Raw genomic sequence first — 114,619 nt, 5'->3', positions numbered from 1 at the left:
AACTATTTAGTTAACACGCACTGAACAAAAATATGAAGCAAAGCATAAGCTATAGTTGGCTCAGTCGCTTGATGAAAACTAGCAATCTTTAAAATGGTTGTGTTTAACACAGAAGATGCCGACCGTTTAACTAATGACTAATAACAATATGCGTTAACAATTTAGAAACACGCATAGACTGATCCTAAAAAGTTACGTGCAAAAACAGATCTGTAAAATCCCACAAAAGTGTCCAGCACGTCTTAAGTAACATGACCAACAACCGCTCTTTTTACATTCGATTGCCGTTTTTCTTGCTTGCCTTCCAAGATTTTGTATACATTCGAATTACGTTAGAATAGTGATATTATATCCGACAGCCCATGTTATTTACTTAAAACAATGTTTTAAAGATCTCCACAGAGCTTTTTTTTTTAACTCACCTCTGTTGTCATCTGGCTGTTTTCCCGAGGCATCAATGTGTTCTCTTCAAGAATTTCGTTGTACATTTCGAAGAGCGTGCAAGCCACTTCGTCATTTCTCTTGGCCCTTTTCTGTTGTGGACCATCTATCTGTGATTCAGTCGTCTGCATTTTGTTCGATGCAAGTTCCACCTGAGCTTGCAACATTTTGAATGCCAGTGATTTTACATCTGCATCGAAATAGCGGTCTTTGTATCTCGGGTCTACAATAGTGGCAACACAGTACATGGATTCTTTGTAAATCTCAATGAAACGATTGTTTATAGCCTCCAAGAGAACGCTTTTACTGGTTTTGACTCCGAAGTCAATATGAGCACTTTTAGTCAACAGTCGTTTTAAGGCATTAACTGAGAGAATAACGTTAGAAGCCAAGGCTTCAGACTGGCAAATTTCTTTTGTCAGTTGTTCAAATGGAGCAAGGAGTGTGATTATGTTCTCGATCAAACCCCACTGATTAGGCGTTAGAGTTGCAGGTAACTCAAAATCGGAGGCATAAGCCCCAAGGGCTCTTTTCAGCTCCAGCAAGCTTTGCAGCATATAGAATGTGCTGCTCCATCTAGTCGAAACATCTTGCTGAAGCATTTTCGGCTGCATACCAAGTTCAGTTTGTATAGTTTGGAAACGCGAGTTGGCTAATTGTGAATGCTTAAAGTGACCGACTATTTTTCTGCTGATCACTATTGTATCAGAGACACTGCGCTGGGATAGTACGCCATCGTTCACGGCAAGCCGTAAAGTATGAGCCATACATGGCAAACTTGGGATCCCGCATTCCTCCATAGCCTTTGCAATGTTGCGTGCATTGTCTCGTAATACTACATGAACATTCTCTTTGGGTATTTTCCATGTTTCAAACATTCTTTTAAACGCTACAGAGAGTGCAGCACCCGTGTGTGATCCAGAGCATTCTTGGGCGTGCAAGATTGCTTTCTGCAATTCAAACTTGCGGTCGATCCACTGAGCAGTTAAACTAAGCATACTAATAGCACTTATATCAGATGTCCATATATCAGTGGTAAAGCTTATGGCTGTGACATCTTCAGCAAGGAGTGTGTGCACATGACTTTCCACAATCTTATGCAACTCTGGATGCGCTATGTCCGAAAAATAACGGCAACTGGGTATCTGGTAACGGGGCTCGAGATACTCAAGCAGCCTTCGAAATCCTGTATCTTCTACAGCAGAAAATGGCTGATCGTCCAGAGCAATAAATTCCATCACCTTTGCAGTAATTGTTTGAGCTTTAGGGTTATCTTTATCAAATTTCTTTGATTTTTCAAGTAACTGATCAACATGTTGAGCAACTGCAGTTTTTGATTTTGTGCGCGGTGGCGCAGGATTCTCCTCTTTTGCTCTGAGGAATTCTGTATATTTGTCGGGATGGCGTGTCTTCAAGTGTGTAATTAAGTTGGTGGTATTGAAATTTCGCACTTTGGTCCCTCCGCGCAAAACATTAGTCGAACAAGTGTTGCAAATGGCATATTTTATGTCACTCTCACTCACTTTGAAAAACTTCCACACCGCAGACATTTTCGCACAGTAGCCCAGCATCGCCTAAACGTCCGGAACACAGTGAATGCGTCATCAATATTGGTTCGAATTATCGGTCCAATTTAGTCATCGGTCTGATGCCGATAAAATTATTTGAACCCATTATCTGCCGATACAAATATAAATCCAATATTATCGTGCATCCCTAATATATACATATTATATACATATTATATATACATATTATATATATATATATATATATATATATATATATATATATATATATACATATACATACACACACACACATATATATACATACACATATACATCTATACTAATAAAAGGCAAAACCCTCACTGACTCACTCATTACTAACTCTCCAACTTCCCGTGTAGGTAGAAGGCTGAAATTTGGCAGGCTCATTCCTTACAGCTTACTTACAAAAGTTAAGCAGATTTCATTTCGAAATTCTACGTGTAACGGTCATAACGGTCGACAACGTCCGCCATGTTAAACTTTCTTATTTATGGCCCCATCTTCACGAAATTTGGTAGGCAGCTTCCCTGCGCTAACCGAAACCGATGTACGTACTTATTTCGGTGGTATGACACCACTGTCAGCTGCCATATTGAACTTTCCAACGGTCTTTGTTACTTAACGGGCCCATCTTCAAGAAATTTGGTACGCGGGTTCCCAACGTTAACTGAATCCTACTTACGTACATATATACGTCCATAGCCTGCAGCTCGGTCCACACTCTGAATCCTCCAGGCACTCCTGAGCATAATCTAATTTTGAAGGTTGGGGCACCAATAATGTTACTGAGAAACTTACAGCCACCGAAACTTTGTAATGGCACGAGACTTCAGGTCACATGCTTGCAAAAGAACCTAATTGACGCAACTATTTTTACTGGCGGTGGCTCAGGGGAGAGAGTTTTTATTCCTCCCATCCCCGTTATACCCTCTGATCTCCCATTTCAATTCAAACACCTCCAATTTCCAGTAAGGCTCTGCTTCGCAATGACAATTAATAAGTCTCAGGGACAGACCCTACAAAAGGTTGGCATTGATTTAAGGCAAGATTGCTTTTCAAATGGCCAACTATACGTTGCATGCTCAAGAGTAAGCTCTGGGCACAGCTTGGTCATATTACAACCGGAGGGGCGAACTGACAACGTGGTATACAAAGAGATCCTTAACAAATAATTATTGGTACATTTTCCCTCAGTTTATTATTTAAAATTTTAAAGCAGTACTTCACCGCTGTGAAGCGCGGGTATTTTGCTAGTGCATATATAATATACAACAGAGGGAACAAAGAATGCCTAAACAGCATGCAGAAGCGATTGCCTGCACCTGAGGGGAAAAAAAAACTGCAAGAAAAGTTCTAATTTGAAATTTTCACAACAATGCAACAATAAAAGAACTCTACATATTGATATACTACTTATCTGCACTCTGTTAGCTCATCATTCATGATAGATTCCTGTCTTGAGCACAGTGCTGCCAGGGCCCCCTACAACCCTGAACTGGATTAATGGGTTTTAGTATATTATGTCTTATATTTTCTGCAAACATGACTGCAGCAGCAACTGAAAACATTTATGGTAATTTGTAATTAATTAACATGTTATTGCTTACATGGCATTCCGCCCATCATTTGTGATGAAATTAAATGATAATTCAGGTGTAAATCTCACATAGGTAAAGGCACCTGAGATGATGGTATCAGCAGTCCCTTGGACCATAGACATGCTCTTTAATAAAATGCAAGCATTTAAAAACTTAAATGCCGTAGATCTATTTTGGCAATATTTGAAAACATGTAGAGTGTCTAATTCGTTAAATTATCAAGTTTTGTATTAAATATGAAAGCGCGGCTTTGCAGAAAGTCCTTTAGTGTAAAGCTAACCTGATTAGAATATAATCACATTAGTTATTTACATAAATGAATACACATTGTGATGCAATGTATTAAAATATTTCTTTAAACAAAACACAAATGTCATAATATGTTCTTAGTTGTTGGTGAGGCATTTAAAGCCTAATTATAGTTGTGTTTCCCCAAAAAAATAAAGGAAAACATTTATGTATAACTGTTCTCTTCAGCTATCAACTAATTAACACTAAGATGCATGTGTCATTTACATTTCTAGCATGTATAGTGTTTTATCTTGCCAGGTCAAGCAAAACTTTTTTCATACCTATCAAAGAAAACAGTACGCATGTACCACATAGTTAGCATATTTACTTTAATTTTGTGTTTAAAATTCAAGAGAGTTACCTTGTGCGTACAGGGTGAGCACAGCCTGAATAGCAATATAGACACCATCAAACTGGTACGTCTCAAACATAACCTATATTTAAAAAAACATACATTGTTAATTTTACACTAAATAATATTTTTAACGAACTAACCATGTTACAAGCAAAACCATTTTTATTAACTGTTTGGAAACATTAAAAAACAGTACAAATATCCACTACAGAATCCACAAAGGTGTCAGTTTTCTTCCTCAGTACAAGAAACACAGGGTAATTGATTTTATCGTCTCTTCTTTTTAAGCAAGTTTTGTATGGTATGAAAATATTTTCTTACACCTATATAAACAAGATTTGATTTCTGATGGAGGAGCGTGGACCTTACAAAGATGTGGATTCAGAGCAAATTGTTGGATTAGATGTTTAGACTTGACTATGATCTTCTGTTATCAAATCTTTCCGCCCAATACACCTGTTATTTCTAACTTATCAGAATTGAAGTTGTGAAAGAGTGTACTGACTCATTGTGAGGTAGGAGCAAGTCAGTACCCTGCTTTAAATTTTGATAGTCTTCTTTCCATATGGTGAAGAGGAAATAAACTTTCAGATAAACATGCAGATAGATAAATACTACTTTATTTTGTCCCAAAGGGACATTTAGCTTTTACAGAAGCTAAAAATAGAAATACTAAAACAAACAATGCCACTCCTCAAACACACAGAAGAGTTATAAAACAGAGGAAAAAAAAATCTGACTTTGCTAATGATAAGATAGAAGTCATATGAGTCATTATTAAGGCATATTGCCATAGGTATGAGGGAACCCCTGTAGCATTTCTTGACACACTTCTGTTTGACCAATTAGTTGGCTACAAGCACTCAATGTTAGTGTGTCAGAGCGAAGATGTGCAGCATTCTTCATAGTGGCTATCAATTTGGTGTTCTTTCTCTCCTGCTCCACTACTTCCAATGGGTTGGGAGTGAGCTCTCTAACCAACCCTGACTTTTTAAGCTGCTTGTTAATTGGGGGGGGGCTCTCCTGAAGTAATGTTACCAGCCTGGAACACTACATTGTAGAAAATGGCACTGGCTATCACAGAGTTATTGAATACGTATAGCATGTTACTACTTACATTAAAAATGTTGTCTCCAAAGAAGAAAAGAGTTTGCCTTTCTCTTTGTTATGTAATGCCTTTGTGTTGATAGACTAGTCTAGCCTGTCACTGATGTGGACCCCTTAGTACTTGTAGTAGTGCACCACCTCCACATCTAGTCGCTGAGTAGTGACCAGAAGTAGAGGCTCTTTGGAAAGGCAAAAATCAATAACCAGCTCCATGGTTTTACTGGTTTTGTGTTGCAGAAAGTTCTCTATGGAATAAGAAACCAAGTTTGATACCTGACTCCTATACTTTGTCTCATCCCCTTGTCAATACACAACAATAATGCATAATCATCGGAGAATGTCTACAAGCAACATATAATTATAATGAACAAGCAGCCTCATGTTCAATTTGCTGTGATTTGTGAGATGTTAAAACTTACTTTTCTTCAAAACATTTTTTTAGCAAAGTCATTATTTTTTTCCATGACATTTTGTTGTTACCACAAAGCCCTTTTGTTTTTTATTGGGCACCACAATTGTGGTGTCATCGTCTACACAAATTATTTTGTTTCAAAAGGTGAGACCTTAGAATTTGTGCAGCAGCTCATCACAAAGCAACAGTGTAAAAATCTGTATCACTTTCACTGAATCACAAAAGAATTGTGGATATTTACCAAAACAAATCTAGCATGCAAATTTCTCCTTATTGAAGCCTCAGTACACCACCTTAAAACTTCATCTTTCCAATCTTACTAGAGATGAGGTTTTATGTACAAGTCAATGTGGACAAGAGAAACATCCATTTAAATAGCTACAATAGCAGCATGCATATATTTGTACATTGGAAAGCACAACTAGCTAGTAAAGTTAGTGGTTTTATAAATCATAGAACTAACTGAAGAAGAAGAACATCATACCTCAATAATTTTTTCACGATTTTTTGTTGGGTTCATTGGAGGCTCTGTCAACAAAATCTTACAGCTTTGTGGATCAATGTTCAGCTTGTCAGTCCCAAATGTGTAGTCCCAAAGATGTTTCATGTCATCCCAGCTACGAACAATACCATTTTCCATTGGGTAATTAACTTCTAGCATTGAACGCAGCTCACTTGCCTCATCGCCCACCATCAAGTCCTTTACAGCATAGAAACAGAAGCATCAGGTGAAGTAGAATTAAATCTCTGGACATTCTTTTACTCCAATGAAAAAAAAAACTCCTTGGAGAAAAAATTAATTTTACTTTTCTTTAAAATTAATATAATTCTAAAACACCAAAGGGTGTCCTCCAAAAAGCAGTTTCTGACATCATAACACAGAATTTAGAAAATTCAGCAATAATAAACACATAAATCAGCATGTCAAGCTTTAGGACTTAGTTTTGGAATGTAAGCACCTGAAAGCTCATTTTTCTGTCTTATATTTGGATTCCAGAAGAAATGGATTTGTGTAGAGAGATATTAGGCTTCTGAAAATAATCCCAGACACAAAAAAACTTGATGACAAAGCACCAGAATTTGCCATTTTAATCGGATCCCAAACTAAGAATGACCTAAAGCATCAGGATGTGAACACAGAGCTGATCATGTACACATACCCAGCATTGCTCACCAGTTAGAGTGTCCACTACATCCTGGACTTAGTCATGAAAGTCATGCAAAACCTAATGTGAAACAATTATGCAGGCAAGGGAAACCAAAAAAGAAACACTGTGCTGTTCCATCATGCTGGTTGGGTATATCACAAGCAGTTACTGTAAGTCCAAATGTGATCTCCATAGCATTTAAGCTTATAAGTATACATATGGACTGGGGTGGACAGGGTCAACATTTAACTCACCAGATGCCTTCAAACAGAGCAAGTCACTTAGATTACCACAATTTAGTCTCAGACAACTTCTGTTAACCAAGCATCTGGCTTAGTTGAAAACGCTTCAGAACCAAGAATCAGACAGATGGCAAGATGATAAAGAAAGAAATGGGTGGTGGATGAAAATGTGTGTGATAAATGAATGTACTCTTGGTACAGAGAGGGGCAGGGAGACAGATATAAAGGAGAACAAAGACTCTCATAGGGGCAGAGCTTATGAAACTTACCAATATTTTGTTATTCAAGTTGAACTTGTATTAAGAAAAGACAGAAAAACAAAGGTAGAAGAAAATAGAAAAAAAAGAGTGCATCCAATCAGCCTTAACAAAAAGAGAGATATAAAGCTGGGAATAAAACACTACTATTCTAAAAATAGAAAGTTTGTAATTGTTGAAAACAGTCAGTGATCTAAATGTATAGGGTATGTAGAATAGCAAATGAATGTAGGTATATACACACACACTCTTACACAAAGGTGAGCAGTCAATATTAAACCACACTCTACTTTTCAGTACATATGACACATCTAATACTGTGTGATTGCTTTTGGGACATTATTTGGGATAGTTTGTTGATACATCATTCAATTGGTGAAAACTCCAGATTTCTGGAACAGTAAAAACACAAAAGCACAATTTGTCAGATCCGCACTGCATATTATTGCTGTTTTTTGCTTTTCATTTTCCTTTTCACAGTATTAATATCTCAGATGCGATTCAAGTACACTGTGTAAAGAAAAATTAAACAAGCTGAACAGAGCATTTGTTCATCACCACTCTCACGCTTATTTTCCTTTAGATAAAACCAATTCTGACATTGGTGTCAACAATCATTTTTTTTGCAATTCCAATAAATTTCTGAGATATTTAAACTGGAAATTATCAATGTCATATTTGTGAGTAGGGCTACTGTACTCATCAATGTGCAAAATGAAAATGCAGATAATGCACTGCATGTAGATACTTTTGGGCAAACTTCAGTAAAGGTATCACCAACAATCTTAATGTGCTACAACAAACATACAATGATTTTGACAGAAAATTTACATAATTGTGGGCTGCAAAGAAGGCTCTTCACTGCATTGAATACTTCTTTGTAAAGAATGCTATGCATTTACTTATATTTGTAAAATGTTTTCTATATACTTCCTAAAGCCTGTTAAATGCTGGCAAAATGTTTTATTGAGTTTAACAGAAAACTACAGCCCTATCACTTCTTTGGGATGTGTCACCTGAAAACATTTGCTACACACACTGAGAAACTTTGTGTTCAACTCCTGAGCTGCAATTAATGCATCCTCTCTAAAACGCCTTAGTAAACATTGCTCAACCTCTTCTTAATAATATTATGCAATTTATTCATGAGAGATAAGCCTAAATCCTGTGTGGCAAACATTTTAAGATATGCATATCAGAATTCTACAACCATTAATTATTATGTTTCTTTGCTCTGTAGTGTCCAAACTGTGGCTTATTTTGACCGTAACTTTACAGATTACACACACACACACAAACACACACATATACATACACACAAACTGTATGCAATTCTAAATTAACCCTGTGTGAGTGGACTCTGCAACTGGACTCAGGGCCATTTTAACAACATTATAGGCCCCCGGGCAAAGCAGTGCACTGGGGCCCCTACCTACACAATCACTCAGAGGAATAAAAATGTAAATGGTCAATAAAATTAAACATATATTTATTGTATTGGTACTTTCAACAAAATCAGCGTTTAAACATTAAAAAACATGCTGTACAGCAAAGATTAATCAACACAAGTGTTCAAACACTATAACATGAGCCTTGAAAAACACAAAAATTTCAACATATAAATGATACTCAATTGGTAAACCATACAGATGGAGTTGGCACAATATGAAATTACTATGAATTACTTATTATTAGTTAAGTGTTCAACACAAACATTTGCAAAATTTCTTTGCAGAGAATTGAGTTGAAGTGACATTAACATATACGCTTTTACATTATGTAGTGCATGAGATCCGTACACATACATACGCATCAGATTACAGAGGTAACCGTGATACTAAATCAGAGGCAAATGCCAATGTCTACTTGTAACACAATAACAATATTTATAGTTTAGTATAGTATAGTATGTATTTATTGACAGCAAGTCACAACATACTGTACATAGATTAGCATGGTGCCCCTATGCTTGTCCTTTCACACTAGCATGGTGTTTATATTGTGAAATTAACAATATAACCATATTATATTGTAGCTACCATGTTTAGCTATTTCTACCCTAAAAGCATGCCAAGATAATGGTAAAACATTCTAAATTGTTAAATCTCTGCTATTTAGAAACAGATCTGCATTTCATCCTGTACTATAAATGATTTCTTCAGGAAGCAGATGGCTTTCTGTATTATGTTAAGCATGTTTCAGATAAGTGCTGGTGATCTGCTTTCCAAATGTACACTGCTTAAAGCCTTAAAATGCAACAATGAAAATAAAAACCCTCTACTTGGAAATGTATTTTTAATCCATTCTTTTTTTTCCCTTTTTAAAACTAACTCATCTGTGGAATTTCTGATTGGCCAACAATCTCTTTTAAAATAAGAAGCTCTGAAAATACTGTGATGAAAAGCATCCGGCAATCTTTGAAAAAGTGGTACATTTATTTTCAGTGCTTCTCTATTTACCTTACCTTGATCTCAATGTTGCCCACTTTAGCAGTAGAACGGATAATTGGTCGACCCACCAGTGCTGGGAAAATATGCTCAGGAAAATTGGAGCCGGCAAAACCGCATTTGACAAACTGTAGAAAAACAAACGGTGAAAAAAGCTACTGTTATACATAATTATTTAAACATTCTTTTAAACTAACTATCCATCAGAATATTACACACTTACTGGAATATAACAGAACACCCAGAAACCTTATATACAAACAGTGAAAGTTCATAATACAATGGTAAACAAATATAGTAATAATTATAAGAACAAAGTTTAAATAATTAAATTGTAAGAACCCATATGTTTTTGTTGCTGTGAATGTCCAATGCAATACATCTATTAAAAAAAACAGTTCCAGATTACATATTCTTACCAATATTAAGATTAATACAATTTTTGTAAAGGGATTAGAAAAAAAGTAAAATGTGATTCTGCTGAAAGAGACCACTGATTAAAGCCCATTCTGATGGGGTTTTCCAAACTCTCGAACATAAAAGAATTGCTGTTTTTACAGTTAGTACTGCTGGGCAGGAGGTGAGATTAGTAATTAAATATGGAGGACAAATTTTTGCAAAATATTGGTAGCGAACTCTTTAGATAGTTTTATGATTTTTTTTTTTTTTTTAAGTGGGAAACGCTAGGGAACAGGACTCACTATATACATAATTAAAAAGAAGTTGGTTATGCAACCTGTTTAAAAGTTTGGTGAAGTTGCAAAGGTAGCCTTTGGCTGTCCATGGCATCATTTTTTCCCTTATTTCATTAAATTCTCGAAACACAGCAAGACACAATCAAGGAGAAACAGGGATCTTCACTGTAGTGTGATGTTCTAACACTATGTGCACTATTTTGCTGAGCCCCAAAGGCTTGTTTTAAGCAGGACCTTTTAAGCAGGACCCTGAATGTTAAATTCAGGACATGTTTCCAAAGGACACTGGAAGCCCAGAGCTTAGTAGAGCAGAAGCTCCTCATGATAGCTGTAAACGCTTTAAGAGTTCAAGTTTTGGATTAGACATTCTCAAAAATTCTTTTTTCTGACACTTTGTGACCAGTTATCAGTCACCAAAGAAAGATTAAAAAAAAAACAAAAAAACAAGAAGACTATTAAATCAAAAGAAGAAATATTGACCTAGCAAACTCTTCTAAACATTAATGAATCAGCTCAAGACAACTTTAGCATAGCATATGTTTATTTGAAATGCTGGGAAAGCTGTTTATACTGTACACAAATCTGTTATGTCTAAAGAAGAATTCTATTCTTCATTCTAACTGCTGTTGCCAACCTTTTCCCTAGGGCTGGGTTTTAAAAAAAAAAGTTTTTTTATTCAAATTGATGTTCATTTGCATAATCCAATATCAAATCATAACATCCTGAAATCGTTTTTTTTAAATATATGCCATTTATAGCGTATGACCTTTTCCCATGGATGTGTGAAGCTTTGACCCCATTAGTCTTGTGCAACCAGCCTCGTGCAATGAGATTTGGCAGTCACAAAATATGGCGGAAGCTGCTGTCAAGGCTAAAGGCTATTGTCTGGGTGTATTTGGATTTCAGAAATATAAAGATAGTGAAGAACTGGATAAAATCCAACTAATATGTAATATGTGTAAAATGGAAGTGAAATACAGCAGAAATACCACAAATCTGCAAAATCACTTAACACCACACCATTCAGATGTGCAATCTGCAAAAACATCCAATCTGAAACAAACCTCACTGGAGAAGCCATTTGTGTTCAAGTTGCCATCCAGTTCTGCACGTGCCCAAAAAATAACAGAGTTTGTGACAACTTTCATATGCAAAACTGTACATCTGTACAGCGTTGTTGAAAACAATGGCTTTCAAAAACTCATTAATATGTTTGAACCATGCTATATTTTACCAACACACAAATATTTCAGTGAAGTAGCAATCCCAAATCTGTACAATCTGTACCTGACAATGTCTTGTCACTACATTGATGACTGGAATCTTGTACATGGCAAGTAATCTGGCTGAAATGTTGTCTAAGGCAATACAAGAATGGGAGCTAACAAACAAAGAGCCAACCATTGTAAAGGACAATGCTGGAATATGGTCCGTGTTGTGGAATTATCGGATTGGCTACACATGTATTGTGTATTATTTTACCACTTAAATAACAAGATTGATACTAATATTAATTTTACTGTGAATGAACAGTTAGCTTAACAAAATAACTGCATGAACATTACATTTAAAAAAAAAAAAAAAAAGTAACGCAAAGATGAGAATGACGCACTAAAAGCTCCAGGGCCATCATGTAATATACAGCAACTGAAGAAGTGAAAATAAACAGTATCATTCACGCCTGTTTCTGCTGAAGGCACTAAAAAGTACTGCCAAGGACTAGATGACCCTTTTTCAGCTGAAACAAGTCACCAAGGTTAAGTTTCTTCCTTCTATCTTATACAACTTCCGACTGGCCCTGAAATACACACATCATTTTTTTGTGAAGAGATAAATATATTTACACTTCTGTGAACTTTCTTCTCAGTTATGTCACTATTAAACAGAAACCAGTCTGTAATGTTTAAAAAAAGTAACTTTTGTAGCCTATTTCTTACTGGCAGCTTTAAATGACATTCCTCATAGACCAAGCCAATTTCCCATTAAACACATGGGCCAGCTACTGTCTATTAACAGTTGCATCATTTAGCTGTGTACCTAATACAGTTTGAATAATTTGTTTGCTGTGCTGTACCCAGGGCCTGTACCAATGCTCAAAAGCATCACTCTCACATGTCTGGACTGAAATCACACACTACAGAAAGATGTTATTTTTCTTTTCTTATTCCTTATGTACAGTACTTGTCACTAAACTGACTGAAATATACATGTCCCTTCTGTCTTTTGTATGTATGCTCAGCATAGTAACTACTACCAAACACACTGTGGTAATGACATGTATAAACACACCAATTTTGTGTCTGAAAACAAACTATTCAGCCCAACATTTCTTCCTGTTCCTTTAATGTGGGTATTGATATACTGAACTTCACATTTTCGATAACTCTGTGATGGCCTGTGCGATTTTCTAAGTTGTGGTGTGGTGGGTTTGTAACACCACAAGAGTGACAAGAACAGAGGGGCCTTTTTATTTCATTCTTTTTCATGCACATTCTGGTTTCTGATGTCAGAGATGAAGTTTAAAGCTGACTGGTTGAAGACGAATTAATTTCTTGGAAAATCAGAAACCAGCAATATCAGTTTTAGCCACGTGGTCATTATGAATTCATGTCTCATGCCTCATGAGTACTAGGGAAGGCAGACAATCCAGCTAATCTCGTACAACATTATGGCACTGTACGGATACAGGAGCACCTGGAGCCACAATGGGGAGTTCTAACTGTATGCAGTCTCACTAAGCCAGATTTACAATATATACCTCTGAATTTGCTTAAAAGTGGTGGAAACAAGTAGACAGCACAATGAGTATAACATTTCTAAACCAATCCAACACTCTTGGAGGCAATGCTTAAAGTAAGGGTAGTCACTTTGATCTGCAAAGAGAATGGTGCTCTCATTAACCAGATCCAACAGAGAGCAAGCTTCTGATTATGATAAACTGTGTTTTAGGGAAGAAGCACTATGGGTGTAGCCTTTGCAGTGGCGGATTTCTCTGCTATTCACTACAAACTTTTTAACAAGTTATCCACAGACATGTATTCTCATTTGAAAAATCACATCTGGCCCCATGAGATTATATGTATAATGCCATGGCTTTATGACATCATCTGGGACTGTGGAAGTGGACAGATGCCAAGGTTCAAAAGCCCCTTCTAGTCTAGAGACTAGGGAGCTTGGATTTGGTATACAGAAGTCAACAAATGACTCAATTGGCGAGACAGAATAAGGCCAAACTAGTGGAGGAGAGTGGTGGTATGGAAGGCAAGTAGGGGTGAGATATTTTGCACATTGTTTGAGTGGACCAGCCACCCCATTAAGTAGTCAAAGTCTACCAATATTTATGACGTAGATGTTGGCATTGTATTCCCTGCTGTAATTACTGCTTTCTTGTTAAATAAACTCCTTTCTGTTATTTTTTTGCACTCCTAGGTTGATACTGGAGTTTAGATATGGTTCATGAGTGCCCCATACAGTCTACACTACATTAATACTATATATCTCAATTATTTAAACCTTCACATTTCAAGTGACTTTCAGATTTAACAATTCAATAATGAATAATAAATTCAGGCAGGTCACAGGTTATGGCAGTCTTAACTAATGGCAATTCCACAGATAGGAAAGAGCACATAAAACTTCAGAAATGCCCTTTTCATCTGAACTTTCATCAGGCAACTTCATTTTTTTATTTATAAGCAAAGCAAACAACGTTTGACAAGGATAAACACATAGCAGGCATCACCAGTGTGGAGTAGCAGTACAGCACAGTATATACTTGCTCCATTTTCAATCACTGTCGGCTTTCATTTACACGCATCACTGAATGAATCTGGCAACCAGGTAGCTTCACAATAAGGCCCATCATCAGTCAAACTAGACAGACAACCGGCTGTGTTTGCCGAGCAGTAGAACCTGCTGCTTGTAACTCCCAACATCCTAAGTATGCATCCCAGCCATGTAATCTCAGGGAGTATAGCTACTGGAAATGGGAATCAAAACTCCAATCTATGTCTCCAATCGTCACTTAGTGGTGGACTTTTGTGCTATAGTTATATCCATAAGGCACTGTATTATCAAACATTTTAGGTGTGGTACATACTCATAGTTCAGTTTAATTTAAATTAATTTTATATTTGTGTCTTATGATTTAAAGTATTGTATTAATGCTGCAGTATCATTTTATAAGCAAGTTTGAAACATTTGTTGGTAAAATAAGTGCAGATTTCCCATTAAAAGACATTTTTCAGTACAAGTCTCAAGTTACATACAAAAATCAGGTTGATAAAAGGAAGGAAGCCAGTACAATGAAATTGTAAAAGTGCAATGAAATTAGGAACAGAACTTCTAACTGACCAGAGACTTGCCTATGATATTAATAATAAAAAAATCACTAAATATGCAACAGAGTTTATATCTCACTGTACTGTAAGGGAATTGTGAAAAAGTAATGCTGCTGATTAATCGCTCTTAACATGTGTGATTAAAGTGTTAGAAAATTCTGTGATTACATTTTTTAATGCAACCCTAAATGCATTAATTTAATCTAGCTAATTGAGTCATGCTTCAAACGTAATGAAGCAGCACCACATGAATCAAAGTCTATTAACAATAATAGTGGGTCACCAGCACTTGATCCTTTCCTGTGTTGATTCTTAATAATGAACTTCATCCACACACACACACCATTAGGGCTGCCACCCATCCATTATAATATGGGATCATCCCGTATTAGAACATAAATATATAAAATGTACTGAATCAATAAGGGATGTGATTTTCCCATATGTTTGTACATATCATTTCATATATTTTATGGCTCTTCAAAGTGCACAGAATAACATGGGGAACAGTTAAAATCAAATCAGATATACAAGCTGGGTGAACTCATTTCATTTTTATGTCATGTTAATGTTGCAGATGGATGAGCACTGTGTACTGTTAAGTAGAACATTCATAACTAAACGCCTACACACAGTGATGTCTGCTAATGCAAGTCCACCCGTGAAACTTAGAGGCAATCAAGGTATAGGTCTAAGTGTGAAACATAATGTTAGTGGGTCAGCCCTGTCCCTAGTGACACATATGCTCTTTGGGCATCCATGGAGGGATATCTGAGCTGAAACAGCATGGTGCAGGTTCTACCCATGTCCGAGTAGCTAAACAACACAGATGCAGACTGGAATCACTCTATTCCTTGTAGGCCTACCTCACTTATACTTCCCCCAAAGCAGACATGGTGTGTTGCTGTTTAACTAATTCTATGTTACCTAGTGTGGCCTACGTTATAACCTATATAGGTCTACTGTAACCAATAAAACTAGGCAATAATCACTGCAAATTCCTCATGCTAATACATCCATTCATTTGGGCTGAAGGTTAAGATTATTTCATTCATAAATTATATTTTATGATAATGCACAACTTAAAGCCTCTAAATAAATAATCCAATCAGGCAAATATTTTGGGTTTTTTTTCAGTCTGTCCCATGCTATTTAAAAATTAATCTATACACATTTTCAATCTAATTAATGACTCGTGTGTGATCACGCAGTTAACCACAACCTGAGCTATGACAGTGTTGACTGTTTCACAAAAGCTGAACCATGATTTGAGGTTTCTGTTTTTAAAATTTAATTGAATGTATAACTCTGTGGTGGAAGTGGGTGTTTGGTGGTTGCAGGACGTTGTTTCTGTTACATAAAACTGTTCAATAACCAACCGGAATAATTCAATATGCATAGGCAAGTGATTATTAAAACTGCTTTGTATAAGAAATCAATCACTGAGTTATTTCTGCTTTATAGAAATATATTAATATGTTTGAAGGACATACAATAAATTGTGATTAATATCCAGTTAATATCTATTCAATTGTTTTCGCACAATTAATTGATTACATTTTTTAATTGAATAGCAGCCCTAGTTAAAACTATTACAAAGCATACCACATGTAAGCAAGCACTTAAGCAAGTGAAGACACTTGCAGATTTCATTCCTTCAAATTACCCATTAAGCTGCTCATAATTATCACAAATGCTTTCACCATTTTTTTCAGTACAAAACCAGCTATAATTAGTTTAAGCAAGGAGAAAAACAAAGTGTCTGGATTTCAAAAGAAATCCACTCCTGCTCAAATGCAGTCAAAAAATAGCTATTAAAATGCAAAAACTCATGTTTTAGAGTCAGTTAGTTGGTGTCCTACTGCATTTCTGGGTAGGGGTGCTAAAAAGCGTATCATAGATTCTGCAATGGAAACTCAGTTCCTTACTTATAAAACTATCACCAAATGTTATAACCTCAATTTACATATCTAAGGCAGTATATAGTGTAAATAAAGCATAATATAGTATAGGCTATAATTGAATTTAAAGCTAATTTAAAAATGTATGTAAGTAGGTGGACAATGTGGATTTCAAATTGAGCCTAATTGACAATTTTTTTAACAACCAGTTAAATATAGTAAATTATAAAGCAGGTTCAATATTGAATTTTTGACTGGTGTGAGCAAGAATATTTTTTTTTGAGTTTGGAGCAAATTCATATATTGGGATCACTTTAAAAGCTGTTGATTCCTCAAGAATTTACATTATTTGTACATACAAAGATGTAAGTTTTTTTCTTAATTGTTTTAAACTTATTATTATTAGTTGTAGTATATTTTAAACTTCCATTCATTACTGTACCAGGTTAATTCAGCTCAGCCTTACCACCACCCTGGGGAAATTCACCCCGGATACCACAGATCCCTGCAGTCTTTCCTACCCTCAGCTGGTTCACCATCTGTGCAATCTCAGTGAGATTAGGTGGTTCAAAGCTAATTGGAGGATCAGCCTCAAGAACTGTGTGTTGTAATTTTTTTATTTATGCTTTTCTATACTCTGTTGGCTGGTAATTGTTCAGTTATCATTTCCCCCTACTGTACATTTATATAAATAACATTTATTCATATGTTAAGCATTACTTTTCAAATTGTAGAGTTACTGATGTTATAGGGTTTGTATTTTAGGTATTTCCCCCTCCATAAGCTCAGATCCTGTCATTTTGCAACAGACAAGGAAAAATAATAATCCAAACCTATTATACCAAAATGGCCAGTCAAGGTTTTTCTTTGATACTTTGTTTTACAGGAGGGTGACAATGAGAATGTTGCACGTGCATGTAAAACTAAAGCACATTTCTAGAAACCTTGGACATTATTCTGGCCATCAATTCAAATTTCTGTATCAGTTTGTCAAAAAGGATGATTGATAAACTTTAAATAATTTGCATAGACCTGCACTGGACTGGCACCCACTCCAAAGTCAGTTCCAGTCTTGTGCCCAATAGGCTACAGCACTCCTGTGACACTGAACTGGATTAAGGTGGTTTGTGAATGTTATGTTATGATTAAATCAGAACTCAGTAGCCCAGCACTTAAAATACAAGACGACACTGAAGGAGGACTTATTGTTCTTTCATTTCTGGTATTTTTTCTATATACTGTACAAAAGTTCTTTATTCATTAATACATTAAACTGGTTACTCTTGCTTTTTTATTTCCAAAAATAGCACATCTGAGATGTTCTAGCAAATTCCACATCTTAATAACTGGTAATCATATCAAAGTCTTACCACAAGTAGCTACAATAGGAAGAAGCCAAGACTAACTTTCCTGAATGGTCAACAATTCCTCTGGCATACTGGCTGCCTTCCGGATAGCTCAGCAGTTTCCTACAAGATTATATCTGACCAAAAGCAGTCAGCAACTAAATATGCACTAGAGTCATCAGCAAAATGTTATAGAATGATACAAATCTTGAGGGAACAGTATAGCATATTAACTCTTAACAGCATATTTATTGTATTATTATCCATCATTTCTTTGAATGTGTCCCGTAAGTGTTATTCAAGCAGGGTGTTTTAAAGATGGCACAAAAGCAGTTTGGAAAACAATATCAAGAAATTAAAAAGTGAAGAAATTAAAAGTGAAGCACATAAGAAATGCATGACTAGAAATTGAAACCCATGAAAGCATTATTCTGCTCCAGAGGTTGTCTAATTATGTTACTCCCAACTTTCAAAAAGCTTCCAGGGTAGCTGATAGAGAAACAGTAACTCAGCACTGAAAAAAATGTGTTTAGATGTTTAAAAAAATTAAGGAAAGCAGAATTCTTTGTATAGTGTAACTTAACGTTTATTAATTTGAGTAGTATATGTATGGTATACACTGTACTATACACAGCATTTAACAGTAATTTTCCACAAATGCACCTGCAAAGTACAATATAGACTATAATGGAAGGCTACAGTTTTTGTGCTACCAGAGAAGAAGCAGCACAACAGAAGTCACCCAGAAACTATGTAGAGAAAATCTAAGAGAGAAAGATGATCCTCATACCTGTTCAGCAGGTATTTAAATGAGTTACAGGGCAGACCAAGCAGTTAGATTCCTCTAAGATGCTAGATGGTAGGGGTTGTGTGTGATAATGAAATGTTGGGAATCAGCTGCCTAGTGCAAAGTCAAGCATTTCATCAGTCACTAAGGATGCCTGACCAGTTAAATAAAAGGTAGGGCTCAGAGATGTAGTATAACAAGTGGCAGCAGAGCGCACTGCGGCCTAGTGACTCAAGCCTTTATATGACAAGGATATGTAAATAATCACATTGTCAGCTAATCCCAAGATGGACGGTAAATGGGCTCTTTCCAACAATGCTCATTAAGTTTTGATTTGGAAGGAGAGCTGGGTAAAAGCTTACTGTCAAAAATGCAGGGTGGCTAGAGTCTTTGGAAGAGTATGTGAGGTGATTATGTTTAGTGGGTAAAGGGATAGTACATGGCGTTTAGTCAAGTCCAAAGAGGCACCATTTGTTTTATACTTTATCATTAGCCCTACTTTCTGTTCCCCTTAAAAACTATTTACATTACAAAACCTTTTTATTTCTACAACTAGAGTGAACTATAGAAGGCACTCTGTTAACAAATACATGCAAGAGATTATTACACTGATTAGGGTGGGATAATACTATCACAGCATACAGCATTACATCCAGCAGTATTTTATTAAGATTAGGATGTAATGGACATCTAAAATGAAAGTTGTAAGCTATTGACCTTAACAATGTTATTTTAATAAACAGATGCTTGACATGCAACAGGAGTGATTGCTTTACAACATCATCTTTTTACCATACATTGCATGTTTAACCAGATACCAAAAAGCAATATCAATCTACATGCTCATACACATTTTCAAACCACCTAGCACTGGGTAAAAGTTGGCAGGCAAACCCAGACATGGCATCAGTCTATCACTGAGACCCCCCAACCGCCTCTCTCATACACAGAGAATCACTAATTAACCAGACACATATATATATATATTTTAATTGTGGGAAGAACACCCACACGGTAACAGAAGAATCTACAAACTCCATACAGCCAACACCGGCATATAGGAATCAAACCCAAGCAAGAGGATCAACAAGGCAGTGTTCTAACCACTGAGCCCTCAAAAAGTCTTCTGTTTTCAGTCACAAACATTCTTAACAAAAGACTTTCTGATCAATAGTCTGATAATGTTTATCTACCTCATTGCAAATTTGGTAGTCATGTTTTACACAAGCAGTTGTACAGGTAAGCATTAGAGTGACCAAACTAAAATGAACAAGCTGCATAATGTCCAGCCCATTCATATTTAGAGTATTTTAGGAATGCAGACCTACAAGCTCAGGAGTGCAGCTGCACAGATAATGGAGCTACTAGCTGACGGCAGTCTAACAGAAAACACATGTGCTAGCTTGTTGGTATTGCACTCATGATGTGCTTAGGGGGCTGAAAAAAAGAGACAGACTATCTACTACTTGATGGAGTAAAATAAAAAGTTATGTTCTAATTCATGACTGGATGGTTTATAAACAATAGTCCACAAATATTCACTATCAAGCAATAAGGAGAATACCTTTCCATTCAGTCACATAATGTATGATTTTGTTCATTCATTGTTAGGTAAATTGTATAATTGTTAATAATAAAAAAGAGCAACACTATACGGCCTGAAGAATATAAATATAAATATAAACCTGACAGGGCTCCTGACTTTTTTTAATTGGCAGCACTTTCGAGAACAGGGTGTTCACCGAGTTACTTTGTTGCTTTAAAAGCATGTGTCACGTGTTTGGTCATCAAATACATTTTTCCAGAATATTTGTGAGCAGCTATGCACTGTGCATGTTTTGCTGAGGTAAGAATGAACATCTAATCTGTTACTTCTCTACAGGGATAGAATGCTTTATTTTTCAGGTACACCACAGTATGAAATGTTATTGGCAATGAGACTTTACATCTTCTATGTGCATGCTGGGTACATTTCTAAACATTAATTTCTTATAGGTTAAAATGTTTGCAGATTTAAAAATTTGTGAGCACCTTACCATTAAAAAAAATCACTATGTTCCTATTCAAATATTTCTTTTAATTAAGAATTTCAATCAAACCATTTTTTCACTAGATATTCATTATGTATTTCAAAATGTAAAACAATAATACAATAATACATAAACAAATTTGTTGAAATTGTATCTTTCTCAAGCCAGAAAGACTTTACCTTCAACAAAAAAATACTTAGCGTGTCACTGCTTGAATAGACCTTACACACACCTTTGTTGACTTTAAAAAAAATGTAAAGTAGTAGAGTTTTAAGAAGAACTTGCACAGCCATGCACATACTGCATACTGAGCAAAGTGCATTGCATTTAGACCACTGTTAAAAGTTAAAAAAAAAAAAGGTTCCCCATCTCTAGTTCCTGTTTTTACATTTACATAAGTCACCATCTCCATCTCCTTTTATGGGAATATTAATGGTGCTCACAGCAATGTGGTCATACAGAGCCAGCAACTTAAAATACAATACAAGTAACTTACAGGGCAGCCCAAATCACTATTATATTCTGCCAAAAATATATAATTAGCCTTATTGCCATTTACATGCAATTAGGAAACAAAAATAAAAAGAAATTGTACTGGGGCTTCCACACAAACACAGATTTAAAATACATCAAAAAAGACACCATACTCTTTGTGAACAGTTAATGCATTTTGCCATCCATCCCCTTTCTGAATCAGCTTATTTCATTAATGTGTGGCAAGAAGCCAGTTTCCATTCTTGCAGGATTAAACACAAACCAGCAATGAGCATTGGATGGGGCATTATGGCATCACAGTGAACACCCATGCATATACCTACATGCTAATATGTTAGTTACTCAGAAATGATAACTGACATACCAAACAGTTCTCAGAATATAAGATGAAAATTAGTACTGTTTGAAGAACACCCATACAAGCACCATAAAGATAGTAACCAGGCAGATAATCAAGCCCAAATTCCAGGAGAAATAAGTGAACAGTGCTAACTACTGTGCCATTTTGCATAAAAAATGCAAGCATTTCATTTGAGAAGATAAGAAAAACACTGAGAATTTTATGAGAATAAGCCATTTAGCTCAACCTAGTTCATCAATTTCTATTCACCTCAATTATTACACCCCAAATAACTGCAAGTCAAAATTTGAAGGTCCCCAAAGTACTTAATAACTGGTTACGCCACCGTTGCTGGGCATAGCTATAACCAGACATTTCCTTCTGTTATGAATGAGTAGCTCATTTCTCCTTGTAAGAACTACTTCCACTCTAAAAAATTTGGAGTTTTCAACCATGACCTGCTTGTATCAAATCCTGTGACAACATTTCAATAGGATTTAGGTCTAGACTTTGACTAGGCCTTTCCAAAAGTGTAAATTTCTCTTTTCCAAAACAGTTCTGGTATAGGCCTACTCACATGTTTCAGATCATTGCCAAATGGCTCTACCCTACTTCACTTCAGTTTTATATTGTAGTGACATCATCACTATTACCAGTAGAATGTGACATGGCGATTATAATATTTTTAAAGCAGTAAACTTTTTTTTAAGTCTGCCACAAACTGCTATCCTTGAGTAATGATTAGAAGATTATGTGTGATTAAAAAAAACTGTTTCAGTGTTAAAATGGCTAATGTTCATTCTTGATCAATTAAATGAGACTGATCTCAGAAAATGGCTGGTGGAAAAACGTTTCTCTACAACACACCTCAGACCACATTAATCACTAAAGCAATCATTGACTTTTATAAAAGTCAAGCAATCTTGCAAATGACATGGATTTGAACATAAATATATTTTTAAAGGGTTATATCGATATTTTCATCATCTACATAAAAAATGTAGTAGGATTACACAATGGTACCGAAAAAACATTTACTTCAAAATGGGACCCTAAATAATGAAAAAGTGCACAAACAGTAAGACATTTGAGTACTCAATCAGCACCTCTTTCAGAAATAAATCAGTATCATTGGCGGTCAGCCAATGGGTATGAAAAAAATGTGTTTAATGGCACATTAAGAGAGAAGTGACAAATGGGTGACCTGGTTTAGCTATTCTCCAACTCCGGCTATGGTGATGCAAAGGTCTGCTTGTTTTCACTATAATAAAATCTACATTCTCTAAAGAACAGGCTACATTAAACAAATTAATTATATTAGCAGCCCTGAATGGTCACACGATAACTGAAATCAAATCTCTGCAATATGCTGCAAAGTACCACAAAAGCTCAAGAAATAAAAAGATCTTCCACTGCTGGTGCTTTCATTTTTGCAAAACCTTTTGGTTTACTAGGCCTAAACGAATACGTTGACTCACTACACTACCCTCTCTATACCAGTGGATATCTGAGAATCTCTTTTGGTGATTAAGACTGCTAATTGCAGCATTTTATGGGGAACAAGCTGTGCTACTCACCTAAGATGGGTTGAAATCTAAGTAAACAACGTGGACCTCTACGTTAGAATTTGCAGTGTACCATGCAATGCATATGTCTCTGTTACATGCCATTTGGTATGGGATTCGTAAAAGCAGTGTAAATGTTTGTGATGCACCATCTTTTGAAATGACAAAGGCATAGCAACAGGATGGACAGACAGACACTTCTCCTTTCATTAAGGTAGATGTCTACAAACATTATGCATTAAACTCTGCCTATCATTCAGTGAATTTACATGATATTAGAGTGAAAATCCATTGCATTCTGGATGCCACGTCATAAACTGTGTAACACTTTAATTCCTAGTCGTATTCTATTATCTGGCTTTACTAAACTGTACTGTACATACACTCTGATAATGATCTGATTAAAATAGGAATTAATATTCCTGCCTGCACAAAAACCAACGAAAAAGAAATCAATACCAAGACCAAAACTCTACTGTAATTATGTTGTTAGACTTAAGCGCAGCGTTCAACACCACTGACCATTCTATTTTGGTACACAGGCTGGAATATGACATTGGGGTTACAGGCTCTGTCCTTGCCTGGTCTGCTTCTTATTTATCAAATCTATTCCAATATGTACAGAAATGTGCTGACAGTACTCCATTATTATACACAAAAATGAGATACGGTTTCCCATTGAGCTCAGTACTGGGACCTTTACTGTTTTCACTTTACATGCTTCCACTGGGATCTATCATTGGAAAACAATGTTAATTTTCACTCATACACAGATGACACCCAGTTACACCTTTCTTTTAGACCAAATGAAGTTTCTCTGATGTTGTCTTTAATTAGTTGTGTTAGTGAATTAAAGGAGTGGATGGATGAGAACTACTTATCTTTAAACACCAATAAAACAGAGATGTTAATTATTGGAGGGAACGATGCTGATCACAGCAATATATCATTATTTAATTCATTATTTAATTCAGATGGAATCACCATTAATTTCACTGAATCAGCCCACAATCTAGGTGTTATCTTTGACTCTACCATGTCATTTAGAGCACACATTACAGAATTGTCCAAAACATTTCTGCAATGTTGGGAAATTAAGGCGTTTTCTAAATATGCAGGATACAGAGGAATTTATTCATGCATTTATTTCCAGTAGTATTGACTATTGCAATGCAGTGTTCACTAGTTATTCTAATTGTTCTTTATACAGCTTCCAGTTAATCCAAAATGCATCTGCAAGAATTATTATAAGAACCAAGAAAATATGATCACATAACTCCAGTTCTTAAATCATTACACTAGGTCCCGGTAAAGTTTAGGGCAGATTTCAAAATCTACATTTAAAGTGTAAAGCCCTAAATGGCCAAGGTCCGACATTTATCTGAACTTATCATTCTGATCTATTCAAGGAATCTGAATCATATTATGCAATATCATCTACTCTTGCATTTTGTTCTGTACTTGTAATACTACTATGGTACTATTGTATTCTATTGATGATTACTCGTGTTCTTTTCTGTCTATACATTTATATCTAACCCTTATTTGAGACCCACTGCACACCCGACCTACCTGGAAAGGGGTCTCTCTTCGAATTGCCTTTCCCAAGATTTCTTCCAATTTTTTCCCTACAGGGTTTTTTTTTTTGTGAGTTCTTCCTGTCTTCTTTGAGAGTCAAGGCTGGGGGGCCATCAAAAGATAGGGCTTGTTAAAGCCCATTGTGGCACTCCTTATGTGATTTTGGGCTATACAAAAATAAATTGTACTGTTCAAAATAGGGATATATGCAGTGGTTATTACCACTGAGTAAACCTGCCATGGTGGTACATGCAGTTAAGTATTGCAGCATGGAGTGATGTTCCCAAACAAGCAATGTCCATCCACTCCCCTAGGGAGGCAATATTATGCATAGGGTATGTACCACACTACTGTGAGTGACCCAGAATGTCCAACATGTGCAACAACCAAAAAAAGGAGTGGTACAGACAGAATGCAAGACCGCCATATGATCCAGCATGAGTCAAACATGTAACAAAAGGAATTCCTGAGTCTAATAAAGTTCATTTTAAAACCGTTTAGTGAAAATTAAAAAAAAAAAAAGAATCACAAAAATTCAAGAAAAAGTTACTACACATGCAAAACATAAGGCAGAAAAAAAAGGTTTTTCTCCGTTTCATTTCAATCTTAGTTTTCTCATATTAAACTTTGAGTTGCACTCTGTGCTAAAAAGTTACATTACTTTTTCTATGGTGAACTTACATAGGCTTCACTTCAGTATATTCAGAACAGTTTGAAATTGTTTGCCCTCCATGCATTACTCCATGCGATCTGTGGAAAGCCAGCCCCCGGACACAGACAGACAGACACACCAAAATGTCCAATACACACACGTTTATTATTATCTAAGCACCACAATGCCTTATCACCAATAACTGTCTCTTGTCTCTCTTTCTCTGTCTCTGACCTCCACTCCCCTCCTCACAAGCTCCGGCTCGTCTACTGGAGGGAGGTGGCCCCTTTTATAATAACTTCGGGTGCCCCTGGAATTTCTTCCGGCAGCACTTCCTGGTGTGGCGGAAGTGCGGCCATCCAGGGTTCCATAACCGTCCGGGCGCCACGTCCTCCCATAGGGATGAGCTTCCCAGCTCTGTTCCAGTGGCCCCCAAGCAGACCAGGGCGCCTGCCCTCTCGTGGCCCAGGGAAGGTATCGTCCCTCTCTGGCACAGATCATAGACTGAACTAGTCTCTAGACAGAACAACAAGAACTAATTAGAATATTCCATTTATGAGTTAATGGAAGGTTCTATTATAACCCTTACAAGTTAACTACTGTATGCACTAATATATAGGCAAACATCCATATTACTAACCGAGAATGGTAAACCGGAAGGCACGGACCCAGGTACACGGCGATGGACGCAGGAGACATAGTGCGCAGGCGCCTACAGCACACGTCTCATAAACCTTAAGCGAAGTCTGATCCACCACGAACGAAGGAGTCACGGTTCAAAAACGAAAGAGCTCAACTAACGTAAATAAGAAATGAAGCAACAACGCGCCCATAGCTAACAACTAATGACACAGCCACACAAAAAAGAGGATTCTGCGCTGCACCCCAGAGTCAAACGGAAGAGGCTACGGAGGCCCCAAAGGTCCACAAAGATAGTACGGAAGGCGCGGGAAAGTACGAAAGGCGCAGGCGCCTACAACGCGCTTCTGAACTAAACGTCCACACTACACAGCATGGTCCACTTGCTTCTAACACACCGCAAGCAAAAACAGAAGCCCCAAAGATCCGGACTCCACAGCATATGTGAATCACATTACAGTAATACAATACTATAAGTACTCACAGAAAACACAAACAAAACAGGCTTCGGCATCCCGCTCCACAGTCAAACCAGAGAAAGTACGGAGTCCCCAAACGTCCACAAAATACAGCATAGTCAAACCCGAGATAGTACGGAGGGTGCATGCGCCTATACACCGCAAGCGAAGGAGCCACGCGTCCCACCCCACAGTCAAACCAGAGAAAGTACGGAGTCCCCAAACGTCCACAAAACACCTAAACCTTCAACCTAAATAGGAAAATACTTATATCAATATTGAGGTCAGCTGGTGTCCTTTTTAAAAACAAGGTGCAAAGCATGCCTGATACAAAAGCTCACTGAACACCTCCTTAACCAAAAACTTCATGACAGGCAAGTTAATTGGATTTAGTGGATTATTACGCAACATGTAATGCACAACAGCATTAGGAGCTTTGTGAATGATACAAAAACATCTAACAGCCAAACTTCACACTTTTCGGTAACTAACTGGGCTTCACAAATCCTTGGTGCCAGTTCACTACAGCAACCAAAATTTTACATGCTGGCAGGATGAATGTCCAGATACAGTACACAACAACATTTAAGTATTTCCCTTATGAATTGCATGAGAATAACTTTTCATTCAGCAGTTAATCCTCAGTTTAGGAGTTTCCCTAACCACCAAGTGACACATCAAATAACAGTTTACTTTTAAAGTTCTACTATGTATGGGGACCAAAGTAAAAGCTTTGAATTTGCTTTGATGCCAGATACAGATACTTAGTATTCCTAAGATAAATGCATCCATTAAATGAAGAAAACAATTGAAGAAGTTTATTAGACTGACAACAGTAACAGTCCTACTGGTTGCTATGTTGTACTTTGATTGCCCTAAAAAAGTCAGTTGCATGAAACTTATTTGGCAAAGTTCATATAAATAATACATCAATCAATGCAAATATACAACATAAGGACAATAGTAACCAGCATTTAAAAACAGTCAACAAATAAGGAACTTCATGTTCACTACACTTCTCCTGTTGAGGCTGATGTTTGTTCATTAAATTGCAATAGATGACCCCCAAGTTCAAGATATTAAATTAATTCATCTCATAGCATGTTTATAAGTACTATTATGAAATCTGTTAGTCCTGGTCTTGATTGCCTGTTCACCAGAAAGAAGGAAAATAAGCAAAGATTAGCCAATGGGTGGAAATGTCTTAATTATTTTATGTTTTAGGCTGGAACATCAGACTGAATACACAGTAGAATGATGACAATCTATGATTTTAGAAGTGATGTAGGTCCCTCTCCACAGACGACTTGTGCTCTCAGTAGAGGTGGCACCCTAGGAACATAGGTTTGACTAGTTAATAAATCTTAAGAAATGAATCCTTTGTTATCGCTTACATCAATGGATTAAATGAGTTTGAAAATGTTGTACTGTACCACATAATGAATGACAACAAAAATATTAATGAATAAATATAGGTCCAAGTAAGTGTATTAATAAAATAATAAAAATAAATAAAGGAGAACACAAAGTATGACCTGCGATGGGCTAGCGCCCTGCCCGGGATTTCTTCCTGCCTTGCGACATCTGCTGGCTGGGATTGGCTCCAGCAGACCCCCATGACCTGTGTTAGGATATAGCGGGTTGGACGATGACTGACTAAGTATGACTAATGCACTAACATGACCCTCTTGCTGGCAAATACATGCTTATTACTTACTCGACAGATCCTCATATTTTAATTTCAACACTGATAATCTAGATTTAAACTTTATTCCAAGTTGAAAAAGTATAAGGTTAGGTGTAATTTTTCAAACTGATGCATTTACATCTCAGTCCCCCTTCTTTTCCCATTTACATAATTCCAAAGTGTGGTAGATATTATGGTAAAGTATGGTAGAGTAAAATAATCAAACAGTTCCTAATTACTGGATAATCTGTGGCCTAGATTTCAAGCGATTTTAACCTAAACATCCAGCAAACCTTGCTATACTAGAATTTCAGGATGTCAGACACCACTGGAAATAAAACAAAGCAGAATTACAAACATTCAAACTCCACTGTACAAACATAAAAGGACATCTTTTTTAATGCTTTTTGACTGAAAAATGGTTGTAGTTTTGAACACAAAGCCAAAGAAAATTCTGACTTCCCAACTCTGTACAAAAGGTGTTTTGGTTTATTTCAGTGATGCCCAATCTCTGGATTTGAATCACAAATGTAATATCCAAGTGCTGCAAAAAGAAGAAAGTTGTTTCTATTTGCACTCTCAAAGAAAGCACAAATGACACCTAGTTTATTCCACTTCTATTGATTTTCCCACCTTGATTTAAATGCAAAAGCTTCAAATACCTGTTAAATGAAGACATCATTTAAAAATGGCATTAACCACCAAATCTGAATCAACCACCTATCTTGAAGAAGTGCACACATACATACAGGAGAAGACCTAGAAAATCCTGGTTGAAATTAGGATAATGGTAGCCTCTGTTTTCTGTGGTGATCTGCGCCACCACCACCTAATCAAAGCACCGTGATGTCCCTACATTGATGGATTAAAGGCCAGAAGTCCACATGACCGTCATCATCAAATTCTTCCATAAGAACCCTGAATACCATGAGGACTGATTGAGGTAATTTATGTTAGGTAGAATGCCTAGAGGGGGCTGGGCGGTCTCGTGGCCTGAAACCCCTGCAGGTTTTATTTTTTCTCCAGCTGTCTGGAGTTTTTTTGTTTTTTCTGTCCTCCCTGGCCATCGGACCTTACTTTTATTCTATGTTAATTAGTGTTCCCTAATTTTCATTCTTATTTATTTTGTCTTTTTTCTCTTTCTTCATCATGTAAAGCACTTTGAGCTACATTGTTTGTATGAAAATGTGCTATATAAATAAATGTTGTTGTTTGGAGACGTAAAAGAGCACCCAACTCTTTAAAATAAATCTACTCCACTGAACACATTATTTAGTTTAAAACATGGATGTTTTATATCATGTGTCCATCCATCCATCCATTTTCCAACCCGCTGAATCCGAACACAGGGTCACGGGGGTCTGCTGGAGCCAATCCCAGCCAACACAGGGCACAAGGCAGGAACCAATCCTGGGCAGGGTGCCAACCCACCACAGGACACACACAAACACACCCACACACCAAGCACACACTAGGGCCAATTTAGAATCACCAATCCACCTAACCTGCATGTCTTTGGACTGTGGGAGGAAACCAGAGCACCCGGAGGAAACCCACGCAGACACGGGGAGAACATGCAAACTCCACGCAGGGAGGACCCGGGAAGTGAACCCGGGTCCCCAGGTCTCCCAACTGCGAGGCAGCAGCGCTACCCACTGCGCCACCGTGCCGCCCCTTATATCATGTGTTTGAATGATAACACTTTGCACTCCGTTATGTTATACTTTGTAGATGGTACATGTTTTAAAAGGAGTTGCATTAAATAGTGATTCCACAGTAGGTATTATGAAAAGATTTAGACTGGGGCTGAGCAGCCAAATGACATTCAGTATGATCAATAAAATGGCACCTAAACTCGCTTCCCACATTTACATAGGTGTAAAGCCTGCAAACACAGCATCTGAACTGCAGCACAGGCTCAAGTGTGAGGTGGGTGATTAGTTGGCTCAATGTCTCTTTGTACAATATTGCTGAAGTGCAAATCTTATTAAAAAAATACTGTAAAGTGGGGCAGTAGTTTCAGTAGCGCTCACTGGGTCACAAGATGTGGCTTCAAAATTTAAACAATTGATAGTTCTTGGTTCTAAGGTGTCAAAACCTGGTGGGCCACAGTGCCTGCTGGTTTTCTTTCCAGGCATTTTCTAAATCAGAAATGAATTAATTACTGTTGCGAAGATGTATTTTGCCTTGATTTGGTTGACTCACTTTTACAAGTCAGAACCCTGATGTTTATTTTTTTCCTTAACCAGCAGCCAAACAATAGTGAGATGTAAAACAAGCCAACAGTTGACCAGCTAACTCATGGGTTTCAAACTCTCTTCCTGAAAGGCCACCATTTTCACTTCAACAAGTTTCTTAATTAGACGTTAAATGAAGAACCTCTTTAATCTGCCACAGCAAATGCTTTGTGAACCAAAAATGATTAATAGTTCTCAGACCATTGTGTTTTTCTTTTTAAACAATTTTAATGAAACAAATATTATATGAAAGGCGCTATATAAATAAAATGTATTATTATTATGATAGACACACGTGTAAAATATGGTTGTAGTTGTAGTCTCTGCCCGGTCTATGTGGTGCACGCATGTTCTATGTGCGTTTTCCTCACATATTACAAAGTTGGTTTAGGTGGAGACTTGTAAATGCACAAACCTATGAACCCAGTTCAATGGAGGCCCCTGATCTGGATTAAGTGGGGTCGAGAATAATTGACGGACTGTAAAGTGGGTCGAAGATGACCTGCCGCTCCTTCCAGAGTTGGTTCATGTTCTACTCTTAAGGTGGCGTGAATCGGCCACGCCCCCACAACAGGATTAAACGAATTCGATAATGGATGGCTAGGTGCTAATTTATAACAGATTTCCATAAGCATTAAACAAACGTGAGAACAATTTACGCATATCAAGGAACCTTATTCTGACTGCCAGGAACGAACACAGGAAGCCTGTCCCAAGCGAAAGGTAAGACACACCTCAGATGGGACTCAAGCCCAAACAAATTTTAAACGCGCTCAGCGACCTTTTTTCCGCGTTTTGTAGGTGCAGACGAGACGGCATTCGAAGTCTGAATGAACGACAGCAAATGGAAATACACAAGTGAACGAATATAGGCAACAAAGCGAAATGTTCAAACGGAGCACCGCTAATCACTTAGCGTGCAGCTAGCTACACGTCTCCGCGCCCGGTCACACCCACTCTGCCCAGCGGCTGACTAGCGGGAGCGGCCGGCGGGGCTCGAGAATAACGACTGTAGTGAGCCACCGGTTACCGACACGCCCGCTGCTCTCTCGTAGCTGTCTATGCCAACGTCCTTATTTTTTTCAATGAACATCCACTTCCTGAATGTAGACTGCTTCCCGAATTAGGCGCCCAATATGCTTATTCGAATTGTAAATTTTTTAAATGTATGAGACCCGGTGTATAACTGTTTCACCCCCTAAAACAAATGCAACACTCACCCCGGTTCCATTGTCGCACACGACTACCCGCCTTCCTTGACTGTCCATTCTGCACTAGCACAACTGTCTCACCCAGCGACTTCCTACTTCGCTTACTTTCTAATTGAGAGTGTCTTGATTTTCTGGTCGCGACTTCTTCCTCTATTTTTTTTTTTTTTTTTTTTTTTTTTTTTTTTTTTAGTCCGGCCTCTCAGCGGAAATGCATTAGCTTGACAGCCTGGGAACGTAACATCCTGCACTGAACCGATAGTGGACGTAGGCGGCGACCGTAAACGACTTCTTGTTCAGCAGCATAAAAAGGAAACAATACGAGCTGCAGCTTCACGGAATCCGGAAGGGTGCAAATGCAAACGGTTAGGTACCTTCTGTAACCACAGCTGATTGGCCTATGACAAAATATATCTAAATATGACCAGTATAATTCTTCAAACGTTCACTTTTATTGCAGCTTTTTAAACCCACTACTATAAATTTCTTGAGGCCATCATCACGGACAATGTGAAATAAGGGCAGCATCTCATAGCATTCGTCAAGAAGGCTCCCTGACCGCTTTACTGTCCGAGATGTCTAAGGAAAGCTAGAATGTCCCGATCTATGCTGACTAACGTCTACAGTTGCAGAGTATAGTCCATCCTCGCTGGTTGCATCGCATACTGGTATAGCACCTGCTTGGTACAGTATTATAAAGCACTGCAGAGGATGATGAAGGTGGCACAGACTATTACTGGCACAAATATCCCCATTGTCCTGCGCATAAATCACTTACAGCATTAGAAAGTAAAACAGTTTTACAAAACCCTCGGCCATCCTGTACAGTCACTCTTCTCTTTCATCCCATCTAGCAAACAGTTCTGGATAATCAGCATTTGAGTCGAGGACAGGTTTACCCTAAAGTTCAAGGTGCATCATGCCAAAAGCTAATGAAGGTTTGTGTGTGTGTGTGTGTGTGTGTGTATGTATATATGTATATATATATATATACATACACACACACACACAGTGGGTATAGAAAAGAATCACCCCCTTTGAAATATTCCCATTTTTATTTTTGCTTTACAGTCTTAAAATGAAAATGCACAAACCAATATTTTTCCAGTTTTACTTACTCAATGCTATCTGTAACATCCAAGTGAAAGATATCACAGCTACAGTTCAGAAGAATTTAAAAAAAAAAACATACTGAGATTAATAAAGGATCACCCTCCTCCTAAACAATATTTGTAAACTCAATCAGGTGTAAGTAACCACTATTTGCTTCCACCTGGGATCAATTGTAATGAGTGTGATTAGTGAAGTATAAAAACAGCTGATAGAGAAGTATCCCAACAGACTCAAGGCTGGCATTAAAGCAAAAGGTGGTTCAACAAAATATTGACGGACCGGGTGGTGATCCTTTATTAAATTCGGAATGTCTTGTTTTTGATTTTTTTTTTATAATTTTTCTGAACTATAGCTGTGATATCTTTCACTTGGATGTTGTGTGTGCTTTCATTTAGGGCTGTAAAGCAAAAATGTGGGAATATTTCAAAGAGGGTGATTCTTTTCTATGCCCACTGTGTGTGTGTGTGTGTGTGTGTGTGTATATATACTGCTCAAAAGAATTAAAGGCTCACTTTTTAATCCAGAGTATAGCATCAAGTCAAGGAAACTTCTGGGCTATTGATCTGGTCAGTTAAGTAGCAGAGGGGGTTGTTAATCAGTTTCATCTGCTTTGGTGTTAATGAAATTGACAACAGGTGCAACAATGAGACGACCCCCAAAACAGGAATGGTTTAACAGGTAGAGGCCACTGACATTTTCCCCCCCTGATCTGTTTTTTCACTAGTTTTGCATTTGGCTATGGTTAGTGTCACTACTGGTAGCACGAGGCAATACCTGGACGCTACAGAGGTTGCACAGGTAGTCCAACTTTTCTAGGATGGCACCTCAATACGTGCCATTGCCAGGAGGTTTGCTGTGTCTCCCAGCACAGACTCCAGGGCATGGAAGAGAATCCAGGAGACAGGCAGTTACTCTAGGAGAGCAGGACAGGGCCATAGCAGGTCCTTAACCCATCAGCAGGACCAGTATCTGCTCCTTTGGACAAGGTGGAACAGGATGAGCACTGCCAGAGTCCTACGAAATGACCTCCAGCAGGCCACTGGTGTGAATGTCTCTGACCAAACAATCAGAAACAGACTTCATGAGGGTGGCCTGTGGGTCTGATGTCCTCTAGTGGGCTTTGTGCTCACTGCCCGGCACTGTGGAGCTCGATTGGCATTTGCCATAGAATACGAGAATTGGCAGGTCCACCACTGGTGCCCTGTGCTTTTCACAGATGAGAGCAGGTTCACCCGGAGCACGTGACAGATGTGAAAGGGTCTGGAGTAGCCATGGAGAACGTTACGCTGCCTGTAACATCGTTCAGCATGACTGGTTTGGTGGTGGGTCAGTGATGGTCTGGGGAGGCATATCCATGGAGGGAAACACAGACCTCTACAGGCTAGACAAGGACACCTTGACTGCCATCAAGTATCAGGATGAAATCCTTGGACCCATTGTCAGACCCTATACTGGTGCAATGGGTGCTGGGTTCCACCTGGTGTACGACAATGCCCAGCCTCATGTGGTGAGAGTATGCAAGCAGTTCCTGGAGGATGAAGGAATTGATACCATTGACTGGTCCCCACACTCGCCTGACCTAAACCCAACAGAACACCTCTGGGACATTGTTTCTGTCCAACAAAACAGCCAGGTTGCACCTCAGACTGTCCAGGTGCTCAGTGATGCTCTGATCCAGATCTGGGAGGAGACCCCCCCAGGACACCATCCATCGTCTCATTAGGAGCATGCCCCGACATTGTCAGGCATGCATACAAGCCATATGGGAGCCATATAAATTACTGAGTACCGATTTGGAGTTGCTGCAATGAAACTTCGGCAAAATGGACTAGCCTGCCGCATCATTTTTTCACTTTGATTTTTGGGGTGTCTTTGAATTCAGCTCTCTATAGGTTGACAATTTTCATTTCCATCAAACGATGTGACATCCTAACACATTACCCAGTCCATAACAGTATAGATAACCAGCATGATTTTTTTTTCCCATTGAGATCTGATGTGTTTTCAAAGTGTTTCTTTAATTTTTTTGTGCTTCCCAAACACCCAACACAAAACCTCGGAGACAAGTATAAAAGCTCAAAGCTTTTTATTGTGGGAAACTCTTCCAATAAGCGGTTCCCTCCACCAACACAAGTACAAAGCACAGTAATATAGCACACAGCAATACGATTCTCTGCAACTCTTTGCCTTTCTTATCTCTCTCTCTGTCACTCACTCTGCCTCCACTCCAACACGCAAGCATCGCTCTCCTGACTATGGTGCCTTGAGCAGTAGCATGCAGCTCCTTTTATGTGAAACCTGGGAGTACTTCTGGTATCCCATGTGGGTTGCAAATAAAGTATTTGTATACTAGCTATACGGGACAATAAATCTGAACTTGATATGGTGACACTGAAAATCATGCCTTTTACTACTCAATGTTAAATGTACATGCAGGAAACTTGTAAATCAACTGCCTGAGCTTCAACAACCTTCAGTTGGGTTTTTCAGGCCCTTGTAAGTGTCAGATGTGTCTGACTGCATTATTCCATTACAGAGTCACAAAGAGCCAATGCGTCAGACATACGATAGGAGTCAACCCTGACTTGGGTACCCATTAAATCAAATGGCATCCTATTCATCAAGCATGCATGATGCAGCTGGGTGCCATCAATGATTCCATGATAATTACAAATTTTTTTCCAGGCCCGACTAACAATTTCTTGTAGAATCACAGCACAATGTGCGCCAGTCCAGACATTTGCATTGTGGATACTGCCTGTGGCCAACCATAAAAGCACAATGTTTTTTTTTTGTTTTTTTTTTAACACCATGACCAATAGGAGAAATCCTAAAGAAACAATAGATTTCATTAGGTTTTCAAGTATGCAGCTTAAATTTCAGTTTAGCTTCCACTGTCAACTGAGCTTCTAGGTTTTTTTTTTTTTAATTTTATTAAACAAACAACTCTGTTACAGTTTTCATTCATGATAATAGCCTAGTACTTTTTAATATGGTACATCATCTTCCTGGTAATTTGAAAAAGGACAGACTGTGGCTAAAATGGAATGCACATAGTCCGTAGTAATACTTAAGAACATGGTGACCTTCAAAGATATTAGAAGTACCAAAACATGCCAAGAAAACAACCCTATCACTAGTGCTGTACTGTCGGCACCTTGTAATATTAGGTAGGGTGGATCCATTAATTCATGCTATCTACACCACATACAGTCAAAATTTCACATTTTACTAAGTAAAAACACAATTACAAATGCATCTTCTGAAGCGAATTTGTTCTAAGATTTTCATTAGTCAAAATAAACAGGTCAGGGGCCTCATGCATAACGACGTGCGTAGAATTCACACTATAACATGACGTAAGCACAAAGCAGAAATGTGCATACACACAAAAAAATCAAAATGCATAAATCTGTGCGAACACTAACTTCCACGTTCTTCCGCTACATAAATCCCGGTCAGCGTGAAAAGTAACGCACATGCACGTGCCCAACTCCTCCCAGAATTTTGCCTCTTTGAATATGCAAATCAATATAAATAGCCCTTTAGCTCAGCCTTCTGTGAAAAGACAATGGCAAAAGCACGAGGGAAAATCTAAAGATTTCAGTGAATACCAAGTGGAGGCAAGGAAAAACTTACTATTTGTTGGTTTTAACAGTGGTATAAACAACAAAAGGAAGTTGATCGAGTGATATAGCGTGTCAGAGAAACTCGAAAGCTCAAGTTCACAAAGTCGCACGGTGCCCGGAATAAAAAAAGAAGTTGTCACGTATCCAAGTCGCCGTGAAAAGGCAAGTCATAGCCCACCATCTGAGTGTCATATGAAAGCTTATTAGGGTACAGGGGAAAAAAAAATAGGCACACAGTGGGGGGGAAAAAAAGCACGAAATGTCAACTTTAATCTCGAAATTTCCACTTTAATCACATAGTTTATTTTGTCATTAAATTAGAACATCATAAACTTCATCTTAAAATTGTTTAATGTTTAGTTTCTCGAATCCCATCGTAACTAAAGTAGCACGTTAAATGCTTTGTTTTGTATTTGATCTTCTATGTGCTCTTATGTGTGTGTGAATCACTACGTGCTTCCGGGCTTTCTCTACCTCCAACAGGACACTAAATCCATTACATTCGTAATATTACAGCTCTCTGAATAATTAAAATACTGAGATGTATACATGATATCATTTTCATGATGATAGGAGTTAAAGCATGTTGTTAAACATAGGAACATGGTGGCGCAGTGATTGTTCATGTCTCACACAAGATGCTTGCTGCGCGACCTTCGATGAAATACTTTATTGTAGCAGAACTGTCTCTTTCAAACGTACTAACCTCCAATTCCTTTTTGGCTGCTCTCATTAGGGGTTTCCTCGTGCATGTCCTCTTCTTACCTCATCCATAAACCTTCTCTTAGAGCTGCCAGGCAAAAGGAAAAGAGGAAGGCCTATCTTTAACATCCTTTTCCCATTGATGCAAAATATTCAGTGCCAAAATTTCGGAGTATCGGTCATCTTTTTTTGTTTTCGTGACAGTCATCAGTCAAGTGGAATAATCTCAAACAGTGAGAGCACATGTCAAACATGAACAAACTGCAAAGAGAAATGCACCAACAGTGACAGACGGGCACATCACTGAATAGATGCCACAAATTGAATCACAGCCTCCAAGACCCTTTATCAACTCAATCTGTGCATTATGTTTTTCACAATGCTAGAATTTATGGCAGGGCTGCAATTCAGAAAACACTTGTATCAATGTCCTGTATACATAGATGCACAACCTGGTGTAAGAACAACAAAACCTACACCACTGAGCAATCAAAAAAGGGATATGGTCTGCTAAATAGTCTTTCACCCTATATTTGGACAGGTTTACACTTGGACAGAGTCAACAGATGCCTTCAACCCACAACTTCTGTTGCCAGCTGTTACACTTGGTGGGGATTTGTAAATGGTATGGGTGCTTTTTTTAAATGAGGTATTCATTTTGAGGATTGCTCTGCGTGGTTGTATAATGGCCAAAGAATATCAGTTCATTTTACAGGTCCACTTTGCTATGATGCACAGAATTTTCCTTCATGGCAAGTTTCACGAACACTAGGATGAACAGAAATGCGGTCAACGGCCCCTCCAATTACAAGCTCTTAACAGCATTAAACTTTCATGGGGGTTTCAAAAACACAATGTTCAAAGCAGATTTCCATTTCTTTTATCCCTCAAAGTCCTGGAGGCTTTTCTCCTTAAAGTTTGGTACCGTATCCCAGTACACACTTTTCACAATTTGTATGACAGCATTGCAAAAAAGGACTGCAGTGGTTTTGAAAAGAAATGTTAGCTGTAGTACTTACTAGGTCTTTCACACCACTACATTCTTAACTGTTTCCATTATTTTGTTCAACATATTATATTTATGAATGAACACATACATGCATGTATACACACACTTGACATATGTCTGAATACAAATTAATCACATGAATTCAAGTGGGGGAAAAAGTGTTTATTCTCTTTTAAACAGTACATATTAGTGTCACAGCCATGTCCTATACATTAGTTGTAAGTGTAAGGTCTATTGGGAGGATTACATAGCTGTCAGAAAAAAATTACTACCAAAATTTAGGAGCTTCAAAATATTTAAAAAGCAAGGCTACATTGCGTGGACACTAATTTCATTGCAAACATGTTTTAAATTTACAAGCTAATGGTACCAGTAGTAGGACAGTCTACAGCCATATTCAAAGTAATCCCAGATATAAGCCATTTTCTAAGGAAAAGAAAAAACTGATTCTCCCATTTTGGTGATCACCTATGAATATTTGAAATGGTAAAAAAGAGTCCTGAAGCGTGCTGTTGGAATAATTTCATTCAGACTGTTGTAAAAGCAAGTGCTAGAGGAAAAAATAAACAGACGACTTTATCACCCTCCTTGATTAAATCCATCCTTGTAGAATCCAACATTATCTCTTTTTAAGTAAAAAGTAATTAGTAAGTAATAAACTATATCAGCTGACTTCCTTTTAAAAAAAATTTAACTCCAACAATGTGCATCCATCTGGCCTAGAGCAAGAATCTCTTCCTCTAGCTCTTCTCCATCATCATGAAATCGGTCAACAAATGAGCGAATGAGGTCAGCTGCACTGCCGGCATATTCCTGAAGTTCTGTGGTGTCTCCTGTGAAGCAGATGTTTAAAGACAGGAAACATCAGTGCAGGTCACTCACAAAGAAACATAAATTCAGTTGGTCGCATCTTGTCTTGAATAACCTGGTAGTCCAATAATAATACCGATTACTTAGTCACAAAAAAAAAATTACTTGAGGCCTACAATGAATAGTTAGAAAATTTCCAAAAATGCCAAACTATTAGAGGTGTTAATTGGATCTTGTTTTTGGTTTCTGGTTTAGCTTGTATTGTGTATTGATTAACAAGCAGTTAAGGATGAAATGGATGGATATATTGAGAAAAAAATTATTCTAGCTCCGAGTTAATTATATGAAAAGAAATTGGGGAATAAGTAAAAATGAAATCTATCTGTATTAGTTTTCCTGAAAGAAACTGTAAAAATTCTAGTATACTAGTGGTAGTTTCTTTTTGATGAACAAAAAATTAAAACCGCAGTTACCATTAAAAAAAAAACACACAAACACACCTGAACAAACATTCATTTCTGAAATGATTTACTTGATTATGCTGCTCTTGTATTGCTGCTTGTGTCTCATTTATGTGTATCATATTTAGTTACAGTATGTTAGTGCAGTTTTAAGCAAACCTTGCTGTAATATTAAAATGAAGTACTCTGGCACACTGCAACACAAGGACTATCTTCTCCAGCACCTGTGTTTCCAGAAGCACCAACTGATATAGTTACAGAAAGCAAAGAAACGAGTATTTTCATATGAATCTGCTTGTCATATTTGCCTACAACACAAATCTGAAAGCGCCGCCGTGAGTGGCAGCCTTTTCAGCAGCTCCGTGTATGACTATATATGTATGTGTACTTTTCTACTTTTATTTTTCTATTTTTATTTATTGATCACTCCTATTACTTTATTTTATGTGGATTCGTTCCCTGGACACACTTACTTTTACAATGTGGGCATGGATTTTTACACACCGAGACTCGCCTATTCAAGTACTCAACTTCGAGCGCTGAGAACAAATGCCAGTGCTGGTGTGGTTCCATATTTACCTGACGAGGTAAGAAGGCGGTATCGTGGCAGCAGAGCCGGCACTAAGCTAAAAATGAAGCGGCTTGCGAGAAAGTGGCGTTTCAAGCCTTCAGTGCCTTCTGTGATTCTGGGGAATGTAAACTCAATCTCAAATAAGATCGACGAACTGGCTGCGCTGGTGAAAAATGTCAGGACCTACAGAGAATGCAGTTTGTTGTGTTTTTGCGAAACCTGGCTAAATAACACCATCCCAGATGCCAACGTGGAGCTACCCGGGTTTAGCACAGTTAGAGCAGACAGAGATGCAAATACCTGTGGGAAGCACAAAGGAGGAGGACTCGCTCTCTATGTTAATACACGGTGGTGTAACTCTGGACATGTTAACGTCAAAATCTCCACTTGCTGCAGGGATATCGAACTGTTGGCCGTAAGTTTACGTCCCTACTACTTGCCCAGAGAGTTTGGACACGTCATTGTTGTCATCGTGTACATACCTCCTCGGGCGGACGAGGAGTCAGCGAGTGACATCATCCATTCTGCTGTTGCTAAGTTACAAACGCAGCACCCTAAAGCGCTTGTGCTAATCGCTGGAGACTTAAACCATGTGACGCTGGACAAAACATTATCTGCATTCTCCCAGTATGTGGACTGTAACACCCGGGGAAATAAGACTATTGATTTACTGTATGCAAACGTTAAAGATGCATACAGCGCCACCCTGCTGCCTGCGCTTGGGAAAGCAGATCATAACCTGGTTCTGCTTCAGCCTCACTATAAACCAAAAGTGAGAGTCCTACCTCTAACCACACGATCATTCAGGAAGTGGACCCCGGAGGCTGAGAATACTCTGAGAGAATGTTTTGGCACTACAGACTGGGATATCCTGCAGGGATCTCATAGTGAGAACACTGAGGTAAAGTTATTGACTGCACTACTGACTACATCAACTTCTGTATGGACATTGTAGTTCCAGTAAGAACAGTACGCTGCTATGCTAACAACAAGCCATGGATTACAAGTGACATCAAGGGCCTTTTGAACCTGAAGAAAAGGGCTTTTAAAGACGGTGATCAGCATGAGCTCAAGCGCGTGCAGAAGGAACTCCGAGTCCAGCTCAGGGCGGCGAAGGAGCAGTACAGGAGAAAGCTGGTGCAGAAGTTGCAGAATAACAGCATGAAGGAAGTGTGGGATGGGATGAAGATCATCACTGGCTGCAGCTCGAAGCGGGGTACCACCATCGAGAGAGACGTGAAGAGAGCAAACCAAATGAACAACTTCTTTAACAGGTTTGACCACCCTAACCCACTCTCACACTCACCTCGGAGTACTGCACCCTCCACACATCCTTCTGCTGATACCAGCATAGGAAAGACATTCCCACCCATAATTACAACAGAGCAAGTGAGCAGAGAGCTGAGGAGACTTTGTGCCAGCAAAGCAGCGGGTCCAGATGGAGTATCGCCACGACTGCTGAAGGTCTGTGCATCAGAGGTGGGGGGTCCTCTACAGCGCATCTTCAACCTGAGCCTGGAACAGAGGAGAGTCCCGAGGCTTTGGAAAACATCTTGTATCACCCCAGTCCCAAAGGTATCACGTCCTAGTGAGCTGAATGACTTTCGGCCTGTTGCTCTGACATCACATGTGATGAAGACCATGGAGAGGCTGCTGCTTCACCACCTTAGGCTACAGGTTCAACACGCCCTTGACCCTCTGCAGTTTGCATATCAAGAGAAGGTGGGAGCAGAGGATGCCATCATCTATATGCTACACCGATCCCTCTCTCACTTGGACAGAGGCAGTGGTGCTGTAAGAATTATGTTTCTAGACTTCTCTAGCGCCTTCAACACAAACCAACCTCTGCTCCTTAGGGACAAGCTGACAGAGATGGGATTAGATTCATACCTAGTGGCATGGATCGTGGACTATCTTAAAGACAGACCTCAGTATGTGCGTCTTGGGAACTGCACGTCTGACATTGTGGTCAGCAACACAGGAGCGCCACAGGGGACTGTACCTTCTCCGGTCCTGTTCAGCCTATATACATCGGACTTCCAATACAACTCGGAGTCCTGCCATGTGCAAAAGTTCGCTGATGACACTGCTATCGTGGGCTGCATCAGGAATGGGCTGGAGGAGGAGTATAGGGACCTAATCAATGACTTTGTTAAATGGTGCGACTCAAACCACCTACACCTGAACACCAGCAAAACCAAAGAGCTGGTGGTGGATTTTAGGAGGCCCAGACCCCTCATAGACCCCGTGATCATCAGAGGTGACTGTGTGCAGATGGTGCAGACCTATAAATATCTAGGAGTGCAGCTGGATGATAAATTAGACTGGACTACCAATACTGATGCGCTGTACAAGAAAGGACAGAGCCGGTTATACTACCTTAGAAGGCTGGCGTCCTTCAACATCTGCAATAAGATGCTGCAGATGTTCTATCAGACAGTTGTGGCGAGCGCCCTCTTTTACGCAGTGGTGTGCTGGGGAGGCAGCATTAAGAGGAAAGACGCCTCACGCCTGGACAAACTGGTGAGGAAGGCAAGCTCTATTGTTGGCATGGAGCTGGACAGTTTAACATCTGTGGCAGAGCGAAGGGCGCTCAGCAGGCTCCTATCAATTATGGAGAATCCACTGCATCCACTAAACAGTATCATCTCCAGACAGAAGAGCAGCTTCAGCGACAGACTGCTGTCACTGTCCTGCTCCACTGACAGATTGAGGAGATCGTTCCTCCCCCAAACTGTGCGACTCTTTAATTCCATCCGGGGGGGTAAATTTAACATTTAACATTATACATAGTTATTGTCTGTTTTTCACCTGCATTATTATCATTCTTTAATATTTATTGTATCAGTATGCTGCTGCTGAAGAATGTGAATTTCCCATTGGGATTAATAAAGTATCTATCTATCTAAAAGAGTAGGCTTATTGAATGTCTTTAAAATAAAAAGCAAAGGGATATGAAGCATCTCTGAATATTTTACCGATGGAATTTATCAGTATTTAACAAATGGGTAACTTTCAACACATGTTCCTTTTGTAAGAAATTTTAATAATGAATGATAATTCATTATATAAATGCTGTGTTAATAGACAGAGTTAAATGCAGAGGTAAATATATTTAAGCAATATTTTCAATATGAAGCATTCTAATCTCCATTATTACCCAGCAGCCCTGAGGAATCATCTTGCATGGGGTCACCCAGAACTAAATTTAGATGTACCCATATGTGTTGTGTACCATAAATGAGTGTTCCAGTCACACTAATATTAAAAGAATTTACCAAGATGAGCGAAGTCAAGGATTTTTCTTATTAGGTTTAAATGACAATACTTAATATTTGAAAACTTGCAAAGCTGGACACAAGGATAATATAATGAACTACTTCTGGGTGGTATACCGGTTCATACCGAAAAACGTTTATTTTTGTTATGATATGGATTTTTCTTGTACCGCAACACCGGTTTAAATTGCCTAAACGACGTTCGGAGCGTGGAGCAGCAGGAAACTGCTCAAGGGGGGACCTTTTTAACTGCTACACCGTTAATCATATACAATGGAGTACATGCGTTACGGTTAGTGGAAGTGTTGCTTGGGGGCTCTTTCACTGCTACACCGCTAAATAGGCATGCAACGGAGTACATGCAGTAGTATAGGTATTGCACAGTGAAAATGGACAAAGAACATTCCGAAACTGAAGCTGTAGCTGACAAAGTTGAACATGATGACACAGAAGAACTTTTGCTGAAAAAAAAAAAAGGAGTCACGTCCGTTGCCTGGAGATACTTTGGTTTTAAAAGGTTGGATGTGGACCATTATGTTCAAATGTGTAAATACTGTTTCTATACTACTGGATAATACTGCAAGCCAAGTTGTACTGGTTTTATTTTTTTCAATACAGTGTAATGTACCTGGGTACTGTGTAGTAATAAAATAATTAATTCTTTTCATTTATATAGCGCCTTTCTCATTACTCAAAGCGCTCAGCAATTGCAGGTTAAGGGCCTTGCTTAAGGGCCCAACAGAGCAGTGTAATAGTGTGACGACATGTTGACTTTATTCTTGTAATTTGTCATTAAACTAGAACATCGTAAACTAAACTTCATCGTAAAATGAATATTTAATTTACTAGATTTTCTCAAACCCCGTCATAAGTTATATAGCACATTAAATGCTTTGTGTGAAGTGTTCCCCGAGCCATGTTAAATCGGTACGTGCTACTTAAACTGACTTCCTCTTGTACTGAGGAGGCACCCGCACAGAATACATTCACTTCATAATATTCCTGCTCTCTGAAAATGTAGAATGCTAAGATAAATATACTTGATATAATTTTCATGATGAAATGCATTAAAGCATGTATTAATCATGTGAGGGCATGGCGGTGTTAAGGTTGCACTGCTGCCTCGCAGCAAGGGTGTCTCGGGTGTACCCTGCCTTTAATTTGCATATTTTTCTGGTGGGGTTACTCGGCGTGCTTCAGTTTCCTTTCAAAGTCATGTAGGATGTGGGGTTTTGTTATGCTATATTGGCCCTGCTAGTGTATGTTTTGCTCGTATTCACCCTGCAATGTGCTGGCGACTCATTCAGGATTTGCTCCTGCCTCGCACACAATGCTTGCTGGGATGGGCGCAACCCTGAATGGATGGCATAATTAAACATGTATAAATGAAGATTTTTTTTTTAAAGTTCTGAACACTCCGTGGGCTAAGTGTGAAATTAAAATTAGTTATAAAAAGACGTTTATCGTGTGGTGATTGGTTATGTGGAGAAAGAAAAAGGAAGGGTGGGAACTGGGGTTTTGGTATGTCAGGCAGACAGCCCGCATGCAATAAAGAAAGCCCACTCAGAAGAACATCCATTGAATTCTGTGTTCGTGTCTTCGACCACCAGAGCATGAACCCAACATTTACACAATATTTAAGTTCAAACTTGTGCGATAACCATTCATACATCCAGTTTTTTGGAGCCTCGTCACACCTGCCATAAAGTTCTCTACACTGAACATACACCTGGGGACCCCTTACTGCGAGGGTGCAGCACTACCGCCTCACTACCATGCATGTTTAATACCTGCTTTAATGCATTTCATCCTGAAAATGATATCAAGTATATATCTTAGCATTCTAAATTTTCAGAGAGCAGGAATATCATGAAGAGAATGGATTCTGTGCTGTGATCGTTGCCGGCGCCTCCTCTTAGTGTGGAGGAAGTCAGTTTAAGAAGCTTAGTGATTAACAACTGGGTCGGGGAACACAACACAAAGCATTTAATGTGCTACATTAACTTATGACGGGGTTTGAGAAAATCTAGTAAATTAAACATTGATTTTTAGGATGAAGTTTAGTTCACGACATTCTACTTTAATTATAGAATAAACTGAGAATAAAGTGGATATGTCGAGAGTAAAGTCAACATGTTGACTTTATTCTCAACATATACTTTTTTTTTTTCTTCCTTATGTCCATTTTTTTTTTTTCTTCACCGTGGCCCTAATACGCTTCCGTAGGGCTATATCACAAATAGCATTATAAATGCAAGTTGTAGTTTTATTATTTATGTACTGTATATAGCTTAGCTTGAAGCAAGGTCCATATTAATGCAGTTTGCCCAAATGATGGTTAAGTTGGTAAAGATATCATCACCAAGTTGCACTTGTTTTTATTTTATTTTTGTTTGGTGAATACTGTGTAATGCACCTGGGCGTGAAGTAACAGTGCAACTATCAATATTTGTTATTATTTATTAGTTTAAATATTATGCAGTTTAATGATGGTAAAGTTGTTTAAAAAGTCATTTTAACATGTCAGTGGACACAGGTTGTTAACTGAAACAGAAAGTGTAGTTGGTTTACAAAAATATTTACTATTTATTCCTTTTCTAAGACATGTTCAGTGCAATACAACTTTTGACAAGCACCTCTGGATATTTTACGAAGTCTAAATGCCTCTTTGGATGATTGAAAATGTGTTGTCAAAATTATAGTTTAAGTTGTTTGCAAAATTTGTTCAATAAAAAGGTTCTATATTTTGACTGTCATGCAATGCAATTACTTCTCTTCATTAGTGCCACCCCCTTGAAAACTATCACTTTATGGGGCCATGCAAACCTGTATTAATACTTTGTGTGCACATTAAAATGTTTTTTTGTACAATGCTCCTGACAGTGGAATAGGTTATTCTTAGCCAGTCTACGGCAGTAATTGCAGTGGAAAATGTGGTTGACATCCACTCGTGCATGGGAAAAAAATACCGTCCAACACCGTGAAACCGGTATAATTTTGAAAAATACTGTGATATAGAATTTTGGTCATACCGCCCAGCACTATAATGAACGTTCAATTGCAACTCCAGCTCCCATAGAATACTTTAAGAAGTCCACATTTGGCCCCCGGTTTTATAATGAAATAAAGCTTGCTAGCTTCTTATATGACTGTGTCTGAATATATATTTTTATTATTACATAAAGGACTACATAAAAATTTTGTACTGTGCTGATATAAGCCTTAATTAGACTAAGGAAGTTTGAATTTGAAAGTCTGTACGGACCCAAATGTTGCTATTTAGAATGTATTCTATGCAGTTTCCATTAATTACCTTGAACTCTCGTATTGGCTTGGACAAACAACTTCCGAGCCTCCTTTCTTAGCAGCACAGTTTCTCGAAGAGTTAGGAACTTTTCTGGTTCATTGTCTGTTACAGAAGAGTAACCTTCATATAGGGCACGTCCACCCTCAACATCTGCTGTAGACTTGTGGATCTAGAAAAATTTGAACAAAAGAAAAATCCGGTCATAATGAAGTTTTCCTAAAACGTTTTTTTTTTGGAGGTCATTCTGGTTTTACATCTAAAACAATGAAAAAAATCTATATTACAGACATGGTTCAAAATAGGCCTTAAGGACTAAAACACAAAAATAAAAAATAAAGACCAGTGATCTAATAACATTTGCTAAATAAAAACAGACTTTATTATGATGCATTTCCACAGAGATTCATGCATTCCATTTCAAATTTATGCTGAATTCTCTTCGATTTTTATTTTTTTTTGTACAGTAGTTTATGTGCAGTTTAACTATACTAATTTTTTTTGATAGTTATATTAAAGGAAAAGCAATGATGATTAAAGTACCATAATTGGACAGAAGGTGAACTATGTTACAGCCAATATGTGAAAGTAAAACAATTACCATATGCTCAAAAGTCACAAGTGATTGAAAGATAAGTTTTGAGATGTTGGAATACCTGCAGTCTACGAAGGAATCGCTCAATAGCAGGTTTGCCGACACTCCTAATCTTTGTTCTGTCCAAGGAGATAATGGCATCTGGCTTACCATCTGATCCAACAGTATGCTCTAGGGATACTAAGCCTTCACTTGCCTCCAGAAGTACACGCAGGATCACAAAGCGAGCCTGCATATGAGCCTAAAAGAATGCATTTAACAAAAAAAATAAATAAAAATTACATATAGCAAGTACATAAAGACATATATAGCCCAAAAAGAAAAATGGCATAAGCATCAATAACAGTTTGTGGCTTTAAACATATTTTATAATTTATATTCCTACTAAAAGTAATCTAGTTGCACATTCTTTCAATAATAAATAAGTTTAAAATGTTTCTAAATAAAACGTTTATTACAAGTACATTCATAAAAATTAAGGCATATAGCACTTACATTTTTAAAATAAATGTGTTAAATCAGAACAGTTAAATACTTCTGTAAAATTTCTTTGGTTTCTTCTTCTTACCTGTCTCCAGGTCTTGCTTGCTGGGGTGTAAAATTCAAGGGCCAACACTCCTGCTCTCACCATGTTCAGCCAATTAATATAAACTACATCCTCTGCATCTGATCCTTCTTGACCAAAGATGCTAGAATGAAAAAGAGAGATTTGGTGGAACATTCAAATAAACATTAACAGAAGAAACACTATATTCTATCTATTAGAGACGTTCACCTGCATTTACCTCGGATTACAGTACAGTCTAACACTGAATTTTGCAGTTTTTGCATATCTGCTTTTAACACATGCACAAACGTGGACAAATTTTGAATTTTAAACGAAATTTACTAGTTGCATCTTATTTTAACCAAATTTACTGATAATATATTTCACAGTTTTAAAATTTACACAGGTTAAATATTGGAATACAAATTCAGAAAAAAAATTATTTCTGAAATGTTTGTCTTTCTATAGCTCAAATTATGCAAGTTCTACTTTAGTGTTCAAATAAGTGCGGTCTGAGAATTCCCTTTATATAGTATCAGAAATGGACTTTTACTTTGGGCATACATTCTTTACATCTGTATAAATAACAGAAGCTTAGTATTCACATTTAATTATTTGCAGTTTTTCAAAAATGTCTGACTCACTCAATGAATGGAATTCATTTTTGTAATCCGACTATATTGGCCAGTAGCCCTTCTGCAACATTAATGTTCACATCACAAAGACTTGCCTCGAGCTAAATTAAGACTTACTGAAATATATTCTTTATGTACTGTATCTGCTTGCCAACTAATCATATGTGCCTACATGGGTTTTCCTTCAATATCCCAAATGATGCACTTGTTAGATGTAAATATGTACATGAGTGGGCTCTGGCGTGGATTGTCAACTCTTGGGCAATTTGCTGCCTTGCACCATATTTTGCTAGGATAGGTTCCAGCCCCCAAAACCCTCAAACAGATGGAGCTGAGCGAAGAATGTTAACTTTTTATCATTGCTCAATTCATCGGGATGTTCTATTGTGAACTGCTGCAGTGGTGACACTGCATTTCAAATTATTACTTATTACTATATTACTTAAGAATAAAGGTTTTTTAATAGTTGGTTTAAATTCTACCAACAGACAAACAGAAATCCACCTTTGATGATTTTTCTATTTTAGACACTTGTGAAAAGTCAGAGTGGGTGCCAATTTTCTGCTGTGGGGGAAAAAAAACAACACAAACACCAGGGGCCTCATGTACAGTGTATCTGGAAAGTATTCACAGCGCATCACTTTTTTCACATTTTGTTATGTTACAGCCTTATTCCAAAATGGATTAAATTCATTTTTTTTCCTCAGAATTCTGCACACAACACCCCATAATGACAATGTGAAAAAAGTTTACTTGAGGTTTTTGCAAATTTATTAAAAATAAAAAAAACTGAGAAACCACATGTACATAACTATTCACAGCCTTTGCTCAATACTTTGTCGATGCACCTTTGGCAGCAATTACAGCCTCAAGTCTTTTTGAATATGATGCCACAAGCTTGGCACACCTATCCTTGGCCAGTTTCGCCCATTCCTCTTTGCAACACCTCTCAAGCTCCATCAGGTTGGATGGGAAGCGTCGGTGCACAGCCATTTTAAGATCTCTCCAGTGATGTTCAATCAGATTCAAGTCTGGGCTCAGGCTGGGCCACTCAAGGACATTCACAGAGTTGTCCTGAAGCCACTCCTTTGATATCTTGGCTGTATGCTTAGGGTCGTTGTCCTGCTGAAAGATGAACCATCGCCCCAGTCTGAGGTCAAGAGCGCTCTGGAGCAGGTTTTCATCCAGGATGTCTCTGTACATTGCTGCAGTCATCTTTCCCTTTATTCTGACTAGTCTCCCAGTTCCTGCCGCTGAAAAACATCCCCACAGCATGATGTTGCCACCACCATGCTTCACTGTAGGGATGGTGCCAGGTTTCCTCCAAACGCGACGCCTGGCATTCACACCAAAGAGCTCAATCTTTGTCTCATCAGACCAGAGAATTTTCTTTCTCATGGTCTGAGAGTCCTTTAGGTGCCTTTTGGCAAACTCCAGGCGGGCTGCCAGGTGCCTTTTACTAAGGAGTGGCTTCCGTCTGGCCACTCTACCATACAGGCCTGATTGATGGATTGCTGCAGAGATGGTTGTCCTTCTGGAAGGTTCTCCTCTCTCCACAGAGGACCTCTGGAGCTCTGACAGAGTGACCATCGGGTTCTCAGTCACCTCCCTGACTAAGGCCCTTCTCCCCCGATCGCTCAGTTTAGATGGCCGGCCAGCTCTAGGAAGAGTCCTGGTGGTTTCGAACTTCTTCCATTTATGGATGATGGAGGCCACTGCGCTCATTGGGACCTTCAAAGCAGCAGAAATTTTTCTCTAACCTTCCCCAGATTTGTGCCTCGAGACAATCCTGTCTCGGAGGTCTACAGACAATTCCTTTGACTTCTTGCTTGGTTTGTGCTCTGACATGAACTGTCAACTGTGGGACCTTATATAGACAGGTGTGTGCCTTTCCAAATTATGTCCAACCAACTGAATTTACCACAGGTGGACTCCAATTAAGCTGCAGAAACATCTCAAGGATGATCAGGGGAAACAGGATGCACCTGAGCTCAATTTCGAGCTTCATGGCAAAGGCTGTGAATACTTATGTACATGTGCTTTCTCAATTTTTTTATTTTTAATAAATTTGCAAAAATCTCAAGTAAACTTTTTTCACGTTGTCAATATGGGGTGTTGTGTGTAGAATTCGGAGGAAAAAAATGAATTTAATCCATTTTGGAATAAGGCTGTAACGTAACAAAATGTGGAAAAAGTGATGCGCTGTGAATACTTTCCGGATGCACTGTATAACACCGTGTGTAGAACTCTCACTATAACATAGCATAAGCACAAAAGCAGAAATGTTCATACGCACAAAAAAATTCAGATGCATAAATCTGTGCAAACGCCAACTTCCACGTTCTTCTGCTACATAAATCCCGGTCAGCGTAAAAAGTAATGCACGTACATGCGCCTGCTGTCCCGCCCCAACTCCTCCCAGAATTATGCCTCTTTGAATATGAAAATCAATATAAATAGCCCTTAAGCTCAGCCTTCTGTGAAAAGACAATGGCAAAACAACAAGGGAAAATAGAAGAATTTCAGCGAATACCAAGTGGAGGCAAGGAAAAACTTACTATTTGTTGGTTTAAACAATGGTATAAACAACAAAAGGAAGTTGATCAAGTAACACAGCGTGTCGGAGAAACTCGAAAGCTCAAGTTCAAAAAGTCACACAGTGCCCGAAATAAAAAAGGAAGTAACATATCAAAGTCGATCAAAGGTGAGTCGTACACTGAACACTAAGTGTCATATGAAAGCTTATTAGGGTACAGAGAAAAAAAAAGGCACATAGTGGGGGGAAAAAAGCACAAAATGTCAACTTTAACCTTGAAATTTCCAATTTAATCACGTAGTTTATTTAGTCATTAAAGTAGAACATCATAAACTTCATCTTTAAAATCATTTAATTTACTAGTTTCTCAAATCCCATCGTAACTAAAGTAGCATGTTAAATGCTTTGTTTTGTATTTGACCTTCTATGTGCTCTGTGTGTGAATCACCACGTGCTTCCGGGCTTTCTCTTCCTACGACAGGACACAGAATCCATTACATTTGTAATATTACAGCTCTCTGAATAATTAAAATACTGAGATGTATACATGATATTTTCATGATGATAGGAGTTAAAGCATGTTATTAAACATGGGAACACAGTGGCGCAATGATCATGTTTCACGCAAGAAGCTTGCTGCTCCATGCGCAACCTTCGATGAAATACTTTATTGTAGCAGTACTGTCTCTTTCAAACATACTAACCCCCAATTCCTGTCCTTACTTTTCTTTCTCCAAATACCCAATCGCCACACAATCAGCTCTGTAATAGACGTTAAGCCATCTGTAAGCTTAGAACGCCGATTCTTCAAAACTTAAGGAACATTGAAATATCTTCGTATTACGTGTTTAATTATTCTATCCATCTATCCTTCCAGTGTCGCGTCAGCACCAGCAAGAATACTGCGCGAGGCAGGAACAATCCGTGAACGCTAGCACTGCGGCACCGTGTCCTCACATGTTTAATTATTAACAATATAGATTTAAATGAAGTTAAATTTTTATCTGTGTAATATAAACATATTTTGCTGCATTTCATCTTACAAATGATATCATCATCATATGTAAATACGCGCTTTATAAAGTGGCTCAGGTTGTGCAATATTATAACTGTAGTGCAACTTTACAGTGAGGTAATTGTACTAATGAGTACTAACAGTTCTACAATGAGCATTTGATGGACTGATTGAGTGCGTTTATAGTTCTTGGGATGAAACGGTTTCTGAACTGCAAGGTCCGTACAGGAAAGGCTTTGAAGCGTTTGCTGTGTGAGAGCAGTTGAAATAGGCAGCATGGCTGAGGCACTGTGTGCTTGATGCTATATACTGATAATTCTTTCTGATCAGCTGATGTAGATCTGCGATTCCCCACTCAGATACAGTGATATAACTACTCTGAGTGGTGCACTGAGAGTAATATGGAAAAGATGATCTGCTGTGGCAACCCCTAACAGGAACAGCTGAAAGAAGAACAAGAAGGTGCAGTGAGAGTAACAACGCTAAAGCACCTATGGTATTCGGGATACTTTGGCTATTCCCTGGACCATTATATTGTTACAGGTTAATTACAATCAGATGCCTTAAACTAATAAAAAAAATACAGTTAGTTTCAGTGTATATGATAAAGCCGCGTCAGGGATGTGGAACTAAAAAAGAAAAGTGTAACCACACTGCTTTGACGCTGGGTGCTGCCAGTTTGCAAAACCGAGCAGAGAACTTGTATACGCCAGGGTTGGAGCTACCGTGAAAATGTGCGTGGCTTTACGCCAAGTTTAGGTTTTATACGTCACGATTTGGGTGTGGAAACGTTCGTACGCAACATTTTTGTGCGTATGCACCATTTATACATGAGGCCCCAGGTGAATACTCATCACCCATCTGAAAATTGTACAGTATGACCAGGATAACATTTAACATATACATTAATGTAACAGGTTAATGTAACCTTGGTGTTAAAGTGGCTACAGCAGAGAGTAAGGAGCCATCTCAAGGCTAAGTCACAGAGCAGGAGAAGCTTGAATGCCATCTGTATGGCACATAAAGGTTTCTAAACAACATAAAAAATCTAAGCAATGAAAAAGACTGAATCAATGGAGTCATGTTCTTCAGACTCAAACCTTTATTAATGTGGAATCATTGTAGACAACACTAACTGACCACTGTGTCCGACTATGGAGTTGACAAATTTTCTTTACTTATCCACTATGACATGACTGTTTCAACATTACATTAGACTAGCAGATTTAACTTTTAAGTGGCAAGCAACTCACATCCATGGTACGTAACCATATGTTTAATTTTTAATTCAAATGGATTCTCTTATATATGACACTCCTAAATTAATTACAGGAGCACCTACCTATGGGATTCATATTAAATGTGTGTGTGTGTGTGCGCATTAAGTCTATCTTTTTTTGATAAAATCCACATACAGCACTTTTATTCAACTTCAATCAACAATCTTTATTGTCTTCAGGCAGTTTTGAATGTCTTGGATTTGATTTTACAGGTTCTCCTATCACTGAGAATACTCATAGATAGATATTTTATTAATCCCCAAGGGGAAATTGAATAAACTGTCACAACCTACAAAGAATTGTTACTATTTATTTTGCTTCACACACTTTAAGACGACTATTTTTAAGTTTATAATGCAGACATGAGACTTGAAGACTTATGCCACAAAATTACAAACTTGGCACTTGACTTGAGTTTACCTGAAGAATTTGAGACTTCCTTACTATTTGAAGTTTAAGACCGGAGACTTGCTTGTGCAAAAACCTGTAATCTGCCAAAGTATTAACATCTGCAGTATTCCAAATCATTGTTTAATACAAATCAGTAATGGGTTTATCTTTATCTTTGTTTCCAAATAATGAAAACAGTTGTCAGGAGAATAAGTGGGACTATCTTGTTAAAGGACTAGAAAATGCCTTATAGGAGCCAAATTGAGAAATCCTAATTGGCATTTTAAGAGTTTTTATGCAAACATGTTGGATAAACGGGAACTGCAGGGGATCATTAACTCTCAGAGTGTCCGCCATGAACAGCGGGGTAAAGATATAATCTTGGTGAATATAAAAACATATAGGCATTTGCCCTTTAAGTGTATGTTAGAGTTCTTGGGCATCTTGCTATCATGAATCACCGGAGGTTGTCAGCGGCCTGCCTGGTATCTCCATTAATTTATTTCCCATACCACTACCAAGAAGTAGATTTACTGTAGTTACAGCCTGGAAGTAATCCAAAGGAGGTAACAAGTCACTCTCTATTCCAAGTCTGGAGTCAGAAGCATGTTTCTGGAAAAAGCAGTAGAGAGACACCAACTGAAAGGAGCTACAGGCAGGGACGGTAATGCTTTGAGGCACAGAATGTCTGAAGATTTTTATGTGCATACTGGAAGTGGTAAATTGGGAATCAAGGATAACACCAGTGAGAGTAGTGTTTACTGAGACTCCTGTCAATTTTTGTTCACTCTATAGCCATGTTTTTTTTTTGTTTACTGAAATAATTAAATTAATTCTTGCAGTACTTTTCAGTTCCTTTGGGGACTTTACATTGGACTCTAACAAGTCACAGGAAGCCATCCTATATAATATTCAAGTACAACTGGTAATGTGTTTAGAAAACAAACGGTATATAAGCAATTGAAAGTGTACATACTATAGTGCTTCAGAATTTATAAGTTTAATCAACTTTTTGAACACTTTTTAATTGGTGTCACCTCATTTTCACAAACACTGAAGTTTGTGTAACATAACACAATATCATTCTCGAGCCTGCTTAATTCAGCAGATATTGCATGGGGTGGGAACAAAACCTATTCATGAGCTTCCACATTTAAAGTTGATAAAGCCTAAGAGGACATGAAATGCTAAACATTCACATTTTGCAGGTTTATATATGAAGTGATCTCTTGATCAATTATGCATACTGTGCTCATGCTAAATGGCTTTACTCATGGCCAGGCACTTTTGCATTATACATCACGTTAAAACATATAGATAACTAGTCATTCATAAGCTCATTTGAAAAGGCATAGGTTTTAACTGCCATTAAGGTTAGCATAAGACTTGTAAATAACAGAGGTAAACATGATGCAAGATTAAAAAAAAAAAAAAAAAAAAAAAAAAAAAAAACTTTATATCCACCACAATACATTACATCAACTTTTTTTTATTATTGAAAGACTATATGAATATATCTAGTGACAACAATGACAAATTCACAAGTGGGGAAGTGGGAGGTTTGTTTGTGGTGCAGGGCATATGATGAAATGTGAGATTTACTTGTCAATTTCTTAAAACAGGCCAATATTCATACCCGGATAATTGTTTTCTTTCCACCTGCTTTTACTTATGGTGACAAACATTCATTTTTAAAGATAATGAATAATTAACAGAACTAATCACACACATTTTTGAAAAGGCAGACTCTCATTATCATGTTATTACGTTATTGCTTTACAATCTTTCAGATAAGGAAGATAGAGGCTTCACAGTACGGCTTTAATATTAACTGATCCTGGCACGGGAGAGAGGCGACGTGATGACTATTAATGCACATATGCAAGAAAGAATTTCAGTAAACCTACTGCCCCATTTCATTGTCTGTCTGTCGAAATTTGCCACTCTTTCTTCAATGAAATTTGTCAGGACAGTTCAATTTTTTGTTGAGATATCTTGAATAGAGAGCTCAGTACAAACCTTTGAAATTTCAAAATCTCCCATTGTACATAATTGGTGAATGTGTGGTTTTGTCCATCTCAAAAAAAAAAAAAAAACATTGTGTGTGCCTTCAATTACAGAATAGTTTACTGCTCCAATATTCCTTGACAAAGGTCACTTCAACTTGTATATTTTCTTCTTTTACTAGTCCGACGGCCACTTCTGACAGCAAAACAGATCTCCAATATGAGTTAGTCAAATACTGGGTATGGGGTGCACAATCAAGCTTGCTTGTGTATCACTTCACTTCTTCTACTGCTTAAGGTAACTTAGTTTTTGCCTAGGTGTGTTTTTTTTTTTTTTTTTATAAATGTTCACAACTATCTAAACGAAAGTAAGAGGACTGGAATTATGTAAGTATTGCTCAGTTTGCATAGATTTGTACTCCATATTTAGGCTACATTAAAAAAACAACCTCATGGTGGCATTTTGTGCACATTATAATGACTCTGTATTCCTCTGGTCTGAAATAGCTAACAATTTTGCCTTGAAACTTCCACAGAGATTCTCTCTCTCCACTGGATACGTCTTTCAAAAATATTATGTTTAAGTAATTTGAACAACAATAAGTCACAGACCGTCCACAACCAACAACAGGAAATCAATTGATGACATTTTTACATTGTTTGAATTGAATCTGTTATTTGAGCTATGTTTTTAACTATGCTGGAAAGTGCTGTTAAAGAACATGCACTAAATGTAGCCTACTAAATTCATGCAAATTGCATTCTGTTATTTCCATCACTTTTGAATATCATTCATTAAAAATACTTAAAAACAAAAATATGGTAACTGATTCTTTGATGAAGTCTCTTTATTATAATAAAAAAAATCCTGTGATGTGAAGTCTTTTTGGAATATTTTTTCAAGTCACACCCTCCTCTCAACTATTTTCACCCACGCACATGGTAATCTCACCTCTTATTCGTGTGAATGCTTTAGACAGACACATTTTCTGCTCTCTCAGCTCTTATAACTTTTGACGTTTTCCTCACTTTAAGTTCCCAATTTAAGAAGACGTATTATGTCCAAATCTTATTGAAGAATTTCATCACAAAGGGTTATCAACAGAAAAAATGAGTACACGGGCAATCCTAGCAGCGAGAAGTCAAACGAATTAACGGCAAAAATGTTGCTAAGTTACACATTTAGTTACACGTGTATCAATAGACTATGCTGAAACAGTTGGTAGTGATCGTGAGGAAGATGAAAACAACTTAAAATATCCCGGTCTTCCACCGCACGAATTACTGTAGAAAGAAGGATGTATCCAAGAAAGGTAATGTAGTACATCTTCCGCGGATAACATTACACAACAAAGGAGATCTTGATATGCCATTTGTATTAAAATGTTAACAGTTTCCCATTAGAACAGCTTTTGCAAAGACAATTAACAAATCTCAAAGCCAAACATTCGAAAAAGTCATTTTATTTAATAGAGTGAAAGAAATGGAATTCAATCAGGGCAGTTATACGCTGTGTTGTCACGATGAAAGTCCAAACACAGAATCAAAATTCAATGCAACATTGACGAAATTTAATTCACAAATTGTTTTTAATGAAGTTTTCCAGTAAAAGTTTAAGTTTAAAGAGTATTTGTGTGTTAATTTCAAAGCCAAACAGAATGAAATTGTATTGTCAACGAAAAACTCTTAATGCAACATGAAACATAATTTGCTTTCAAATTATTACGTTTTACTCTTTAATACAGTTAATTACTTGCTGCAATGTAAAATAGTTCAATTATGCATATGTAACAAATCCCATGAAAATAAAAATCTGTTTAAATTGTATCACTCGTATAGCGAGTGATAGAACCACAAAGAGACTAGCACATAGCGCAGGGACGGGGATTGGTGAGCAAAGTGAGCAGGGGGAAAAGCCCCCTAGTAACTAAAAATGTAAATGCTTCAACTATCAAATCAGTTAACCAAGTCCCCAGACACACCTGAATGATAAGCCATGCATATATTTTATAGGAAGTTAAAGCTTTACTCAACAATAGCTTTAAGAATTTTCAAAGTTTGCTGAGAATTCTATCAATGCATACAAAGCACCGAGTCCAGTCTTTCACTGTATGTAACAAGATACTTTGAAAGGAGATTATATTTTCATATTACCAAAAATTAAAACTCTAATGTAGCCCAGTGAAACTGCAGCCCAACTTAGTAACACAAAACTACAAAATTTGGGCTTGGAAACCAAGAGGCAGGATCTGGAAATAAAGTGGAGGTCATTGGTATCATTCTGAATTGTGATAAAAATGTGTAATATAGTATCCTTTATTAATGAGCAACCTTCATATGCACTGTAGGCATTAAAGCACAACCAATTTTTTAACTGTGATTCAGCGGACTTCCGATTTTGTTGAGGATGTGGATAGTGCTTTGAGTACAGAGAAAAGTGCTATATAAATGTAATGAATTATTATTATTTATTTTAAAATTCTTCATTATAGCACCATGAATTTGCAGAGTCAGATTAATAAGTGAGGGTTAACAAAACTTCTGTTTGCATGGATAAAACAGACATGTACCAAATTTTGCAGAAGGAGACCATATTAAATAGAATACCAAAAATAAAAAACTCCAACAGTTGTTTCTTTATTAAAAAATTGGATTTACTAATCCCTAGATTGAATACCTCAGCATTGCAGCATATGCAACAAAGCAATCACTGTAATCATGTTTTAGTTTAGCTGCAATGAAAAACACATACTGTTTACCATAACTCTTCATGTGGAATGAATAACTACTTTTGATGTCACAACTTTGTTCGAACACACAATAGCATAAAAAAAACCATTGATAATCACATACAATTTAAGAATTATCATCATTACTGGCTAAAAATGACAATATTTTAGATAAAAAATTTAAATATAAAAATATTCCCATTATTGAAAGAACACACTGACACAAATCCTCACCTTAATACTCGGTTATTGAGACAGAGGTACAGACCAACGCATTCTGCTCTGCACTCTTCATAGGTTGAAGCAATGGTTGAGAACTTACTGTCCCAAGTTTCACTTCCTTTGTACCAGCTTGAAACCTTAAGGGAAAAAACAGGGTAAAAATCATCTTCATTTGTTTACCTTTACATTAATGTGGTTATAAATATTTGTATTATGAATATATTATGAATTACACAAGGACTACTTTTTAGTTGTTTGTTTAAGCCCCATGTTTAGCAAGTTAATGTTCCACAGAAGTTTCTTTAGACTTATTGACAAATGTAATACTTCCATTCCCTTGTTTGATTACAGGATTTGAAACCATATAAATGTTTCTATCCTCATTTTTACTTATGTCACGTTTGATAACAAGTCAATAGGATTTTTATATAGGAGTTGCTGTACATGTGCTTCCCTCGACTTGACAAGTCAGTTTATGTCCCAGGTACACTTGGGTAAGGATTTGTTGTTCACTATGGTTTCAATTTCCCATAACACATACATTTATTTTTAAATAATTTGTCACAATCTTGTTATGCTCTTATAGACACACACACTGTGATTGTTACATTACAATATCTGTTCTTAGACACAGGAATGTGGGTGCATTTAACAAGCAGTTACAATATAAAAACACCCTAAAGCTACGGAAGGAAGGTGGAAATCTTTCAAATTTGCTATAGTAAACCAACTCACCAGTTCTCCTGTCTCTGGATTTCTCACATTCTTGGAATCAAAGTTGAAGTTTCCCTTTTCATCCTGAAAATGAACAAGTAGTAATCAGGAACGCTCACAAGAATATCTGAGCAAGATACAACTATCTTGGTTTAGGCCAACTGGTAGTAGTTCTGATTTTAGAATCTCTATGGTCTTTATTTAAACATTTCAAAGGATAATCATTCTCAAACTTTAATTTTGAATTATTTCATCTTGAAATAAAGCACCTGCTCCCTTATGTCTATAACAAATATAACATTAAACAAAATATGTAAAAAAAAGAAGTGACATGCATACCTCAACAAAAAGCTTCCCACTGCCATGTCCTAGAAGTTCATGCAAGCCCACTTGCACCTCAAATGATGGGTTCCTCAGTTTGATATAGAGATCCTGTAAAAAGGAATGTTCTTTAATTATTTAACTGTTTTTTTACCATCTTTTAAAGCACCATTAAAAATACTACTACATCAAATCGGAGCAAACCTTGTCCTCCTCCCTCAGGAATGTCAGCTTCTCTTTTTGTGTGGCTGAAGCCACGGCCAACACATTGCCGAGAGACACATTCTTAAAGCCTTCTGACTGACGGATGCAATCATCTGAAGCAGTGAAATACAAAAGGAACAGAGATTTCTCCATGTCACGGTACTAATATTTAATAAGTTATTATTTCTAAACATGTCACACGAAGAGACAGTAAAAATGCATATGCAATGTACATTTTCAAAATACTATCTGATGCAAAAAAAAAAAAAACACACAAACCAAAATCAGGAAATAAAATTGCACATGGAATGTAAAATAATTATAATGTCACAGTTTCCAGAAAAACATTTAACTAAAAACAGCTGAAGAAGTGCCAGACTCACAGTTGGGGATGTTGATGCCCACAGGAATTCCACTGCCAGCAAAAGTGAGTACATCTAGCGAAGTGAAATCTGGCTTGAGAAAACGATCCTTCTCAAACTGTGTGGGCCAAGGCAGCTCTGGCAGTAAGACCTCTGCAGAGTTTACCAACTCCGCAAAGCGGGCACTCATTGCTTTATTCACAACAGCTACAAAACCTGGAATGGGAAGAAAAGGGAGATTCTTTCCATCAGCATTAAAAATGTTAACACCACCAAATGAAAAATTCGTTGTCTCCAGATGTGTGTAACTACAAGAATCACACATCTGGACAATTGTAATATTTTTCTTCTATTTAACATTTCACAAATTACATAATTAATAATACATTTAAAATACTGACAAATATTTATTGAGTGCATGTGATTTTTGCATTAAGTGATTTGTGATATTTAACCTTTAATGGAAAACAAACTGCCTCTAAAACCTTAATGTGTTTATTGTAAAAATGTTACATTTTTACAATAAACAGCTTGGCTAATAATGAGCATAATCTTGCTGCACTATTACATTATTTTATATGCGCAAGACATCTATTCATAATTTAGTAGAACTGCTAATGACTTTAGCTATTGTGGCTAAATAACCTATGGTGCACTTTAGACTTGCATAAAATTAATAGTCAATAATGTTAATAATAGACTTTATTAAGACCAGTCTTTTTGATTGTTAATGCAACAATTCTGTAAAGTGGTAGTTTATACAGAAAACTGTTAAAATTGTATTGCCTGCTTCAGGCTTGGTATAATAGCTCTGATAATAACCAAGAGGGAAGGGAGAAAACCAAGAGAAAAATGTTACCAATGAAGTTTTCAGTTAACAGAATTAAATCACCTCCAACATGCTTTTCAGCTCTGGATAAGTATATTGTACTAGGAAAGTGTCAAGGGCACACAGATGCTGGTATTCAAAATAATTTCACATACTGAACCTGTAATTCTACTGTCAACCCAGGTATTAGCTTCCTTTTCCCCCCCATTTCATCTATTGAAATTTCCAGTTAAAACCCATTTGGTACAGGCACTCCACATCTCTAATGACAGTGAAGCTGTAACAAATGTTAAAACTTTAAGAGCAGTTGTCCATTCAAGTGGAGCATTGCCATGTGGGAAGAAAAGATATAACCAGATACTAAGCATCTAAGAGTACATGAGAGGATGGCATAATGGTCTTTGCAGTTCCTGTGTTGTTTGCGCATTCTGCCTGTGTCAATGTGCGTTTTACACTGGATGTGGTGTTTTAACTCCCACATCCCAAAGATATCAGAGTTAGGTTAATTGGGGACTCTGAATTTGCCTGGCATTAGTGAGTGTGTGTGTGTGTGTTTGTCAGTGTGCCCCTGGTACCCCAGCCAGGACTGACTTTTGTCTAATGTCCAGTGCTACTGGAATAGACTCTAGGCCTTGTGATCCTCAACATTGTAACACAATAGCAGATACATGGATAATTCATTTTTGTAAATAAGAATAAAATTATTCAAAACACGGAGTGTAGAGGATGTCTGGATGCATGAATCATTGTAACGCTATAACTAAATATTTTATTTTTCCAAGATTTGCAGTAAAATGTCATCAGTATTCGTTTAGTAACCAAATGATAATCTATTGCACACAGCAATAAGTGGTTCTGCTCTCCTAGCTAACCAGGCAAAAAGTCACTGCAGTTTATGCACGCACTAAATAACATTACTTCCTATCAGTGTCTATTCTTTAAAATATATTCTCTAGGAAACATAAATAGTGCATATCATGAATAATACAGAAGTGGCACTTCATGTCACCCTTTCACCCTAAAACATGTGATTTCTAGGTATATATTGCTTATTTCATAAAAAAGCAATTTCAATGTGCTAAATGCAAAACTATGGAAGATGGATTGCACAAAAAGCTAATACTGCAAATATATTAAATTTTCCATAAAAATGTTTGTTGTATCGTAAGAAATCATTACAATATGAAAAATAAATCACTTATGTACAGCTATAGATATTATTTGTAATATTTCTTTTCTGAAATAAGCTAATCTAATCTAATCTAAAGAAACATGGCCCCAGGTAGCATTCAGCTTTATTCCAGGCCGTAAACAATGAGGCTATATATATTAAATCATTTTAAGATTCATTTTAAAAAATAAACAATGACAACACTGCAGTACAACTTATTGAGAAATGTCCTAAAGTAATAATTAAATTAGGTTATTATAAATGCATTCCTGCTTTATCAACAAATTGAGGACACATGCACTCACCAAATAAGTACTATACATAGTGCAAGTGGTCATAAATAAGAAACTAAACCATCCCAGAAATACAGGTCTAGCTTAACAGCAGAGTTAAACTGTCACTTTAGCATTTTGTGGTCTTCTAAGTGCACATGCAGAAACTGATGTGCTCACAACAAACAATGCACCACATCTCAAAGTCAAACTTAGGTGCACTGTACTTCGCTACCTGGAAAACTGAAGTGATTATCCATCTGAGAAAGGGAAGGTATTTTACAAGTCCAGACAGGAACAAACACTCTACAAGTACACAAAAAAAAGTCTGCTCTCCACTCGTGTATCTCATACAGTACACAGACAATCCCATGATTTCGAAAGCCAAAGACTATAACTGTAGGAGTATAAATTTTGAAAGCATTATTGCTTTTTAATATTTTTAAAATAATGATTAATACTTTATCTTGCATTATTATGTTCAGATGCTCATGGTTCAACTATCAAATGTCTACAATTCAAACACAATATAAAAACCACATGCTGCTGTAACCCAGTTCAGTAACCCCAGCTTTTTTTCTGAGCACCCTCCAGGACAGTATGTCATGTCAGGATTCTTTTCAAACCAAGGTAAGGGGGAAAAGAACATAGCATACCTAAAATAAACTGACACAGTTTTATATGAGAAATAAATCACCAATAAAAGCCCACAGGAAGGAATAATATACAATGTGTAACTTTTACATGACAAACAAAACAAGAAACAAAAACTGTTGCACCTTCAAACTCTCCACGTGAACCAAAAGGATCTCTGTAGCTTTCAATAAAGCCAATGTAGCTATGGAGAAGAGAGAAAAAAATATATCAAAAAGGTACAAAAATACAATAACTACTCAAGACTAATAAAAATTTTAAAAAATCTACTTGACTGTATCCTAGGAACATATTCTCCTTTTTACAAAACTATAAATGTCTTGAAAGCATATTTTATATTAAAATATTTTGCTGCATTTTAATTCCAAAAGCAAAATCAGAGTCACAATCGCCACTGTGCCTTATCCAGAACAAGCATGGTAAGGGAGTGTGGGGTAATCACTGTAAATAGACTAAAAAATATTAATTATGCATGGTCTTATTTCCTAAAACAGTCTAGCCAAACAAATTCTCGACACCTAAAAAAGGACCTAGGACTCCGATTATCAGAAATAAAGTCCACTACAATGTTATTTGCAGTATTTGCATACAACTGGTAATAAGAAATCTTAATTTCATCCTCAAGGTGGCATGCATAAACCAATGTAGAATGTTAATGTGTAATATTAATTAACATATGAAAATAGTGAAGAATTTATTTGCCCAGCAATAAACGGTGGTCTTGCAGTTTTACCTACTCTCCATATATATCACTCATTTCTTAAATTGTTTAAAACAACTTCAGTTACTTTTGGTGTTCTATAACAATATAACAAAAACCTAATGTTAATAATGTCTTAACAGAATATGCTAATCAAATATGATTGCCACTCCTTTGAACTCTCGATACCTTTCCACAATTGGTCCTTTATCTTTGATCCAGTAACGAGAGCCCTGTTTATGTGCTTCAATGGACCCAAAGAAAAAGCTTTGCGCATAATCCTCAAGCATATGTTCTTCATTTTCATTAGCTGCATAGGCCTGTGTGCATAAAAGACAACAACAGATGTCATCTGGACACCAACATACAGTAGTCTTTTTATTAATTGCAAGTATTATTTACATGTGCTTTTTTATTTCTCTACTCTCACTTGAATGAAATGCAGACAATTCAAAGGGGACCTGAGATGGTCATCTCTCCAATAACAAACTATTAAAGATCAGCTTAAGTATGTGTGTATTTTTGGTTTCAAATTTAATAATAATACCCTAATAATCACTCTGGCCCCTTCAGAATATTATATTTAGCATTTAGAGCATATTTAGAACTACAAACAGATATCTGCTGATGTGAAAATGTAACTTTAAAAATGGTAGACTTCTGTCCCTTTCTAGCTTTCAAGTGTTATTAATGTATTAGTCCACAGCAGTGCCTTTTCCCTATAGTGCAGAAAACCTGATGTGGGGTCACTCTCGTTGAGGTTCAGCAGAAACAGTTTATAACAATACATTCTGGCCACATTGTTTTGATCTGGATATTTTGATGGGGAATAAAAAGAATTAAATGTAGATCATTAATTATTTCTCAAAAAAAAAAGTTTCCAGGGGAGCCATGTTCATTGCATTTCTAGGAAATTGCCAGGATGGGAAATTTGAGAACAGTAGCTACAATGTCACAAAATGAAGTATGGACATTGTTCTCCCTAAAAACCTTTATACATCAACCTCTTCTTCTACTTCAAACTAAGTTTTGCTGACCTTGGCTTTTTTAAGACAGTCCACCACTCTCTGCATAAGAGGAGCATAGTCACCACGCACCACTTTGAACAAAGTTCCATCAAAATTGTAACAGCCACACTTATTGTCAACATCACCATCAATAGGACATTCTGAAAAAGAGGAATGATTTCACAAACACAGAACAAAATCATGAAAAAAAAATGATGAGAACTGGAAACTAGCAGAATGAATAAAAAGTATGCATTACTTTACTTTTTTACTATTCAATCTATATATGTCACTGTATATGCATAACAAAAAATAAAATGCAGTCCTAAATTAAAATATACAATATGTAATCTTTAAGCTTGCAGAATGATACTAAAATGTTGTTTTTGCGAAATTAAATGGATAGCTATTTAGATAAATACTTTAAAATGACTGGGTATGATGAAAGGAGGCATTAAACAGTAAGAAAATCCCATTGGGTAAAAGAAAGCCCCAACAGTGCCTAGTGACTAAAAGTGCTCCAGGAAACACAATATGAAGAGAATAAGCAGTACTAGCCAGAACGGCCCCAAAATGTGCCATATCTTTGCTTTTATGCCATACCTATATAGACTCCAGAGTCCATGCCTTAATTTATAGTTCATCTAGATGTGTGTCATCCTCCGAGTTGGTGTTACTTCCCCAGCAGCTTGAAACAGTACATTGGCTATTATGGACAGGTAGGACATGCCCAGCAGCTAGTCAAGCACATTAAAAGGACCCAAGTCCCCTCAGAAAGAAGAGCTTGCTGGTACAGATTTATCTGTTTGTTGGGTGCAAAATAAGTTCTATTGTTTAATATACATTTTTAATAAGACAAATTAAAGTCTTTGAATTATCAGACTATCAAAGTAAATAGCTGGTATTACTAAAATAGTATCATGAATTATCAACAGGTTACTGAAAAGCATTTTTGAAATCCATCACAAATATTCAACAGCCACTGGTTGAAACTACTTCACGTTTTGCCTTCAACTCATCTTATGTTGCCGAAAAGCTATAATGTGTGGAAATTTCCAAAGAGTAAAGAACAGAAAAAGGCTGCTGATTAGCACTGAAACAGGAAGATGGATTTTTAAAAAAAAGTGTGTAGATGCAATGCACTGAGGACATGTATTTTATTGAACGGCCTAAAGTGAAACAGTTTGGATCTAGTACTCTTTTAACACAATTTCTATTATAATGTAGAAAGGGTACTGAGAAGTAGAGCTGGGCAGTATATGGAATTTTCAATTTGATTAGATATTTAAGAAAAATGAATATGTAAAAGCTATTCTCAGCACTTTTATTTAATATAAATAAATATTAATAAAATCCACAAAATTATGTTGCCTAGCGACGATTAAAGTGAGAAAAAATGGAGCAAGGATCAGAAGACAAAGCATTTAGGATAGTTAGGATTAGCACTGCTGTTTGCAAATAGTTTGGTCTTTCCCAATATAAAAGTCAGATATCTACACTAACCTGTAATTCACATCACAAGTCAGACATCTGCATAGTGTAAATCCTCAAACATCCATTTAACCCTGTCCCATTACTTAAACATCATAAGCGGGAATAAAAACAACAGCCTTCATAGTTTTCATTTGTGCGACTTATTCAATGATCGTGTATCATCTATGGGGTAAACTGCATCCCGGCCATTTTTTTTTTTTTTAGTTTGTATTTTTGCATGGCAATTGAATTGTGCTTCCTTATTCTAGTATATATTGAATGTATAGTGCATTCATTTTGACCTAATATTTATAATTACTGTAATGATCCAGAGGTGTGGGGAAACGGGAATGGATTAAGCACTCTGTGGAAATCTGATTATAGTTAGTCCTGAAAAGGACAATTAGTTTCTTCCACAGCTGTGCCTGCTAGTGCCTTACTTGGCTGCTCCTTCATGCCACACAATTCTACTACAACTCCACACACTCCACCAGCCTTACCTCACAAAGCTCATCAGGCTCCATGAGCACATCTAAGGCTTGCCGGTAGCCACACACCCAGGCTGATGGACTTTAGAAGTGGGGTCACCCAGTTGAAGTGCTCTTTAAGTGCTGTCTGTGCACCCCACTCAGCAGCTCCGCCAAGAGTGTTTATGGCTGGCTTCTCTATGCATTCTCACCCCTCTGACAGCCTGTGATCACCTAAAGAGGGTTTCTCTCGCAGGGGTGCCACACTACATTGTCTTGGTGATATCTGAATCCATTAAGATTATTGAAGGACGTCAAATATACAACCATATTACTTTGTGAGTGGTGGTTAGTCAAAAGATACTAAGATATCGATTTAATGATTAAAAAGCTATGATTTTGTAATGCCAGATTTTAATAGGTAGATTTTACTTGACTGTTTATTCGAACTGAAAGTACAAATAAAGCTTCACTGGATAGCTAAATTGGCTCCATGTCCAACAAAATATCCTGCACACTTCAGAATTACAAGCACCTCTTTACAGATTCTTACCTGGCATCAGCTGTGTAAAAGTACTTACGTATATGTTAGAGAAATAAAAATTTCAAAAAGCTGTTAAGAGCGCTGGATGCAAAATACAAGATGCCCAGCCACAAAAGCAATACATATTAAGCTAGTAAATGTTACAAAATAGATGCATGCACACATCATAATCTGTTTTAGACCAGGAAAAAAACGGATATGCATATACACAATTTAGAACCATTACAAATGTCAATGATAACAGTACATGAATAATGTACAGTACATATGCACATGTATTATGATCAGTGATTAGTGTGGTAATGAATCAAGAGCTTTGTTTATCTAACTGGCAGACAGATATTTGTGTTTTCATTGTGTATATATTGCATAAGTAGTAGTTGATGAAATTATCACTTTAAAATAAAAACAAAAAGCAGTTTCCTTTGGTAATAGTTCATATTAACCATACTAAAGTCAAAAACCTATATCAGGTTTTTGACATTGTATAGAAAACTTGTATGTATATATAATATAAAAATATATACACATACAGGGGTCTCCAACACGTCGCTCGCGAGCTACCGGTAGCTCGCAACCCCTTTCCAAGTAGCTCGCCAAAGGGTTAATGAATCCTACATAAATTTGAAAACTTGATTAGTCAAAATTAGGGGTGGGTGATCTTTCCAAAAAATCATATCATGATCCACAATCTGAATTGCAATCTATCTTTTCAATGTGGCATACACTTAAGACAATATCCGGACTCAAACTTGTCAAGACCTAAGTAACACTTTATTTTAAATATCAAACAAAGTTGAATTCAGCTGTTCTCTCATTCACTAGCTAAGCGGAGTTAAGGTACACACCCCGAAGCTGGCGAGTGAGAGAGGAGAGGAGAGCCCCCACCCCCCCACGGATTTGAACAAAAATAAATCGGTACCGCAAGCAAACTATGATACATAGTGAAATGAGATGTCGCAAAATCAACTGGAATGTCCAAGCAAATTATAGAAAAAAACCCGATCTAAACCCGTTAAGTAGTTCTCTCAGAAATAATACGGAGAGACATTGGATTTTATATATTATACTGTATATCAGTAAACCTTCAAAATAATGTGCAGTTAAAGTCTCAACAACATTCTCAGCATTTCTGGAGCTTAGTAGAGCCAGGTAACTATAAGAATCTTCACCAAGCAGCTCTGAAAATGTCTGCTTTGTTTGGGTCTACATACCTCTGTGAGCCTTTTCTGACATGAATGTCATGAAATCAAAGTTCAGAACAAGACTGACAGATGAACATTTAAATGACTCCATAAGAGTGAACCCAAGTGGCTACACTCCACCATACACCTCTCTTGTTGAGTCATCTGACGAACTAAAAAACACATCACACATGCAACTGGACATGTGAATACTCTTGTGAAGTGAAACAATGACATGTAACAAAATGACAAATGAATACGTAATATCTGTGTATTTGTAATTGCACTGTTTTGTTTTGACAGCATTCCTGTTTTAATTCAATTGTGTAAGATACACTAGAAAATGCATACAGACATACAAAATACACTTGCAGTTGAACTAAATATTTTTTGTGATGTTTTAATGCAAAATGTGAGTTGTGTATACCAACATTTTGTAAATGTTCAGGCAAAGCAAGCTTGTTCAGTTTGTTTCGGTTGAAACATGAGAAAACATGAGTAGCTCTCGGCCATTTTCATTTTGTAAAAGTAGCTCTCAGGGGGGAAAAAAGGTTGGCGACCCCTGATATATATTTTATATATAAAAAATGAATGATGCTGATCTTTTCTCTTTAAGGCGTATAAAGAAATATCAAATATCGCAAGTTCATATTGCCGATCCCTACGGAGAAGTAGACTATATCTGCAAATAACTCTTATTGTAAACCAATTAGTTTTAGCAGCAGTGTCACTGGCTTCTTTCGAGAGCACATCCAGCAGTCCCTTTCTTTAAACACTAAAAGACTTTGGGATTACAACACAGTGGTTAGATTAAAACTTGTACCTGGGCAGGAATAGTATGTTCCACACCCCCTATAAGAAGGAAGCAAAATCTAAAGCACTGCCAACAACAAGACAGACACAGATGGGCCTTTAGAAATATGCTGTAGCCTTCGTTCCAAGAAAGACTTCTGATAACATTTTATGGTAAATATGACTTGCCTTTTCTGTTGTAAAGACAGTACCAGTTAGAAAGAAGAAGTTGCCAAAAACTGTACTACTAAAAAATGGTAGTTCCAGTGAATGCTGGAAATGGGAGATTTTAGGAATTTGTTTTTCCTAATAATTATGGTATTAACCATGGGTTAAACAGCTTAACTACAAATTGTAAGGTGGGAAAAGCAACCCTATTTGTCTTTTATTAATTAATGTTGCATTTTAGTGTATGTAGCATAATTTTAATACTGGTAAACTATGAACTGAATCTAGAAAGAAAAGGGAAAGAAAAAAAAAAACAAAAAAAAAAAAAATACAAACATTCATTTGAATATTTAGTCCATACCGTCTTTAATGGCAGAAGCCAGGCGCACTTCATAGCAGCATTTCCCATCATTATTCACTTGCTTGAAAAGGCGAGTATTATAAGCACTCAGATTCTACAGAGGAAAAATAATTATAAAAAAACAAGACCATCTTTTAGCTAACAATTCTTCTTTGCTTCATACTGAACACAAGGTTAGCTGGGAAAACATTCATAAGAAGCTACATTTTGTTGAAAATCTTTAGTCAAATTAACAAATAATTAACATATACCTTGACCTCATTCTTTTTGTTGGTCGTATTTTTCTTTGTCTTTCAGCCTTTCTTTTGTTGATGTTTCTTGCTGAGCTGACCGTTCTTCGTGGGCTGCTGCCATGTATTGTGTGTCTTTAATTTTCTGTGACAGTAATACTGTCTTGTACGTCTGCTGGCTTGTACGTCCGTAATATACCTTTAATTTTCTCTGGCGGTAATACAGGCGTGTGCATCAGTAATATGCCTTTAATTTTCTCTGACAGTAATACTGGCTTGTATGTGGCTTTAATATGCGTCACTGTATTGCGTACCTTTAATTTCCTCTCGCAGTAATACTGGTTTGTATTTCCGTAAAATGCCTGTAACTTTCTCTAACAGTAATATTGCGCATCGCACCGTACCCCGCGCATGCGCACTTCACCAGAAGACACACACGCATGGACACCTGGACGCACACAGGGATTTTATTAAAGAGGATTAATAGGGATTTTAGAAATAAAAGCAATCCTACGAATCGGAAAACCTAGGACAATGGTAGGTATAGGCAAAATACATTTCAGTCCACAGGTTTACATTTAAGATGCGGTTAAAAGGCATCTGTTATTTGCAAAATCTGATTAAGACTCATTTTATAAAGCAATCCTAAAAGCATGAACAGCTAATTAAAGCATTTACTAGTAATAAAAGAAAAAAAACATGTCTTGGAAAAAATATGGCTTTTTATTCTGACCATGGTAGCTATTATTTAGGTAAACTGTTATTAGGTCAAAATTAAAACTCAGAACAAGTGTACAATTGTCATATTATCAAGTGAAACCATAGGATTTCTGCCCACAGAAATCTCACAGCCCACATGAGTCGCTGAGCCCCCAAAACAAGGAAAAATTATACGTACACACACACCACTTTTGTCAGTATACGAGAAGAAAAAAAACAGAACTTATTGATGAAGACTCCATACTGTATAAAGGCAACAGAGTGTCTAAAATATAAGACAAAAATACTGCTTTGAAAAACAAGTTTAAGAAGAGGCAGAACTAATTGGGTTATACAGTAATCCCTCCTCCATCGCGGGGGTTGCGTTCCAGAGCCACCCGCAAAATAAGAAAATCCGCGAAGTAGAAACCCTATGTTTATATGGTTATTTTTATATTGTCATGCTTGGGTCACAGATTTGCGCAGAAACACAGGAGGTTGTAGAGAGACAGGAACGTTATTCAAACACTGCAAACAAACATTTGTCTCTTTTTCAAAAGTTTAAACTGTGCTCCATGACAAGACAGAGATGACAGTTCCGTCTCACAATTAAAAGAATGCAAACATATTTTCCTCTTCGAAGGAGTGCGTGTCAGGAGCAGAGTCTGTCAGAAAGACAGAGTAAAGCAAACAAATCAATAGGGCTGTTTGCTTTTAAGTATGCGAAGCACCGCGGCACAAAGCTGTTGAAGGCGGCAGCTCACACCCCCTCCATCAGGAGCAGGGAGAGAGAGAGAGAAAGTTTGTTTTTCAAGCAAAAATCAATACGTGCCCTTCGAGCTTTTAAGTATGCGAAGCACTGTGCAGCATGTCGTTTCAGGAAGCAGCTGCACAAAAGATAGCAACGCGAAGATAATCTTTCAGCATTTTTAGACAAGCGTCCTTATCGTCTAGGTGTGCAAACAGACCCCCTGTTCAATCCCCCTACGTCAGGATCAGAGAAAGTCAGCGCAAGAGAGACAGAAAAGTAAGCCGGGTAGCTTCTCAGCCATCTGCCAATAGCATCCCTTGTATGAAATCAACTGGGCAAACCAACTGAGGAAGCATGTACCAGAAATTAAAAGACCCATTGTCCGCAGAAATCCGCGAACCAGCAAAAAATCCGCAATATTTAAATATGCTTACATATAAAATCCGCGATGGAGTGAAGCCGCGAAAGGCGAAGCGCGATATAGCGAGGGATTACTGTATAGTAAATTAATTTGAATCTTCACTGACAAATATTTAAAATTTGTCACTTTTTCAAAACACCACATTGTGGACCTGCTAAAAGTTTGTTTGAGTAGAAAAAAATATTAAGAGAAGCTTTTCAGGCAGGCATTTGTCTTTAATGTATTTTACCATTACTGTCTTATGACACTAAGATACAATTGTTTCAACAACCAGGTTGAAGCTGGTTGATGCGAAATGTTGAAAAGCAGGTACTTCTCATTATGAAACAAAGAAATTACAACATACAAATGAATCTGAGAGTAAACTGTAAATTAACTGATATGCAGCATCCTCACATGAAAGACAGCAAAAAGATGCATGCACACATACAGCACGAGTTTAGATGAGGGAGGTTGTGTTTTACTAATATGCTAGAATTCTACAAGGAAGCAACAAAGGGATACAATCAAAGTGGTGCATTTGATATTATGTATATTGATTTTGAGAAAGCATTTGATAAAGTACTGCATGAGAGGTTGGGCGTCAAACTAAAAGTAGGAGTTCAGGATGTTGTGTACATGGGGGCAGAACTGGTTAAAACACAGGAAGCAGAGGGTTATGGTGCAACAAGTCTTATTAGAATTGGTTGAGAAGAGTGGCACCCTACAGTGGTCAGTGCTAGGGCCACTGCTCTTTTATTATATGATTTGGCTGGGAATATAAACAACAAGCCGGCAAGGTCTGTGAACGATACCATGCAAGATGTAGAATCCTGAATCCACTGAATAATCACAGAGGGATTACATGTAGAAAGTATAAATATTAGATTTGAATAGAAAATTAAAGGGTTTAAAATAGGAAGTACACCTTATGAGAATAGGATTTAGTAGTCATAGGTAATATAGCATTATGTGTATAATATACTGCAAGTCCAAAGGAGGTTATGCTCAAGCTTCATAAAACGCATTGGCGAGGCCTCATCTGGAGTACTGTGTATAGTTTTGGTCTCCACAATACAAAAAAAAAAAAGACATAACTAGAAAAAGTCCACAGAAGAGCGACTAGGCCGATTCCCTGGCTACAGGGAATGAATTATGAGGAAAGATAAGAGTTTAGCCTTTTCAGTTTAAGCAGAAGGAGATTAGGAGGAGACATGATCGAAGTGTTTAAAATGATAAAGTGAATTAGTACAGTGGACTAAGACTGTTACTTTAAAATGTGTTTAACAAGAATGTGGGCAACCACAGTTGGAAACTTGCTTAGGGTAAATTTCACACAAACATTAGGAAATTTTTCTTTACACACAGAACCATAGAAAACATGGAATCAATTTCCAAGTAGTGTGGCAGACATCAGGACTTTAGGGACCTTCAAAACTAGACGGTGTTATCGTGGATGAATTAAGTGGATTTGTAATGTTCTAAAAAGGTTCTAAAACAACATTTAGTGTCCACAAAATCTTGTGATACTATATTTTTATTCTTTAACATCTATATCAACTGGTAATTGTCAGTAAATGTTATTAGTTGTCCAGACACTTTTTAAATAGAGCTTCACTTTAAAAACAAATGTTTTCTTTAAATTTTAAAAACACAAAATCACTTAATCATCCTACCTTAGAGTCAAGAAATTTCTGCACAAGCTCAGCATCCTTTAAACAGCAGTTCCCAGAGAAGTAAGTAGTTATTCCCTACAAGAAAGCATATACTGTATGACATAGTAAAACTGTGACCAACATAGTTTGTATAGTTATTAAAATAAAAAAAAATTGTTTCCTTGCTGATGCAATTCATTTTTCCCACTCTTCTCAGATGCAGTACTACCATAGAAGAGTGAATAGGCTGATTCCAGGGCTACAGGGAATGACTCGTGAGGAAAGATTTGGAAGAGCTAAGTCTTTTCAGTTTAATATTACAATAATTATTTCCTCCTATATTTTCTTTTTTTTTTTTTTTTTTTTTTCTGACTGAGCAGTTTTCCTTGTATACAGAGTCTAGTCTAGACAAGACATGGTAAGATAGCATACCTTTACTGGTCCATTGCCAACTGCAGCAACTCTTGTTATTTTTTTATCAAATAAACCAAAAATGTTTAATCTGGTAAATAGAATACAATTTGAGTTGATCAGTAATGTAATTTGGAATCTAGTAATCAAAAGCTTCTGCATTAATGTGCTACAAAGTGCAAAAATACAGCGCCATAAATAAGTTCAGGACAGTGAAGGTTAAACTGCTTCTTTCTGTGCATTCAAGCAATTTAGAAGTGAAATAAGAACATCTCCGTTTATGTATGGGCATACATGCTATAACATTTCAGATAATCTAAAACAGGGTTTAATACTTTTTATTTATTTGTTTTTTTTTATTAAATTTCATGCAGTGTTTATGACCCTGCATTACATAGTCTGAAACATGCAGTAAAAGACATTTTCTTCAATTGATAAAAATTGCTGTACTAATACATATATATTTAATGAGCTCATTCCTAACATACATGCCGTAAAAGTTATGCACAAAAATAATTGCTTTCTGAGCCACAAAAACAAAAAAGAAATGCAAAGTCCATATAATGACCTTTTAAACCGTTCTGGTTGTGATTAATTCTCAGTAAGCACACTGTGCTGTTAAATCAAATGTTGTAGCCAGTTACAGCAACCCAAATTTACTTTAAGTAATACAGGAAGGATTCATGCCCAACCAGTAGGCCATAATGGAAGAAGCAGGCGAACACGGTCGCTAGGAGTAGAACATTCCCCCACACGACAGGTCGCAGTGTCCCACCAACACAAAACCCAATCAGGACACCCACCCACAGGGAGGCATGGGAGCTGAAGTCCGGAAATGCAGCCCTGGCGGGGTCTTTGGAGACCATCAGAGGAAGCTGCTATGGGAGGACTGCCCTTGTTTCCAATACAACATGGAAATGCTCTGGGCGACCTGGACAGGAGACCAGAAGCAGTTCCTGGGTCTGCTCAACTAGAGGACAGAAGGAGGAAGATTTATTGAATTTTTGTGATTTTACTTGTATTTGTGGCTGATTCTTGGAAAGAGGTCTTCAGAAAGGTGCTTTAGAAGGAATAAAAGTCCTTTATTTTATTCACGTGCTGTACTACTATGTATGTGGTTTGAGTTCTCCGCCACCCCCTTGTGGTTAAACTATTTAATTCTTAACTAATAAAGACTGTTTTAATAAATACCTGTACAATATATAAATTCAGTCATTGCCACATGTACAAAGAGTTACACCACTTACAAACATAATATTGTATCAGAGCTCTATAGATAATTATCATGAAGTAGAGAATAATGTTAAATCACAGAGTTCTCTGCACATTTTTAAAAGACTGATTTCAATTAAAAATAATTTTATTTACTGAATAGCAGATTGCACCATCACAGAGGCATATATTCTTCATTCTAGTATTTGTGGGTTTGCTTGTATTCAAGTACTTTTTTTTTTAGAAACTAAGGTTTAGGTCTGAAAATGCATCTTCACACTGCAGTGTTTGGGCTAATAGTAGGGAGCATTTTCACGAACTCCAGTTTACCTGTTAGGTGCCTGGAGTACACATTGGTTAATGGTGAAAATGTTACTTTTACAAGATTTCTCTCTGTGATTACATAAGTCTAGATCTATGTGTAATGGAGTATAGTCCCTTGATTTCAAAAGGTTAATGTTCATTTCCTAAGGCTGAAAATGTGCAACAGGAACACTGGTGGATCAACAAACTGCTGAATATTTTAGGTCATTTTCTCAGGTGTAGCAATTGCAGTTGAATAGAGTTACTTGAAGCATGTGCATACATTTTTGTTTATAAGTTGTACTTTAATACTCCATCAACATTTGTTAAAGATATTGAAAGCTGACTAGTAAACGGTCTTTTACCCTTTCTCACCTAAAATTAGTTTTGCCTGAAAACAAAGGACCACTTTTACATGTGGTTTCTGGATGCTCTCTGCAGACGGTATGGTACATTCTCTGATTTGGTTAAGATGCTGTCTCTTCTGATGTCATTGCTACTTTGCTGAATATCCTGCATATTACTTCTACTAAAAAAGTTCTTCTAGTTATTTTCTATATACTTTTGTCATTATGCTGCTTGTAACTATGATTATTTTCACTTGTAACTGGTATTGAAGTAGTAGTAGTAGTAGTAGAACAGTTCACCCTGTCCTCTCTTTTTAAGTCTATAACAAAATGTGTTAAATATTCCTTTATTTATTAGTTATTAAAACCCATACACCCTGGGAGTATTTTTTAGCAATCTCCACCTGAGTGGAGGTACACCAAAATAAAACCTTATTATTCAAAAAATAAAGAGGCTACATAAAGTTAAAGTTCAAGGATTTTCAGAAATACTATGCATCTGCTTAATGCAGTTACTTAACAGATACCAAATACTAATTTCCTTTTATATTTCAAAGCCTGATACCAAACTAATGGAAATATTTTAGAGCCCATGTTTCCTCTAAAATATACTGCTCAAAAAATTAAAGGAACACTGATTTAAAAAAAAAAAAAAAAAAGAGTATAGCACCAAGTCAATGAAACTTCTGGTCAGTTAAGTAGCAGAGGGGGTTGTTAATCAGTTTCAACTGTTTTGGTGTTAATGAAATTAACAACAGGTACACTAGAGTGGCAACAATGAGATGACCCCCAAAACAGGAATGATTTAACAGGTGGAGGCCACTGACATATTTCCCTCCTCATCTTTTCTGACTGTTTTTTCACTAGTTTTGCATTTGGCTAGGATCAGTGTCACTACTGGTAGCACGAGGCGATACCTGGACCCTACAGAGGTTGCACAGGTAGTCCAGTTTCTCCAGGATGGCACATCAATATATGCCATTGCCAGAAGGTTTGCCATGTCTCCCAGCACAGTCTCAAGGGCATGGAGGAGATTCCAGGAGACAGGTAGTTACTCTAGGAAAGCTGGACAGGGCTGTAGAAGGTCCTTAACCCATCAGCAGGACCAGTATCTGCTCCTTTGGGCAAGGAGGAACAGGATGAGCACTGCCAGAGCCCTACAAAATGACCTTGAGCAGGCCACTGGTGTGAATGTCTCTGACCAAATAAATCAGAAACAGACTTCACGAGGGTGGCCCGAGTGCCTGATGTCCTCTAGTGGTCCCTGTGTTCACTGCCCGGCACTGTGGAGCTCGACTGGAATTTGCCATAGTATACCAGAACTGGCAGGTCCACCACTGGTGCCCTGTGCTTTTCACAGATGAGAGCGGGTTCACCCGGAGCACGTGACAGACGTGAAAGGGTTTGGAGAAGCCATGGAGAATGCTACGCTGCCTGGAACATCGTTCAGCATGACCAGTTTGGTGGTGGGTCAATGATGGTCTGGGGAGGCATATCCATGGAGGGGCGCACAGACCACTACAGGCTAAACAACAGCACCTTGACTGCCATTAGGTATCGGGATGAAATCCTTGGACCAATTGTCAGACCCTATGCTGGTGCAGTGGGTCCTGGTTTCCTCCTGGTGTACAACAGTGCCCGGCCTCATATGGCGAGAGTATGTAGGCAGTTCCTGGAGGATGAAGGAACTGATACCATTGACTGTACCTCACGCTTGCCTGACATAAATCCAATAGAACACCTCTGGGACATTATGTTTCGGTCCATCCGATGCTGCCAGGTTGCACCTCAGACTGTCCGAGAGCTCAGTGATGCCCTGGTCCAGATCTGGGAGGAGATCCCCTAGGACACCATCCATCGTCTCATTAGGAGTATGCCCCAACGTTGTCAGGCACGCAAAGAAGCACGTGGGGACCATACAAACTACCGAGTACAATTTTGAGTTTATGGATTATGGAAATAGATTAGCCTGCCACATCATTTTTTCACATTGATTTTCAGTGTGTCTTTGAATTCAGCCCTCTGTAGGTTGTAAATTTTCATTTCTATCGTACAATGTATCATCCTTCGTTACTAACACATTACCCAGCATGATTTTTTTTCCCCCATTGAGATCTGATGTGTTTTCAAAGTGTTCCTTTAATTTTTTTTGAACAGTTTATAGACTTATTAGAGCACACAGAATTTGGGACCTGCTTTCTTTCTAAATCACCAATAAACAATTCTCTGATACACACTTTATCTTAGGCCTATGATGCAGCATCAACTATGTGTGATGAACACCATTACTATTATTATTTAAGCAATAAATGCATGTTCATCCGCATTTTCTAAACTGAATCTTCTATAGAAGCTATTTTCAAAATGTCTCTTAGAATTTCACTGTGATACTATTTTTACAGTGCTGTCTACTAACATAGTTAGATAACCAAATTAGGCTCTTTCAGTTCACAGTTGAATTGTTGTTTAAGAAAACTGTCAATGAATTGTGCTTTTAACTTAAATTGCTACAACAATTTTTAAAATGTTAACAGTATAAAGTTGCAATTTTATTTTTTAAAAGCACTTTTTAAATATGTGGACACAAATTTTAGAAAAAGCATCGTGGATTAAGTAAAGACATACTAATAGATAAAACTAATATTTGTTATATTTGAAGCTGTAGGTATATTTATCAGCTTTTACGCATTCAAACTGTTGTGCACTGTTTTATATTTTAATGCTGACAGTTGTCCCATTCTACATAAGCAAGCTTCATTTTTATTTATTTTCTTAAAATACATTTTCTTTAAAATTTAGATTGCAAACAAAGCAAATATCACTAAAGAATTCCAATGTTCAGATTACATTTGGGAATAAAAACTGAGTAGATTAAGTACGTAACAGAGGTTCCACTATTAAATTTTTTGTTCTGTACATTTAATAATGTTACAGATATTGGAAAATATCAGTAAAATTGACAGATATACCATAGTTGTAGATATGGATGGAATGCAGACCAATATCTCTGCATCATAAATGTCTTACCTTGTCACCCAAACCCAACTGTTTCAGCTTCTCATCCAGAGAGTACATAAGATCACCACAACTATTCCACAACGCTTCCAATTGGGTAGGACTATCCTTAAATGCTTGGCTTTGCCACATGAGAGCTTTCAACTTTTCCTAAAATAGAGAAGTGGTTTTTTGAGTTATTCGCCGACTTCCATCAACATTCAGTTTTCTGATTTTAACAAATGGAAGAGGCTGGCAGATTACATGAGGAATAATTAAGGCCTTACTAAAGCAAAGAGAAGTTTTTTATGCAGAGAGTCAAACATTAAATGCACTACAATAGACATTTCCAAAAATTTTTCCAGTTAACTTTACATATGGCACAAATGGGTAGTTTACATTCGCATTATTTTCGATATAAAGGCAATAAGGTGATTGTATGAGTTTTAGTTTTTTGAACTCCTAAAAACATGAAGCCTAACATGCTGTGAATACATTGTAGGAGACCTGTAAAACGTGAACAACAGTGTTTTTTCTAACATTTTTTTCTAATATTTAAAAAACGTTATGTGACTAAGGCTATTATGTGCTATGTAGAAATGAAGAAGACATTAAGAGTTATCTAGTTTTAACTATTCTCTGACTAAAATTAACAAAGGTCATATGTAAATAAAGTTTTTTTAAAAAGCTCTGCAATGCCATTTTTCATATACTGCTTGTTAATGAACTGGGACAAAGTGTTGTGACTAGGATCATGAATAAATATGATACCTCTGGACTGTGCATTAAATGGATCATAGCAAAACTTGCCTAAGTATTGAAACTTAAACTTGTATTCCATGCAACAACTTTATGTTTAGTTAAAAGGTAGATGGAAGAAGATATTAAAATTTGAAATACATATATAGTACTACCCTAGGTTCACAGAAGTGATCATTTTCTTTAAATTGTATTCATTATGAAGGCTTACCAAAGATCAAAGCACAACCAAAAGGTACATTGGACAAGACCAGGCCCAGTCTGGCACTGGTGGTATACAGTATATACACATTACATATATAGCAACACCAGACGTTGTGGAAAATAATAAGCTTCCTTAAGTAAAATAATGCATTATTAAAATGTTTGTAACAACCCTTAGCTTTGTTTTCTTAAGCATTTTCCCCCATTTTTTATCATATGTTTAATGTAATTACTTATCCATAAAAAACACTGTTTCATGTAGTATGTAGTGCAAGTCTGTTTCAGGCTAAGGGGGTTGAAGCAATTGACCCTGCAGTGTTCTTTATACCTTTGGCGGGTGTATACTCATGTCCCAACTGACCTTTCTAACTTCAAGATGGGGATGAAGGTCATTGTCCATATTAAAATTAGGACTTACTAAAACTTCAGTTTGTAAGGTTGTTGTGCCATATCATAAAAATGAAGAATGCAAAGCAGTAATTTACTCCACAAAATTTCATTTGTCACAAAATTGAAGAATTTGACTCAATTTATTATTGAAATTAAGTCCTTTCCTTCTTTTCTAAAGGAAATGCATACACTTAATAGCAAAAAATACATTCTTTATGAAACAAAAAGCATTAAGATGAAGATTTTGCCATCCTAATAATCTATGTTGCAACTAGCACTAGTGAATTAAAATTTTAAATGTGTTAAAATAATTTTACTTTCAAAATATAAATAATACTTTAAGATGCAGTTTATAATAAACTACAAACAAAAAGCATAGATGTCAAGCAAAGTACGAAAACTTATGTTATCTTCATGTTAAAAGGTGGTTTGATCTCGCATTACAAAGTCCTTCTGTTACTGATCAAATTTTCTTTTTATACTGATTTCTATGTGCAAAAAACAAATGACTGGTAGGTCCAATTAGGCATCTGTATATGCAAAATGTTTATTTATTTAAACACTATAGTTTACTACTATAACTTTCCCATGATCTTAGTTTAACAGTTAATTTACTGAATAGGCTTAATACTAAATTATATTTATTCAAAAATAAAGAATTCAATGTTTCGTGTTTTCAATATGTGGCAGCCCTATATCCTCAAGAAGCATTCTTTATATTAAACTTATCTGATACATCTGTTTAGCATAAGCAAAACCTCCTTCTTGTTAAGCCAACATCCTGAGGTTTCTAACTTTCCTGAGTTTAGGGAAGAGTTATTTAAAAAAAATTACAGGCATGACATATTTATATACTGTGTGACTAGAAAAATTGCAAAAGCATTACTGACCTAATATAAAAAACTGGTATTCAATCTAAACCCTTCCTAGGTGTTTATTTAACAATTTTTAAAGCTGGAACTCACCTTTGGCAGATTAGGTATAAATTTGGTGTCACCAAATGATTTGTAGTTGCCCATGTTGGCATAAATACCAGCAGCATATACTAGGAAAGCCTGTGAAGGTGAAAGGGATAGAGAACAAAACACATTTTTTGTGGAGGTGACCATGCCCAGCATGTAGCAAATAGAACAATTAATAAAAGGTTAAATATCTTAAAGTTTGAAACTTAGTTTATTTAAAATCTCTCTATTACCAATAATTAAAAAGAAAGGCTTCTTGGAAGTATTATATAAATTTATTGAGATAACTCTATAAAATCCGTAGATTCTCAGCATGTGTGAAACATTACCTGGTATTCTTCTGGAGAAAGGCCAGCTGCACTGGCCACACTCTCTAGAACACTGGGCGGCTGCTTTCGAAACAGTCTCTGCAGAAGCACATAGATGGTGGGAGACTCCGGAGAGGTCTGCAACAGAACTATCAACCCACCATACCATGAGGCGCGTGAGAGGTAATGAGCATACAGCTTCTCCTTTGGGGACAGAAGTCGAAATGCCTCAGCACAGTCCAGAGGTGAGATCCCCACATCGTTGGGTAGGATGTACTGTGAGTCCACCATTATTAAGCAGAGGGAGAGAGTGGTTTCTTAGTTCAGGTAAACCGGCACTAAAACAGAAAAAAATATGATGCAATGAACAAACTGAATTACTTGAATTTTAAAAGAGTCTACCATGCACCACATTTCACATTTTTAGGCCCTCCACTCATAGGATGAAACAATGAAAAGTAAAATTTTAATATTTTTGTCATGCAACTGTTAAGTGAAATGCTATTCTATAAACAAACAAACAAAACCAACATCACCTGCCAAAAAGACTGGTTTAGATAGATAGATACTTTATTAATCCCAAGGGGATTTATATGTGTTTATACTAAATGCAGCATGATAAAAGCAGTTTTTTTTTTTTTTTTAATTGTATCCACTAGCCACCCATTTTCCTACCCAATTTGATGTATTTAAGCTTCTAAAACATACACATGACTATCAAGAAGAGGTAACAACCAGTCCTCTTCCAACACACATACATGCACGCACGCAGTGTGAATAGCGACAGAAGGATTTAGAATATGTTTATTATTATTATTCCTCAGGATTAAGCAGGCTTGGAAAATGGTATGGTATTTTATTATTTTCTATTTTGCAAATGCATTTGAGTGAGGTGACTTACAATATCTTACTTGTTTATATTATTTTTTTTTCCCCCACTTGCAGCCTTGTGGTTTTAAAGTGCAGTGCTGTAACATTCACTACACACCAATTCAGCAACAATTAATAAAGAAGAAACATTTCAGCCTTATACAACATTTAATGCCCCATATTATGTACAGAACAGAAGAACATTTTTAATTTGTATTCCACATAACTTTAGTAGGCTTTAAGGGTTAATTATGAATTTAAGCATTTTGGGTTTATTTACTAAATGCTGTCCTAATTGTATTTTTTCAATGAATTAACCTTTTGGTAAGTTAAATAAAATAAAACTTTCATTTATTTATTTTTTTCTTCAGTATTTCACTGTTACATCTTATGGCCATGCTCAGGATTAAGTGGGCTTAGAAAATAGTACAGTACAGTAGGGTATGGCCATTACAGTGTTACAGTGGTTAGTGCTTCAGAGACTTTGCGTCGTGAATCTAGGCTCAAAATCTGCAACATTCTCTTCCAGGCCAGCACACGGGGCTTACTAGTGACTCTAAATTATCATTGTATGAATGAGTATGCCCTGTGATGGGCTAGCATTGTTCTTTTCTTGTGTTCAGTTCTGCTGGGGCATCCTTTTACTCCCTTTCACCATATCATAAATAAAAAGATTTTGAAAAATATTTATTGGAATTTTTCTATTCATCATTACTATAATTTGGCCGTCATTATCTTAAAAAATGCAGAAACACATATAGCAATGTTTCTCAAACTTAATAATGTGGACAAACTTAAATTAGCTTGGAGTTATTAGAACCAACCAGTAACCCCGCGATTCTCGAAAGAATTGCAAATCCAAGAATGGCAATCACTTTCTGTTCCCTCCGATATTTGGAGGGATGAAATATCATGGAGGGTGGGTGCGTCCGGGGAAATTTCATTTAATTAAATAAACATATTTGTACTAAAGCGGTTTCATTTTGGAGCTGTGACTCGTTGTAGGTGCCTTCGTTTATTGTTTTTATCCATGCAGTCTCTTTTTTGTTTTTCTATGACTGTGTCGTCAGCCAGAAGTCGTTTGCTGACGGCGGCGGATTCGCATGCTTAAGTGACCATGGCGGCAGATCCAGGCATGGAGGGCTACATTACTGAACGAAGGTGGTATATGCGGTGGTGTGGGCGGTCGCGTTCGGGCGGCTTTACAACCTGGCGTGCACGCTTTACCTGAGGTTTAGTTCACATGTCGTAGCCATGGCACAGTTTACATTTAATAAACATATTTGTACTAATGCGGTTTCTTTGTGTGGGCGCCTTCGTTCATTGTTTTTATCCACATGGGCTTGTTTACAGGTCATAGCCATACGGGTTCATGTTTGTATTACTAATCGTTGAGCTCCTTCCATTTGGAGCCTTGACTCCTTTGCCTCTGCTGTGTCAGAAACGCGTTGTGGGCGCCTTCGTTCATGTTAGTTGAGCTCTTTCATTGTGGAGCCGCAACGTCTTTGCTTCTGGTGTGTCTGAAGCGCGTTGTGGGAGCCTCTGTGTATTGTTTTTATCCATGCGGTCTCGTCTTTGTTGTTCTGTGGCTGTGTCGTTAGGTAGAAGTTGTTTACTGTTAGGAAGCATAATCCAACTTACATTTAATACTGAATTACCGTTATGTGATTCAAATATGCCACACTGACTGCTGGCACAGTGGATTAGAGCAAGTGTAGTTTACAGGTTGTGGTGTTTGGGTGCCATGTACTGACTCTGGGAAATACGGGCTCGGTTTTGTATTACAAATCGTTGAGCTCTTTCCATTTGGAGCCATGACTCCTTTGCCTCTGCTGACACCGACTGCTGGCACAGTGGATTACAGCAAGTTTAGTTTACAGGTTGTGTTGTTTGGGCGCCACCTACTGACTCTGGGAAGCCGCTGGATTTGACTCTGGGGCGCTGAGGGGCTGTGCGCATGCGCCTCGGTGCGTCCAGCGTCCGCCGTCCGTGCATAAATTAAACTGTCGTTTAGTAATATAGATTATCTCATAACAATTAATAATTAATCTTAAAATTGCTTGAAAGTTTTTAAACTTTCTGATCAAAATTCTACACCAAAAGCTAAATACAAGGCATCATTTATGCTTTCAATTTAATTTATGCAAAATAATAGTTACCAAATTAAGCAAATTACTATATATAATAATATACATTTTGTCCTGAAATAAAAACAAAAGTTCATATCACACATGTAGGCAAACAGGATTTTTAATCCAAAGGATCATATTATGGTAACAACATACCAGAGTAAAACAGAAAGGTGTTTTTGAAACAGGAGCTGGTAAATAATAAATGATTACGGTCTTATTTAATTTCAGTTATGTCACCTGGATATCTGTGTTTTTACTGTCAAGTACAGTAAAGGCACAACACAAATGAATGTTGTCTAGTCAGCCCAAGAATAAACCAGTTAAGCCTAAAGGGGTAAGGATTACATAACACAACCCGCCCCAAAACACACACACGTGTCCCTTTTCATAGCTAACAGTAACACTAACAACTTCGGTTTACCTCATGTCTGCCTAACTTAAGTTCTACTTAATAAAAGTGACTTCTGCCCAGATTGTGTGATTCTTACAGTGGACGAGGCACACTAAATAACTGTGATGAACAACTGATTTTATAAAAGCAATTTTTTTTTTTTTTTCCCCAAAAATAACTGCACATATTTAGTTGACTACATTTGCTCTTCAAAAAAATTCAGTACTATAGTTGCTACAGTAAATGCAGTGAATATATCTTAAATTTGAATGGAACTTTACTGGGAACAAAGTCTCAAATTAGTCCAAACAGAGGACATACTATAAGCACCGGGACAATATTTTTGCAACACAATCCAGCAACACACATTTGTAATGAAACATTAATATGAAATTAAATCTGATAATTTCACGTTTAGTTTTGGGTACTTCTGCACATGTGTGCATTAACATTTTAACATAAACCAGGTTTCTGTTTTCTACATCCCACTATGTTAGGCAAATTTTATGAACTTATGCAATTAGGTATTTGATTGCAAATCATTTACATGGGTGAGCCACAATGAATTTGTAAATCACTAACCTGATCAAACACGTAAGCCTTCACTGCAGCCATTTTCAGCTGCTCTTTATTTTTTGTTACTACATTCTACTTTTCACCAAGGTAAATGCATGACTGAATGGACTGAAATCAGAAGAATGTGTTGGCATAACTTAGCAATTTATTTCAGCTGATGCACTCCTTGGCTGTGCTGCATATATATTTCAGTTTACTGTCTTGCTGTACCACGAAACAAAGTCAATGAATCCATGAGTCTAAAGGTATTTTTTGTACATTTACATGAAAACCGTTCTAAAATCATTACTTGTATTATTTATAACAATGAGTGAGACAGTTGCAGAGTTGACCACACTTACCCAAGCTATGATACTACCTCAAAACATTACTCAAAGAGTTGTATGCTTCAGAAGATCTATAACTTGTTCCTTTCCCAAATACTTACCTTGCCATTACTTGGGTAAAGATTCATTTTGTCTCACCTGTTCATACCATCATGTTTTAGAGATCTGCTTGATCATCTATGTTATTTTTAGCACATTCTAATCAGGACTTTCTACTTTCAGTGATGATGAGAGGATGGTTATTTGTGATATGGCCTGTATTTCTCTTCTGCCAAAGCCCTCTGCAAATTGTATATTGCGATGTCTAAATCCCTGAATTGTGGAGGATGTTGGCGATTACAGAGACAATTAAAGTTTTTCTTCACATGACAGAGCACACTCCTATTGGACATTTGCCTTTCACAGTTGTCCTTTGTGCAAGTTGTTGGCGATCAACAAGTACATAATTTATTTCCTCCTTTTTCCAAAACATTCCAAAATATTGTTTTACCAGATGTGATGATTACTTATTAACAGTTTTACCTGCTAGGGTGCTTCCTTTATGTTTTACGGTTTACTTTTAGTTTGTGACATAGTGGCTAGTGCTTGTCCCTCATAGCCTCAGAGTACTGTAGCCACATTTCATTAGAGTGATGCATGGGAGAGCTATATTTTGTTGCAGCCATTTTAGATGAGCAATAATTCTTAAATATATTAAAAGTATGTCTCCTTGTTCTTCATTGGTTTTGATAGAATTGTATTTTTCTTTTAGCAGCCAAGTTGGTTTCTTTGTTTTCAGTTTTCAAACTGATTCATGCCTAATGATTCCAAAATTAGAAATCAATGGATTAGGGTGGAGTGGTGGCTCTGAGGCTAAGGATCTGTGCTGGTATCCCGAAGGTTGCCAGTTCGAATCCCCGTCACTTCCAAAAGAGACTACTCTGCTGGGCCCTTGAGCAAGGCCCTTAACCTTCAATTGCGCTGTACAGTGGCTGACCCTGCCCCAAGAGGTATGCGAAAAACCAAGTAATTTCCTTCAGGATTGATCAAGTATAATAAAAAAATAAATAAATTTCAGCTCTACACATTCAAAGCTCTTGTACGCATGAATGATCAATGCAAGATGTACATTGAGACATAAGCTAAAATTAGAATGAGACTGACACATAAGGCAGCACTTCCTCATGCAAATAACTCTAAACTTTGGATAGTGTGCCACAAACCTTTATACTGTATTGAAATTGAAGTTCTTTATATCATTTAATATAGGCTGCAAAAGCAGTTTTAAAGATTTCCATAAATATACCAAATATTACATGTTGGTAGGAGAAAGAAAAAAAATATTTTTGCACCAGTATTTATCCTATCAGTCACCTTTCAGGTTTATTTCACTGTAATTTTTAGACAAAAAAGGAATTTGAACTATGTTTAATATACAGATATACCTTTTAATAAATAAGTAGTGTAATCTTGGTAAAGTTTTAAAATTTGCATTGAAAATTGCAAAAATTAAATAATAAGGGCTTAAAAATTGGCTTTTTGCCAGCCAGAATTAATTTTCTTTTAAACGTGCCTAATAATATATGGGAATGTGGTGTAGCGGGTCCACAGCTCATGTCAAAAGGCCACTTTTTCAAATAAAAAAATCGCCGCACTGGTGGCTTAGAGAGGAAACGTGGTGTGTGTGTGTGGCCGAGCGGTTCCTGGGGAATTCCTGATGCAGGAGGTTCTCACTTAAGTGCACTGGTGAGGAGTCGTCCACATCCGTAACTGTTACCGGGAGCTGCTAATTGCCACAGCTGATCCACTTCCGCGTGATATATAGAAGCGCGAGGCGGCTAGTAGGGAGAGAAAAGAAAAGAGACGGAGGTTGCAGGGAAGTAGGCGGCAGGGAGAGGATAGCCGGTGCGAGAGAGCGAGCGAGAGAGAGCAGGCTCGATGAAGCAAAGGCAGGCAGCTGGGAGGTGAGCCCCTGCAGAGGAGTGTTTGGCTGACACTTGGTGGGGTTGAAGAAAGCGGTCACTCCGGCTGAGCAATCACGGAGCTGGAGTGACCGGTATTGAAGATGACTGGCCGTCGAAAGGCAGCGGCAGTCGTGCAGGCTTTGGGCTGGTTTAGCCCCAGCGTGAGCGCCCTGGCCGCAGGAGAAAGAATCCAAGTCTCGGTCCGGATGGAGACCGACGTAGCCAGGGATCGGAGGGCTACCGGACCAATGTGGAAGCCAGCTGCACATGCAGGTAGGGCGACTCCCCTGTTGCGAAGCCCGATGGGAGAAGCAGGGGAGCCGCCAGGTAGAAAGAAGAAGGCACCGTGCTTTGGATTTTAAGAGACTGCTTCCAGCCATTGTTTTAACCTCATTGTTTTTAAAAGATTTTTTTCTATTGGATTTTAACCTCCACCTTTCACCCGTTTTAATGGATTATTTATTTGAAGACTTTTGAATACACTGCACTATTTATTTGCACACTGTTTTGATTTTTGTTATTTTTAATAAAAGCACTTTGCACTTTTGCACCATCCCCTTGCTTTGTTGTGCCTCACTGCCAAGCTCATCGGTGACATTACTGACGGTGTCGGGTTCAGGGCTCCCGGAAGGATGACGGGAGAGTGGAGCGAACCCGTATCGTCACAGGGAACATAACTGAAAAGGAGAATAGTGTACATCTGTTCAGTTGATGAATGTTTTCTATTCAATAAAATGAAGTTCTGAATTTTCTATATTCTTGTTTATCATGGCGTCAGAGAATGGCAAAGTGTTGCATGTTGGCTGAATATACAAGAAATATTTTTTTTCTTCACCATGGGCCTAATACGATTCCGTAGGGCTATACCACAAATAGCATTATCAATGCAAGTTTCAGTTTTATTATTTATGTACAGTATATAGCTTAGCTTGAAGCAAGGTCCATATTAATGCAGTTTGCTTTAATGATGGTTCAGTTGGTAAAGATATCATCACCAAGTTGCACTTGTTTTATTTTTATTTGGTGAATACTGTACTGTGTAATGCACCTGGGCTTGAAGTCTTGAAGTAATAGTATTATTACTGGAAGTTGCACTATTATTTAATTTTATTGTTGTTATTAGTTTAAATATTATGCAGTTTAATGGTAAAAAGTTGTTTAAAAAGTCACTTTAACGTGTCAGTGCACAGAGATTGTTAACATTAACAAATTGTAACTGGTTTACAAAAAATATTTACTCTTTATTCCTTTTCTAAGACATGTTCAGTGCAGTACAACTTTTTTACTAAGTCTAAATGACCTCTTTGGATGGTTGAAAATATGTTGTCAAAATTTTAGCTTGTTGTTTGCAAAATTTGTTCAATAAAAAGGTTCTATATTTTGACTGCAACTGTCATGCAATGTTATTCCTTCTCTTCATTAGTGCCACCCCCTTGAAAACTATCACTTTATGGGTCCATGCAAACTTGTATTGATACCTTTGTGTACATTAAAATGTTTTTTTTTGTACAATGTACAATTCTCATGACATTGGAATAGGTTATTCTTAGCCAGTAATTGCAGCGGAAAATGTGGTTAACATCCACTCCTACATGGGAAAAAAATACCGTCCAATACCGTGAAACCGGTATAATTTTGAAAAATACAGTGATATAGAATTTTGGTCATACAGACCAGCACTACATCTAGATAAATTCAACTCATGATCAGAAAATATTTTGTATGACAAGTTGCACATTACATAGTATCCTGAGTTCAAAACATGTATCCATTAATTTTAAAAACTAGAATTATTGTGTTACAGGTCCACAGGAATCTACAATCTTTTCCAGCATCTTTGCGTGCAAAGATTGACACAGAACTCATTATATGGCAAACTCATACCATACCAATAAATCTAGCATGTACAACTTTAGGATGCAGAAAGCAATCATAAAACCAGAAGAAAATGTCTCGGGATATACCTGTACTGTACATGAACAAGAAGCCTAAATTAAATAACACAGCATACAATTAATATAATTTGAATAAAATGTAACATTTGGCAAAGCATTTTATATGTTATATTAGATAACTATTATTCTGAAAGGCTTTGCATGGTACACCTAATTTGTTCTAGTAGGTTGTTGTACGAAGATGTGCGAGTGCTTTTTGACCTATTAGTAAATACTGCAAGTTCACCCAGGATAGAAGACCCTCCTGAGCATCTTGTTGCCAATAGTATGATTGTATAGTTCCCTTTCAAATGTTAAGGTAACCAGGACATAATACCAAGTATCTGCTAGATTTGAGTCTTTTGTTCCACGCAGGAAAGCATAATCCACATATTCAGGTCCTTGTATATGCAAAGGAAGGCTAGGACTTCACTAAACTCAGAAACATTACAACAGGTGTAAAGCTTGGTATATACAGTGCATCACTTTTTCCACATTTTGTTATGTTACAGCCTTATTCCAAAATGGATTAAAATCATTTTTTTCCTCAGAATTCTACACACAGCACCCCATAATGACAACGTGAAAAAAGTTTGAGGTTTTTACAAATTTATTAAAAATAAAAAAAGAAAACTGAGAAATCACATTTACATAAGTATTCACACAGCCTTTGCTCAATACTTTGTCGGTGCACCTTTGGCAGCAATTACAGCCTCAAGTCTTTTTGAATATGATGCCACAAGATTGGCACACCTATCCTTGGCCAGTTTCGCCCATTCCTCTTTGCAGCACCTCTCAAGCTCCATCAGGTTGGATGGGAAGCGTCTGTGCACAGCCATTTTAAGATCTCTCCAGAGATGTTCAATCGGATACAAGTCTGGGCTCTGGCTGGGCCACTCAAGGACATTCACAGAGTTGTCCTGAAGCCACTCCTTTGATATCTTAGCTGTGTGCACAGGGTCGATGTCCTGCTGAAAGATGAACCGTCGCCCCAGTCAGAGGTCAAGAGCACTCTGGAGCAGGTTTTCATCCAGGATGCCTCTGTACATTGCTGCAGTCACCTTTCCCTTTATCCTGACTAGTCTCCCAGTCCCTGCCACTGAAAAACATCCCCACAGCATGCTGCTGTCATCACCATGCTTCACTGTAGGGATGGTATTGGCCTGGTGATGAGCGGTGCCTGGTTTCCTCCAAACGTGACGCCTGGCATTCACACCAAAGAGTTCAATCTTTGTCTCATCGGACCAGAGAATTTTCTTTCTCATGGTCTGACAGTCCTTCAGGTGCCTTTTGGCAAACTCCAGGCGGGCTGCCATGTGCCTTTTACTAAGGAGTGGCTTCCGTCTGGCCACTCTACCATACAGGACTGATTGGTGGATTGCTGCAGAGATGGTTGTCCTTCTGGAAGGTTCTCCTCTCTCCACAGAGGACCTCTGGAGCTCTGACAGAGTGACCATCGGGTTCTTGGTCACCTCCCTGACTAAGGCCCTTCTCCCCCGATCGCTCAGTTTAGATGGCCGGCCAGCTCTAGGAAGAGTCCTGGTGGTTTCGAACTTCTTCCACTTACGGATGATGGAGGCCACAGTGCTCATTGGGACCTTCAAAGCAGCAGAAATTTTTCTGTAACCTTCCCCAGATTTGTGCCTTGAGACAATCCTGTCTCGGAGGTCTACAGACAATTCCTTTGACTTCATGCTTGGTTTGTGTTCCGACATGAACTGTCAACCGTGGGACCTTATATAGACAGGTGTGTGCCTTTCCAAATCATGTCCAATCAACTGAATTTACCACAGGTGGACTCCAATTAAGCTGCAGAAACATCTCAAGGATGATCAGGGGAAACAGGATGTATGTACCTGAGCTCAATTTTGAGCTTCATGGCAAAGGTTGTGAATACTTATGTACATGTGCTTTCTCAATTTTTTTTATTTTTAATAAATTTGCAAAAATCTCAAGTAAACTTTTTCACATTGTCATTATGGGGTGTTGTGTGTAGAATTCTGAGGAAAAAAATTAATTTCATCCATTTTGAGTAAGGCTGTAACATAACAAAATGTGGAAAAAGTGATGCGTTGTGAATACTTTCCGGATGCACTGTACAGTATCTAAAACAAAACTAAATCACAAACAAACAAAATTAAAAAGTTTCCTGTATCTGTGTAATCATACCATACACAATGGTCACATTTAGACATGGGGTAGAAAAGCCATTTATCTTGTGACATTGAAATCCAAAACACTACTGAAAGGGCAATGAACTCTATATCTCATCCCTAATGGTGAATTACTATACTTAGAAAATATATGAAAAAAATCAGTTTGGTGTTTTTTTTTTTTTTTTTTTTAAATAAGCAGGGGCCTCATGTATAAACGGTGCGTACGCACAGAAATGTTGCGTACGAATGTTTCCACGCTCAAATCGCGATGTATAAAACCTAAACTTGGCGTAAAGCCACGCACATTTCCACGGTAACTCATACCTTGGCATACGCAATTTCTCCGCTCGGTTTTGCAGACTGGCGGCACCCAGCGTCAAAGCAGTGCTACTGTTCCTGTGTGGTCACCCTTTCTTAGACCCACGTTCCTGACGCGGCTTTATAAATACACTGAAATTAACTGCATATTGTTTATTAGTGTAATGCATCTGATTGTAATTAACCTGCAGCAATAATGGTCCAGGGAATAGCCATAGTATTCCAAATACCATAAGTGCTTTAGCGTTGTTACACTCACTGCATCTTGTTCTTCTTTTTGCTGCTTCCATTAACGGTTGCCACAGCGGATCATCTTTTTCCATATTACTCTCACTGCACCACTCTGAGTATTTATATCACTGTATCTGAGTGTGAATCACAGCAGCAGCTGATCGGAAAGAGAATTATCGGTATACTGTTTCAAGTACACACTACCTCAACCACGGCAAAAAGCGTCAAAGCCTTTCCTGTACGGACCTCGCGTTTCAGAAACAGTTTCATCCCAAGAACTATAAACGCACTCAATCCGTCCATCAAGTGCTCCTTGTAGAACTGTTTGTACTTATAAGTACAATTACCTCACTGTAAACTTACACTACAGTTATAATATTGCACAACCTGCGCTACTTTATAAAGCACGTATGATGACAATATCATTTTTAAGATGAAATGCAGCAAAATATGTTGCTTATAGTATACAGATAAAACTTTAATTATTAACAATGCAGATTATTTAAATGAAGTTAAACATGTGAGGACACGGTGCCGCAGCGTATAGCTGGTTCACGGATAGCTCCTGCCTTGCACTGTATTATTGCTGGTGCTGACGCGACACTGGAAGGATAGACGGATAGAATAATTAAACATGTACTACGAAGATATTTCAATGTTCCTTAAAAGTTTTGAAGAATCAGCGTTCTAAGCTTACAGATGGCTTAACGTCTATTACAGAGCTGATTGTGTGGCGATTAGGTATTTGGAGAAAGAAAAGTACGTTTGAAAGAGACAGTACTTCTGTAATAAATTATTTCATCGAAGGTCGCACATGGCGCAGCAAGCCTCTTGCGTGAGATATGAACAATCACTGCGCCACCGTGTTCCCATGTTTAATAACATGCTTTCATTGCTATCATCATGAAAAAGATATCACGTATTCATCTCAGTATTTTAATTATTCAGAGAGCTGTAATATCTCGAATGTAATGGATTCTGTGTCCTGTCGGAGAAAGAGAAAGAACGGAAGCACGTAGTAATTCACACACATAGAGCACATAGAAGATCAAATACAGAACAAAGCATTTAACGTGCTACTTGAGAAACTAGTAAAATAAACGATTTTAAGATGAAGTTTATGATGTTCTACTTTAATGGCAAAATAAACCGTGATTAAAGTGGAAATTTCGAGATTAAAGTTGACATTTCGTGCTTTTTTCCTCACTGTGTGCCTATTTGTTTTGTCTGTATCCTAATAAGCTTTCATATGACACTCAGACGGTGGGCTACGACTCGGCTTTTCACGGCGACTTTGATATGTGATTTCTTTTTTATTTCGGGCACTGTGCAACTTTGTGAACTTGGATCTTTCGAGTTTCTCCAACACTCTGTCACTCGATTATACCACTGTTTAAACCAACAAATAGTACGTTTTTCCTTTGCCTCCACTTCGTATTCGCTGAAATTCTTATATTTTCCCCTGTGCTTTTCCCATTGTCTTTTCACAGAAGGCTATTTATATTGATTTGCATATTCAAAGAGGCGTAATTCTGGGAGGAGTTGGGGTGGGACAGAAGGCGCGTGCACGTGCGTTACTTTTCACGCTGATCGGGATTTATGTAGTGGAAGAACGTGAAATTTTGCGTGCGCACAGATTCCTGCATCTGGATTTTTCTGTGCGTACGCACAATCCCGCTTTTGTGCTTACACCATGTTATAGTGTGAGTTCTACACACGGCGTTTGTAATAAAAAAAAATTTTCTCTGTAACAGGAGAAGGGATGAAATAAAGGAGTAAGAGGGGGTTGGTCGCTTCAGTGCAAAACCAGCTACAAAGATTGAAATGTCTGGGATGATAGCTAAAGAATGTGCAAAAACCTGTTTCTCATAGAGGGTTTCAGAATGTTTTAGGGAAAAGGTTAAATTAATGCAAGATGTTTTCTGTAAGTTGTTTTGATGTCTCTAAGAAGGATTGTTTTAGGCTTAGTAGAGATAAAACAAATGTCCCGTGGGAAGAGGTGTGCAGAAACTGATCACTTCTGTATACACTGCTTACACGTAAGCCGTTTTGGGCAAGGACACTCAATTAGTATATAAGGGAAGGTTCCGCCCTCAGTTTCTTTGGAAGCTCAACCGTGGGGAACGTGCACACCGCCCGGTATTGGACCAGGCTCACGAGTTGATCCTCTGACGAGACTGACACGCGGGCTCCCTCAGTCTACTGGTCTAGGATGATGGCTCTGGGTCTTTTGATATTACTGTAAGTCAATAGTATAATTCATATATATCTGTATTACTGTGAGTCAATAGTACAATTCCTATATCTGTATATTTATTACCATTATATTGTATGTAACTGATATTATATTTGAACAAGTACAAAATTGAAGTATTGGACCTTTCCTCTCTGATTCCTGCCTGCTTATTTTCTGTTAAAACCTTTGAACCATTTTCCCAAAATAAAACAGCGTTATACATGAGGCCCCAGGTCTTTAATCTGAGGCAGTAAAAGCTAAGGCATTTCAACAACATTAAAGTAATACTTTAAAACAGAGCTTAAGATTCAGAAACATGACCAGTCCAACTCATAATTAGTGTTTTGGGCAGAGATTTTACTACTAGAATCAATAATGAGACAACAGACTATGAAAGGTGATGTATGGAAAGAAAATGTAGCAGTCAGGGCGCAAATGTTACTTCATAAGAGCATAAGATGAACAAAATGGGACATAAATCTACCCAATAGTCTCACTGTTACTACTCTGCACTCCTCTTCTTCTCAGCTTCCATCTCCCGTCATCTCTGCAAAAGACGTCTGCAAGCTTATTCAAAAAGCTGCAGGCCCTTATTTCCCATTCCACACTCGGGCAGTATGCAGACTAGTTGTCTACAGTATTTGCAGACATGTTCTACCAATCTCTGGATATGTGCACTGTTCCTGCCTGCTTCAAGACATCCACGATCACTCCAGTAGCAAAAATATCAAAATCAGAGGCTTAAATGACTATAGACCAGCAGTTTCAACCTCTGTCGTAATGAAGACCTTTGAATGCCTTATTCTGATAATCCCTCAGGAATACTACAAGAGACTTCCTGGACCCATCCATTTCAGTTTGCATACAGTGCCAGCCGGTCTGTGGATGATACAGTGAATTTAGATCTGAGCTTTACCAATACCTTTAATAGGCCAGGGGCACATGTGAGGATCTTGTTTGTGGACTTTAACTCTTTCAATACAATCATCCCAGAGCTCCTAGATAAGAAACTCACCCAGTTCAACCTGCCTAGTTTAATCTAACATTGGATCACAGACTTTCTTACAGATAGCAAACAGTACGTACGGGTGGACACACACATATCTGACCCACCACTCTTCTCACGTTATACAAATGACTGTACCTCTGACAATTCATCTGTCAAACATCTTAAATTTGCAAATGACTTTAGGCCTCATTTCAAATAATAATGAGTCCATATACAGACAAAAGATGGAAAATCTGACATTGTGGTGCAGCCATAATAATTTGGACCTGAACATTAAAAAAACTCGGGAGATGATCATTGATTTCAAGAAACTGTCACTTTCTCACCTATCACTTGCTATAATTGACTCAGATGTTGGGATGACAGAATCATTTGAGTTTGTGAGCACTGTGCTGTCACCAAACCTTAAGTGGGACAATAACATCATATGCATTATTAAGAAAGGCCATCAGAGAATATTCTTTTTGCGTCAGCTGAGGAAATTCAATCTTCCTCAAGCAATATTGGTCTAATTCTACATGGCCATCATCGAGTCCACTATGACATCATCTAACTGTCTGGTTTGGTGCTGCCTCTGTTCAGGCTAAGGCCATTCTGCAACATATCATCAAAGCCTGTGAAATGATTGCAAACTGCAAACTGCAGTCCTATATGAGTCCAAGGCAAGGAAGATGACGGCAAAGATCATTGCTGATCCGACTCACTCAGGGCATCACCTGTTCCAAAGACTTCTGTCCAGCAAAAGTCTTTGTGCAGTAAAAGCTAAAACAGCCCGTTACCTAAACAGTTTTTTCCTTGTGCAATTATTCTTACTAATCAGGTCTGAGCTTCTCGGTATCTATGTATACCTGTACACCTGGGCATTTTAATCATACCATCTGTTTTTTGTATTGCCCTTGTATGCTGCATCATTTTATCATTTTATATTTTACCTTCCTATATATTCATATTTATATTTTGTACTCTGTCTCGCCCTAATACTATCAAGACAAATTCCTAGTACACCTTAATGTACAAGGCTAATAAAGTGAATTCTCATTCTGATAAAAAAATTTAATGAGATCAAGCCATTCAGTTGTAAAATAGCTTGCCCAAAAATAATAAAAAGTTGCAGTTTTAAAGGTGCTATACTCAATTACACTAATAGGTGGCTTGCTGCACATATATAGACTGAATATTAAGTCTTGCTAGTAGAACATTCCTACATCCTATGAACAAAAACAGACAGTACAACAAACAAACAGCTGTGAATCACAGTACCAACTTGGGAACCTTCAAAGGTAACTTTAAAATCATTTTACAAACCCTCAGTGAATAAGAACTAGCAGCCTATGTTGAAGTTGTGAGAAGTGATCTACTGTAATAGTTTTTCACTTCAACCTCAAAGAAATACTCCACCCAAAACATAAATATTTTTATATGTTACTTACCCAATGTGGTTTGTAGTGATGGCCAAGAAAAATTTTAATCCCATGCTTTCATGGGTAGCAGGGGTAATGAACATTTTAATAGAATGGGCATTTATGGAGACCCACACTGGACCATGCCAAAAATATAAAAAGTCTTATAAAAAAAAAAAAAAAAAAAAAAATCACTCATGTTTCACCATCCCTATGTCAATTCATCCAGTTGTATACTCACAATGGGCAAAACAAATGAATTTTTTGCTAAATTATTGTTAAATAAATGCTTCTAGAAAATCAGAGCAGTGTACAAACAGGTAAGACATTCACATGATATTCAGCTTTTGAACTGAAGACCCACCTCTCCTCCTCTTTCACTGGCAAGAGTCCGGTCTCCAATTCAAAAGATTGATCACATGTGAATGTGTTACATGTTTGCTCACTACTCTGATTTTCCAGAAGGATTTATTTAACCAGATTTTACCAAACAATTCAGTTTTGTCAGTTGTGAGCTTATGACTGGATGTCTTGACAGGTTGATGACACAACACAACTGGCATTAGATTTTTTCATTAACATTTTTTGATAATATTTCCTGTGATGCAGCATTAGACACCCATTCTGTCAGAAAGTTTGTTATGTCATGAAAACATGAGACTGAAATTTTTTCAGCCAACACTGCAAACTGCATGGGTTAAGTAAAAAATGCCAGTTTTGGACAAAGTGTTCCTTTAAAGGGGTATTCTGCAGCATTTATCTAGGAAGTGGCCGAAAATTAGCTCTACATGTAAAAATTATGTACTATAAGTTTCTAAGATGTGTGGTTTGTGATGTATGTCAATAATAATAAATTTTATTTATATAGCACCTTTCCCATGCTCAAGGCACTTGCTTCATGTTTCAGTATCAAATCAATAGAGACACTAAAAACTGCAAAAAATCAATCATCATGTTATCTCTAAATTTCTAACATTATGAAACAATACACCTTCAGAGATTCATTTCATGCCTAACCAACACGTGTCAGGATCAGTTACACAGTCAGAATTTTATCATGGTAGGATCTCTCTTGAAAATGACCTTTGACAGAAAACAGGTAAAAATGTTGAACCAAAATGGAGAACCAAAGAATGAAAAGTGTGCGAGATGGCAGGCTCTATAGAGAATAGTTGTGGTCAGCTGAACCCATTCTTCAGGAACAATTAAATATAAGTAAGGTCAGTGCACCTAGGGTGGCCACAATGTTGAATCTTGAAATGAAACGTCACCACAAGCAAGTTAATGAATCTGAACAAGAAAACATTTAAGAAGCTTTTCATAAGTAGCAATGAAACTGAGATACATAGCTATGACCCAGAGACCTAACAACAATAAAAACATTGGAAGCATGGTAATTCTACAACATCAAGGTCAAGAATTACTTTAAAAAAAAAAGTACACATGATCTTTTTTGCATAACACTGAGAGTGTAGCCCATATTGACTACATGAATCAAAAAACCCACAAAAAAAAACTGATTTGCTGATTTGGTTTTATTAGTGTTTCTTTCAGTTGTTCAGGCTGAAAACTTTAATTTTATCTCCCAAACTAAGCCTTATCTAAAAACTAAATATGTTTTTGTAACAAAAGTCATCTGGGGCCTCATGTATAACGCCGTGCGTAGAACTCACACTATAACATGGCGTAAGCACAAAAGCGGGATTGTGCGTACGCACAGAAAAATCCAGATGCAGGAATCTGTGCGCACGCATACTTTCACGTTCTTCCACTACATAAATCCCGATTTGCGTGAAAAGTAACGCACGTGCACGCGCCTTCTGTCCCGCCCCAACTCCTCCCAGAATTACGCCTCTTTGAATATGCAAATCAATATAAATAGCCTTCTGTGAAAAGACAATGGGAAAAGCACAGGGGAAAATATAAGAATTTCAGCGAATACCAAGTGGAGGCAAAGGAAAAACATGCTATTTGTTGATTTAAACAGTGGTATAATCAACAAAAGAAAGTTGATCGAGTGACAGAGTGTCGGAAAAACTCGAAAGATCAAATACACAAAGTCGCACAGTGCCCGAAATAAAGAAATCACATATCAAAGTCGCTGTGAAAAGGCGAGTTGTAGCCCACCGTCTGAGTGTCATATGAAAGCGTATTAGGGTACAAACAAAAAACATAGGCACACAGTGGGAAAAAAAGCACGAAATGTCAACTTTAATCTCGAAATTTCTTAAAATCGTTTATTTTACTAGTTTCTCAAGTAGCATGTTAAATGCTTTTTTCTGTGTTTGATCTTCTATGTGCTCTATGTGTGTGAATCACTACGTGCTTCCGTTCTTTCTCTTTCTCCGACAGGACACAGAATGCATTACATTCGAGATATTACAGCTCTCTGAATAATTAAAATACTGAGATGTATACGTGATATCATTTTCATGATGATAGGAATGAAAGCATGTTATTAAACATGGGAACACGGTGGCGCAGTGATTGTTCATATCTCACGCAAGAGGCTTGTTGCACCATGTGTGACCTTCGATGAAATAATTTATTACAGAAGTACTGTCTCTTTCAAACGTACTAACCTCCAATTCCTGTCCATACTTTTCTTTCTCCAATCGCCACACAATCAGCTCTGTAATAGACGTGAAGCCATTTGTAAGCTTAGAACGCCGATTCTTCAAAACTTTTAAGGAACATTGAAATATCTTCGTAGTACATGTTTAATTATTCTATTCGTCTATCCTTCCAGTGTCGCGTCAGCACCAGCAAGAATACAGCGCAAGGCAGGAGCTATCCTTGAACTAGCTATACGCTGCGGCACCGTGTCCTCACATGTTTAATTATTAGCAATACAGATTATTTAAATGAAGTTAAAGTTTTATCTGTATACTATAAGCAACATATTTTGCTGCATTTCATCTTAAAAATGATATTGTCATCATACGCGCTTTATAAAGTAGCGCAGGTTGTGCAATATTATAACTGTAGTGCAAGTTTACAGTGAGGTGATTGAGTGCGTTTATAGTTCTTGGGATGAAACTGTTTCTGAAACGCGAGGTCCGTACAGGAAAGGGTTTGACGCTTTTTGCCGTGGTTGAGGTAGTGTGTACTTGAAACTGTATACCGATAATTCTCTTTCCGATCATCTGCTGCTGTGATTCACACTCAGATACAGTGATATAAATACTCCGAGTGGTGCAGTGAGAGTAATATGGAAAAAAAATGATCCGCAGTGGCAACCCTTAACGGGAACAGCAAAAAGAAGAACAAGATGCAGTGAGCGTAACAACGCTAAAGCAGTTCTGGTATTTGGAATACTATGGCTATTCCCTGGCCCATTATATTGCAGCAGGTTAATTACAATCAGATGTATTACACTAATAAACAATATGCAGTTAATTTCAGTATATTTATAAAGCCGCGTCAGGAATGTGGAGCTAAGAAAGAAAGGATGAGCACACAGGAACAGTAGTTTGACCATTCTGTGGACCATTATATTGTTACAGGTTAATTACAATCAGATGCATTAAATTTATGAACGATATGCGGTTAATTTCAGTGTATTTGATAAAGCCGCCGCCGTGGATGTGGATCTAAGAAAGAGTAACCACACAGGAACAGTAGCACGGCTTTGACACTGGGTGCCGCCAGTCTGCAAAACCGGGCGGATAAATTGCGTACGCCAAGGAATGAGTTACCGTGGAAATGTGCGTGGCTTTACGCCAAGTTTAGGTTTTATACATCGCGATTTGAGCGTGGAAAGGTTCGTACGCAACATTTCTGTGCGTACGCACCGTTTATACATGAGGCCCCTGGAGACAAAGTTCCAGCGCAATCATGTTAGACCAATTCACTGGGCTTCACTGGTAAAATGTACGGTTTATATAAATTACTTTTAAAATGAATCCAACCTCCATGCAAAGACCTTGATGGTATGAAATCTCTTTCAAATAATCATCTTTAAGCATAAAAACTTAAAATGTTGGGTTGGTGACTGTACCTTACTTAACCTTCACGACTAAAACTCGACAAAATTAAGATTGCGATCCATCCAACCGTCTCTTCCATTTCTCGAGGGAATCAGTATCTGTGCTATCAGCAGGGCAAGAGCACTACTGTAACCACTTTTGAACACGGAGCCAGTACGTCACATGGCACACTGAGCTACGCACACTCTCAGCCGCCAATGAACGAGATGAGATAAAGGAAAACGTGGATTTGTTCGTTGTGCCAAAGTTAAGGTCACCATGAAAAACCTCATAAACAGAGCTGCGACCGTTCGGTCTGTACAGCCACTTCCCCGAGGTCAAAAACATGCGTTTCTGACGGCACGAGTATTCTTTATAGGAACTATGTAACACTCACATGGATATTTGTACATTCGTCATAATCGTACGGCGTTTTTTTTTTTTAATGTATAAACCGCTTTAAAAAGGTAATAACGACCTAAAATATGCATTGGGGTCAAACGCGTGTATTTTAGCCTATCCAATTGTCTGAAAATGTCAACTGCCCGCACAGATCAAATTCCATCCGCAGGCGAGAGGTGTACTCTTTTTGAAAACGTACCAACAATTTTCGATCACTGCAGCAAAGCAAACAATGCAGTACAACGACAATGCAATAGACCACTGACAAGACAACGATCATATTTGTAAAACAAACCGCAAACGGAGTTTTCTGGGGCTAAATGTAATCCGAAACACAGACTAGCAAGACATATGTGTGAATAAAACGGCTGTATTTATAGCTGTAACTTAATAGCATTTAACCAAGAATATCAACATAATTCTGTCATTCGAACCCTGTAAGTAACCACTGATACATATTAACAAAATGCTCCCTTACTTCGTAAGTCAATCGAATTCCTTTCGTTAGATTAAAAAAGCTTGACGTAAAGTCGCTTGGCTCAACCAGTCAACTCGTATTCAAATTCTCTGCCTGCAATGTTGACAGGTTCTTAAAAAAACAGTTACTAACCAACGTCAACAAGCAATTTTCTAACTTACCTCAACACTTACACGAGACACTCTCACCTCACACTTACTTCCGCCTATTTCCCCATTCATTGCCCATAGAGCCCACCCTAGTGCTCCATTGTCCAATTGTAGACCGCTAAAGCCGATAGTTTCATAATTTCGCCAATCACGATTCTGAGTAATGCGTTGTAATTTAATTGACAATTGACAGATCCAATTCCGAACAGGAAAGTAAGAGTTCGCCATCTCCCTATGCAATATCTACGTCGTGTCCTTTTATTCGAAATTTCTCGCCATTGGCGTGCTTTTCCAGGTGATTCGAGTTGGAATAGACGTGTCTTAGTTTATTTGGTGAACTACTAAACAGCAACAAAAAGATCGCCGTTTCAGTAGGTGGTGATAATGTATCTTTTAAGTTGATCTGCCTACAGCCAATAAAAAGGCGAAAGAAATATTAGCGAAAATTTGGCAAAATGTCAAGACAGTAATAAAAATGATGTTTGTTTGTTTGGTGGTAACACGTGAATGCCTATGAAGGAATAATATTCCCTTAGATTTAATTATCCCCCCTCCTTGTTCAGTAGTTCTGTTTTTCTCACATATTTAAAATTTAAAATATATTCGTGCATATAGCTGTGCATTCCCTTTGCAAGTGTTCTTATATAGTTGTAAGCCTGAGACGTAAACCAGGTAAGAACATATTTAGAGACATCTTGTTTTTTGCTGCTGCAGCTTTGTGTACACTAACACTTTCAGCTGTTAGGCTGCCTGCCTGTGCATCCCCAGGTGTCATCAACACACTCTGACACAGTGCACTTGGTGAGAAGAGACTGGTTTAGCCTGTGATACCTGATTCGTAGCTTAGAAACGCAGGGTCACTCCCCAGTGATTTGTGCCTCAAGAGCATGTGCAACTCATCACATTTGGGGCCTTGGTGTAGGTTTTACAAGCATATGTATGTCAGGGTAACAAGTACACGCTGGTGTACACAAGAAAAGTACTGGAGTCTACAGGTTTGATCCAAGAGGGCTGTAGTTGCTACAGGATTTTGCTCCAGTCCAGCATCATACTTAGAAGCCAGTTATTGCTGCTAAGGCAATCTTTGCTCATATAACATTTTTGTTGCTCTATCTTACTTTATTTGCGTGTTAGGATTCCCCACCTGTAACTGCTTGTTTTAGTGTTGTTAAACAGCTGCATTCTATGTGTTTATTTAGTTCTTGTTTTCTTAACCAGATTGCAATTAACAGTGAGCTGCAAATAACAAAGGGGCCAGCAGTTAACCATCTATCTTGATCACATTTCCACCCGTGTGCGTATGTCCATTATGAAGTCAGTCAGGCATTTAGTCATTATCCAACCTGTTATATTCTAACACAGGGTCACAGGGGTCTGCTGGAACCAATCCCAGGCAAAACACGGTGCAAGGCAGGAACAAATCGCGGGCAGGGCGCCATCCCACTGCAGCCATTATGAAATATTGTTTTAATATAATATTTGGATAGAAATGGAAGAGTAACAAAGTGAAAGCCAGAATTAGTAATCTGCACTGGTTCACAAATTATTTGGATGATATAGGAATACACTGATGTGATGGATTTAAATAATAACTTAATTAAATAATGAACTCTGTTATTGGCAAACATTGGATTCTAATTAAGCAACTGGGTTGGAACAAGAACTGGCATCCCTTTCAGTTTAATTGTCCACCAATTACTTAGTTTTTCCCCATTTTATTTATACAAAAAATGGAACTATGCACACAGTTCCAAAAATGTGTAGCTCATGTATCAACAACATGACTCCAAACGTCTAAACTCTAAGCGCAATGCCAATGGTCTCATTTAAATTTCATTCTAAATCACAGTTTTGCAAATCTCTAAACACACACTGCATCATTTACATATTGTTCATTTAGAAACACTGGCTATCTTGATTTCCAATTAGTCTTACTCATGTTGCATCTGTGCAAACTCAATTGGAAGAACAATTCAATCATTTGTCATAGTATAAAAGAGGCCTCAAGTGACTTATACAGGTTTTAGGCAAGAGTATGGAGCAGCAAGGGCAGAGAGGAAGAGGAGGCTTAGGAGGCCACGGTGGACCACTAGGGCAAGGAGGAAAAGGAAGATGAGAATGAGGAGGAGGAGTAAGATGAGAAATAAGAACTGGAGGATGAGGTAGAGTAAAAGGAAGAAGAAGAGTAGGAGGAGATGAGGAATAAGAACTGGAGGACAAGGAAGAAGAGGAGGAGGAAAAAGAAGAGGAAGAAGGCAAAGGCAAGCCAATACAGTATTATCAATGTAATACATGTAACTTTGGACCATGTACTCAATCATGGCCTAACCATGACTGAAGCTGGGCAGCAAGTCCAGTCAAATTTGAGCTGTTTCAAGTAGCTTCAGTTTTCTAGGCCTTTAGAGAAGAGAATGAGCAGTTTTATTGTACTCTCTACAGTAATTACAGTATACCTTTATGGTTTCTATGGATATCTGCAGTGCTCACGGAAGTGTACCCTATAGTATAATGTTTCGTCTTAAATTTTACATAGCTATACAGTAAAATGTGTATCCTGTAATATTTGTGTATATACAATAACATTTATTTATATAACATTTTCATGAAAATAATGTAACTCAGATTGCTTTACCACACAACAAAGACAAAGTTACCAGAAAAGAAAAACAAATAAGATTAGGCAACAACATTAAAGAATAAAAAGGTAACATCGGAGGGTGGGGATGACAGAAAAAAAAAAGTCCAGCTACAGAGGTTCCAAGGCCAAAAAGACTGCCCAGCACCCACTGGGCATTCTACCTAACAGAAATGTTCTTAAATTAGTCCTCTTTGCTGGTCTTTGTTTGATGATGTTAGTGTTTTGAATTTATCACATCAGCGTTTATTTGATGCTCTGTATGATATAAGTTGTGGCGTAGCTACGATGGGGCAAGGGGTGCAATGCACCCAGGCCCCGGGCCTCGGGAGGGCCCATCAGGCCTCTTTTTTTTTTCTTTGCGAGCGCACGAAGCGCGCAGGTTTGGGGGCCCATTCAATGATGATTGCACCTGGGCCCCTGTGAACCTTGCTACGCCGTTGGATATAAGCATATAGCTGTGTGTATTGTTTTGGTGGAAGAAATCAGTTTTAAGAAGAGAGAACATGTTCCATGTTTCATTTTGCAAGAGAACTCGTTTCAGTTATGTTTTGAGAAACAGGCATAGTTTCAGGAAACGTGTTTAAATGTTTGGGAAAAACTATAAAATTTGTGAATTTCCCCTTGGGATTGTGAATTTCCCCTTGGGATTAATAAAGTATCTCTATCTATCTATCTATCTATCTATCTATCTATCTATCTATCTATCTATCTATCTATCTAAAACATGAAACCAATGCAGGACTTACTTCAAGATAGACTAGCTCTTATCTGTTGCTCCTAGATACGATAGTCATCTTATTCCACCTACTCAGACCTACTCAGTGTTTAACTTGTAGAAAATGCTAGGTATTGAGATGCAAATATGTGGTCATATAAAGATCACTGAAGCATCTTATAAACAATTAAGCTCCAAATTTAACTTTCCAGCTATGCACTTTTTTCCTATATGTAAATTAAAAATTTTGTTAAAAGAAACCTATTGAACTTTACACATCTATCTCCCATGTCAATCCCAGAGGCCATATTGGATAGTCTTGATGAACGCTCAGGGAGTGTTTCAATAATATATAAAAGTATTTCAAATAAATTAACCTTCAAAGATCCTAGGCAAGAGTAAGTAAGGGACCTTTCAATTGGCATCTCGGAAAAGGGGTGGAAATCAACTATATATACAATACACTGTACTTCTATACGCAACAAGCATCCCATAATTCAACAAAAGATCTTCTATCAATTACATTTATCTTGTTTAAATTTGTTGAAAATGTACCGATAGCACTGCCCAACCTTCGAGTGCTGCCATCTAGCTCCAGCTTCACTAGGCCATATGTTCTGCGATTGCACTAAATTTAGCACAGTTTTGCACAACACTCTTTACATTCTTCTCAGATAGCCTTGGTGTTACAATCACCACTGATCTATTAATGGCAGTATTTGGTGTACTCCTACATGGCATTAAGGTCCATATGGCTAATTCAATTGTAGTAGACTGTACTATGCTACTAGCATGCAAACTTACCTTGCTCAACTTGAACAATTCCAGTTGACCCTTTATAACTCAGTGGGTAAGCAATGGTTTTTTTCCTCAAATTAGAAACCTCAAATTCTCTCTTAGGAGGGTATGTCCAAAGACTTCTTAAAACATGGCAATAATTAATATTATTTTAGAATAAAACACATTGAGTGTGATTGACTCTCTTATGTTATTAATCACTTGGTCATATTTTAAATTTTTGCTCATGTCTATCTTTTTCTGTTTCTCCTGGGATGGAATCTTGTTTTGCTTTGCTTTGTTGTTTTTCTCCATTGTATTCAAATGGTTGTACCTGTTAAGTTGTTATTGTTTGAATGAGTAGCATGTAATATTACAGGTTTCAAAAATAAGAGAATACTGTATTATTAAAAAAAAAAAAAAAACCTAAAATCCCTGCATCCCTCAAAGACTGAACTTGAGGTCTCCATACTTAAAAGAAGTGAATTTAGAATTCTACTTGTGCTGGGGATTTATCCTATTGCAGCATTATAAGTAGATTAAATGAATTTATTACCTGAGTTTGCTTAATATTTTTTATGCACCAGAGGTGCATAAATGGTATTGTATTATAGGTTTTAAAGTATTGTGGCTAGTGTAAAATATTAAAGGGTTGATGTATTGCCTGGTTCCTCTTTTATTAACTATAATTTTGCTTAGAGAGGTGGAAAATGTTTTTTACTTCTTCCTGTTCAGCTTGAGATTTATAGTGGTAGGATCCAAAAGGACACGGACAAAGTTGGAGTCATGTTTTCTCTTCTGGAGTGTCATGAGGGATGCAGGAAGAAAAGAAGGTGAGTAAGCTGTGTCACCTTGAAATCCATCCACTTCAGGGACAGACTTCTCATACGAGTCTGATATTGGGTCAGTAAATAAATTAAATCGGAAAATATTTTGACAGTATAGAACAATCTGTATGTTGGTGCATACAGTTTTGTTTTTTAGGGACGTGGAAGTCTTACATTTTCAAGTAAACTAATTGTTAGAGCATTAGGGCTAAGCAACATCACAGACAATCTTTAAGAGAGAGTTAAAGATTGAAAGTTTAGCAAACAAGTTTATAAATGGAAAGCACCAATAAGAAGTGTTCTGAAGGTAATGTTTTTCAGTATTTATACAGTAGATGAATAGCAGGATGTTAAAGGCAATTCTGTAATAAATAGGAAACTCATGAAGTTCAGGCAGTTGAATGATAATGTTCCACCATATGCCAAGATGCTGGTACCAGCCTGTTCTGTTAAACTTATCAGTAGGAAGGGAATCACTGTAATATAAATGGGAAATAGTGAAAGAGCAGAGTATTTTGTATGTTGAAATTAAAAGGTACTATGTGGTCGGGGAGAAAAGTTCTGCCTGTGGTTAAGAAAAACTCAAAGATTGATACAGAAATGACTTAAATTTATAGATATGGTTGTAATGAAAAGTCAAGCAAGATGACACCTTTTATTGCCTAACTAAAAAGAATACAATATGCAAGCTTTTGAGGCAACTCAGTCCCCTTCTTCAGGCAAGATGTAATCCTATAGATATGGTTGGTAGTTCAAGCAGAATACTTTAGAGATTCTTTTAATCCATCCATTAGTTTTCAGCATGTTTTTTTGAAAAAGGAGGACTTACTATGGTGGCTCTGGGCAAAAAGGGGGGAAACAACCTTAGACAGGGTACTTGTTTATTGTTGAGTATGCACACATGTGCACTTACTTTCATGTACATTAGGGCCAATTAAGAGATGCTAATTGGTTGACTAAATGAACCTGCTTGTGTTTTGGGGATGTAGTAGGAGAACCCCATGCAGACATGGGAAAAGCATGAAAATATAGGACCCAAAATCTGGGTTCAGAATTCAAATGTAGTCTGCTGGATCCAGTAAGAAGGATTAAAGAAACCAAAGTCAGGCAAGTTTTTCTTTCTAAGACAGAGAAGTATACATATCTATTGTTTTTTAGCATTCAAAGGGCACTTATAGTTGGTACATGTACATGGTTTATTTAATTCTATTAAAATGTAAACAAGTTGTATTTTGTATAGTTGAAAAACTGCATTCTCACAGGTGCCTGTTTATTGGTATCTAGTATCCTAATCCTACAACATTTAAACAAGGAATAAGGCAAAGAAAATAAAACAAATGGATGCAAATCTGCAATATTGCAGATTATATATATATATACTGTATATATATATAATATTTTTCCAAAAACATCCAATACTGATGCTCTGTGCAAGAAAGGACAGAGCCGACTATACTTCCTTAGAAGGCTGGCATCCTTCAACATCTGCAATAAGATGCTGCAGATGTTCTATCAGACAGTTGTGGTGAGCGCCCTCTTCTATGCGGTGGTGTGCTGGGGAGGCAGCAGTAAGAAGAAAGACGCCTCATGCCTGGACAAAATGGTAAGGAAGGCAGGCTCTATTGTTGGCATGGAGCTGGACAGCTTGACATCTGTGGCAGAGCGACGGGCGCTCAGCAGGCTCCTATCAATTATGGAGAATCCACTGCATCCACTAAATAGTATCATCTCCAAACAGAAGAGCAGCTTCAGCGACAGACTGCTGTCACTGTCCTGCTCCACTGACAGATTGAGGAGATTGCTCCTCCCCCAAACAATGTGACTCTTCAATTCCACCCAGGGGGGTAAACGTTAACATTTAACATTATACAAAGTTATTGTCTGTTCTTTACCTGCATTATCATCAATCTTTAACTTAATATTGTTTATTGTATCAGTATGCTGCTTCTGGAGAATGTGAATTTCCCATTGGGATTAATAAAGTATCTCTATCTATCTATCATTTCACACCTCTTGATGCTTCTGCATGCAAAATTACTATAAAAATCATTTAATTTATTGCCATAAAGTTTTAGCTATTTTAATATCATATTCATTTCATATGGAGATAAATGGTCTCAAAAGATCACAACTGAAGTATACTTTGTACAGTATGAAATACTTTATTCTCAGCTTCAAGCATGTTACAGGGTCTTTCCCATCCTATGTACATTATACTATTAATTTGTTTTCCCCTAGATATGGGCATCATATTTGTGTATCTGATTCAATCATTGTCCGAGTCTATCATCGACAGTGTTTCCTACAAAAAATTCAAAACAATATACTTCACTTGTTTGACCATGGAACACTAAGAATGGATAAAAATGACTCACATTGACAGCTATATTCCATGCTCCTTTAATTTTCTCCAGTATGCACATAAAGTTTCAGGTCATTTGCAGTCCTACTTGAGTTTTTCTTTTTCATTTGCCTCTTGCCATCTGGCCATTTGTTATCAAATCGGACACTGACTTTTGCTATTATAAGCTTCAGAGACAAACTTCCCGAATTCAATTGTAATTTGTTTACTTATGGGATATGTTTACCTAAGGGATTCTTCCTTTTCTACCTTTCATTTTTAATAATTGTAATTCTTTTTTTTACCATTTCCTAAGCTCTTTGAGCTATGAATTTGTATGAACATTTCCCAAATAAATATGTGCTGTTTTTGTTGTGTGACAACAGGGCAAATCAGATGCCTGGGTCAGTAGAAACATGAATGGTAAAATAAATGTGGAATTTAAACTTCCCATTGATTGAACTCTTTTTGTAGTAAGAGCGTGCCAGGCACAGGGCACACTAAGAAAACTGAGCAATGTGCAAAAAAAAAAATATGATATAGTATGAAAATATTTTTCTGTGGCTTTTTTACAAACACCAGGATTAAACTGAACTGGTTGTGACAGGTTAGTTTCAAGTATAAGAGGTATTACTTGCAAACTGATTATGCCAAACATAAGATACAAATGTTTTAGTATTTTCATATTGTAATCCTTCACAGCACATGCGTTCCTTCCTTTTTCTTTGATGTTTGCATGTATGTAATGCTTTCTTACATGTCAAACTTTTTAGGTTATGCCGAACATTGTTGTCCACATAATCGCAATCAGTGCTTGCAGCTTGTCTGCAGTCCAGTGCATTTGTGACTCAATTTTGCACAAAAAAGCAAATATTTAACAAATCTAAATCCAAGCCACCACATGACCATTTAGCAACAGTACCAATGCTCTAATTAGTTTTTTTTATTTTCATTTCAACATAAGCTCTAATGAATCAGTAAATACATCATCATAGTTGCCTTATTAAGACATTCCAAGGTTGACATAGACTTCACATTCATAGTGTAGACCAAGTTCACCCTGAAATGTCATGGGTATTTCCAGGAACTTTTGAAAATAAGGTGCTAGGAATAAAATGGTGCATGGGACTATGGGGGTCAGTGTGAGGTGTCAGACTTCAATTGCCATTGCAAATGGGACTAATCCCAACTTTGCCTTTGCTGAATGAATATGGTGCTTGTAAAAATGATCACAAGGTTATATGCATGATAGAACAATACATTTTTTAGTAATAGCAGTGCTCAAGACATTTGTAATAATTAAACACTGACAACAGATAACAGCTACTATAGATCAAGTGGAGCAGGCTGTTCTTTAGTATTTACTGAAATCTGAAAAAATAATGATGGTAAAGGCTACTGTAACATATAGTCATAACATACAAGGATATAATTTGAACATTTAACAGATTACACCTTCATCTAATAAATATCAATAAAATATTCTTCATTGGGCTATCTGTATCATCCAAAGCATTAATGAAGACCATATGAGCCAAGAAGCCTTGGAACTGATTAGAATGTCACTTCTGCTTAACCTTCCTCTTATGTTAGCTTTCTGTTAATATCTCTTATGTTAACGGGTCGGTTTTGACCCGTGTCTTTAATCAACCATATTACCCTCAAAACAATTATTTATCATCCAATTTTTTTCCTTACCTCTTGGTTACTTTGTTACGCTTCCTTGTCCATTAAAAGAATGTTTTTAATATTTTTGCTGTGACCTCATGAGCTTTTACTTTAACAGCATACCTCTCGTTTTCAATTTTAAAAAATGATTAAATGAACCTCAAGAGAATTATTTAAATAAATAAAAGGTTGTTATGTTACCTGACTATTACTGAGGGGTATTAGAACACATCTCTTAAATAAATTTGTTATATATATATTTTATTATAATATTAATTACTATAGTAACATCTGTGGTGTTACGGGTCAGATTTGACCCATATATATTTATTTCAAAGAAAAAGGCAAAAAAGTATTTTCAAAAATAACTTTAATATAAATGGAAAGCTAAACAAGTAAATATCAAAATGTGGATTTGCAAGGTCAAACAAACAACGAACAATCAAGCAAATGAAACCAATAGAAATGAGGCACTAGTTCCAAAAAACGTCTTTGTGTGCAAGAATATGCATGTGCATTTAGATGCATGTGTGGCAAAAAGTGACACTTTTAGTGTGTTCTTTGCAAATATATTTTTTGCAGTAGAAGCAGAGTACATTTGTCTTTCTGTCTTTATTGCTAGGGCAGACCTGACACCTCTTTCTTTTAGAATCAGGTGGCCTCAGTGGGGTTGTGGCTGTGGCTGTGTAGGTTGATGTTGAGGCAGTGCTGGCCGAAGAGGATGCTGGCACTGATGCTCTTTGTGTTGCTGATGGTGTGGAAGGAGTGCTACGTGAGCTCTGCGGCTGTCTGACCAAGGCTGCAGCGGCTGGGTTCCGGGGCACCCGTTCCCTTCGCTCAATGTTGCCTCGACAAGGGAACTTCCTAACTCCTCAAGAAACATTCTCCACTTGTTTTTTCTGGTTGAGTTCCACCCTAGGTGAATGTGGGTCCACAACACAAATGCATTGTATGCAGACACATCTAGAATGTTATAAAACACAACCATTGGCCATCTCCTGGTCATTCTCTGGCAAGTGTAGGTGGCGGTCAGCTTGTCCAGGTTGTCCACTCCACCTTTGTTTTTATTATAGTCCAAGATAATTATGGGCTTTTGTCACTTGCTGATGACACAGCTGCGTCTTTGTGAAAAGTGGACATAAGTATCACACTCCGGTGTTTTTTTGGACAATATGAAACAACCGTGGTGGTGTCTGTAAAAGCAAATTTTGAAGAAAGTGGAGCCCTGTCCTTCACCTGCAAAATTTCGGCAGGCAGCTCAGGTTTATTTTTTTTTACTGTGCCCACCATGGTAAGTTTCCACCTGAGAAGTTCTTGTCCAAGGTCATAGCTGGTAAAGAAATTGTCACATGTGATATTGTGACCCCGCAGTCCAGTAGTCATATTGAGGACTACACGTTTTCCTTGATTTTTCTCAGGAATGCCACTTGCATGTTTGCCTGTGTAAATCTGCAGATTCCATGCATAGCTGGTTTTTCCATCACAGGCTGTCCAAATTTTTATGCCGTATTTCCCTGGCTTACTAGGCATGTACTGCCGGAAAGGGCATTTTCCATGGAAAGGGACAAAACGTTCATCTACTGTTACCTCTGGCCCTGGGTTGAACATCAGTGGAAGGAGCTGCACCCACCTTTCCCAGACATCCCTGATGGGAGCAAGCTTGTCAGATTTTTCTCTAGTTTCTCTGTTGTCAAATCTAAGGACTCTTGATATCATTCGAAATGACTGAAGTGACATTGTTGCCCGGAAAATATTTCTGCCTGTCGACGCATCCCAGAGACTATCAGTGGCCTCATTGCTGGATTTGTAAACACCAGCAAGAAGAACACCACCAATATAAGCATCCAGGTGTTCCTCATCAATGTCATTCTACATGTCGCCACAAACCTTTTTTCCTTCAAGGTTTGTCATAGCAATCATGACTTTCTTTAGTGACAATGGCATAAACAGATGAAAACATGTCTTGATGTCACTTACTCTCGTCACAGCAAACCTTGTGATTCCAGGGGTCATTTTGATGACATTTGCAGCAGCTGCCCTGCCATATAAGTCAGGAGGTACTGAGCTCCAACAGATGTTACCACTTTTGGATTTGAACGTTTCAGCAGGAGTGAGTGCAGCTTCAGCATCGGTGACCTCCTCATCAGACTCATCAGATGTGTCTGTGCCTTCTGGTAGATACTCTACAATGTCTTCCTCCTCGGAAACCTGCTCATCTGGATCACTATGCTGTTCTGTGTCCTCTGCCTCATTTTCAGAAAAGATATGATCCAGAGCTTGGCTTACTGTAAATCTTCTTCTCATTTTTGACTGCTGCAAACAGGAGATGTGTACTCTGCAAGTCACCAACGCTAAACTAAATTTGTCTTATGCAAGCCTTACATGTCTGAACATGTCTGTCTTTGTTTGTTTGTTTGTTCAGGTAAGGAGACACACAGGCAAAGAGAGAAGCCCCTCAAAGTGTGTTTAGGATTTTTGTTTTGACCCTAACTATTGTTTTATAACCTTAAATTATAACTGGGTCAAAATTGAACCTACCAACACAAAGGTAATAATTTTCACCAGAGCATTTTATAATTTAGTACAATTGTTTTTTTTTTTGTTTTATTTTAATTAAATACAGATTCCTGACAAAGTCAAAAAGCCTTGATGCAATAAACAAAATTAGGTAGTAGTTTTATGCATTTAAAAAGTAAAACGGGTCGGTGCTGACCCTAACACAAGAGGAAGGTTTTAAGCAAGTTGCTGTCAGCCTGAACTATGTTTTTCTATTCTGAGAAAGGAGACAGCAGCAACTCCATTGAGAATGTCAACCTAGCACTGTTGCATGCATCTTTGGGGATCAGAAACAGCAAACATCTCTATTAATATGGAGTTGTATATAATATTGTTTTATAAAAGAAGTGTCCAGGCTGCTACCTCAGTGATATGTCTTGACTCACCAGATCTGACATATTTGTGAAGACATAGACATTAAGGATAGAAAGAAAGTGGTGCTATATTAGTGAGGAGATTGTTCTGACAAGAGATGGAAGCCCTTGCTGAGTAAGAAATGAATTCTCTTGAAGATTCCAGATAAGATGGTGCTGGATTTACATAAAATCATGAAGACAGTGTAGAAGACCAGGCCCCGGGCACAGACAGACGACACCATATGTCTTAAACACTGACATTTATTTTCTTCACCCGTGGGCGCACGTCTTCCCCGTGACCCACAGGCAATGCACAGTCCCACAAAAGCACAATTCCCACACCAACACAATCTTCTCTCCTTTACCACCACTCCTCCTCAAGCTTAGTCCTCCTCCTCCCGACCCTGGCTTCTCGAGTGGTGGTGGCTGGCCTTTTTTATAGCCCACCCGGAAGCGTTCCAGGTGCTTGATCACCGGGTCCTAATTGCACTTCCGGGTGGGGCTGAAGATTTGTCCAGCCGGGCTGTTGCATCCAGACAGCCTCCCCGGGCCCCAACCAGGCTGTGGAGGACTCCATCTCCCATGGAACCCTGCGGGAGGTTGGGGAATCACTGTCGGCCAGGGAGGCTGCCACCAAGCATCCCGGGGGAGGTATTGGACTGCCATGGTTGCTCCCTCGGAACATAAGTAGCAGGGGCATCCCGGCCGGGCATGGGACCCGACCGTTCGTCAC

At 37.5% G+C, this 114,619-nt stretch overlaps 2 protein-coding genes across 3 annotated transcripts in view; both read right to left on the bottom strand.

The window, feature by feature from the left end:
* LOC114653541 (actin-related protein 2-like) overlaps window positions 1-32,066 on the bottom strand; it is a 69,201-nt gene extending 37,135 nt beyond the window's left edge. The window contains exons 1-4 of the mRNA XM_028803926.2: window positions 31,822-32,066; window positions 9,869-9,979; window positions 6,242-6,457; window positions 4,245-4,317 (exon numbers count right to left, since the gene is read on the bottom strand). Of these exons, the coding sequence (XP_028659759.1) occupies window positions 4,245-4,317; window positions 6,242-6,457; window positions 9,869-9,979; window positions 31,822-31,869 (448 nt within the window). The 5' untranslated portion in view covers window positions 31,870-32,066. The remainder of the gene's footprint in view (window positions 1-4,244; window positions 4,318-6,241; window positions 6,458-9,868; window positions 9,980-31,821) is intronic.
* Window positions 32,067-38,403: 6,337 nt separating this feature from the next.
* On the bottom strand, window positions 38,404-102,159 carry dpp3 (dipeptidyl-peptidase 3). 2 transcript variants are annotated; one of them, XM_028803886.2, is made up of 18 exons: window positions 102,021-102,159; window positions 81,511-81,827; window positions 81,185-81,274; window positions 78,900-79,037; window positions 73,621-73,695; window positions 69,865-69,958; window positions 64,906-65,036; window positions 64,058-64,188; window positions 63,294-63,352; window positions 60,264-60,458; window positions 59,881-59,993; window positions 59,695-59,787; window positions 59,377-59,439; window positions 58,654-58,778; window positions 47,850-47,970; window positions 47,343-47,522; window positions 46,696-46,858; window positions 38,404-39,095 (listed from the first exon to the last, which is right to left on the bottom strand). In XM_028803886.2, the coding sequence occupies exons 2-18, from the start codon at window positions 81,778-81,780 to the stop codon at window positions 38,953-38,955; spliced, it is 2,184 nt and encodes a 727-aa protein (XP_028659719.1). In that variant the 5' UTR covers window positions 81,781-81,827; window positions 102,021-102,159; the 3' UTR covers window positions 38,404-38,952. The 2 variants fall into 2 exon arrangements, with proteins under 2 accessions (XP_028659719.1, XP_028659728.1); XM_028803895.2 differs by lacking the exon at window positions 102,021-102,159 and adding an exon at window positions 101,860-101,971.
* Between the last annotated feature and the right edge of the window lie 12,460 nt (window positions 102,160-114,619).

This window comes from Erpetoichthys calabaricus, chromosome 1 (assembly GCF_900747795.2).
Source record: "Erpetoichthys calabaricus chromosome 1, fErpCal1.3, whole genome shotgun sequence".
Lineage (NCBI taxonomy): Eukaryota > Metazoa > Chordata > Cladistia > Polypteriformes > Polypteridae > Erpetoichthys > Erpetoichthys calabaricus.
This window is presented reverse-complemented; position numbering and strand designations above follow the sequence as displayed.

Bases quoted from the DNA above. Each gene is read 5' to 3' on its own strand.
- dpp3 (XM_028803886.2), bottom strand. From the start codon at position 81,780: ATGGTGGACTCACAGTACATCCTACCCAACGATGTGGGGATCTCACCT. The intron at 47,523-47,849 runs GTAAGAAGAAGA...GCATTCTTTTAG, and splicing joins CAAGCAAGACCTGGAGACAG to GCTCATATGCAGGCTCGCTT. The intron at 39,096-46,695 runs GTAATTAATGGA...TCTGCTTCACAG, and splicing joins AGCCAATACGAGAGTTCAAG to GAGACACCACAGAACTTCAG.